Source organism: Centroberyx affinis, unplaced genomic scaffold (assembly GCF_046629955.1).
Source record: "Centroberyx affinis isolate AG114_WGS23_722 - 3 ecotype Tasmania unplaced genomic scaffold, CSIRO-AGI_Caff_v1 ptg001843l_1, whole genome shotgun sequence".
Taxonomy (NCBI): domain Eukaryota; kingdom Metazoa; phylum Chordata; class Actinopteri; order Beryciformes; family Berycidae; genus Centroberyx; species Centroberyx affinis.
In genome coordinates, this window is record NW_027280222.1 from 1 (window position 1) to 144,179 (window position 144,179).

General features: G+C 40.6%; 9 protein-coding genes across 12 annotated transcripts in view; 4 read left to right on the forward strand and 5 right to left on the reverse strand.

Annotated features, from left to right (window-relative positions):
• Window positions 1–706: 706 nt before the first annotated feature.
• On the reverse strand, window positions 707–9,906 carry LOC139652696 (tudor domain-containing protein 1-like; the record flags this gene model as incomplete). The annotated part of the gene is made up of 12 exons (XM_071529859.1): window positions 9,670–9,906; window positions 6,993–7,053; window positions 5,338–5,452; window positions 5,136–5,190; window positions 4,846–4,932; window positions 4,534–4,716; window positions 4,258–4,401; window positions 3,826–3,994; window positions 3,581–3,664; window positions 2,241–2,417; window positions 1,927–2,034; window positions 707–877 (listed from the first exon to the last, which is right to left on the reverse strand). Coding segments are annotated over exons 1-12 (1,591 nt in total), but the record flags the coding sequence as incomplete, so codon positions are not given.
• Window positions 9,907–15,440: 5,534 nt separating this feature from the next.
• On the forward strand, window positions 15,441–52,481 carry ccdc186 (coiled-coil domain-containing protein 186). 2 transcript variants are annotated; one of them, XM_071529851.1, is made up of 16 exons: window positions 15,441–15,547; window positions 17,441–18,434; window positions 19,057–19,183; window positions 20,626–20,754; window positions 23,354–23,566; window positions 24,751–24,870; window positions 26,266–26,370; window positions 28,142–28,240; window positions 30,127–30,213; window positions 30,333–30,475; window positions 32,040–32,295; window positions 32,945–33,134; window positions 34,814–34,894; window positions 36,277–36,505; window positions 42,394–42,613; window positions 49,142–52,481. In XM_071529851.1, the coding sequence occupies exons 2-16, from the start codon at window positions 17,461–17,463 to the stop codon at window positions 49,223–49,225; spliced, it is 3,057 nt and encodes a 1,018-aa protein (XP_071385952.1). In that variant the 5' UTR covers window positions 15,441–15,547; window positions 17,441–17,460; the 3' UTR covers window positions 49,226–52,481. The 2 variants fall into 2 exon arrangements, with proteins under 2 accessions (XP_071385952.1, XP_071385953.1); XM_071529852.1 differs by lacking the exons at window positions 15,441–15,547; window positions 17,441–18,434; window positions 19,057–19,183; window positions 20,626–20,754 and adding an exon at window positions 21,717–21,790.
• Window positions 52,482–62,096: 9,615 nt separating this feature from the next.
• Window positions 62,097–63,290, reverse strand: adrb1 (adrenoceptor beta 1). Its single transcript, XM_071529855.1, has one exon. It carries the CDS (start codon window positions 63,288–63,290, stop codon window positions 62,097–62,099), a length of 1,194 nt encoding a protein of 397 aa, XP_071385956.1.
• Window positions 63,291–67,884: 4,594 nt separating this feature from the next.
• nhlrc2 (NHL repeat containing 2) lies at window positions 67,885–91,329 on the reverse strand. Its single transcript, XM_071529853.1, has 12 exons — window positions 91,155–91,329; window positions 89,469–89,621; window positions 85,044–85,093; window positions 83,603–84,008; window positions 81,496–81,617; window positions 80,870–80,999; window positions 77,716–77,809; window positions 77,071–77,302; window positions 74,067–74,189; window positions 73,617–73,826; window positions 73,156–73,369; window positions 67,885–70,598 (listed from the first exon to the last, which is right to left on the reverse strand). Exons 1-12 carry the CDS (start codon window positions 91,315–91,317, stop codon window positions 70,336–70,338), a joined length of 2,160 nt encoding a protein of 719 aa, XP_071385954.1. The 5' UTR covers window positions 91,318–91,329; the 3' UTR covers window positions 67,885–70,335.
• Window positions 91,330–91,632: 303 nt separating this feature from the next.
• Window positions 91,633–106,034, forward strand: dclre1a (DNA cross-link repair 1A (PSO2 homolog, S. cerevisiae)). The gene is made up of 9 exons (XM_071529858.1): window positions 91,633–92,245; window positions 92,725–94,134; window positions 94,277–94,410; window positions 96,334–96,452; window positions 96,865–97,008; window positions 97,455–97,600; window positions 99,405–99,559; window positions 100,664–100,805; window positions 105,286–106,034. Exons 1-9 carry the CDS (start codon window positions 91,825–91,827, stop codon window positions 105,456–105,458), a joined length of 2,844 nt encoding a protein of 947 aa, XP_071385959.1. The 5' UTR covers window positions 91,633–91,824; the 3' UTR covers window positions 105,459–106,034.
• A 3,790-nt stretch (window positions 106,035–109,824) lies between these two features.
• On the reverse strand, window positions 109,825–121,207 carry LOC139652693 (pleckstrin homology domain-containing family S member 1-like). 2 transcript variants are annotated; one of them, XM_071529856.1, is made up of 18 exons: window positions 121,125–121,207; window positions 120,559–120,593; window positions 120,005–120,105; window positions 119,783–119,901; window positions 119,070–119,204; window positions 117,964–118,039; window positions 117,621–117,653; window positions 117,180–117,233; window positions 116,911–116,949; window positions 116,199–116,261; window positions 115,711–115,791; window positions 115,464–115,534; window positions 115,037–115,087; window positions 114,659–114,784; window positions 112,485–112,622; window positions 111,349–111,444; window positions 110,777–110,912; window positions 109,825–110,659 (listed from the first exon to the last, which is right to left on the reverse strand). In XM_071529856.1, the coding sequence occupies exons 2-18, from the start codon at window positions 120,581–120,583 to the stop codon at window positions 110,588–110,590; spliced, it is 1,416 nt and encodes a 471-aa protein (XP_071385957.1). In that variant the 5' UTR covers window positions 120,584–120,593; window positions 121,125–121,207; the 3' UTR covers window positions 109,825–110,587. The 2 variants fall into 2 exon arrangements, with proteins under 2 accessions (XP_071385957.1, XP_071385958.1); XM_071529857.1 differs by lacking the exon at window positions 115,037–115,087.
• Window positions 121,208–123,611: 2,404 nt separating this feature from the next.
• On the forward strand, window positions 123,612–126,426 carry LOC139652683 (E3 ubiquitin-protein ligase TRIM39). Its single transcript, XM_071529844.1, has 5 exons — window positions 123,612–123,704; window positions 124,099–124,332; window positions 124,462–124,481; window positions 125,428–125,570; window positions 125,849–126,426. The coding sequence occupies exons 1-5, from the start codon at window positions 123,612–123,614 to the stop codon at window positions 126,424–126,426; spliced, it is 1,068 nt and encodes a 355-aa protein (XP_071385945.1).
• Window positions 126,427–127,034: 608 nt separating this feature from the next.
• On the reverse strand, window positions 127,035–138,642 carry casp7 (caspase 7, apoptosis-related cysteine peptidase). Of its 2 annotated transcripts, none has more exons than XM_071529845.1 (7): window positions 138,505–138,642; window positions 137,949–138,061; window positions 133,285–133,436; window positions 133,027–133,155; window positions 131,053–131,228; window positions 130,456–130,594; window positions 127,035–129,896 (listed from the first exon to the last, which is right to left on the reverse strand). In XM_071529845.1, the coding sequence occupies exons 2-7, from the start codon at window positions 138,059–138,061 to the stop codon at window positions 129,670–129,672; spliced, it is 936 nt and encodes a 311-aa protein (XP_071385946.1). In that variant the 5' UTR covers window positions 138,505–138,642; the 3' UTR covers window positions 127,035–129,669. The 2 variants fall into 2 exon arrangements, with proteins under 2 accessions (XP_071385946.1, XP_071385947.1); XM_071529846.1 differs by having other exon boundaries at window positions 127,035–129,933.
• A 1,214-nt stretch (window positions 138,643–139,856) lies between these two features.
• nrap (nebulin-related anchoring protein) overlaps window positions 139,857–144,179 on the forward strand; it is a 28,220-nt gene continuing 23,897 nt past the window's right edge. The window contains exons 1-4 of the mRNA XM_071529854.1: window positions 139,857–139,931; window positions 141,160–141,254; window positions 141,517–141,604; window positions 143,638–143,742. Coding sequence (XP_071385955.1) covers window positions 139,866–139,931; window positions 141,160–141,254; window positions 141,517–141,604; window positions 143,638–143,742 — 354 coding nt within the window. The 5' untranslated portion in view covers window positions 139,857–139,865. The remainder of the gene's footprint in view (window positions 139,932–141,159; window positions 141,255–141,516; window positions 141,605–143,637; window positions 143,743–144,179) is intronic.

Consider the following 144,179-nt stretch of genomic DNA (forward strand, 5'->3'; position numbering starts at 1 on the left):
TTCATGTTTTTGTTCTTCAATGAAAGAATTGATTGTTCAATAAAATATTTAACACTTGATAAAGTTCTACTTACAAATAAATCTGTTTTAATTGTATTATTTTGGATGGATGTCTGCTTATAACAAAACAAATATTTATGCTTGGATATGATACCTTTCCATTAAATTACCCTCAATTCCCATGGAAAGTTTCCAAATTGAATATTTCCAAAATTCCCCAGCTTAACTTCCCATGGAAATTTACCAGAAACTTTCCGGAAATTTACCGGAAATTTTCCACCCCTTTGCAACCCTATTCACAAATCATGGCCCTTTATTAAAGACACTCTGGAAGACTAAACAGCATTAAGATGGCGTGAGGGTGTTTTAGCGCCTTCAGACAAGGTACACCTCCAGATTCCCAGTTTGCAAAGTCACTAATTGTAGCATTTTCTCAAACACATTGCTCATCAAAAAAAAAAAGTAGTAACAATTGCCATTACAATCTGTAGCCCCAATGGTCTCATAAAGGGAGACTCAAATGTAAAGGTCAAGACATTTTCCACCCTCTGAGAGTATCAAGTCATTTTTAAGAAACTTAGCCAGGAGGAGTTTAAAGCAGATACAGTAATGCAAGGAAACCTAAAGGTGACTTTCAGGAGACAACTATACTACTGTTCAATACAACCTCTAACCATTCAAAGGACTTGGACAGTGGGGATATTACCTGCTAGAGCACACGGGATAGTCTGCATGGGCACGGCCAGCAGTGGGCCGCTGAGGGGCCGCAGGCGACTGAGCTCCACCTCCTCAGAGTTGCCAAAATCAATGTAGCCGATACAAACGCGTTCCTCGGATGAATAGGCCAGCACTTTAGCCCTGTACCACTGGTTGTCCTCTGGAAGAAATACACAGGTCAGCCTAGATTCATAAAGCAGGTCTGCTGTAAGCCTCTAAAAGGTACTTATAAATCTAATTTCCTCTAATATGCTACAGTACTTACAAAGCTGCTCAAAGCAATAGTTGGCTAGTCTTTGTTGCTAGGGAATTCATCCACTAGAATTGGTTGATGATATTTCTAGTAGTCAAAATAAAACTAGGCAAACATTAATTTAACTATTGCAAACAATCTTTGTGTGGGTAGTTATATTAGATCACACATATTTTGGACAATTCATATGTCTATCCTCTCCACCACTCCTAAATAATTCTAAATACCAAGAACTTCTGTTTGAATGTTCTTCTAGAAATACTTTAAAGCAACACATGCTGTATCTTTGTAGAATTTACATTATTTTTGATTTGACTAGTTGGAGCAACTTTCAGCCTCAAGGCCTTCGTGAATGTGGCCCCACATCAATACAACTCAAAAAGAAATACACAGATCTTTTGGCAAAACTAAATCTTTGATCAACTTAATCTTATTAAATGAGAAGAATGTTAACAGTTTCAACTCTGTGTGGCCAGTATTTACTTACTTAGCTAAAATACAAGAACATTGTGTATTTTTGGGAGACAGCACAAGAAACATAATTTCAAAAGCATGAATACATGCAGTGTAAAAGATTAATTAGACAGCTGTGAATCTTCAATACACAAGGTTAAGTTCAGAGGTTATTTGCTAAAAGTTATTATTTGCATTTGAAAACCACAAACATACATCTGTGTGTATTTGTAAGTCAAATACAGCATCGATGCCCTCCAGAAAGCCTTTATGCACTCTAATATACCTAAGATATTTGCATTATAGGCAGTTTTAAATTCCATTTAATGTCCCCCACAAATATATACATAACATTAGCCAGTTTGACATTACTGTATAACATACCATACCATATTCTCTACACAAGCAGTGAGTTACTGTGGCTGCTCTTACATGTCTGTTGCAGCAGGAGAAAGACACATATCTATCTATGATATATCTAAATGTGTACATGTGTGTTGTACCCGAGAACTGGGCGCAGCAAGCAGTGCCAGGTGCTGGTCTGAAGTTCTGAGTGGCTTGGACCTGACAGCAGTGCTCCCTCAGCTTCAGCTGCAGCTCCTGGATCACACCTGCAAACCACAAGCTCTCGAAAATTTAGTCCTCAAGTCCAGTCAGGATCACAGATCATGTATTTGTTATATAACAAATATTATTACCTCAGTCAGGCTTTGTGCAAAAACACTCTGTTATTCTCAATATCATCCAATTTCAAGATGCATGATGCACCCAGGTCGAGAGGTTTAGCTGTATGTTTACCAGACCAGATGCTACTCACTGGCATTCTCCACCTTCTGGCAGATGACGTCATGGGGTGACTGGAGGTGGGTGACCACAACAGAGAAGGAGTCACCCAGTGCCTGGGTCAGCGGCTCCGGTGGCTGGGCCCACGTGTTGTTATCCTTCCCAATGGAGAGACGCTTGAAGTTTTCCAAGGAGGCGCTCACAAAGGCGTCTGAAAAAAAACAAAAAACGTTAACTTCACAAGAATGACTCCTACATGAAATATGAATAGTGAAGGTGTTTGTCCTGATCAGAAAAAAATAAATGGATAGATAAAAAAAAGACAAAAAACATTTGCACTATGGCTTAAATGTTATTTAAATTTTCACATTTACTTTACTGAAGAAACTCTAATGCAAGAACTCTGTATTTTAGAATTCTAGACAAGTCAAAATATTTAACATTATCGGCATATATTTGACACTGTTAAATCTATTCCCTCACTATTGACATCAGAGCAAAAAATGATGTGCCTAAAGAACAGTTATCCCAATTCCTCATCACCTCTGTTACGTGGGGCTGCATAATTAATCATGTGTAATCACGATGCAATTTTATTATCCACAATCAATCGTACAAGTCAAGGATATGTGCATATTTAATTTAGAACGGTAATATAAAATCAAGTGCTCCCATTAATGCTCCTCCATGTGCACTGCAATCAATCACATACAGCGTTATTTGTCTCCATTTACATCTGCCTTTCTACGTGACTTGAGCATGCATGTGGATAACAGAAACAGAACTGCCCATGTAACTAGTAGGACAGATCATAAGCGTAGCACTTGAACTTCAAGCACTGCACATCCAAAACTGAATAATGAGCTGGCATTTCATGAGTCCAAACATCAAGTAAATGGATAAACCCACTGATCAGAGGCAAATCTGTCCTCCAAGTGCAAACATAAGATCAATTTAGCCACTGAAAAAAAGATCATCATGCCTCATTTAGCAATATTTACCTCACAAACCAGATGATGTCAAATAAACACAGATGCTATGCAAGCTTTGTCTTAGAGTTGTTGCTGCACCTTAAAGTAATATGACCAACATCTTACATCTCCAATAATCACAATATCCAGTATGAGCGTAAGAAAGCTCAGGTTGCTGCAGCATCCCCTCCTTGCCCTTTTCAAACTCCACAAACATCTGTAACAGAAACGCTGCACAGTGATTCTCCCCAATTTTGTTCCCAAATTCATTAAAACCAATAATCCTGATTACAGCATTAAGAAGAATAAACGGGATTATCTTTTTTTTATCCATAAGCATGCAGCCCTGGTGCGCAAACTCATTTGCCAATGTGATGAGCATGTGCTGATGAAGTTGGCTCACTTATATCTTGCTCAGTCGGTTTTACATTGGTTGCTTCCTTGACTGCATAACCGTGGTCAATGAGGAATGTGCTCAGCTGCTTGCCTAAAAAAAAAGAGGGAGGGTGGAGGAGGTGGGAGATAGTAACAGACTATTTGTTAGTTGAATATTTAAATAGTTTTTCAGGAAATAATCAACTTTTGCACATTCCTTATCTTACAGTCACGTTACTGTCACATGAAGTAACCTGAGCCTGTATAACTTACCCATGGAGGAGAGCAGGATATCCACAGCATGGATGCGACCGCTCTCCAGTGTGTCCACCACACTAACCGTCACACTCTTGCCGACCACAAGCTGTCTCACCGCAATACAGCACTCGCCCGTCCAGTTGTCACTCGGTGGCACCACCCCAGCGACACAGCACTCCACCGCCTGGAGGAAATAGATCTAAGTGCTAGTGTCATTATGCCAGAAGCTACAGATTTGAAATGGCAAATGTTTAACTCAGTGGTATTTGTTGAAAAGACATCTTGCTTGGAGGCAGTAGGAGATTGAGAGTTATGGATGGTGATCAGTGTCAAAAAAAATTCACAGGACAAAAAAAATTATTTGACACCCCCAATGTTCCCAATGGAAGCTTGAGGTAGAAAAGAAAAAACATCTAAGCCATGTGAACGGTGTAGACGTGCACTCACACAGGGAGGGACAAGCTGGATATTAGCAGCCAGGGGCTTGATCCTGTCCACAGCGACATCCTCCTCATTGCCAAAATCAATGTAAAGGATGTTAGCTGTCTTTTGGTCAGCAGCCACTGATTGAACCAGGCCTCGGTACCAGTTCTACACATAGATAGAGAAAGAGACAGAGTGAGTGCAAGAGAGCAAACACAAGTGACACAGCCTGGCTGACTGAGCCAATGCGCATACTAGCACTAGTATCTTGTCAGATTGCTGGTGATGGCCTCTGCTCACCAAATCACGGGAGAACTGAACAGCGCAGACCTCCCCCAGGTTGGGTGTGTATGCCGTCACTGAGGTGCAGCCACTGTAGGTCTTCTGCAGGTCCATGCTGATGCTATCCAGCGTCTTCAGCAGCTCAGGGCTCTGGACAAGAAGGAAAAACCTGCCAGGGCTGTGGAGCTCTACTACAGATGCCTGAAAAAATAAAACACACACATATACAAAATGAACACAACTATAACAAAAAGACTTTGCTGGTTGATATTTCATTACAACATTAATCGAAACAGACTTTACAGTGGAAGTAAACTGGGCTCGGAGTACCTGGATGTCTGTTCCTTTAGTGATTTTATTCATCTCCAAGTCCTTCAAATAGACCCTCTGGAGGCTGGATGCATCACTGTGGTTCACCTGATGTAGTAAAACCAAGTTTGAGATACAAATCTTTCATATATGGTTGTTTCAGAGTATATGAAACATACCTGAGCATATAAACTGATGTACATACAAGGTGGTACAAATCTTGACAACACTGTACCAAGTACAGCCCTCGCACTTTAACAGAGCTAGAAGCTTTTATTCTCTTCAGGAAACCACAGTCCCACTGGCATTACCTTTGGCTCTAGCAGGCTTGTTCTGTCTCCCATCATTGGCGAAGCTGTGGTTTCCCTTTAGATTAAGAAAAGTGTGTGAGTGCACTTTTTTTGGTGATAACACAAAATGTCCTGTTTGAACTCTTAGTACTGTCTAATCTTAGTCATTCATAATAAATGTAACAACAGAAAACCCCTGGCCCTCAGGACTGCACCAACTTACTTTACAGGATCTGGAGTGGTGGACACGCACACGTGTCTGTGTGCCTTCCAGTCTTCTGTCTGACACAGCACAGAGCAGTAGGACATTTTCTTGCAGCGCATGCATCGAAAATTCCCTGTCAGACAACACTGGTAATTTAGAAATTGCTTACAGAAACAAATATAAATTCAAAAGTAACAAGAGGCACGCGAATTGCCTAATGTCCCGCCATAATCACCATGATACATTAAACATAACCAGATATGCTTATGAGGTCATTAAGCCAATGAATGCATTCATTTGCAAATAGGTCTCTGTCAACATACTTGTTTTCACATAACACATGGATGGTTTTAATATGAACTCTGCATCTTAAAGCATTAAGGAGTTACAGCAGTTTCAAGAAAGGTTTTTACTCATTAATATGCACATTTATGCAGCAAGGTGCTTCAAAATCTAATCAGATCATCTACTATAGAGGGAACCTGTGGTGTAAGTACAGAGTTTCTATCATGTATTGTTCTTTAGTTATTGTGTTTACAAGAAATATATCTCCATACACTCTACAAAACATGTACCATGGTGGAGGGACATCATTAAAATCAGTAAATAAAGAAGCTACATGTGACATTATAAAACCTGTTTCTTTCTTAACATTGTCACTTTTTTAATGTTGAACAGAAGATGAATTCCTAATTCAATTTTTTCAGGTTTCAGGCATGCATTAGGCCTTTTCACACCAATACACACAAAATAACAAAAACGTATCTTGGCATTTCTGAGATGTGACTTGGAGGAGAATTCAAACGTTCAAGTAGATTGATCCCAACAGCTAATCAGCATTATGTCCTCCACGTTACATACTGAAGTTTGGAATATAATAACCGATCCATTTCATAGTGTGCTAGCGCTTTTTAGATGCTTGGTGGGTGCGCATTATTGGAGTGGGGCAGAGCAACAATAAATATACACACGCTCGCACATCCAATCTCAACACGATCTAGCATCTCATTTGGGCTCATCCTGTTCGTACATCCTCACACTAACACACACAGAGTAGGGCTGAACAATTTTGAAAAAATATCTAATTGAGATTATTTTGACTGATATTGCAATTGCGATATGATTTGCGATATTAGAGGGAATGATAATTTTTACATCATTACTCTCATTTTCATTGAAAAACGTATTAAAATGATTATGGTGTGATTTTTGCAGGGATCTGTACCAAACAAAGATGTTTCTCTGCAGCACACATTTAATTTAAAATGGTATTTTGACACACATTTCACCTTTAACAAATACTGCGCCTCCTGCGATTTGAAAATTGCAGTAGGCCATATTGCGATTTCGATAAAATTTTGATTTATTGTTCAGCCCTAACACAGAGCCAAGTTCTTATTGAGGTTCTCCATCCCCAGCACCTAATAATGAACCAGAGAGAGGGAAACACATGCCATGGAGGGCTTAGGTGAAGTCACCTGGTATAGTTATGAATTGCAACAAAAACCTGCATACTCTTGGCACTCCATGGTACATAATTGCCAATCCCTGTGATGACCAATCACACCACACAAAGATGGATCTTTTCTGGACTGCAGGGGCTTTGAATACATTCTGACAAATTGCTCCTGAAAATGGTTTTGCCCTGTTATTTTTAGGGTGACGACATTTACCTTGCTGACCACAGTAGTTGCAAAACTTCACAGTCACTGCTGGAGGCATGGATCCCATCAACTGAGAAGGCAGAATAAAACTTAATTTAAAAAAAAAATGGCACTGAGGAGAGACTTTCATTTTAAAAGGACATACTGATTTTGCCAATATTAAAGCATTGTAAACATAAGTTTGATACATACTACAGACTTATCCATGCCGATCAACAATTGTGTATCTCCTGCAAAGAAGAAAATATATTTATTTCAGGTCAAATTATGTCATTTACTACTGACAAGTGGCTGCAGATTATCAGGGAGTTCACTTCACAGTCCAGCACCTCTCCGTAGTGTGATGCTTCCCCACAAATAGGTTAAATGATGCTTTTGGCGCAGTTTTATGGCAACAAAAACATGCCCCAGTACACACTGGCAGGCACAGCTGATCTGTCAAGGCCTTTACCATTCACTGATTCTTTGAGCAAGTATCCTCATTTTCATGCACCAGACCAGACATTCCAACTTCTGCTAGATTTACTTTGGCATTTAATTAAAAAAAAAAAACTAGCCTCTGCATAAGTGTCACATACTTAAGGCAGAAACACACAAATCTTTAAACATAAAAACAGTTTTCAATGGCCCAACGCACAGTAGAAGTGTCATGTGGTACAGCATACCACCTTGACCCACCTGCTCTCTTTGATTTTGGGAGTGTCAACAGAGGACCAAAATTGCTGTTTTTGTGAGGTTTATGGAGCCACAGTAACCATTCCCTATTTTCAGAAAAAATACTTAAGGTAACACAATAACTGCACAACTATATGCAGAGATTTTCCAGCATAAGGATTTTTTTGCAGCTGCCAGGGCCAAAGTGAAAATAATGAGGAACTTAAAAGGGGAAAAAAACACTACTTAGTATGTTTTGATAGCTGAGAGCATGAGTAAACGAGGCGACACCAATTCATTACGCAGAAGAAATGCCAGCAGACATCTCGGCTTCATTCCATTCCAAAGGGGTTGTGCTTAAACCCCATTCCCTACACAGGTACCTCTTCAGTTACCTGACGCCCAGTGAACTCCACAATGCACTGAGAGCCGTTGTTGCAAAGAAAGTAATGATTGTCACTAGATCCAGATGATTATACTGTAACATTTGCTGTAACGTTAATTATGGAATGTTATCAAATCTTGTACAGTTGTACGGTGTCTTGTACAGTTAGACTACAACAATAATAGTTTTTGTAAAGCACTTTTCATATGAATGTAACACAAAGTGCAGTTATGCAGATCATGTTGTATTTACACAATATTTTAAATAAACGCCAATATGAGAATATTAAGGCATCTAATCTCTTTAAATGCCATTATTGTCGAAGGTATCAGCAAAGAGGAAACGGATGAGGATTGAACAGCTTCCATAACCAGGTGCAAATAATTAGGGGGATCTTTTTGCCCCAACTTCCTCTTAAGTTGCCATGGCATGTACAGTACGCCTCAGGAACAGCCAGTTTCAAGGTAACTCTGCAGCTAAAGTTAGCTCCTATCGATTCATTAAATAAGGCCTCTGCGCAAGTACGGGTCACTCCTCATTGGCCTTGTAGGCGGGACCTCCCACTGTGTTGCTGGCTTGGCTAAAAACAGCAACGGTAGCTACATGACCCCCAAAGTTGCATGCTGGTCAAGCCGGTGAAAGCAGTTCAATGCTTGTTCTGTTATTTAAAATCAGTTTGAAATCAGTTAATGAACCGACTAAGCTAAATCAATAGCATAAATATCTGCAGTTGTGGAGGAGGAGAGGTGGTGTAACCCTAATCAGGCAAAAGCATTGATAATGATGAATAGTTTTTGTTGAAACACTTTTGAATTGGAAATTACAAACGCCAACCATGGGCACTGGCCCTCACTACAGGGGAACCTCCAAAGACACATTTATGCTGCGCAAAACCCTGGTATGGACAAAGTTTTTAAACTCAAACAAGCAAACTGTACAGCAGCACATGGAACATTTAATCTTTTACGTTTTATCATTCCAGGCAAACATATTAATGTTAGCCATTGCAGTGGTGAAATGCAGACGCCAGTGCTGTCAACACTTCATTGCTGTGCAACACAGAAGCATCTAAGGAGGAGTGTGTCAGTTGCTGTATTTAGTATGTTTGGGCCTCTTGTGGTTTCTCACCTTGATTACTGATCAAGTCCACCTGAGACTCAATGTTTTCCACTGTGAAACACATTTCCAGTTGTTGAATTTTCCACTTATTCAACAGTGTAAATAGTTAGCTCACTGCTGTCATGGCACCATCTGGGAACTCTGGTCTCTTAAGTAACAAGCTACAACATTCACCAAAGACAAAAAATCTGAATGTCAAAAAAAGGCCTTGACAGGTCATCATGACACTTTGGTGTGCAAGGACTGTACAGTGAATAGATCTGTCGAAAGCGTTGTCTTTTTGAGGATGGCACAGAAAGACCTGTTTTGCAAACGCCATTAGGTCCATTAACGGACTATTTTGCTAACTCTAGCAAGGCATTTCTTCCACTTGACATTTAAGCCCGTCAAACGTTAAAATCACGGGCTAAACACTTGTATGTATCTAATGTATCTTAAAATCATGTCAAGACTGAATTATGTTGAACGGAACGAAATACATATTATATCGTTATCGTGACTGTTTGGAGTTGTTTCGTACAAACTGACAAAATTAACAGAGAAGCACGTCAGGCAGGACGTGTCCCATAATGGATCTAGCTGTCCGATAATGGAGGCATGGGTACCATGTGTCAAGCTGGCTGTCGGAGGCCGCGGAAATGTTGGGCCGGGCGATGTGGGAAGTCTTGGGGGAGCCAGGACGATGGGAGCACCGCCGGGCATGGATGAAGGTCTCCTCAAAGGCCGGTTGGGTCGAACCATGGATGGAGAAAATGAACGATTCATGGCGGCCGATAACGAGACTACTAAAATTATAGAAATTTCAGATAGTTAGCAAATCAATATGACAAGGAAAAGCTCCACTATAGCACTATTGAAAAGGCAGTGCCAACTATAATGGCAAGTATTTAATCGTATTCTTGCCAGATCAAGTGTATGTGCACTTCCTAAAGGTTAACGTTACTATTAGCCGTTAGCTAATACAAAATGACTTCGCTGACATTGGCTAATCAAGCCAAAATTAAGAGAGCAAATTCAAATAAACTACAAGTCACAACGAAAATACGACCAAAACAAATAAAACGATGTTTAAATTACATTATGGACATTTTATGTATTCTTATTCTTATTGTACAGTCGTTATACCAATTTTTTTTACCCAAGTCCACGTGTTGGCTTCGAGGTTAAGATTCGCGCATGCGCAATAGCATGATTAGGTCAAGCAGAGCCATTGAGCAAGGGCGTGTCTAGGAGGTGGCAAAGGGTTGCAAAGGGAGAGAAAACCAAACCAGGGATCTTTTAGTATGACAAAAAAAGTATGTCTGACCAAACTGAATGGCAAACATAAATGCAGCAAATGAAGATAAAAACCTAGAGGTAATATTAGTAGCCTACATTTTTCATATGCATACAGTAGATAGTGATGCTTGAAAACATTATGGATAATTCTTTTGTTCAACCTGGGCCTTGTGTTCAAAATTGATCACTTAATTCACTGTAGAGCTTTCACACCTCCAGATAGCAGGGAGTGCTGCGGTCCAATAGAAACGCTACAAGCACACAGGGCAAACAATCTCCAACAGGCACGGCACGGTGGCTCAGTGGTTAGCCTAAGCCTAACCCCAGTCCGTCCCAGGTGCTTTCTGTGTGGAGTTTGCATGTTCTCACCGTGTTTGTGTGGGTTTCCGCCGGGTGCTCCGGTTTCCTCCCACCATCAAAGACATGTATGTTAGGGTTAATACTCCTGTCAGTGCCCCTGACCAAGGCACTGGCAAAAGAACTGGAGTTGGTCCTGTTAGTCCTGTACTGTGGCTGCCCCTAGTGTGTGTATAGGATGGGTCAAATGCAGAGGACAAATTTCCCCACGGGGATAATAAAGTATACAAATACAAAAATACTAAATACAAATACAGTTGAATCCAAAAAGTGATTAAAACACGTCCTTTCAACACAACAACACCCACACAGCAGTGGGACCTGCATACATCCTTCCTAAATGCCACGCTCAGTGCCACCCTGTATTGAGTCTGTGCCCCACCTCGGCCACCCCAGTCGAAAAGGGCTGGACACGCCCACATTGCCTGTAGCCAGAGGCCCGCCAAAGAGGGCTTGCGCTGGCACGCCCCGGCACAGTCCCACCTCCACACCGAGGTCCAGCAACTCACCACTCACATCAACAAGTAAGGCCAGGATACACTCTGCTCTGATGTGAAGGGTCAGTGCAAGCAATACATTTTTCTCATCAATAAATGAGTGCTGTATGTCATGATGGTATACAAAGAAGACATGGGAGCTTTTGTTTTGTTTTGCAGTAACTGTATTAAAATTGAACCTGTATAGCTCAAACGCTCTGAAGAAGGCTCTGTGCCGAAACGCGTAAACATTTTTCTATTGTGATATGAGCCAAATAAATAAGTGAAATGTTAGTATTTTGTCCTCCTTGACTCCGGAAATTTGAGATGTGCTACCTTTTCATAGTTTTTAGTAACTGTATTAACTTTTAATACAACATTCTTGGGATTTGGCTGCTTGAAACGTCCACCCCACCCCTGCTTTGGTCGGTGTTTCAGGGCACGAAGAAGTTGCGAGCAACAAATTAGAGCTCAGTCCTGATGAGCTGTCTGTAGCGGGAATAAACCTCCTCCAGCCAAACATCCTCCTCCTCAGTTGTTGGTGTAGATACAGATGTACAGGGGGCAGAGTAAGGAGAGTTTGATGCTACTTACCATGAAGCTGAGTGAACAGAGTCTTGGTGGGTTTACCCTCCACTACATCCTTGGGAATGTATTGATGCTGTCAGGTGAAAACCTTGACTTTCCAAGAAGGCAACTTTTCAGGAATTGATAAAAAAAACTGCTTTATTTTTCATATGGAAGACAATGCGCTTTTGAAATTATACAATGGGGTTGAAAGTTTTTATAAGCCTTCAATTTCCTCCACGTTCACTACAGAGAACCATATAAACTTTCGGTTCAAGTAACATCATGAGCAATCACCAAAACCGGACTTGCAAGGTAATAATAAATAATATTTAATTATACTTTGACCAAATAGGACAAATCTACAGGATCTCAGTTTGTGGGGATGGGATGCGCTTCTCTGTTGCAGCCCCACTTTGTGATTTAGGCTGATAAGATGGGTGTATATTTACATAATAATCTTGCCTAGGGCAGCTTTAATGCGACTCTGCCCCCTTCCTCCTCCCATACTTTGATGATCCTGAGGCCAGTCTTCTTCTCTAGGCAGTTCTGCAGCAAGCGATCCACGAAGCTGACCTGTAGGAAGGCAGGCATGTAGGTAGTGGAGCTTGGAACAGGTCAGTACCGGCTGCAGCAGCTCCTCATCCACCGACTCGTGGCTGTTGTTCAGATCCAGAGTCAGCCTCTATGATAAGAGCAAGATACATAATAGCTTCATCCCAAACTTTCCAGCCTACAGGTTACACTGGGGTGAAGCACATTGAACTAGGCACCCTGGCTTGATACAAAGTAGTGTGGATGGATTGTTCTTCATGGTACCAACCAATTCAAAACATACAAACACAAATACACGCCAGCCCTCCCTAACCGACCCTGACTGCTGTAGTTGAGGGTGAGGCTGGTTAGGCCCTTGAACCTGATGAGGTATGGGATAGAATAACAATAGAATAGATTGGTAGAATAATGAATCGCCAACGATGCAAATTAAATTGGATGTAATATGTGGCTTGCTCAAGGGCACATGGCAGACAGAGCACAACACTGATGGCTGGAGGCTAAATTTGAACCTTACCTGAGACACGACAAGTGGAGAGTGTAGACTTACATCTATGCACCTTATGAATGGAACAGGCTGTAAAGCACTTTGAAATTACAATTTCTTGTCCAACTCAATAATATTAAAGCAATGATACCTCACATTGTCTGCAATGTTTGTAATTGCTTTTAGTAATGTAGTTTTATATGTTTTTATAACATTTTAGAATCTATATTGCTGACTATTTGACTGCTGAAATGTGACAGAAGTGTATTGTGTGTTTTCTTTGGCATTTTTAGGAATGTTGTTTGTTCTCAGGTCTCTACTGAAAAAGAAATCTTGGATGGAGATTGAGGAGAAACAGGGATGTTTAAAACCTCCAGGTGAAAAGGGAGGATGAGGATAGGCAGATGACTAACTCACGGTCTGTGCTTTCTGTGCCCTGCAGAATGAAGCGTTCGCCCACTGAGCGGCTGCTTGATGAGGCGGACAGAGAGCTGCTGAAGGAGAGGGAGGTTATCGAGGAGCAGCTTCCCTGCTGAGCGCACACAACAACAGATCACTGAGCAGATACGGTACGGGAGGGGGGCGACTAGGTGTCATTTAACAACATATGCTGTATATTGTGGATATCAAAAGTCTACACTCCCTTTCAAATTATACAGTTTTTATTGAGTTGATATATGAAATGAAAATTAAATGACATTTTTCACTTTCATTTGGATATAGGTCTTCTCCAAAGACAAATGGAAGAAAATTCCTAAATCCAGATAGTAGTTATAGTAGAAACTTATCCAAATGGACTTACTGCTGGTATCAAACAAAAGGTGCTTCTACTAAGTATTAAGTGGAGGGAGTATCACAATACTGTCCCGCCAAAATATTGTGATATACGATATTGCGGTGGGGGGGGGGGGTGTCAGCGGTCGTTTCGCAATATTCGATACTGCAAAGACACCAAGATCAATCTGCCAAGGTGAACTACAATATGACTGTTTGCTCCATGAAGACAGGAGGATGATACATACAGTAGCTCATGTATTCTTATGGACTGGGTTTTGGAAGTTTAAATTGCAAGTATTACCTACATTTGTCCAGAGGGGGTCAGTCATGTGCCTCTCCCTCTCCTGATGAGTTTTTCTGAGATTTTTTTTGAGATTCTCTCCTTCTCTCCAGGGTTCCTACACAGGTCTGCAAAGTCTGGAAATGTATGGATAAAGAACTTGGTATTTTCCAGGTCTTGACTGCTCCCTGGGAGAACTGGCTGGCAACAAGAGGAAGAGTGAGTCTGGAAATTATTAAATATGAAATGCATGTTGGCCATTGCACAATGCACATATAGACTTCCATTGATTGCTTCAATGTCAAAGATGACATTACTGTTTCTGTCGAGACGACTCCTTTTATGTAGAAGTAACTGTTTGTGCAGCATGTGTTTTTGTTTTAATATGTTTTAATGCCTGCCATGAAAACTGTCCAGCAGGAATTATATTTCATGAATTTAAAGGAATTAAATGTGCATTTTTAATGAGCTTGAATAGCAACATATCTTTTCCTGATATTTCTGCTACTGCTTCTTCTTCCATCCTGACTTAATAGTAATACTTACTATTTCTTCTTTAAACTACAAACACCATAATAATAATAGCTAATAAATAAAGGAATAAAACAAAGATGAAAAAAAGGCAAGCTTGTCAAATTCAGATGCATTTTGAAAGATATTTTCACAAATACTCAATCACCTTTTGTCATTAATTGAGAAAGTCTTTAGAGGAGTCAAAGGAGCTTTAACTGTTGATCTAAGACTACACTCACACAGGCAGTGAAATGTCAAGATGGGCCAAGCCATTTATTGCTTTAAAAGTGATCAGTAAAATCAGTTCTAAATCCAAGTAGAAGCCAGTGTGAGGTATCATAGTGGTCCTGATGGCTGGCCAGGGAACCATCTGCAGCCTACCTTGAGCCCACCTTGGGGCACACACCATACACATCAACCCTGCCTGCGGCGCTCATTCACCTTGTCCTTGTATTTGTCACTATTATGTCACTATTATCACTCTTCCTCTTGTTGCCAGCCAGTTCTCCCAGGGAGCAGTCAGCTCCAGCATGACCACCTGCCATGATTGTTTCAGAGAGCAGCGCAATGTCTGTCCCAAGCAAGAAAAACAATTCTTTGGAATAAATGTAATAATTCTTCCTGATATAGATGTCAAAATTCCAAATAACAACCTCAATTTATTGTAGGTCTATTTGTCAAGGAATGTGAACAGTACATTAATATAGTTCTGTTATCAAACAACCAAAAGCTGTGAAAGCTGTAGACATTTGTAACATTTTTTTTCTGTAGCCTATAATAATACACCGAAAGTAATTTGTATACCTGTATGTGTCATATCTGTCGAATTTTATGTTGTTTACTTTCCTTTATGTAATGCATACTCATTTGTTATCATTTTTAATTTTCAAAAGGAGGAGGGCTTTACTCGTCGTGTGTCAGCGTCAAACTATCGTCACTACACACTAGGCAGTCATTGGCTTATTTCACCACATCTCTTTTCCTGCAGTGGCCATATTTGTTGATGTGTCACCTCAAAGCGACTTGCTGGGTAATCAGCTGGTCAGTCAGCGAGCTCAAAGTTCAACATAACCTGACTGCCACCAAATTTAACTTCAAATGGGTTTCTCGCATTCGGTGGGTGAAGATATAATTGCCCTCTGTATTAACTAGGCTGTTATCTAAGAAACATGTTTGTCATTATCGTTAACAAGCTGATGCTTTTAGTGTTAGCTATGCTAGCTGACAATGTAGCTAACCTTAACTGTGTTGATCGTACAGTAGCTAACAGCTAGCTAATGTTAGCCAGTGAACTCTTCAGACGCTACCATGCCATATGTCAGTTTGCATTTAAAATTTAATTCAAGCAGCCAACGTTAATTTGCAGTGTAACAGCGAGCATTTTATGTTAGCTTACATGATTTCTTTGACGCCTTATTTAATGTAGCTAACAAACTAGCTAGCTAAACTAGCTAGCGCATTTTAGCTGGGCTGGATGAACTGGATTGAAGTGTTAATAAATCCAGCGTAAATACAAATGGCAGGTCGGCCTGCTGCCTGCTATCTACACAATAGTTGGCTAGCCGTTGCCATCTCAGTAGTATAGGCATGGATAGCCACAGGGTCTTGTCTTTTTAAGTAACATTTGCACTAACGCTTCAGTGAGATGTGTCTACATTAGCTCCGCAGATAACGTTACATGGGATGACATCTGTCACAAGAGCATCATCATCATTGCATGTTTGTTGCTGCTGTTGTTTACGTGTGCATTCACTGCTGGAAACGAGTGTGTGAACTCTGTGTGTTTCAGTTATCACCATTGACTGATTCCAAACATAAGGCTTCCAAGTTGTATAGTTAGACTCCATCTCCATCTTTGTTTTTAAAGGGCAGTAGGGATTCAGTTGCCCTGAATAAGTTTTCTTTATTCAAACAGAAGAGAGATTGTTATAGGAAACACATGAGAGAAGGTGTTGGTGGGATTAGGGTATAGTGTTGCAGAGGCAGGGGTCCTATTCATAACATATCATTGTTCAAGAAATAAGAAATCCAGAGGGCTCTGTTAAAAATCTACCTGGCTTCCAGCTTCTCTGGAGGAGCTCTTTGCCTTTCGTTTTGGAAGCAATGAATAACACAGAGCATGCTGGCTGAGCTATTTTCAGTTCAAGGGAATGATATTCAGCTGCTTAATGTTTGATCTGGGAGATTTGAGCCTAATACTGCACAGAAACTCATAACTAGGCCTCCTGCCCATTATGAGAAATTGGCCAACTGAGTAGAGAATTGACTCTCTTTGCACATATTGCCTGTACTCTTATACCTTTGTCAGGTACAGAAGATCACCAAAAAATAAATTTGCTCATTTCTACTTTTAGAGGCAAACTACAGATGCAGGTGCTGAAAATCACAGCTTGGTCAAAGCTTACACTACATGCTTCAGACAGTTCACACTCCCCTCCTGTGTGCTTCACTATGATTTCTGAGTGGATAGGAGATAACTTTTGAAGGTGAAAGTGCCAGGGGCGTATAATGGTCCTGTCCTACACCTGTATCGGTTGGATTATGTTTCGCACCACAAGCCTATAGGTGGAACTAGAACTTTGTCACAGTTGTTGATACCACCACACCTTGTACTATGTATTAGAGAGAGAGACAAAGAGAGAGACCGAGTGTCTGTTGAGCATGTCTTTGAGTTATGTTTAGCTTTTGGTTACTCTTTAGGTAGTCAGTTAGCAGAGGACTAAGATGAGGAAATATTAATCATATTATTGTGACTATTATTGAGGTGGCATTTTGGAACATTGGATATTCTACTTACAGACCTATTTCTATCTATTCTAGTTAAATACAGGGACTCTGTAGTGGTGACTGGCAAGAATGTCACAGGATATGCTGTTCATATCACCATTGTTTAAGAGAATAGTAGAAAACTGTCGTTTTACAAAGTGTATACCAACCCAAACTGTTTTGGTTGATCTTCCACACTGTTTCTCTCTTCTGTGTTTGTGTCTCCCTCTCTCTCTGTGTCAGATTCAGAGCTGAGAGGGACCATGGAACAGCCTGGCCCTGCCTCATTTACAGACATGATGGAAGAATCAGAGGTTACATCTGTGTTGGAGGGATCACCCCAGATTAACCAGCTCAGCAACAGCACATCTAACATGCATGAAGAGGAAGAGATCTGTCACAACAGTGCAGATGAGGCAGAACAGTATAGTAAAGCAGATGAAGATGAAGCGCATATTAACAGTGAATCGATAGAGGCAACAGCAGATGTTCAAATAGACACACAGACAGAGCCAAATGCTCAAACATGCAGTCAGACACAGGCAGAGGAGAGGGAGCTGGGTTCTGATACCAGTTGTGATAGTAGTACAATTTCTATGGAAGATGTCAGACCTCCACTTAGTCTTTCAGATGAGACTGGTGGAGCTTTGGTGGCCCCAATCGCCACTTTGGATGAGGTGTTAGAAAGCTCTCCTTCTGTTCTCGTAGGGACAATAGAAACCTCATTGACTTTGGAGGTAGTGAACGATACTCAAAACAGAAATGAACAATGCCCCATGGAGACTTCGCCTGATGTTGATAATGGAACAGTTGAAAGTCCATCGTTCTCTTCCCTCCAAAGCGCTTCCAAACACTCACCTACAGACTCGACAGCCACCTCCGGGATCTCAAACGGCCCTTCCACCCCCAGTTCAGAAACTGTTAGCCCCTCGGTTGCTTCCAGCCCACAAACTAATGCCAACACCTCAGTCCCCTCAAACATCTTGTCAAGCCCGTATGACACAGATTGCAGCCGGAAGCTCATCTCCCAGATCCAGCGCTCGCTGTCACAGGAGTCGTTGCTGGATGAGCTAGAGTCTGAGCTGCTGGCCTGCCAGCTGCCTGAGGGTGGAGGTGGAGGCAACAGGAAAGGGAGCCCCCCTGTCAACGGCCTTCCCACGGACCAGGATGACTGCATGGTGGTCTTTGAGAAGTGTGTCCAGTACAAGTATGCACAGCAGGAGAAAGCTATTAAGAGGTAGACCATTACTTTGAAGAAGGGACAGAGCAGTACAAAAACTTTGAAATACAACAAGATGAGAGCTTTGTAGAATGCTTTTGACTGTTCTTAAATTTTGCTATGTTCATACAGCCATATTGAATAGTCTGATGAAGAGAGAAAATTTACTGTGAAGATGTTTAGTTTAATCTTCTATGCACACATCGTGTTGCACTGTGATGCCAGTTAATAGTATTTCAGGGTTATCCGTGTCCCTGGTGCACCTGCTGCTGGGAGCCGGTGATGTATTTGGCCACCTTCATCCCATCATCAAACTTCACATCTCTTATTTGATCAGTACTGAGCTCACAGGCATTGTAATGGCTCAGTTCATTTAAAGCATTTACCTATTTGCCACTTACCATTTTGACTCAAGTTTTAGGAAAAGAGAATAATTGTTCTAAGGCTTAAAAGTCTTTTTTGCTGTGATGAAACTGGTCTTGCGGTCTTAGTGTTGCAGATGGTATAGCCTGTATCTTTTCCTAGATCTTTGATGGTACCCAACTTTTTTCTTATGGCCTTCATAGCAACAATCTGAATTCTTCAATATGTTGTATGTACTATGCCTGAATTAGTATTTTGTGTGTGTGTGCATGTATAGGTTGCTTGATGAGAACAAGAGGCACCAGGAGCTGATCCTGGGCATCTGTTCAGAGAAAGACACCATGAGGGAGGAGTTGAAGAGGAGGACAGAGACGGAAAAACAGTACATATCCACCATTAAAAAGGTCAGTCTCATTCTCTTTGGCCAACTCGATTCGTTTAGGGAACAAACCATCACTTGGTCTGAACCAATGTCTTATCTTAAGCTATAGGTTGGAATCACTAATTGTTCTTGGGCCTTTTTAAAAGTATGTTTCAATGGCCCTGGTGTATAATTACACTTTTAGGATCCATGGCAAAAATGTATTAAGGGCTCCTGGCCTAAAAAAAAATAGGGATGTGGTCTAATCTGTCACCTCCTGATATGTCTATGGATAGATTGCATGCTATGTGTCATTGTTTCCTGACTACAAAAGATACATTTCAGATAACGTAATGTGGATATAGGCCTAGTTAAATATAAAGCGGGTACATTTAGAGAAAATCCAATGACCAATTTTATCTTCTAAGAGACAGGAGTTTCAATTAACTTTACAATTACAGGCTAAACCAGAGGACAAATGGTGTGTAGCAGCACAGGTCACAGTGACATTATTATTCAATTGAATCTAGCAGCTAGCCCTGTTTAGGCAGTAATAAAGTAAATCAAACAAAGCAGCCTGGTTGGAAGAAGAGAGGTGACATAGAGTCCTGATTACTGGAAACCAACAGGCCACATGTGCGTCAAAAGCTATATGCATTCGTCAGAGCTGTGTGTGTGTTCAAACGTTTTTTTGCATGTCAGGCCTTTCTGTGTGTGTGTCCTAGCCTTTCATTCACAAGGCTTATCAACTAGCCACCACTCCAAAACGCGTCAAGTCAGGCTCTATTCAGTGGGTGTCTTCTAGCATCACTGTTGCCATAGCACAAATAATTGAGTCATGTGTATGTTGTAGGTAACAGGGTTTGTTTGATTAAGCATTGTTTTCAATGCAAGCTACAAGGTGTAAGATGGTTTGTTATGATATAAGCCCAATGAATGTTTGGCTTCATGGTTTTCACTATTTGCAGATTAAATGTCCTATTGACAGTGGACACTTTGCCATTAATAGTGGACATTGTATCACCTTTTTTAGAATAATAATGTTTCCCACAGGAAATTCCTTAGTCAAGCTGGTGGACAGGGTCTGGTAGGGTAGCCAAGGGTTACCAATAGCCAAGGCGGCTTTATAGCCAAGGCGGCTATAAAGCTTGGCTATAAAGCACTGTGGGAAACGTTGAGCAATTAGGTTGACACTGATCAGTTGAATTTCAGAGAAGGCGGCAAAAGAAGACCTACTTAGGTTAAATACCGTCATCATTATTTCAGGTTTACCTTGCCAGAGGCATACCAGCTCTCCTTTGTTTAAAGCATTTGTAGTGTTGAGGGGTAGAACAATACTAATTTGCCTTCCCCTTCCTCTGCTGTCTAAATTAAGCATGTCAACCTTTTGAAGTGTCATCCTGTGTAGCAGGTCGGGCCAGGTGTGGCCCAGGCTTAAATGTTGTCTGACGCATTGCTTACCCTGTGTGTGGTTTGTGTCTGCAGTTGGAGGGCAGGGTGGAGGAGCTTCTGAAAGAGCTGAAGGAGTCGCGGGACAAACTAGTTCACCAGGACCAGTCAGCTAAGGGTGCCATCCAGCAGATTCAGAAGGAGATGGCCTACCGCCTGGAGCAGGTACAACAAGGGCCTTGCCTAGCTGGTCACTCTATAGTTTTACCCCAGCTTGGCCCTGATTTGGATGTATAGCCTGTGCTCAGCTTTAGGCTGCTATAGTACATCTATATTGGTAACCCAAGGCTGTGGTATGTTTCCTTACACATTGGACAAATTAATTTCCAGTCTCTGAATTTGGTATAAAATTATATTTCTATATTGATGGAATGCAAACTGAATTTCAGTTCCAGGCCAGGATCCTCCTGAACTTTGTGTGCTTACATTATTTCACATTTGATCTGATAAAACATGAGATTGCAAGCATGCAATCCTGGTAGTTGAGAAACATTAAAGATCTGAGTTGTTTGGCAGCAGCTTTCGTGAAGACACTAAAATGATTCTGAACTTGGGGAATACAGTCTGTCATAAAATAAATAGTGTTTAAAATATCACTGTAAAGTGTTATCCCATTCATTTGAATAGATACTTGATACAAGGATAACGGTGCAACTTTTTTAGGCCCCACTACAAACTAAATTGAAATGGTTGAAACAACAGACATTTCTCTAACATATTGCAGCTACAGTATATGTAGTCAGAATCATTAGCTCACAAATACGTTTGCATTGTATTCATCTGGTGATAAGAAATATTTTTGACTATATAGCTAAAATAAGTTATGCACAGCTCTCCATACCTTAGAAGAAGTTTGCTCAAAGCTAGGAGCAGAACGTTCAAGGTCTTTGCACACTCAACTCTTGTTATTGCAGATCTAATCACTTGTTCAGTGAATAGTGGAGACAAGCACATTTTTCAATCCGTAGTTTGCACACCAGGCTGAAAACATGTAGGGTACCACACTCTTGACAGTTTTGTCACACTTCACAATTTTCAATTTCACTGTTCAATGAGCTTTAGAAAGTAGATTTTGCAGTCGGTCATCTCTTTTTATTTATTTTTTTTTAGCCCGGCCTTAATATCAGCCCTTGTGTTAAGATTGTGACCCAGCCGTGATCAGCTGTTCCCCCAGAGGTTTGAAACAATTGGTCATATGATGGTAGGAAAACTTGATACCACCCAAGACAACTCTTTGTGAAGAAGTACTTGTCAGTTTGAGTATCACCCTGTCACTTGTACACTCTTTCATTCACTAATACACTCAGACACAGAATTACACGCACCACTTCTCTCATACTCAGTCATGAAGTCTCTCTCTCTCTCTCTCTCTCTCTCTCACACGCTCCCCAAACACCACCTTGCCAGAGGGAACAGTGCAGGCTCGGCACTGGAACACACAAGTGTTATCTGATAGACAGAGAAATGGCACAAAAGCATCTCATTGGCATGAGGAATGATCACACGGGTGTGAAGAGCAATGGGGAAACCAGTGAACCAACATGGTTCAGAATGAGCTATCAATGAAGCAGGTGTACTGGTCCATTACCTCTGTTCAGAGTGCTGGGCTGAGGTTGTCATTGATATAGACAGATTGACATGGTATTCAGCCAGTGAAAAAGTCAACTCTGTCTACAGTCTTCTTCTACTGTACTAATAGGCACTCAGCAAATGCATCACATTTTTTAGATCATTAGTGTGTCGGGAACATTTTTGTGTTTTTGTTGTTTCTGTCATTATCTCAGTAATGCCAGCACAAAAATACTTGGCAGTAAATGCTCCTCAAATCCTACTCTTAACCTTAAGCTAAATGCATCCATTATCGGACAGTTAGCAGTGAGACATCCTGCAAAATTTGGACAAACCCCCGCAAACAGTTAATCAACAGTATAAGTATTAAGCAGGTTTCACAATGCAAATGCCATTTTTGGTATCACTGCAAACATATTTCTGTTTCTTACCAAAATCAGACAGCTGCATCTGCCTAAGTACTGGCCGAGTTTGCAGTCGTGGCTACTAATGTTTTCCTGGCTCCTAAGCCTTGTGTCAGTTGGCAGTGCTTTTGCCCAGCCCCCCATCTTATCAATAGATAGTTGTGGAAGAAGGAAGAATTGATACGGGCCAGGAAAAAGCCAAAACATAACGATAAACATGACCAGGACCAGGTTTGGATGTGTCCGGAACTAGGGGTTTGACTTGCTCCATGGGAAGTCATCCATCACATGGTTAGGGTAGGTTACATAAACAAACAATAGATACATGTTTTTAGAACTACTGTGGCATTGTTTATCAGTGGTTTGTTTGTAGTTATACTGACAAAATTGATGGACTTATTGGAATGGTTGAAATCGCCAGAGCTAGCAAAATCTTATCTGATATGGACCATGCAATGTTAAGTATTTGGGAGAAATTCTAAAGATTTTCCCTTTTTGGTGTTGCACACTCCAAGGCTCTGTGCTAGAAGCCTGCTCCCCTCCTTGTATCCTAGTGCTCAAACATTCACAAATCCATTAGCCAGGTCTGAGTAGCATCGGCTCCTTTTACTTAATAACCACACAGGAAACATCTCTTTAGAATGGAACGTTGCCCAGAGATCATCTTGCTTCCAATCCTTTTACGTTTCAGATGCATCACTGCAGTATTATACCTCATGGACTGCAGTATGGAGAAAGATATAAACCTCTATGATGAAGGAGCCACCCTCTTTACCCTCTATCCTCCCCAGGTGAATAAGAAATGTGATGAGGCACGCCAGGAGAAGGAGGCCATGGTGATGAAATATGTGCGGGGGGAGAAGGAGGCCCTCGACCTCCGACGAGATAAGGAGGGGCTGGAGAAGAGGCTGAGGGAGGCCACTAAGGAGGTGGACCGCCAGGCGCTCAGAGGAAACCAGCTAGCCCAGGAGAAAGGCTGGCTGCAGCAGCTGCATGATGCTAAGGTAACACTGTGTCAATGTTTGAAAATGAGTTGTTAACAACCAAGGAGCACAGCAAGCAAACTAAACTGAAGGACAAATGTGGAACTAAAATTCAAAATGTCAAAATTACCTAACCTATCAAGAAATGTCAAGCTGTCATTTCACCTCATCTAACAAGAAATGGCAACAAAACACAACATAAAGTAAATATTTTCAAGCCATACAGCTGATGTTATCATAGTGTCTTTTACACAAAGCCCCAGAGAGGTTCTTGGACAGAACACATATTTTTCATCCATATTTGGCCTCTAAATAGCACTCAGGGATTTGTGGAAAATACCGTTGCATTCAAATCTGCGTTTATATATGGCATATGTGTGTCAAGTCAAACTTTATTTATATAGCACATTTCATGCACAAGCAGCTGCAATGCTTCACAGAAAGCACATTGAGTGTGGGGAAACTCCTGTGTATGTGGACATTGTTGTAGACAAATTTGTATGTTTCTTTGCATGTGTGTTTTTCTCTGTGTCTGTCCACACAGATATCTGTACAACTGTTCAAGATAGAAGCATGAAACATTAAGAAGAAAATTAAAGAGTAAAGTGCAAGTTTACAAAATAATGATAGGTAACTGCTTCTCACTACTCCAAAACTAGACCGCATCAAGGTTTTGGTGTGTTGTGAGATGCCTGATAAAAAATCGCTTTTAGTAAACGTGCAGGGAGGTTCTTCCTTGTCAGGATATCTTTGTCAGGGTTCAAGGGGTTCAGGCGGATACCGGTATATCTCCAAGGAAGAGAAAACAGAATCAGAGGGTGAGACAGGACTGGTTAAAGAAATTTTGAAAAGTATACATGTATGCCTACATCAACAACATAAACAAACAAAGGAAAGAGGAAATTTGACTGGGGACAAGGAAAAACCTTTTATAGGGCCCTTTTATAGGGCCCTATCTAATGTTCCTCTGAATCTCCCTTTCAGCTTAACATTCACTCATCTTTATTTTACTTTTAGATAATTAGACATTTAGATAATTTAGCGAAAGACCTTGAACCTTGAGCCTTATTGGAACGTTTAAGTGTATAACTGAAATGTCATTCTGAACATGTTTCAAGGATGCGAGAACCAAAAAGCCTCTCACCGTATCCTCACACCCTGTCTTATCTTGTAGCTGAGTGTCCCATCTCTCTCTGTGTTCTCAGGAAGGGGAGGTTGGCAGGTTGACTCGAGAGCTGGACAAGTTCAAGGAGGAGATCAACTCACAGCTCATCAAAGTCAAATGGGCCCAGAACAAGCTCAAGAGTGAGACAGATGCCCACAAGGTAAGTTAACGGCACTGAAACATTAGAAATGCATCAATGTATTTTTATTCAACTTGTATTTAACCAAGTGGTCCTGTTTTCATGGGAGACCTAGCCAAGAAAGCAGCATCAGGACAAACATAGAAGTTGTAGCCAAACAGTCCACAATTCACAAAGCAAAATACAATCAAAGTTACATAAAAGAGAGCAAAGTAAAATTTAAATCAAAATTTTCAATACAAGCATTCATAAGCAAAACATAAGGAAACATTTCCTTGACTCTGACCCTTCTTATGTGTAGTCCACTGGAATGGTCCCAGTGTATACATAATCCTAAAAAAGACACTGAACAGAGCACCATATTATTGAGTTTCTTTTTACAGTATTCTCATGCTTTGGATGCTATTGTACAATTGGGATTTGGGCTTGCTGCAGCCATGTTCAAACAAAATGACGCACTGATTATGAAAATACAAAATCAACACATTTACACTGCTGATGCGATTGATGTCAGCAAGACATTGCAGCCTTAATGTATATACTGTAGCCTACATCACTTTGAAACAAAATACTAAGATATCATGTAGATGTTGATTTTCTTTGTTTAGCACTGACACTGTGGCTGCTGTGTTTGTAAAAGAAGTATGTTTTGTACGCATCCTTCTTGTCAGTGGCCTCTCATACAATATTGTTCAACTTTATTCTATTTCCAGGAGACAAATTACATCCCCCTTTAGCCATTTTATCAACTGCAGCTGTATAACAAAGATGACTAGATGTGGCTTATGATTCAGGGGCTGAATGAAATGGGCCGTAGATGGTACAGTAATGACCCTGCAAGGAAATCACCATTAACTTGGCATTGCAGTTATTTTTGAAAATGTGACTGTCTATTACAAAATAATACTTATCTAGTTTTTCTTTTTTTTTTTTTGGGAAGTGTAACAGGGTCGTTTTAAATTGCCTCCAAGAAAATACACAACTTGGACTCATTATAGACACACTAAAGATAACAGCAGAAACTCATTAGTGGCTCAAGCCCGCAGGCGCTGAACCACTATTGTTTTACTTTATTTTTTCTTCTTTTTTGGGGGGGCGGGGGGTGGGGGTGTAGTGAGGGGTGGAGGGGGTTGCTTTGTAATGGTTAATGTAGTTGATGTATGTGTACCTTTGTGCGTCTGTCTGTACATGTTTGCATCTGTCTGTTCAAAGGGGGAAAAAATGCAGCTCTGTAAGGAAAAAGTCACAAAACCGCAACTTTTGACATAGGCCTACCTAGTGTATTGGTTTCATACTGGCTTTGCTTTGAAGATTGGCCTTTGTTGTTTTAGTGTTGGCATAATGAAAACCTATTCCATAGATCACTGAAGTCCAGTGTGCGTTACAGAGGTGTGTGTTGTGTTTGCCTGTGCACAGGAGACTAAAGACAAGCTGAGAGACACCACATCCAAATTGGCCCAGGCCAAAGAAGAGACCGAGCAGATCCGCAAGAACTGCCAGGACATGATCCGAACATACCAGGTGTGTGTTTGTATGACATAGACGTGTTAGTGTGTACATGACCATAGGTGTGAGTCAAACAGAGAATATCTTTGTCAGAGAAAGACTGTGTGTGTCTGAGTTTGTGTGTGAGTGAGGGATGGAGAGATGCATGTGCTTGTTGGCAGTGTCCCAACTTGTGTGCCTGTCATAATTCTGTCAAATCACTACAAACACTTAATCTACTCCTTGATTAACTAATCACCAAATAGTCAGAGAAGGAAATTTAATTTATCTGGCTGCTCAGCCAGTAATGAAATATTCTAAAAATCAGACCACGTACCCATGGTGTCCTGGATTCAAACCTCGCCTCTGACCGTTGTTGCGTGTCATTCCCTTCTCCCTCTCCCAATGTTTTCTGTCTCTCTCTGTTGAAAACCATCAAATAAAGACAAAAATGTGAAAAAAAAATACTCCTAAAAATGTTCCCTTGGCATTAGTGATTTCATTGCTTTTTTGTTCAAAGGTCCAATTCCTCCTACCAAAGAGCACCTTTTGATACCAATTAATTTACTTTACAAAGGCAAAGCAGGCAAAGCAGTGCTGCAATTGGTCTTTACATGTTCAGCCACTGTTTGCATGTAATGTTTTGTTTTTTTTTAATGTTTTTTTTATAAGCAAAATGGCAGATGAAATCCCTCCTTTGTGGACCTCTTTGCAGAGAGGCTTAGCCATAACCAGTTAGGAATACTCAACTTTTTAAAGGATTGTTTCCACTTCTGGCAGTATTCCTCTGTACCTTAAGATGGTAGCAAAGAGCTGCCTGATTTTTCTCTCTGTGGTGGAAAGTGTTGATCGGGGCTATTCATTCACCAGTGGTGGGTCATCACAGCGAGGACATTGCCAGCACTATGAGACAAAACAAGAAAGTAAAACCTACATCACATTGTGGACAAAATACCCCCAAAACAAAAATATACCTCTGTTACAAAACATTCATTTGTGAAGTGGAGGACATTTGTCAATGGCCTATGCTCCCTAGAGGAGCAAAGGGCCTAAGTCAAGTAAGACAAAACATTCGAGGGGAAATAATGTGAAACTCTTTTGGTGTCCGATTGTCTCTTCAGTTACTCTCCTTCTTGTTGATCTCTCTCTTTCTCTCATGCTTGTTTTTCGCTTTGTCAATCCCTCTGTTACCGTTGTTTCATATATATTCCTTTCTCTCCTTCATTCCTGTCTGTCTGAGTCTTTCACTTCATTTTCCCTCTTCCTCGCCCTGTCTGACGCTCTTTCCTTCATTCCTTCCACTCCTCTGCTCCACCCTTTCTCTGTCTATCTATCTTATCTATGTTTTTTGTATGTCCTGCCACCATGGTGCATGGTGTGCAGGACGTTATGTCGTCATGGTACCGTCTGTCTGTGCGTAGACACATTCTTGTAAACACAGTAACTCAAGAACAATACATGGTAGAAACTTCATACTTACACCACAGGTTCCCCATGAGTAGATGATCTGATCATTGTATAAATATATTGCTGTATAAATATGCATATTAATGCAGGAAAAAAATTCTTAAAACTACTTTAACTTAAAACTTAATATGCAGAGTTCATATTAAGACTGTCCATGTGTTATGTGAAGACAAGTGTATTGACATAGAAATATTTGCTAATTATTGCATTAATGAGCTTAAGTAATTACCTAATTAGCATAATTGGTTATGTTCAATATATCATGGTGGTTATGGTGGGACATTAGGCAGGTCAGATTCCTCTTGTTTTTAAATAGATCTTTACCCTCTCGGTCTTCCAGGAGTCAGAAGAGATCAAGTCCAATGAGCTGGATGCCAAACTGAGGGAGACCAAAGGAGAGCTGGAGAAACACAAACAGGAGCAAACGGACCAATTAGAGGTATCATAAACGTGCACACAAACACACACACGCACACTTTCTCTCGCGCCGTCTCTCACTCACACAGTCACTCACTCACTCACTCACTAACTCTCACACACAAACACACACACACACACACAGAGGTTAAGGCTAATGCTGCCAGTGGCCACCCAGTTTTAATCTTGGTTATCCAAAATTTGAAGCTAGGCAGCAATACCATAAACATGAATAGTCGGTACGCCTACTTATTGTCTGCACAACTTGCAAGTTAAATTCTATTTTTAGCTCTGTGACAGTCATCACCAGATCATCAATAATGTGAGTCTGCCATTAATTCCAAATTCTAACACTAGCCAGGCCATCATCCACTTCTTTATTGATAGTCTTGATGCCAAGTCTTCTAGTAAAAAGGTTTATTTTCAGTTGTTTTCATCAGTTTGAGAGGTGTTATTGGCTTAACTAGGAATGAGTAACAAACTGGCACATAAGCACTGCAGGCAGACACACACAGCCCCAGAAATGGACTCAATCCAAACACAATGGCCTGTTTTTCTCTCTGCCCAGTTCTAAGGGGAATCACACTTTAAAAATAAATGGCCTAGAAATAATCAATATGAAGCTGTGCATTTCAACAACAACCCCAAAGACATCACCCATTTCCTGCCGTCATTCCACAGCCTGGTTCATTTATCCAATGACCCATTTCCGTGGCAATCTGACGCGATATATGTTATAGGCCCATTTTGGATATTTCAGGCAGATTGTATTTAGGACATTGTTTACCATCTAGGACCCCAGATGTGGGTGATATTGCTGCCCGGCTGAAGAATGAAATGCCTATGTGACATATGCCTCATTATTAACATCACTCTGACGCAGCTGAGTAATGAATAAATTAAATGAAATAGCGGACGAGTTTCCGTTGCCATACCCACATCATTGTTATTCTGTTGACCTTGAAATGGGGAGAAGGAAGTGGACAATATATTTGGCTGCATCTCTGCTACTGGCTTTTTGTCTATCTTAGATACTGTAGGCTGCTAGAGGCTACTTAGGAAAGTTAGTTGAATTTAATTCTTTGTTTATGTGATTATTAAGTCATTTTGACAGTTTATAAGCCATACTTAAGCTCATAAAACGTCTTTAAAAAGTCTTTTAAGATCACTGCCCATAGTCCCCAAATTTCTTCTTCAGTCTTTTTCTGTCCCGTTCTTCTGTCCAGTTTCTCTGTCCATGTTCATTCCATGTCTGCCACTCAGCAGCAACAAGGTCTGGACATTAATGCATATATATTCAGAAAGTGGGTTACAATGCACAAACAGTATGACATTTCACTGATCTGGTCAATGCTTTTCATTCAAACAAAAGAAACATGTCTGGGTAGTTGTATGACTTAGTGACTGAGTTTCTCCTCACTTTTAGCCTTTTTAGCTAGTGACAGAAAAAGATGGGATAAAACAATATTCAGTTTCATTTTCACATGCATTTTCAACGTATACATTCAGTTCAGAATGAATTCAACGACTGCAACACATCTGCAATGAAATGATGCAGCTGTAAGATTTTTCATTTGAAATTGCTTCGGAGTGCAACACATTGCACGCATGAAGTGGGATTGAGGGGTAAGTTGTTGAGTAAAAGCAATGGATCGCATTGCTTTTACATTGCATTGACCCAAACTTAAATTTTAGTACTCAGTATTGGTAGTGAAAAGGTGTTCTTTTTAGTCCTAGGTACAGTGAGGGTTCAGAGTTCAGAAACAGAAGCCTGTTATACCCATCACCCCAGACCAAGAGAGGAACATTATAAATTTAAATTGCTTTGATCCCATTCATGTGAGCAGACTCTGAACAAGACACATAACGGTGAATGAAGATGTGACATAGAACTTTTTTGATTGGCAGGTGCACAGAGTGAAGGCCAAAGAGCTGGATGAGCTGAAGAGGAGTTACAAAGAGAGCATGGATGAGCTCTCTACCCTCCGCACCAAGGTGTGTCATACAACTAACGTCTGTACTTGTGTGTGTGTTTGTGCATACACATGAGATCAGCATCATGTGTCTTTCTTCACCTGAATAAGTGTGTATGTGTGTGTGTTTGTGCCCTTTAGTTAAAGTGTCTGGAGGAGGAACGTCCACGCTGGGAGGATGAGCTGAGCAAGTATAGGGAGATCATTAACAGGCAGAAGGCTGAGATCGGCCGACAGAGGGACAAGCTGGGAGAGATCACTGAGCTCGAGGATCAGCATCAACGGTAAAGACACACACTCTGTAGTAATAGTACATTACACACGCAAGCTCAGACACACTGCAGCAGAAACTCTAATCATACACACACACTACTACACACTGAAGTGCCAGATCAATGAGGAGAGAAACTGCATGCATACTCACTGTACTGAGCAGTGCTACCAGTGCATTAACAGCCTGTCCTCTAAAAAATCACTAGTGTTGTTGTCATCAGCGTACCTTTGGTCAGTCAGCGGACCATATCTAGCTTTGAATATTTGAATAAAAGAATGGAGATGGAACCATCCGTATGCTGTTGTCAGATAAGCCCTTTTACTACAGTACCATCCATCGGCCTGCAGCAGTCACATGGGTGGATTGATCAGTCAAACTTTTTCAAGGCTCTCCCTAAGGATTTAGAGACTTGGAATTGCTGGGATGTCACTGATATCACTTTTCATTTGTAGGTTGGCTGACTGTAAATTTGCATGGTGACATACAGTATATTAACATAGGGTTACACTGCCACTCTTCAATAGTAGAGAGCCATGTTAAATTGTATAGTGCATTTTAAGCAGCCTTACAATGCAGTATGCTCCATAATGAAATAAATAAAAAAGAGTATCAGATTAAATGATTTGTCTCATCAAGAACACAATAGAGGGATAGGTTGGGAAATTAGCACACATTAAGCTTTTTACATTTAGACCTTGCCCTGCTAATACCTCAGGACATTTTAAGAGATGTCATATGCTTAATAAGTTCATCCTCGTGTTGCATGTGTAACATTGCAGGCCAATCTCAATTCTCTGACTGATGCACCTCTATTACCACCATTTTTGATAGCACTAGGAAGGCTGTAATATAGTTTGTGGCCTTTTTTTTCTCAAGTTCCTTATCACAGCATTTAAAGATAGGCCAAGGACAAATATAGCACACAGGATGGCAAGGATAAATGGTGATTATGTTCTATGCATGCGATGTACAGATGACTTGCTAGAACAAGTTCTGCTTTTCCACTTACTGCTGAAATGCTGCTTTGTGTGTGCTAGACTGCCGTGGGTGGGTGACGCTGCCCCTAATTGAGTTATGTTAAATCAAATGCCGCTCTTTTTCCACTGGTGGCACCAATATTTTCGGTTGTTGTCACAAGCAGATAAGTTGGTGCCTCTAATATTTTGGCCCAGAGAGGTTCTGATTTCCATCGTGACCAATTATGGCTCATTTTTGTGGATTACTAGTCATTTCTGCGATACATTTTATACAATTGAAATGACATTCACAATAAAATGTAAAATTCACATTCATGGTTTTAGTGTCACTAATCTGTCACATACCTTTTTACAGATGATATGTTGTATGTATTTTCCTGTTTATCTAGTACTATTCCTCTGTGTAATTGTTGTGTAATGGTCTGCATTTCAAATGTACACAGTGGGAAGCTCGAGATGAATGGCATTCTGTCTCATGAGAGTTGCTGTCTTTGTTAATGCACAGTCAATTGTACTGTGGTCACCTATAAATACTGATTTAAATGTTACTGTCATGTCAACCAAAAGGTGAACTTGAGCCATGTTTTTGTCACTCAGCGACAAGCAGGAAGTCGGGTCTCTTCGTGAGGAGGTGGACAGCTTGACCAGCCAGATGGGCGACCTCCAGCGTGACGTGGAAGGCAGCAGGGAGCGCGAGGCCGAGCTACTGGGCTTCACTGAGAAGCTGAGCAGCAAGAACGCCCAGCTGCAGTCAGAGAGCAACGGGCTACAGGCTCAGCTGGACCAGCTCACCAGCAGCTCCGCAGAGCTCCAAGCTAGGCTGGAGGAGACCAACAGGCTGCTGGATGACAAGGTGACAGGCTGGGGAAGCACACATAGAGTAATACAGTATGGGCTTGATACAATGAAATGCAGTCTAAAAAATGTGATCTAGCAGTGAGACTAACCGGGGGGTAATGACTAAATAGAATAGACTGAAAAAGAGTGCCTTGCTGAAATCATTTACGCAAGTCATAAGGTTCTGACTATCAAAAGGCCAATTCTCTGAAAGTTTTATTCTGACTTCAAAGACAGAAGTCAGTCATCAAAGACACAGTCATTTATTTCATTTTAGTTTAATCAAATCAGGTCAACTGTCACTCTGATAAAATTCCTTTGATTCCCAATAGTTATTTTGCCCTCTTGAACCTGAGTGGAACCAGTGTACTGTAGAGTGGATATGTTGTTCTTTTTACACTCTCATAATAGTTGAGTTTTTTGACCTATAAAATTCAATGCCTGTTGAATTTGATTCACTGTTCAATAGTGATATTTTCTGTCTCGATATTCAAGAAAATGACCGGAAATTTCAGTATTAGAATATTTTTTTTCACTTGAATCACAACTTGCCCGACGTTTGTTGTTGGAACAAGCAATCAATATTACACTGGCTTACCTGTCCATCATGGCTGTTACTGCCATTCCTACACCCATTTTTGTCCCCACCTCCATCAACCCTGCAGTCACAGCAGCTGAAGCAGGAGGAGGTGCTGAGGCAGCAGGAGGTGCAGGGCCTGCAGGAGGAGCGGGCAGCACTGCAGACGGAGTTGGCCCATCTGAAAACCCGGGTGGAGGAGCTGAGGGACGAGCTGGTGACTCAGAAAAGGAAGCAAGCTGTCAACATCAAGGACCTGACAAAACAGCTAATACAAGGTTAGGAAACCCTCTTATGTTTCTGCAGCTTGATCGTGGTTAGGATAAGGCACGTGAGAGCATGCTTGGTGGTATAGGATCTGGTGCGGGGCGTAGAAGGGCTGGTTGAGGAGGGTGATTGCATTTGGGAAGAAACCGCTGCAGTGGCAAATGTTGTGGCCACTGATGCAGAACAGTTTTCCTGAGGTTTGGGCGTCAAACAAGTGGTTGCCTGGATGGGTAGGGTCGGGTGCTCGAATAGCATGCTGCAGTCTTGCCTTGGAGCTGGAGGAGGTGGAGCCATACCCTTCAAAATACAATCTGTTAAAGATTGCTCAATTTCAATTCTGATCAGTTATGTCTATAGGGTTTGTCATGTAGAATGATTTAAAAAAAGTGATTCTTGGCTGCTCTTCAGTGTGTTTGTGAACATTGGTCGGTCAGCCTTGATGTCTCCAAATAGCTAATAGCACAAACAGATGCTCTATACAAAAGATAACAAAGTGCAAGTTTGGGTATCTAAATATGAAACCTATTGGTACCATGTTTTTTGTTGCAATTTCTAGTTTAAAGATCAAAAGGTAGCAGAAAGTGTTAGATTCTTACAATGTCATCTCTGATTCTATTTAGAAAAGCAGATATGTACAAATTTTACATAGAGAAAAATCTACCCTATTGTATTTTTTTTAAACCGAAAGGTATCAAAAAGTGCCATTGCTTTTCCATCGATCCTCCACCCTAGTAAAGTGTCCATTGTGTTTTCAGACTACGTCATTCATGTAACCAAACCCATTTGGGATTTTCCACAAGTCAAGACGATAGATTGCCCAGTTCCCATCATCTGCTTTCATTGTAGATTGTCTAAGCTGAGACGGTCTCCACTCATGACTGAGGTCAGGTCACACGTGCAGATTGAGAGGAGAGAATACAGGCTGGATAGGAGCAAGGGAGTGGGGAGCGAACAGATAGGTGCAGAGGCTTAGAGAGCTATTGTTCTCATGCTAGGCTTATTTTTAAAGAGCCAGCCTGCCCTCCGTTCTCTGGGCACTCACGATAACCATAAGGCATGCGTTTCAGTGCCGTTATCTTGTATGGAGGAGCTTTTAATTTTCACATAGTTGGCATGCGGGACAGGCAGGAGTTTTTCCTTGGCAGAGCATGTGATTATTCACCCGTGCTGCAGTGAGACTCCATGACTACATTATAGACATTTTTAAGCCTTTATCCAGGGAAGGTTTGCTGAGCATGCACTCTTCTTTTTCAGCAGCGTCCTGCATCACATTTATTCAGGTAGACACATTCACACCTGGGAGCTGCACAGTACAACTCATTGAGTTGAATCAAGCAATGAAGCGTATGTTTGAAGCTCTCTGTGTGTGTCTGCATTTATTAATTTGTGTTGCAGCAATTCACACACTTATTTTTGCATGCATTTGTATGATATGTTTGTATGTTATAATCCCAGTCAGTATTGTCCGTTTCACTTGAAAACACAGTATGTCTATTATCCAAAAAGTACTTGATGTTATAATATTAAAGAAACCGATGATTTAATTCCCTAAAATGTTGCTATTTTGTAAGCAATATGCTCAGTATAGCTAATAACTTCAACAGTGTTTTGTCAGAGGAGGTAGAATTATTGGAATTAATCTCTCCCGGTGAGTCAGTTGACAATTTGTTACTTGTCTCTTTTTCTGCAGCTCGTAAGAAACTGGAGCAGGTTGAGAATGGAGGCTGCGACCGGGATGTCAGCAGTATGGGCAGTCGCTCCAGTTCCTCAGGTACTTCTCCTTAAGTGAACCAGTACATTTCTAAACTGCTGCTTTTTAATGATTTCGTCACACTCATCCTCCAAACTCAATGAATGACAAGAATCAAGGCAGGGCTGGATTATTTGATTCAAAATATAAAATGGAACTACGATGCACTGACAAAGTTATTTTTTTCAAAATAGGATATGAAGCCTTTTTAAGAAAGGTTTCTCAGTATTTGTATTTCTTTAAAAAAATCCTTCTCCTTAATATGTTGAATTGAAAGAGAATTGATCCATCCTCTGAAATTCCTAGTAGATCCTACTCCAAATGTTTTTACATAAGTTCCTGCTTTGAACTGGCTGCTGTGTTATTAGGCGCTCAGGAGGAGCACCTCTATAAGGGCCGGGCTCTGTGTGTTCATTTGTTTGTTCATGTGCAACACTTTTTGTAATGAGCAGTGCTTAGGGGAATTACAGTATGCACTGTTTAGGCCATGCAGAGCCCCAAGAGCCCTGTGTAAGGGAAACAAAGTGTGCACTTGTACACCTGGCAGTACAGTCAAAGTCACAAGCATATAAACAAATATGCAACAATAAATACCAGATATTTATCAGCTAGGCAAAAATGAAGTTCAAGATCACACGCTCCTGTTTTTTGTGTTTTTAATGTTTGAATATTCTAATGTATACCTTACTCTCAACCAGTGGCTGCCTTGATGGCGAGTGCATTGTGCTTTCTTGGAGGCTGAGCTCTTGTACAAGCTTGCAGAAACACACTTTCAATGAAGAATCGTTTGGCAAACGATGAACCTTAGCCTTTTTATGTGTGTAACCTGAAGTAGCCTTCTAGTGTTTTTGTTCTCTGTAAAGGTGAGGAGATATGGAAAGGAGTCTTGCAGTCAGAACCAACTGCAAGACCAGTTTCAACTGGTTTGCTGTCATGAAATTTAGCATAAACCTGTTGTGCACAGCATAGTCCTGCGCTCCACTGCATGCTATGTTGTGTGCCAACCCAAATTTGTCCGTTTACATGATGAAATCAGAGTAGTTGTGTTTTAACATTTTCTTTTTTTTAACTAAAATAACAAAAAAATACATGTCTTGTCACTGAATGAGTTTTAAGCCAAGTTCTACTCTTGAGCTTGCCCTACATGTTATTTTGGTTTTGATTTTTTTTTTTAAAAGTGTTCCAACCTAAATAAAATCAAAGTGCTAAAGCAATTTAGAGGGTTTTTTTTATGGAGTATAATAGCACACAGCAGCACACATATTGTTTCTTATAGTTGCTTCATGATGGAACCAAATATTTGGTTCACAGTATCGTGACTCTAGGGGATTGCTCTAAAAAGCACATGAATAACAGAATAGTTTTCTAAATTAACATCAACCTCCACCCCTTCCATTCCCCAGGTTCCTTGAATACGCGCCACGGTGGGAGCAGTGGTGTTGAGGAGCGATCACCAGAGAGCCAGTCTAGTCCCTCGGTGGTTGTTGTGGACAGCTTCCCCGAGGTGGACAAAGCTGTGCTAGTGGAGCGCATCGTCCGCCTGCAGAAGGCCCTGGCCCGCAAACAGGAAAAAATTGAGTTCATGGAGGACCACATCAAGCAACTGGTGGAGGAAATCCGCAAAAAGACCAAGTGAGTGGCACAGACCAAAGAACAGGGAGGAAAGGGAGAGAGATGACAAGGGCCTTTTGTGGCTTTTTTTAATTATTTATTTTTACTGAAATATACAGCGTGGCAGAGTGGGAGGAGTTTGACTATAAAATGGAAGGTGTTCACATTTTATTGGTGCAGTGGATGGTGGTTGTGTCAAATTAATACTGATGGACAGATGAAGTTTTGGCAAATGACAATGCTGTTGATACAAATGCCTGAGGAAGGCTGATGTACAAACTGCAACTAAAGACAAGCTACAGTGTTCCCAACCCTGTGGTGGGTCTTCAGATACCATGGGATGGTGGTAATGCAGTTATTATTGCACGCCTACGAGTGGTTGTCAACCTTTCAACGCTGTCACATGCTTACTAGACAGAAAGCATACCAAGGCGTAACCAACAGACTGCTTGTCAATGCCACATGAGGCCTATTATGATCATACAGGAGGAGTTGACAAAATATACAAACCTGCTGCTTGAGAGAGAAAAGAGTATACTCCCTAGACCGATTTCTAGGATGCACCAATACCACTTTATTACTGATTCCAAGTGCTAAACTAGAAGTATGAATCAAATTCATTATTTTTTCCAAAGAGAAAATATACTAGGACTGTTAGTGTGGGGTCACTGGACAAAAATGACTGAAGTATTATGAATTTTTCTCCATTACAAAGATTTGATAGTTGAAAATAAAAGTCTCCTTAACTATGATTTTTCAGCTACACAGGTTAAATCTAAGCTCTTGGTAACGGATTTTAGTATTGCAGATATTCTGATTGCAGGTAATTCTATATGGGCCAAGGATCTTAAACCAGTATTGGTGTGTTACTGTTGAATTTATTAGATTTTAGTGTAATATTTCCCCGGCATGTGCTACCACTGACCTTGATAGACAGTATATGCACACACACACACACACACATTGTATGTCCCCACCCCCCACCCCCACTTTCTCTCTCATCTTCACATTCTTACTCATGCAAACACCCCACTTCTCATTCTTGACAAACCTCTGTCACAGCTATTTATAGTTGAGTCATTCAGGGGGAAAGAATGCGTCAGTATGGATCTTTAATGATGTCCCATCCATATTCATGGCCATCACCTAAACCAAAGAGACAGTGTGGATGGCATAAGGACCATCTTAATCACATCACCACTTTGTTTATAGTTGGGGCCTTGAAGGGCAGGGAGGGGGATGCACGGATTGTCATACTGGTAGTGGATATCGGGCCAATACCAGGATAAAGTTTCCCAATACTAAAATATCAAAGCTAGAGCCACATGTAAGAGGGTCTGCCTTTTTCACACATGGAAGGATGTCTCTCCAATAGCCAAATGAGTTAAACTGTCCAATGATCTTAAAAGATTGATAAAAGACTGTTAATTAAAGTACTGGATTAGATTGGCACTTGTTATTATCAGCTGATTTTTTGTTATTGCCTGCGAAAAAGTGGTATTGTGGCATCCACTTTTATGCCTTAAGTTGTGAAATGCTTTGATCATTTAAAGAAAAGTGCACTGTAACTGACTATCCCACACATATCCTACTTGATTCTACTTGGATCGACTCTTCTTTCCCACATCTCATTTGTTTTCTAGCTATAGACTTGGATTGAATCCATTAGCCTCAACCTACATTCATGAGTTATAATCGAGGACGAATCCCACGGTTGCTGAGCTTAATTTAGCTCCGTTAAATCTCAACTAAGCGGGGGGTGTTACATTATCCAGAATATGGATGTGAATTTGTCCTTTTTGCCTTTCTGTCCCTATCCCTCCAGGACAACATGGTGAACACTGAAGGGCTAACTATAAGAAGGAAAGAGGTGATAAAAAGGGAGGTGTGGAATGGAAAGCTAAGTGGGTCTTTGACAAAGGAGTGACCTTGAATTGGTCATTGATCATAAAAAATATACAAAATATCACTCCCCAAGTGGAAAGTAGAGTGATTCATACACATACTGTAGGTGAAGCCCTCCGGTCACTTACCAGGCATCGGATATTTTTCCCCAATATTAAAAATAACACACTAAGGGCTGCAATGAACATGTCAATAGTCAAAGGGACCTGATTATCTGCCTTATTCACAAATAAAAGGATGTTACATTTCAGCGTAGAACCTAATGAGTCAGTGGTAGAGATGCTCACTAAACCATTGCTTATCTACCATTACCATATCTGCACCAAAACATTAGCGACCAACGACTGTGTTAAGGGCAACAACGTGTCCCTTTCAACCCCCAACCTAGTTAACATGAGCATCGAGACTAAATGATCCATTAATTTGACCTGAATTGGACCTGTGCTGGTGCAAGCCAGATAAGAACAATGCAGAAGATGCCATCTTCTCAGGAAATGTGGATGGCTCTTTCTCTAGAGAGCATCCCTTTCACTGTGATAGGGATCTAGTCAATGGTAAATGCAAATGAGTCATATAAGCAGCCTTGCAGGCTAATGCAGAGTCACACCTGCTGACTGTTAAAATATATCATTATGTATCCTTTCAAGGTTATCTGGGACCTGTATCCTATTGCCAATCAAGCTTTGAGTTTCCATTGATGCGTTTGATTTGAGTTGGTATGTGATCCAATGCTTGTGATGTTTTGATATGAATGATACAATGGGTATGTACGGTGATATGAAATGATAAAAATGGATTTAGAAAGATTAGGTTATATGGATTTAGATTGATCTAGAATGTACGCTGACATGTTGCCGCAAGTCTCCAACTTGAAATTGAGAATTGCCATTTTTGCCATAGTTTGTGTCATCTCTGTGTATTATTGAAGATAATTAAGATTGGTTTATGATAGCTGAACATGGAAAGGTTCTTCTTTTCAAACCTTTGCCATCAGCTTTAGACCAGCACAGAGGTGCATCTCTCTCTCTCTGCCTCTCCTCCCTCTGTCTTGCCACGTATTGTACAGGGTTTAGTGACCCTAAGAACTGGGATTTGTAGTATGGGTCCGACAGAGGATATCTGAAGGCTTTATGTACTCAAAGTTGCCTCCTTCACCTCATGCATGCTTGACTTGCTGCCTAAGTTGCTCACACTCTAGTTTTCACCGCTTGAGATGAGAGAGGACATGCGCACAAATCCAAAGATAACCCATTGTCAAGCATATGCCAGACCCGTTGCTCATCTCCCTACCTTCCACTATCCCCTGCATGCCAGTCAGCGCTCCACGCGGCCACACCTTTTAATTTCTGTCACTTTTTTGTTTTTACTAAACACTGTCGCGATGGAACTGGGGTCCAAATATGGACCCTTCCAAGGCTAGTTTGAGGTAAGTCTCATCGTATGTCTGCGTATGCGTGGGTGTCTGTGGGTGTGTGGGAGTGATTTGTGATGGTGGCTTCTTTCTAGTGCTTGCATAGCAGTCATTTTATGATTTTTGCACGATAGATTTAGTTGCCAAAGCATAAACTGTGTCATTTTTAAGCAATGAAATAGAGATTTAGCTGTATTTTGTACTTGAATAGTGGCTTGATTTCCATGGAAGACTTATGATAATAACAACATGAAAATACATCAATACATTAATAATTGTATAATTGTAATGCATGGTATGATCTCTTTAGCCTATCAAAAGGCAGTGTCTTTTATAGAAGTCACCTGCATGTTTTAAATCCTCCCAGGGCCTCAATATTATATTACACAGTATATTATATTATTTCAGGACATTTCAATATTGGTAGAACATATTCCCTTTAATTACATGCACACCTACAAATGAGTAAGGAACAGTTAGCCACCAGTATTGGCTTCCATGGATTTCCCTAGTGATGTTAAACACTTTGCGGAAACATCAGTTCTTCTGCTCTGGTGTGTTAGAGCACTGGGGCAGCTGATGTCGGAGGGTAACTGTTCATGAGCTCCTATCAAAGCATGTATAATGAAACACACATTGTCTGCCATGGGTTTTATGCATGGCAAATATCTTGGTTATTCTACTTCGAAGGTTGACACATGACATGTTTTTTACACACAGCAAAAGTGCATCAATTTGTGACGTGTAAATTAAATTCTGTACATTAGTCACAGCTGGAGATATCCTCAGTGTAAAAAGAAATTTGTAACAATTGCTCATGTACAAATGTTCTTGCTGGTTCAATGAATGTCCCGCCGTGTTTTTGATGGTTGACAGCTGAGCAGAATAGACTGCCACACCTTTCTCCAGTGGTGTCTGATGTCTCCAAAATTACATTTCTGATTATTTATAAAGTGCTTTTAACATAAAACGTTGTTCCAAATTACATTGCCGAAAAACAAATTACATAAATACAAAGAAAATCAAGAGAGAATAATCACAAAGTCCATTTACTATACAAAATACATACATCACTTGCATGAAAGCCAATGTAGTCCAGCGTTCTCTTCTCGAGTAAACAGTAGGCTTTTTCATTGCTAAATCCCCAGTGAAAGGCTATCCTGTGTCAAATTTTGGTGCTTAACATCAAATGTAACATTTGCAAATAAGATCTGAAGTCATCACCACCATTTGATTGAAGCCAATTTAATTGTCTAGATTTAGACACATAGAGCTTTTAAATTTGTTACTTTGTAATTTTTTGTTGTGTTGCCACACAGGTCAGTTGTCAGGTCAGATGTCTTTTCCACCACAGCAAACAACTCTTGTGTGTTATTTATGGCCTTGTTTTAATTCCTGCCTGGCATTTGTGATGGCTGGATGATGATTACTATCACTAGTATTATTATTTGCAATATTCATACATTAGCCCTTCACGTCCAAGTGATGTTGGCTGTTCCTGATCCGAATTCTCTTCAAGTCAGGCAGTTATATGGCTTATTCTGATAACAGAGGTCTGAACAGAGAGGATTTTTACTGAGCTGAAATATTTATGCAGAATTCTGCTAGCAGTCGGCAACGCTCCTCTGGTCAAAGCTCATGCAGCACAGTTAAACAGCTCCTCAAAATCACTCTTAGGCAGACCTTGAGTTTGAAGTAAATATAACCATGTCAGTAGGGGGCTGAAGAGTGGTGCTGTCCTCTCGTTCGTACTTGGCTGGGTTGTCAGCGGCCCTACCATGTTGGATACTGACCCATCTTAACAGGTTCACAGAAAGTCCTTCACCGTTATCTGTGGGACAGCACATAACCCTCTTCACCCGCCCACACTCACACTCCAACCAAGAGTGCAACAGAGATTCAGAAAGCTTTGTAGTTTCCAATTAAAACCTTTCTACGTGTTTCCTTTGTCTTTGATGCCCATCTGGAAAAAGACTCTGGGCCGAGCATCATCACTCTTCGTGGCAGTAGACATGTAAAAGTATTAGGAAAGAGTTTACTTCTCAAACCTCGCACACACTCATTTCCTTACCCTTCCATCCTAATCATCTCTTTTACCTTGCTTGAACAGTACTTGGTGTTTTTTTGTCTTAACCTTTTCCCGTACATTAAGATGAAAACAATAATTGAACAGGCAGTAATGAATTTAAATCACCATAATGGTGGAGCTCTGGATCCATTTTCATCAAATTGGAGACACTGTCCAATGAATTATGCTGCAGAGACTTTATAGGTCGGACTCACTTGGAAGATTGTTATTTTAAAGGTAGTTTGAAGGTTGAACAAATGTTGAAACTTTCTCCCATCTTTTCCAGCTTTTAGCCAATGTTAACAGGAAACGTGGTATGTGAGCTAAGGTTGAGGCTTCTCTGGGGAAATTGGACAACAGCAAGGTTGAGAGGTGTTAAGCTAATGAATTTTTCATCTGGCTTCATCAGAGTCATCTCTCTATATTTCCAAATACCAGCTGAGTTTCAAGCACTCACTTGCATTCACTTGATTTCCCTCCTTTAAGTCGCACTGCTGACTCATCTCTATTCCTTCCTTCCCACAGAATTATCCAGAGCTATGTGCTAAGAGAGGAGTCAGGGGCCCTCTCGTCAGAGGCGTCAGACTTTAACAAGGCCCACCTGAGCCGGCGGGGGGGCATCATGGCTTCGCTCTACACCTCCCACCCGGCTGACAGCGGGCTGACCCTGGACCTGTCGCTGGAGATCAACAGGAAGCTGCAGGCCGTGTTGGAGGACACGCTGCTGAAGAACATCACTCTCAAAGTAAGTTCTCTCCCAACAGCCATCAGCCCTCCACACATAACAGAGCTATTAATGTAGAGAAGAGAAAAGGCTGGTTTGTGTCACTTGCTGCTATTTATGCCATGTGTGTGCAGTTTCATCCAAAACCCCTTAACGTAGAGTGAGTGCATACTTGTTTAAAGAGTAAATCAACACTAAATCACATGGGGCAGAAAATTGCTGCTGCACTGCTTTCAATGGGTTGAAACTTGCAAGCATGTTGCACCCCAATCATTGATGTCAAAGCAGGTATTTTGCCTTTAACAACTGATGCAAAACACCTGTTTTGACCATTATACTGTTATTAATGGCTGTTTAAAACTCTTTCTTGCTTCCTCATTGCAATGCCCTTGTACCATGTATTTTTTTTCCTACTGAATTCTTGCTCACTTCCTCTAAGTCATCACTCCTACGCCAGCCAAAGGGACTGTAGGATCCCTGGATGCCCTGTAGTGTAGCACTTCTTTTGCATGGGTGAGGATGAACTCCTCATTCAGAATGCTAATGGGGAGCTTTGTTTAGTTCTTCTGCCCATACAAAGCGATGCTGCTCAGGCATCATGCCCAACGCAGCCACCTGCAGAGGCAGTGGCGGATCTTCCTCTCAAACCCCTTGACATGACAGCAGGACTTTATAGACTAGATGGGACCACAGGATCTGTTGGGGAACGCAATGCTGTAAATGCAGGCTTTGAATTTGCCTAGAAGCCCTGCTTTGTCCACTGCCACTAACCATCACTAGGTTTCCTGATTAATCACCTGGATGGATGCTGTGTCTTCAAGGTCTTGCCCAGGAATCTGGGCAAAGTTTCTTGTGATTTATGGAATTGGAGTCTCCCCTAGGGAGAGGCAGAACTTTTTAACCACTTTTCCGTTCTTAAACACCAGGGACCTCGATTTTGCTGCTCTGAAGCAAATCAGTGCTGAGTGTCTCAGAGCTTCTCAAGGCCCATAACAGCACTATACATTAACTACAACAAAAGGTCCCCAACATGTAACAAGCAACTACTTTCTTTTTGAAAATGTACCATATCTTGTTTCTCTATTTTCTTAATAAAGTTACGCTCCCTGGGCATGGAATAACCTACAGGATAGCATTAGATTGGAGACGCTGCCCCCAGTTAAGGATTTTAAAAATCTTATTTAGAAATCTTTCCAGGAACATGTAACTGCTTTTAACAGACAAGGCTGCTCTATGTGCCCTGTGTGACTTGTTGCAATGTATATCATATGCTGAACAGAAATAGCACTATGTTAGACTATGTGACATTAATATAGATTTACTTAAATAACAGTATAGGTTTGAAAGTCCACTCAGCACTCCAGTGACTACTGATTACTGAAATAAAACTGCTTCTGAATGATTGAAGTGAATTGAGTGAGTGGTCAAGGCACCATCTTGATTTTACTTTGACATTAAATCCTCCGTCCACGGGTTTTAATTAATAGTTTAAAGCATAATCACAAATGACCACACTCAGATATACAGCAGCAGTACAGTCAGGCCTGCCCCAACTTTTTTGTTCAGTGAGGTTGTCTGGCATTTGTGTCCTGTCTCCTGAACCTCTAAGTAAGCCATGGCATGTATTACATTGTCTGCATGTGGTTGTTTGTTTGACAGACTGAAAGCGCTATCTGGACAGCATGTCTGTCAGGTTGTCTATGAGCCATCTCAATTTTTAGAGAAATGATGTGCTGGAAATTACGGTCTAGTTCAGACCCTGCATTATTTATGCCATCACTAAGTAAGGAAACTGTGCTCCTCTGTGACTGAAAAGTGCTTTTTTTTCTTTGATGGTTTGAAGTTATTTTGTCGGTCAGTGGATATTCACAGTGGCCCAACCTAGTAAAACCCATGCATACTGTATGTATATGTACAATATACAGTTGAGGCCATATATTTAAATACACCTAGGCTAAAGACATTCAAACTCAATTTTTCACAACTCCACATATTTCATGTTACCATACATTTCTTGTGTTAAGTCAATAGGGTGTCTACTTTATTTCCATAAGAGATCATTTCAAAATAATAGCCAAGAAAGATATTTATTTCAGCTTTTATATACTAGAACAGATTTTCAGTGGGTCAAAAGTTTAAATACACTCTGTTAGTATTTGGTGATGTTGCCATTTAATTGTTTCACTTGAATCAGACGCTTAGGGTAGCCTTCCACAAGCTTCTCACAATACTTTGCCGGAATTTTGGCCCATTCCTCCTGACAGAATTGGTGTAACTCGGTCAGGTTTGTGGGCCTCCTTACTCGGACACGCCTTTTCAGTTCAGTCCACAAATTCATCTGCAAACTTCATTCTCGCTTTTTTATGCTGGTCTTGGAGTAGGGGCTTCCTCCGTGCACGACAGCCTTTCAGGCCTTGGCGATGTAGGGCTCTCTTAATAGTGGATTTAGACACATTGGTACCCTGTGCCTCCAACTCCTTCACCAGCTCCTTTGTTGTTGTCTTGGGGTTCAGTTGAACCTTTCGGGCCAAGGTTCGTTCAGCCCTAGGGGATAATTTTCTCCTTCTTCCTGAACGATTCAGTGTCTGTGTGGTTCCAAGATTTTTATACCTGCGTACAATGTTTTGCACAGGCGCTCGTGGGACCTTCAGTCGCTTGGAAATCGCTCCTAAGGAGGAACCAGACTTGTGGAGCGCCACAATTCTTTTTCTGAGGTCTTGGCTAAGTTGCTTGGATTTTCCCATGGTATCAAGTGCAAAGAGGCACTGACTCTGAGGGTAGGCCCTTAAATAAAGGTGCACTCCCCATTAAAACACAGGTGCATTCCCAATTAGCTCCTAATTATGACAATTGGCATATCAGAAGCTTCCAAAAGTAATTCCATCAATTTCTGGAATCTTCCATACAGTTTAAAGAGACAGTCAACTTGGTGTATTTAAACTTTTGACCCACTGAAAATCTGTTCTAGTATATAAAAGCTGAAATAAATATCTTTCTTGGCTATTATTTTGAAATGATCTCTTATGGAAATAAAGTAGACACCCTATTGACTTAACACAAGAAATGTATGGTAACATGAAATATGTGGAGTTGTGAAAAATTGAGTTTGAATGTCTTTAGCCTAGGTGTATTTAAATATATGGCCTCAACTGTATACATGCATATACACAGAAGTACATGTATATCTATATTATAGTATATGTCTATATACTAGTGTTTTTACTTTGAGGCAAGAAAGACACTAGTCCAAGCTACATTTTTGTCTGTTAGACTACAGTGACATTCTGTATGTATGCAACCTTGTCATTGTTGCGCAAGCTAGGCTAGATTCTGTTTATCATGCATCTCCGTGCTGCATTCTGAATGCTAAATCACACACTCATCACTGCAGCCTTTATGATTTGCTTGGACTTCAGTTTTGCTACACCGGAAGCTTCACATGTATCTTTTTATCTACAAAACTATTTTTGGTAAACTCCCTTCCTATCTCTGTAACATGTTGTCCCTTGCCTCAAACAGCTACCACACTAGATCCACAAGGTGGCCGGTCTATAATGTGCTTAGGGTCAACTCTGATTTTGGTAAAACTGCCTTCGCTCATTATGCTTCCTGGCCATGGAATAACCTACAGGATAGCATTAGATTGGAGACACTGCCCCCAATTAAGGATTTTAAACATCTTATTCAGGAATCTTTCCAGGAACATTGTAACTGCTTTCCACTACTGGGTTAAAATACAAAATCAATCAAGCATCAATTTCTTGGCTGTACTGTACATACTGTATGTCCATTTCATAGGCATTACATAGGCTATCAATGCCGTCTTATCTGCTTACCAAAAGTAAAGAGGCACACATGCCAAAGCACACCAGTTTGGTGAAAAACAATCTCGGAACCCATCGTCTATCCGTCTGACAACGATTAGACTCTGGGGGCGACGGCCAATATTTCAGAGAATGGAGTTGGAGTTGAGAGACGACGTCTCATATGCAGATATCTGTTTATAGAGATTAGCCGAAATGTCGTCTGGACCTAAAAAACTTGTGAAACAATCCGGTCGTAGACGTCGTCTCTCAACTCCAACTCCATTCTTGCGTCTCAAGTTGCTAATCGGACTGTAAACAATGACCGGCGCACGGAAGAGGAAGTCTTGGTCCGGATGTCCGCTGGCTACACCAGAAACCCCGAAATATTGGCCGTCACCCCCAGAGTCTAATCGTCGTCAGACGGATAGACGATGGGTTTCGAGATTGGGTGAAAAATAACCGTCTCAAATACGCTCCATTTTCACAGTGTGATGCGGGAGCTTTACTACTGCTTGTAAATGTGCACATTTACCGGTAAATTTATACATTTACCACAGATTTGTCTTTTCCCACATTATACATAGCCTTGGATTTGATTTGTGTATACTTGCTGAGCTTCGATTTATTTGTCAGTGAAATAGAATTTTGAATATCAAGTCTAGTTTCTTGGGTTTATTTTGCTATTGAAGAGCTCATGTAGCCTCTAGTGCTAACATTTTGCCTTTAGCTTACCGTGATAAAGTTGTTTTATGTCTAACTGCACGACCCAAATGTGAACGTCCCCACACCCCCCCACCCCCTTCAACAACTTGAATAATTAAAACCGTAGAGGACAAGGCAGTCAAGCTGCACCTCAACCCCTGCCGTGAGATTGACTCCATGCTCACACCACACAGGGGCCGCTTTTCAAGCTTTTTTCTGTCTCTTGTGCCCAACTTAATTTCCAACCTTAGGTTCTCTCACAAGGCTCGCAACCTTCAGTTCATTCTCTTTCCATTCTAGTGCTGCTTTTCTATTTAGAAGCAGAGCTGAGGCAGGGGAGTCGATCCCAATCCCAGCCAAAGTATTCACTTTGTTGAAATGGCTTTATTTCTGCGGCTGTGTTTGTTTGTGTATCTGATCAAGCGAAACTCCTCATCTGGGATGGAGTTTTAATTTGGATTTTCCATTGGGTATGTCACTCCTTGTCTGGATTTAAATTTATTAGTGTGTTTACTTCAGCAAGAACACTCTTAAAGCAGAATACCAGTGTCATTTGGAGTTATAGCCCATTTTCTGTTGTTTATGTCTTTGTGTCATTTTGCAGTGCATGCTTTATGTAATAACATTTTTTAACATTTACTAATTTTTCGTTTCATCCCGGCTAAAAAAAGAAGCCGTAAATAAAAAGACATGGATGTGACAATAAAGTTTGTAAGGTGACATGTTTTGAGGGATTATTTACTGTCAGAAACCTCCATTTCTTCCTGTGGATGTCAGGTGACTGACAGTAAGCAGAGCGTAATGATATGAAAACACTCAACTCGGGCATGATAAAATAACAATAAAACAGAAACTTTGACAAAACCAAATTAAGGCTTTGTGTTTATTGCGATGGATAATACAGCTTGGGCAATTTTCAAGTTGTTTTTCATATTGCACAAGAATGAATGGCGGAAAAGGGGGGAGGAAACGGGTAACCTAGGTGATTGGCACAAACTTAGAAAAAACATTGGTATTATCCTTCGTGTTACTATTTTGTTAATGTTTTTTAAAGACTTTCTCCACAAATATACTACTATTACCACTGCTAAAATACATCTAGTCCTGTTACTGCTGTTTATCAGTTAGAAGGTATATTCCGCTAGGACACCACTTCTTCTGCTATTGAGATGTAACAAAAGTTTGTGATACAAATTTTGCGATACAAAAATTAGACAATATGCATTATGCAGGTTTTAAAAACCTTTTTCACCATTTCAGCTGTGGTCTAATATTTAAGAAATGACATTCAGAATGGTCTTTTGCATTGTTTGAACACGAGAGAGTGCAAGGCTGGCATGTTTTAGCTGGGGTCATCACACTCCCGGTGAGCCCAGCTGAACTCACTACTATGTAGGCGTATAGGCAACAAAATGGACTCAGACGAAACTGAAATCTGAAGTCTCTTGTGTGGCAGTGTTTTGGGTTTCCATTCCAATTAAAGAATACAACGACAAGACCAGTGACAAGACAAAGACTGTTTGCAAGTATTGTAAGAGAGCCTTGCCTTACAGGAAACACTAACAACATGCTGCACCTTGTACAACATCACCATGAAAAACTCCAGTTGCCAGTATATGATTAAATATTGAATTTGAGTCTGAACTATGGTTTCACAGGTCTTATAAATGTAGATGTTTCTCTATGCACTACTTTTCTAGTGAGAAATTTGCTACTTTACAGATTTTGTTTTTTTTTAACCCAGTGCACTTATTCGTGGATGAAAAAAGATCTTAAAAAGTTTGTATTTCATTTACAGAAACCTGTAGTCACCCTTTTTGTGGTTTGCACTTTTGTTTTTGTTTTCCCGCAGGCATACAAATGGCTTTTTTCACTCAATTCATTCAGATTTTGCTCAAAATATTGTGATAATATTGAACTGTGAACCCGGTATTGTATGCTCAACTGACCTGTTAGTTGAATATGGTTACTGTTATACCCCTACTATTTACCCTTTTTAAAGACGGATATTCCACTAAAACACTCTTTTCTCTGTTTATAGGAGAACCTCCAGACGCTAGGGGCAGAGATCGAGAGACTTATAAAGCAGCAAAGAGATTCTGGGGACGGACTAAGGAGGAAGTGACACAACCAAGTCACAAGGAGGAGGAAGTGAAGGACCAAGAACTGTTTGGGGAGTCTCCGACCCACCATTTTTGATTGGATAGCAAGACTTGAGATAAACACACACACACCCCATATACTCCAACATATGAAGGAGCGATTTGAATGTTGTAAGTGCCAGTAGCACCTCAGGCTGCTTTTTGGAGAACCTCTTGAACTCAGTGTCTGTCCAATTGGGGAAGGTGTCTTGATTTACTTGAACTGACACTCATCCATCCACATTATTCCACCAACCCTTTCTTACCCCAACACATCCTCGCTGATCTTCTGGCCGGTGTCCTGAGCCCTGCCAAGACACGGCCCCTTGTGCCAGTGCTTCAAACTTAAATTTCTGACTGCCTTTTCAGCTAATTGACTGGAGATGCCATAATTATGAATGTATAGCAAATTCTACCCAGGAAATGGTCAATACTACAAAACTCTCCTTGCCAATGGTTTGCCAATGACATCTTCCCATAAAAATGGAAAATGCAGAGACTTGGTACATTTATAAATTCTGTCTTCTAATGCACTTTTTAGTTTTACAAACTTTCAGCAACAGTTCTCCCCAACTCAAAGTAAACTGAGAGCATCACTGATAGGCAAACGCCAACAAAATTCATTGCCCAACTTGTGTTGCCTCAGCATGCTCTCTCTACTTCTCTCCTACTAATCCGTCTGCCAATAAGCCAAATGTATTTTTGAAAGAATGCTAGAACTTCAACTGAATACACAGCACTCCCTCTGTGAAGCAAAAGTAAAAAACAGATCTGCAGTCAACAGTCAGCTGGCTTGCGGAAACCCTATGTGCTACCTACGCATTTTTCTCCATCTTTTGCTCTGCAAAGCACTTAAGACCAAGCTGGTGAAGCAAGTTGCTTCAGCATCAGCAGACCAACCCATCTGTGTGACACTGGTGTTAGATTTAAGAGAGTAAGTAGACCGTGTCTTTACAAAGTTCCCCAGTTTGTGCATTTTCGATGCAGGCAACAGCACTATGTTGTCAATGTGGAAGTATCCTACTCTTAAGTTGTATAAAATTGAAGAAAATCTATGACAGATATTAATATCAAGCTAAGGTTTAAATGTAGAGCTGGTCTTTAGTTGGTCCATTTTGAATGTGATTTTAATTTATTTTGTATCTGTTTTTTGTTTTTTTTGGCTCAAAAATGAATTATCTTAACATGTCTTTAGTTTTCCACTTTTTTTCTAATATGTCTGCTCTCTTAAGAAATCTTTCTTTTTAGAATTTTGGTTCCTTGTGTTATTTTAGAGTAATCTTTCGGTGAATACCTTGACATTTTGGATATAAGGTTTTGCTCCTGTCAGTTTATTAGCATGAAATGTTTTCAGCAACAACTGCTCTTCATCAGACTTGAACGTCTAAAGATGTTCATATTCCAGGTTCCCTAAAAGTGGCTTGTTAGCATCATTAGCATTCCTTATTTTAAACAAAATAGAGAGCTGCTAACTTTGTAGATGCTTTCTCTGCACAATGTGGCAAGTATCTGGTGAAGAAAAATGACAAAAACTACAAAGGTTAAGGTATTCCTATCACACTCCTTATTTCTTGTTTTAGTGTCACTGAGTCCCTAACGCTCTGACTGAAGTAAATCTAGTGTAAAAGTATCAGAGGGATAACAGGCCCAGTTTTCCTGACTCAGTAGCTGTAGCTCAGGAGAGCCATTGGAGAAGGAACCTATGGAAATATAGCCAGGGAAAAAGTGCAATGCCATTGCTCTCATTGATTTTTGTTTTCTTGTCTCTCTTTGTTCTGTTCTGAATGTGTTAGTGCGCGAATATACTGTATGTATGCATTTGTACATGTCTGCTTTTATGCTTGCTTATGTGCAACATGCGACTGTGCTGGTGCTTTACATATTTAGAAGTGTCCACATTTGTGTGAGTGTGTGTGTGTGTGTGTGTGGCTGCATGCATGCCTTTTGGAGCTGCTCAAGCGTATGTGTTTGCAGCTTGTCTGCTACATGCTCTAGCTGTCAGGGCTTAGGGTTTACTAGGCTGACCCAGAGCTGTGTGTCCGGGGGGGTAAACATCATTTACATTTAGACTGAAGTTCAACAGCCACACAAATGCACACCTGCAGTTCAATACTCAGCTATACTGAGTAACATGATTCTTTTCTCACACAGCTGTGTTGTCTCTAGCCTACACACACACACACACACTCGCAGAGGATGAAGGGTATAGAGCAAGCAACTAGCTAGTTGTAACGACAGCGAAGTTTGCTTGTTCTTTATTTCATCTGATTGCAGAAGACATCACACAGGATAGGCTCCCCTTTTTTTCCCCAATCAGCGACAGGCTTTTATGGGTCATGAATGGTTGCAGGCTGATCCCTTTCCCATACAGCCTAAGGCTATGTTGAAATGGCCCGCTACGTGAATAAAAATTAAAGCTGCCAGGATTGAGGTCATTGAGTCCTTCAAGCCTACCCCATGCTGCAGTGGGTGCTCAGCGTTTGATGCACCTCTTCCTCTCTATCCAAACTGATTGCTTTACAATGTGGGATAAGTATGTGGAAGTACAGACATCAAACTTGGAGGCTAGCCTTAGTTCATTCTCTTAGTGCATCCTTACAATGAATATTATAAGATAACCTGGATGATTACATTCATAATGAGTGAAGCTGTCTAATTGCACTTAGAGATATTTAAACACCCCAAAACATGGGCTGCCTGCTACTGGATAGGTCAAACTGTACCAGTTTGCAGGAATAGATATTTAAGTGTCAAGTTTCTGGTGCAGAAACAAAACACAACCTATGCAACCACTTGCATGGGACTTTGTAATTAATTTCAAGTGTGTTTTATGAGACAAGTTGTTATGCTACTTTTCATTTGGTAAAGATGTGTCACCAGTAAGAATAAGAATATTTAGTGATGCAAGACTTTTGACGTTCCCACAGTCTTGAAAAGAGGCCATGCTGCAGCGTTGTGTGGATGAAGATGAATAGAACCTCGTGTTTCAATGTATATGGGTATGAAGAAATGTTCAGTATGTTTGAGTGTGAAACTGTAACATTGAACGTTTGTGTTTTCTGTTGATTTTTGTTTTTCCTGCTGTGCAATGATCCTTCCTGCTCTGTTTTGTGGAATATTCAAACTGTGATTATATATACATTTGTAGATATAACATTCTGTAAAATTATCAGATGTTTTTAAAAATGCTGATTCTGGATTAAGTTTGTATATATGGTGTTTCCAGGGAATAAAAGGAGATGAGCCTCTTAGTCCCTTTTGATTGTTCTGTAGTTGTCTTAACTCATGTATTGCCGTTCCATTGACTTGAATTTTTTAATATCTGTGTGATACTCATTTCTGTTTTTTCAGTCACTGTGGAATGTAACATAACCCAGGTGAATGGAGCAATTTTACAGAGAGAAATCCTCACACACACACACACACACACAAACACAAACAGCGGGAAGTAGCTCTAAGAACATAAAGTCCCCGTTCAAAAGGAGAGAGTCAGCAGTGCTGGAGGTCATGCACATGTCACCGCACAACTGTCACTCAACCCAGACTGACACTCGGAGACGATTTAAGACCCGCATTAAAGGAATATTCTAAAAATTCTGGTCTGAACCAAAACAGCTGTTAACTGTGAACTTTCCTTGACCTGTGTTCTACAACCTATTATTATAGTAAACTTTGTTTACTAGGATAAATGACTAAGAGACACATCCTTGTTTAACCAAGCTAGTTTGCCAAGAACACAGGGAAGAAGGTTTACATACACACATGCACACCTGGGAGCCGCCCAGCACAGCCACAGTCTCTTCTCCACTGGAGCAGTTTGGGGTTTGATGTTTTCCTCAAGTTCATTGTCTCGTTGGCTATGGTTACAGTTGTCCTTTCAGTGTGACTAACATTTTTAGTGACCGGTCTGGACGTATAAAAACTTGATTTTGCAATGCTCGCATTGCTAACGGACCTTCAAAACTAGATATGAAAGTGGTCAGGCTCACACTGTGATAGGAATTATGTATAGTCTAGATGCAATCTGCAATACACCTTGACATTTGGTTTAGATCAAAATCTGTCGTTTTGCATGACAGACACTCATGGGAAAACCAATTTGTCAACAAAGAATTTCCGTAGTTGGCCTACAAATCTGCACACCTCAGAACTGTCAATCATTGTAGTAACTACTCAGAGCATCTGTCAACAAATAGCTTAATGTGTTTTTAGGAATCCAGACAAAATGCCAAACTCAGCAGATAGTGCGACAGTGAATTTATGCATTTTTCTCTGGACTACTCCCTTTTTAAGCAGCCATCCAAATCTCGCAAATCATCTGTCACATCATCTTTCTCGTATGAAACATTTAACATATTGTGCATGCACTCTCTCTAATATTCTTTCTCTTGCACACATGCTTACACTTGCAGACATGCAGAAACACACCTACAGACCAAATCATAGCAATTTTCCAATTCAAATTTTCCATTCAGGTCCATGGTTACTGACAGGCTATTGTTAGCTCACTGATAACAGATTCTCCTATCAGCCTAGATGACCACCCTTGAATTCATAAAGCACTGCCCATGCCCCTTTGACACGGCAACCATGACAATAGCACTTGGAGTGTAGAGATAAACTCTCTCTCCTTGTCAGTCTATTTCTGTTTGCCACAATCCATCCAAACACAGGCACACTTACACTTGTACCATAAAGATAAAAACATTTGAATATGAATGGGTCTTAATAATATAATAATGACTATCATTACATTATACTTATTTTCATTTCATTTCAGTGTTGTGTAATTGTACTTTAATCACTGGCAATCACCATTGGTCAGTCTGTTTTTAATTAGTGTCTATAATTGGTCTCATCGCTTACGTACAGAAATACAATCACTTTCTATAAATATTCATGTATCCATCTGGTCCATCATGTTATTAGAGAGCCTTCTTATCTATCAAACCTCTCAGTAGCAGTTTGTTCCTATGCCATGCTCCTGCTTGGACCTGAACAGATGCTTCACGTCAGGCTCTAAGATGGGGTTTGAGAGGAGACATCCCTGCTTGCTCAGTCTTCTCTCCCCAAGCAACAATATTGTTGCAATGCAGTGACACACTCATTAACTATACTAGAGAAATGGTATTCTATGGGGGTCAGCGGCCATGACGCAAAAGCAATTGGCCTCGCTACACTGTTCTGTAGCAGAAACTGTTCCAACTGCCTCGGTAGACGCACAATAGTACAATAGTAGGGCTGCCAGGAACAAAGTGGGAAAGCACGGGAAGGGAGGTGAGCTGGGACTTCAGTGTGAGGAAGGCTTCTGGAGTCCAGTTTCATGCTTCCTCCTTCTTGATGAGCCGGTGGAGAGGTGCTGTAGTCAGTGAGCACTGGGATCTAGTGGAGTGCAGTGACGTTTGATTGGAGGGACACAATAACCTTGGCAGTCAGGGTGAAAACCACAAATTCAATGGCCGGGCCTGCAAAGGGCTCACGTTGCCCCCCAGAGGGCCTTGAACACTGTGAAGCTGCTCCTCATGGGTGTGCATATCCATCAACCATGAACCACAATGTTATCAAGAAAGTCTTGGGATTCCAGGCGGATTTGTTAACATGACTTCTCGAAAGCAGCGTCTTTCAAAGGGGCTGGGGGACACAGAAAGGCCAAATGGCATACGTCTCTATCTGAAAATGCCTCCATGTGTGACAAAGGCTGACAGGCACCTGAAATAACTCTGACACATATCTAGCTTTGTGAATACTGTGGAGCCATGGAACTGTGCAACGGTCAGCACTTCACAGGAGGGGATGCGGTCTAACTGTGATGACAGCCTAGTTGGGCTAGAGCATGTCCACACAGACCTAGCTCGTCCTCTTCTCAGCAGAGACCATGTTAGAGGTCCAGGTGGTGTTAATGGGATCAATAACACCTGCCTCCAGCAGTGAGGTCACTTCTTTGGTAACAGCATCCTTCAGGGTGAGAGAGAAAGAGTTGTATGACTGATGACACCTGCCACAAGAGTTGTATCACTGATGACACCTCTGGGTTGATGAGTAATGGCTGTGAGGAAACCCAGTCCGTTGAAGAGCGCTGACCATATCTGCTGCTGCGTGTAGGTGACCTGTAGGACGGTCTGTCCACTGTCATCCTGCACCCTAAATCACAGGGCATCAAGAAGGACCGCAGGAAGACTATCGGTCTCTGAGGCATCAGCTCATGGGGATCCAAGAATAAGAACAGCAAAAAGGTCACGGCCCATGAGGTTCGATCCCCTCCTTGCAATGTGGAACAAAAATGAACGTAGGCTTTTGGAGTCTTTGTGCATCAAAATAGGGACTTTGCCAAAAATGTCTATCTTGGAGCCATTGTAAGCTGTGGAAAGGACAAAGGGTGGGAGCAGTCATCAGTGAGAGAACTTGGTGTAAGTGCTCAGGTTAAGTAGAGATGTGCCACGTTTTGCTCACACTGGTGGAGACTCTTGTGATCCCAGTGGAGACATTTTGACCTTAGTGCATTTGTTGTAGTGAGGTGCTGATCAGCTCACTTCTGCAAAGTGCTGAAGCATCAAGCAGCTTTTTGCATATGTGCCCTTGGCTGGGCAGTTAGGAGACCTTGTTGGGTGTGAGTTGGACCCACAGGGGGCCAACCTCTACACTAGGGGCCATTTGGAGTTGCTGTGTGAAAGTGCTTGCTGGTTGAGCCCGCTGTGCCGTTTTATCAGCCAGCAAAGTGGAGCACTCCAAGGCAACTTCGACTTGCATTGCAATAGTCACAGATTCAGCCAGTGTCAAATTCTCAGATTGCAAAAGCAGTTTTTCCCCTCAAAGTATCGAGCTAAGATCCCTGATCAGTCCCCTTTGTGACTCATTTATGAAGCCCTGCAATGGCTAATCTGATTTTAGCTCAGTATTCACACTAATATATTTTCTGTAGGGATGCATAAATCATCACTGTCCAATGAAAACCTTGTATCTCCAAAATGTCAGCTTTTCAGGAAATGAGAAAAATAGCCTTGTTTTTGGCTTGACCACCATGCATTTTTGAGTTTATCCAGTGGGTTTTGAAAAGGTTTCATAAGACCAAGCATGACATATGAAACTGAAGTTAAAACCTGAAAATCACCAAGATAGGAGTTTTTCACAGGACAGCAGTGATATGTTTGATGCTACTGAACCCACAGGAGAAATGGACATCAACTCTTTGATTGCTTACGCTGCTGCAGCCTTGTTGCAAGTGCAGGTTTGTGCAATAGGAGGTACACAGTAGTCATGCATATGTGCTATGCTCAGTTGCTTAGTTAATGTGCATCTAAGTATTTGTTTTTATCTGCATCCATTCATGCTAAATGATAGGCGAATACAAATACTTAACATGACTGACTACATTTGCCTTAGCATTAGGTGAGCCACAGTCACAGCAAGCCAAAGCAACAGATGGAGAGCACTGTGCGCCAAGTTCACACGGGAATCCAAAACAGATGGACACAAGTAGCGTAGCACCTGCTCTCACACTACACCTCAACACTCTCAGCATGAAACAGAGTGGAAAAATTACAGGAGAATTTTGGCTTATAGGGTTAACTGCTTTTATCAGTAAATATAAGATTTTTATCAGTGTTTTGCATTGGACACTCACAGAGGTTCCACATGTTCAGGCATGCTGTTATTTATACCCTGATCAACCTCTTCAAGTTCTGCAACGTTTCCTTTGTTTTTGAATAAGGTGACCAGCTAATGCCCAGTCTAAAGACGTCCATTATCCTGAATGCAATGTTTTTACAAAACTTGGCATCAACAAAAACCATAGCATTTGAGAAAATGAGAAAATTGTTAAGACTCATGAAGAAATTCAATGTTATGGATGTTTTTGATTCCCTCTTTGATTATGAATCTGATGTAATGATGTTGGTGTTGGTCTTTAACCAAGTACAGATGGCAGTAGGGGGCGGTTGGCATAGATGATATTCTGGAAGAGAGGAGATCCGATCCATTTTCTTTCTGTCTGCAATAACTGAATGAAACCCTACACCTGTTGTTTGAGTGCAGTGTTGTTGAAAGACTGTCTGATAGGAAGGCTCTGTAAGTTAAATCACAGGGATGAATGTATGTCGTTTAAGGCATCTTTTAATGTCCTGTTAATAAAATATCAGTGAAAATAAGTGTACATACCACTCTGAACTATCTTGAACTGTGATTTTGGCCCACTCTTCAAGAAGCAAAGCCCCCAGCTCTTTGAGGAATGAAGAGGCGGAAGTCTACTTTGCACTCTGCACTCCACAACTTCCCATAAATATTCAGTGATGTTCAGATCTGGTGATTACATTTGACTTCATCTGCAAGTTCATAAAACCATTTCTGAATTGGTTTAGCAGTTTATATGGGGGCATTGTTGTCTGGAAACATCATGAGGGAACAGTGTTTGCACCATAGGGTGCACATGGTTTTGTAAAATGGCTAATATTCCTTGGCTGTTATACAAGTTAATGTCTCCCACGAGATGGATGCACACATCATTACAGAACAACCACCATGTTTGTTGGTTGAAGGCCTTTGGCTTTTTCCAAACATAAACCTGTCTGCATGTAGGACAAATGGAGAAAAACAACTCTTCAGATCATATTACTTTTTTTCCATTGCTCAGGGCTCCCGGTTTTGTGCTTCTTACACCAGGTTATGCATCTTTGTGCGTTGGCCGTCAAGACAAGCAGTTTCTGAACGGCAGCCCTGCTATAAATATCAGCTTTGTGAGGCTTACAATGTAGGAGTTTATGTTGACTTTGTCACAGAGATGTTAATTGAATTCTGTGGTAATTTAGAGGTCGAGTTTTATGGTTTTTAGCAACTATCCTTTAAGTTGCTATCCCCGTCAGTGAGATTTGTCTTTCAACCAACCGGTGATTGTCAGATCTCTTTTAAAGCTGATACATACTGCAATTTGGCATTCAATCTCATATGACTCACCTGTGTAGATGACTTTTTGTGATTGTGATTTAATTACTTACTGAAGTTAAAGTCCTTTTTCATGTGGTGTTTCTGTTATTTCGTCCACCATGCTTGAGCAATTAGTAACTGGAAGTCCCTTACTTTTCTGTAGAGTTAAGCAACCAAAAAACCTCAGCCAAAATTGTACCTCTGATGATTTTTTAGGAGACGTTAGCTTTCCTCCTGTTTCCCTATAAGTGTGATAGTTCTGTATAAAAGTATTCTGCCTGCTGTGACCAAAATGGACAAGAAATTGATCACTGGCATACAAGGGTACTGGTGTTTTTTCAGACTTCTGTTTGAAAGGCTACAGAAATAAACACATAAAAATGCCATGTGAAGAACTATTGCATATTTTGTAACATTTGGTAGTTTTGAAATAATATGTTTGTGTTCACTAGCAAGACAGCTAGTGAAGATTTGATTTATTCAGAGCTATAACAAAGTTGTGCAAGCAAAAGTAATTAATGTGGCATTAATATTACTAACTTAATATTTATAATGAATGACACAGATAATCTACTGTATATTATTTGTTCATTTATATTTAGCTGATGTGTACTAACAGTAAGACTAATGTTTAGCAGTCACATACACATGTCTGTCCTAATCGCAAAAGTTCAGATAATCAATTTAAATGTGAAACAAATGTCTTCATTCCAAGAAATCACTATGTAAACAAAGTCAGTGGTGGGGCAACAGTGCTTCAACAGGGGGTGCACTACTGTAAACACTGACTGGGCCTTTAACTTATATAAGTAATTTCATAGCACAGGATCAAATATGTTACAGTGGCAATAAAAGTACATGAATGTCAGTCAGTGTCAGTGTATCATTTCACTAATCTCTTTATCCATCAACATTAAGCAGGAAATGGTAATCAACACACCAGATCGTTAAGTACTCCAGTTGAGCAACATTAAAGGACAATGGTGCTGAAAGCAGGTGACAAGCCATTAGAAATTAGTCAGACTTCACTGGCTAGTCCTGTCTCTGACTGTAAACTCATTGGTTTGACCAACAGTCACCTCAGTTACTCCATAGGTCATTACATGTTGATATCAAATCATTTCCCTTGACTTGAGGCAACCAAAATGTCTACTGATACACACGCAATTTGAAATAATTATTCTTCAACCCGCTGATTAACTTCTCCATCTGTGAACCCACTGTTAATCTGCCCAGACACAAATTCCCTGCCAAACAAATAATGCTTAATAGTGAAGTGGGTCTTTGCCAGGAGCCCGTCAATGATGCTGGCTGCGGTGTTGTTTTTAAAAAAAGCTGGCCTCCATTCACATACATTAGCTCAGCCAATCATATTTAAACAACGTTCATTAGCTAAAACAGCTGAGCACGATTCCATTCAGTTTTTTCCGTCTAATTAAAATGTACGGCAAGGCCTTTCGGGAGAGCATCATTAGCAGAACGCGACGCGCTAATGCATTATAAAGACGTCCAGCTTTAGGGAGAATTAATATTCCCCGGCTGAGGGCACAAAGAACAGAGAAACTTTCCTTTAAGAGCTGCTTGATAACACTAGCTGTCATGATGTTTACTAGATAGTGTTAAAACTTTTTACATAGGCTGTCAGAGTAAAGCGTGACGTGGAAAATACAAAGATCAAATAGCCTGCTGAACAAGCATAGATCAGACTCTTGAGTCAATTTTGGGCCTAATTGGATCTACTTGGGATTAACAAAGCTAAATGTTGATGTCAGCCAAACAATACAGGGCTTAATTTGTGTTAATTTTTCTGTAAATCGATACCACTTAGTACTTATGATGAATGTTCCGCTATAAACTATTTTCTAACCAGCACATAGGCGCGAAGTGTCCAAAAACACAATCACATGGAACTTGTATCACTTTGCAATAAAACTTTATGAACCTGTTCACATACATGTGTATTATGGTAAAGTGCACTTCCTTTTCAAAGAAGAAAAAGAAAAGAAAAACTGACATACAACAAATCCATCCATCTAGTACTGTTTGGTTTGAATTTAAAATGCTAACAATGCTACTAGGCTTCCTGTTTTATGGTGAAGGAGAAAATTCAAGTTTTTCAGAAACCTATCTGATTGATCATGATCTGTGAGTCATTTCCATCCACCCAAAAAGCTGTTGCTTCAGTGTTTTGGGTTTTGACATATCTGGAGAAAATTTATCACTATAATGCAAGTCAATAGTGCTTAAAACAGTGCAGATTTATATCTGCCTTGATCATTCAGGGCACAGAATGGATCCAGGTTAAACATGTTGACATGGTCGTATAATAGATGAAACTAAATGCAAAACATTATTAATCGACTGTGCCTGAATAACACACATCTTTGTTTAAAAATAGTCAACAGGAACAGAAAATGTGATAGTATTTTCTCATGGCTGTTACACGGGGGGAAAAACACATCTTTGGCACAAATCCAGTCAAATCTTAGTGTTCACCTTTATCCTACTTATTTAAAGATGCAGCTCTGCTCCAGTTGTTTAAGCACAGATCTCTGCAGATTCTATTTTTATCCTTGTAAATTAATTGTGAATCAAAGGCGGTATAGAAACCAGATTTTGATAAACATGCATGGTTGCTACAGTAGGGAACAAGGCCATTTTCTTATTAAATTGCACAAGCCTCATGATATTTCTCCTCAAGCATTTTGAGTTGTCTAGCTTGAACATTCACATGATGCCAATTTATTTTTGGGGACTTTACAGAGGGACGATTCAATCAAACCCATTTGTTTCCACATCAGTAAATCAAATCCAAATCAAACTTCACATCATTAATAATATACGAAAGTTCTGAATAAAAATCCAACAGTAGGCTAAATCAACGATGAAACTTTCCTTTATTTCACAGGAGTCACCACACCACCTTACAATAGCATGTAAGCTTGAATGAGAGAGAGAAAGACAGTGACAGACAGTGAGTTTATCCAAATTCCTCACTTCAAGAACAATATGTACAAAGGGCGTGGGAACAAACCCCAGCTGAAAACCCCCACATTCATCATTACTTGCTTTGTTGTAAAAAAGCACAGAATAAATACATGTCTATTGACTATTTTACATAAATGTTTAATATAAACAAATACCTTCCGTACAATTTGCACTTGTCATCGGCTGTGAGGTAAAACACATTGTGAACACTACATTAATACAATCAACACAGTCATTCCAACAAATGCCTCGCCACTGTCCAGTGCTTTATACTCTTAACACTTTAAAATAATAACTCTTAACGTTGGTGGGTTTTTTTTTTTTTTTTACAGTGCGCTTGAGCATTGGAGAGGTCAAGAGTGGCTTTTAAGGAAAAGTAAGAAACCGTCTGTGTGGCCCCTGTTAGTGGCCTTTAGGTGTTACAAATTTGAAGGTTACCACTTCTCCTCAATATACAAAACCTCCTCAACTATCACTACTGAGCTGTAGCTTGCACTGTCTTATCGATCCATGCTACGAAACAAACAAAACATCTAATCTAATAGCCTATCATGTGCCACCAAAACGTTGACACCCACTTATATCGACTAAATTCCTGGGGTCAGTGGGAGAAATGATTTTAGACTGAAAAGATATATTTGGGATAAACTTAACTATCCTGCAGGGACCCACACAGCTCAGAGGGAACATTGGTCCTGATGTTTGTTTGTTTTTTAGATATAGCTTCCAAATAAATTTCTGGAGAGTTTTGCGTAATGGTTGTTCTCTATTGATAAAAAAACAAAAACAAAACACGAGATCAAATTTGGACTCACTTAGGCTAAGGTATCCTACGGCAAGTGGCGATACCTTGCAATTCCCAATTGCCCATTCTCACGGAGTCAACGCCCTTCCCCGATCCTCCAGACCCGGGCTGCTGTAATCCATCTCACAAAAAGTATTTTTTTTTTCTTACAGCTGTGATTCAGAATGAGACAGTTTCGCGGTCCCGTCCAGGCTGCTGTCGCTGTTGTCCAGCACGGCACAGTCTGACCATATCCCCAAGGTCCTGGGCTCCAGAGAGGAGACGAAGCCGCCGGAGCACCGGGACAGGTCGCAGGAGCTGGCGTGCAGCCTCCGGTCGGCTTGCCTCGGGCAGCACAGCAGCCTCTTGAAAGCCTTCCTGAAGTCCGGGCTCCGGCAGTAAATGATGGGATTAAACGCGGAGTTGACGTAGCCCAGCCAGTTGAGGAACACGAACAGGTCCTTGTCCACCACCTCGGCGCAAAACACCCGCACCACGTTGACGATGAAGAAGGGCAGCCAGCACAGGGTGAATGTCCCCATGATGATGCCCAGCGTCTTGAGCGCCTTCTGCTCCCGGAGCGCCAGGATCTTGGACGGCCGCTTCTTGTTACTTTTGCACTTGGCGCCCACTCCGTTCAGGTTGTTGTGAAACCTGCCCTCGCACTTGTCGATCTTCCTCAGCTGCTTTTTCGCCTCTCTGTACACCCGCGCGTAGACGAATATCATGACCAAGAGAGGAATGTAAAAAGATATGATAGATGATGAGATGGCATATGCCCTGTTGGTGACGAAGTCGCAGCACTCGGGGTCGTCGTAGCAGGCTGTATCCACACTGTCCCGGGACCAGTGCATCAGAATAGGCAGGAAGGACACCAGGGCGGAGATGGCCCAGACGATGCACACCACCGCCTTGGCCCGAGCTTTGGTTAACAAGCTTTGGTACCGGAAAGGCGAGGTGATGGCCACGTACCTGTCTATGGCGATAACGCACAGCGTCTCAATGCTGGCGGTGACGCAGAGGACGTCCACGGAGATCCAGAACTCACAGAAGAACGACCCGTACAGCCACGAGCCGCGGACCTCGAGCGCGGCTCCAAAGGGCACCACCAGCAGCCCCATGATCAGGTCCGCACTCGCCAGGGACACGATGAACACGTTGGTGAGCGTCTGCAGCCTCTGGTTCTTGGCTATGGCCACAATGACCAGGATATTCCCGAACACGATGGTCAGGACGATCAGACCCATCACCAAGCTCATCCCCGCCATCCACTGATCGGACGCGCCCGGCGCGTCCTCCGCCGTCCCGCTCCCCGTGCCATTCTGGAAGTTCACCGGCGAGGACGGGCCACCATCCCCCATGATGGGCTGCGCTGTGTATGGAAGCGAGTGGAGTTCATCAAGGCAGTAGTGAGTGCGTGAGGCTGCCGTTCCTCTGTCGCGCTCGCACGAGCCCCAGTGCTGCTCCAGTCGTGCGCCAACTCCATCTGGAGCCCCACTCTCTCTCTCTCTCTTTCTCCCCTCCGCCTGCACGAGCTGCTGCACCAGGGCATCAGAGCAGCGGTGACATCACTGCACTCCACGACCAATCACGTGGCTCCTGTCATTTGACAATTATTGTTCTTTCCCCCCAACAATGAACTTGAGCAAGTAAACAACACTGTAGCCACAAATATTAAATATTATCTCCATTCGCGCTGACGCATGAAAAGAAACTCTGACTGAGTTAATGGCCATGATACCGTCCAAATGGCTCTTTCTTGGAAGAGAAAGAGGACAGTGTCCGTTAGGAAACTTGGTTAGCTGCTCCATAAGCACACCCACCTTTCATTCTAATTGCATCTATCTGTGATAGTTATCAGTCAAAAATGGACCTATAAGTCTTGGGCAACATGGAATCAAAGTTCAAAACCCACCGTGACATTACAAACTGCAGGGATTCCTCTGTCTCCATCACAAGCCATTATAAACAAGATTTGTTTTTCTACCCATGCATTTCATATTTTTATCACAAAGTTCTCATTCTCTGGCTGTTCTGAGGTCTGGACTAGAGACCACAGATAACCTGGTCTTTGCTGTCCAGGACCACCCCACTTGAAGAGTTTAGACAAAATATATCGCTGCTGAAAAGGTGGAAGAAGTTAAACAACAAATTAGGCATTGTGGGGCTGAGGAACATCAGGCCAGCTCCAGCTCGGGCCGGTCTGACAGGAGCGGGCCGACTGCACACAGCCTACTTCAGACAGAAACAAGGTTGCACAAGAAAAGAAGTGATTTAAAGAGATGACACTGATTCTGCCAGCCTGTGCTCTTCGGGGAATAACACTTAGGAATAAGTTTGCTCATTTGAATTCTTAAATTTAGTTTTATTCCCCTTCAACTTTCACACAGTGACAGAAATTCCTGTCATGACTCGCATAGCCCCCTATACATGCACATTCCCAGTGGGTTCAGAGGTCAGGGCTAAGTCTACAAAAAGTGAAGATAAACAGACAGGTATCGGCACCAGCCTTGTGACATACAGGCTGCACATGAAGACTGATGATGCCGCTCTGCTTTGTTTTTCTACATGCTGGTTAGTTGGCCTGTCAGTGAACCCGGTGACCTGCAGGCGCCAGAGGCTCTCACACGACTTGACTCACAGTAACAAAGCTGCAGCCCAGACGTCACTCTGTCAACTGTATGAATGTACCTCAGGCACTCGCAGGGGAGAGTGGAGGGAGAGGCCCTTTCTTTAGTGAAGTCGTCCTCTGAGATATGAGGGGATCCTGGGAGAAACGACGCCTCTGTTCCGCGCTTCAACGAGGTGATCGAGTGTGACATTTATCCAGGGAAAGGTGGCCCTTTTTCAGCGACATCCTGCTTGTTCATACAGTTGTACACTTTTATACCTGGGAGAGAGAAAGGAGTGGAGAGGAGTGTTCAGAGAGAGTTAGTTTTCCCTCATTAGCATTTTCCCCACCGGTGCATGGATTTAAACAGATGCCCTCCTCTTCACAAGCTTACTTTTCTATGCTTTAGGCTATTGCTGCCCCTGTTGAAAAGTAGAATACAGTGTTAAGATTTGTAACAGACCGCTAATAAACAGCCATGCTCTCAGAAAACATTTGTCAATACAGAAGAGGGTTAGGGCCACATGTGAAAAATGTATTTGAGTTCTTAGATTCATCTTATTTTGAGGTGATGTGTAAAAGATTCTGAGTAAAAGAATTGAGTTTAAAGTCAGAATTCTGAGATGAAACTCAGAATTGAGATTCAATTTAGAATTCTGAGTAAAAAGTCAGAAATCTGAGATTAATCTCAGAACTCAAATACATTTTTCACATGGCCCTAATCCTCTTCCACAGGTCTATAACAGTATTTCCATCAATCCCTTTCTCAATTTCTCAACTTTTCATGCTAAAAAGGATGTATCCGGTGTGCTGATGTACTTTTATGGCAGTTGCACCTATTAAAACCAAAATATACTTCCACCGTCCATATTTTTCTGTGATTGCTCTCTCACTGCGCAAAAAGAAAAAGTTGGATGAAGTGCTCTCCACTGTGGAACAGCTACCTCCCCCACACACATCTACATGCAGGTTTTGTATGCAGCAAACAGTGGAGGTGGAGCAGGTTCAACTCGACTTCAACAACTTGACTTTCGCATGTCAACACCGGCATCGAGTTAAAGGTCAAAGTTGATTTCATTATTTGGAGTGATGCTTTCCTGTTTTAGCTGGGAGGACAGGCTCGGGGGGGGGGGGGGGGGGGGGGGGGGGGAATGACAATTAGACAGGTGAATGTACACACACACACACACACACACACACACACACTGTCACAAACACATCACTTTTGTTTTCACTTAAGGTGTTTAACCTCTCTTACACTCCTTCTCTCCTTCTCTTTCAGTTATCATTCTTCCCTTACTTGCCCCCTCTCCACCCAACCACACACACACACACACACACACACACACTGGAAATATGGTAATAATGCTTTCTCTCATACAGCGATGCCACCTTAATGGAGTCCACTCGACCAGAATAAAGAGACTCAGTAAATATTTCTGGGATAAATATGGTGCGAAAACAATGTGATTTTCTCCTCCACTAATCCCCCATATGGCATTATCTCCAACATTTGGCCAAACAACCTGCCATCATATGTCGGCATTGTTCTGCTATTTCACCTCTCACCTCTTCCAATGTCACATCTTCAAGTGTAAAGAAAATATGTACTATTCAAATGTATTGATTATCATGAGTTCATCATGTGCTTCCCATGTGAGGGTTTATGACTGTCATGCATAGACTAGATCCTATTGTTCCTGAGACCCACTGATACTAGGAGGGGGGAGGCTTGCAGGTGGCTGTCCTTGAATATATAAGCCTGGTTAGTCTGACCCTTGTCAGAGAACTGCACCATTCCCTTTGCTATGATGTACTTCTCTCCATGCAGCATGTATCATTAAAGAGAACACTAAATCAACGGACAGCGAACTTGTCTTTATTACAAAATTATTCATCATTCAGTAATAATCAAATCAATCATCTCCTTCTTTTAAACTGGGTATTCCACCAACATTTTATTTACACAGCTTATTGTAAATGCTCAGCAACAGCTAACTTGATTTGGAGGAATTAACCAATTTCTGCCTCACACATGAGCGTCATAAGAGGCAGAGGGGCTTTGAGCCATTGAGATAGCTAATAGTTAAAAGGCCTGTTTTGTGCTGCTGGAAGGTTGTGACTGTGTGCTGATGGCGGCTTGTAACCGATCGTCCAGATACAGAATCCTCGTGGCCTCCTCAAGGGATTTACTGGCTTTTTAAAATAAATATTAATTTAGACCTGTTTACACTGCTACATTTGCACTTTCAGCTACTGGTAACATCCTGGACCCGCTAAAGTCTTTAGTGTTTTCTGCTTGTGTGTGAATGTGTGTGTGGGTGTTAATCACTAGTCCTTCTTACTGATTACAGTGTGGCCCATATTAACTGGAATGACCTTTTACTAAGACTGTGTGTGTGTGTGTGTGTGTGTGGGGCCTCTGGCAGTGAAGGGAGCAGCCAGAGACACACAGGGTTAATGGTGCTGTCAAAGCGTTAGCAAGGGGACGAGGGGGACGGAGGGAGGGAAACCGCTCTTTTTTGATGGGATAGATAAAATAAAAAAGGAGGGAGAGAGGAGGGAAAGAGCCAACAACAGCTCTTCTCTTCCTTCTCCCTCTCTCTTGTCTGTCCTTTTTTATATGAGCCAGTTTCTTAATTATCTCATTCATAAGCTCGCCACACTCATCCTTTTAAAGTCATTGAAATGGTTATAGCTTCTTAAGCACTTTGTATCCATATTTAAAGGCTGTTTAATAATTTATCCAAATGACTTGTCCAAACTTACCTAAAGCTCCAGATACAAGTTAAACGTTAATAACTGTTACTTAAGATATGAATTTGGTTTGACAAAAACGCCCATCCGGTTCTAACTGTTAATCCACAAGCTTTAGAGAACTGTTTTCCTATTCTGTTGTTAAATGTTTTGCCTTTCCTAGCTGACAGTATTCCAAACTTACCTGATGTTTTACTCAACTGTCAAAAAACATGTCACATGATCACTAAAATGATGACTAAAAAACTCATGTCAGTTTGCTTTTCTTCACTTCATAGTAATAAACACACAGCCTTGCTTATATAACGTTTGTTATATAACAAAGGTTATGTAGGCTTGTTATGCCTGTCCAACATGCTATTTTGTGTCTTGTGCTTTGCTTTGCTTCTGTGTGTTCTATTTTGTTGCGTACTGTGTGACATCATTTTGTTCTGTGATTGATTATTGATCAGTTGGATCTGGTCAGGCTCCTTCTCTGTGAAGTCCTGTGAGACATGCTTGTGGTGACTGCAAAATCAGGCCAATGAGTTTCTTTTTGTCACAAAGACTGAGGGGTATAATTTTTTATTTTTATCTCGAGATCGTTTGTTTAAAAACATGACGGGTCACCCATGAACAAAATTAAGCTTTTTACCGAGTGCTATGATAATCCATGAATATTATGAATGAGTGAATGCCGTAGGGAGCCAACCCATTGGTGCAGTGTTTGATAGTGTGTCACAGAGTTTACCTTTAACATTGCAATATTTTGTTTTATGAATGTTTTAATTATACTTATGGTCTCCATTCTTAACGGCAGGGAATTGTAAAAGGAATTGTGAAAAAGCTCTACAGAGAACAACTGGGTGGAATGGAAATTTGCCCACAAAATGAAGGAAACCTAAGCATCAAGCAAAAGGGATTGACTACTACCAGAGTACACATACACAGCAGACTAGATAAATATGCTTTATTACCTTTTCCTTGCTCTGTTGCATCTTAAAGTGCAGCATTCAGAAGCAGATTTATTAACGAGGTTCCCCTGGAGACAAAAGCATGCCAAAAATATGCGCTTTAAGAGGTGCCGTTACAATGGAGATATCAAAGTGAAGAAATCAAATGAGGAAAGTGGGAAAACAAAATGAGGAACTTAATGCCCACCAGCAACCATGCAAGCTCATTACTGTTCATTAAAAAAATGCCAGAGGGATAGTGCTGAGAAAAGACATTGGCAAAACTTCCCCAGTTCATTTGAAATAAATAACTTGCGGGAATAAAACATTTCCTCCATCATAGAAGCATATTGTTATTGCTTTTGATACCATTAATGTGTCATTGGTTCACACCATCCAAAATACCCTTATCCAAGGCACTTGGGCCAAGTGATCAAAACCACATAATAATAATAGTCCGACAGGCACAATTATGTTATGAGGCATGATGACAACAATTATAACCATAACAATATTAGGCCTATTTCTGAGAACAGCTCATAAATTTGCCAAAAAAAAAGCAAAAGAAAAAAAACTGATCAACAAGAGAAAATGACAATAACTTTCATATTATCATATTATACAACACAATACACACTTATACACTTATTACAGTAACTCAATATCAGAGCATCTATTTTATATTATGTTCCCTTTGTTGACAGAGATGAGGTGTATAAATGCTTGATAGAGAGATTATAATAAAAGCAAACATTAAAGACTTTGTTCTCCTGATCAAATATCCAACCAGTGCAGAGTAAACAGCAGACAGCTAGTGTGATCAGTTCACAAGTGGTTGCTCGCTCCTATGAGGAAAAACAGGCACTTTATTCATTATTCTGAAAACGGCAATATTTTATATTCAGAGTCAAAAGGGCTCCTTATGCTGCTCAATAAGACATGAGCATAATCAATTATACAGTGATGGTGGAGAAAGCAAGCAACACTCTGAGCTATGAATGTAACCTTTTAGGACTTTGTAAACAACTTACGAGACTGAAATGTGGTGACATACATGTCGACAAATATTTATGAAAGCTTGTATACCGGCCTGAAGGCATTTCACAGTGCTGACTGACTGTAAACTGCAACCCCATGCAATTATTTCATCCACAATTACAAAGTGAAGATATAATCGAATACTCTGGTGCTAGACATCTTACAAATATATTAATTATACAACAAAAGCTAAGAGTTTCTGCATAGATAAATGTTCATGTATATGGCATAGGGACCCAGTTTTGTTTCTGTCCTTATTTCCTCATTGTCAATAAATATTTCCTCCTGTGCTTTTAGGACATTCAAAAAAGTTTTCAAGATCGTATTTTTGAGAAACTGGCAGTAGCCCCCTGTTCGCATTCATTAGCAATGCTAGTGCAAGCAAATGCAGATCAAAACAAGTTTTCTCTAAATCACATACAAGTCCTTTCTAACTTCTATTTCTTACTCTTATCATTACAGCCAATAGGAGGATCACAATATCTTAATATTTCTCAACACATCCACAGTGTCGTTTGCATTTTCAGCGATTCATGTAAAGCAGCGGCAGTGAGTGTGATGGATGACACGGTATCGCTGAGTGGAACTGTTGTTTTGGCTTCATCTTCAAACCATAACTCTGCGTCACTATAGCAGACACTTTTCCTCTGATGAGGCAGTGCAGCCTGTCGACATTGCTAATAGGTATTTGTAGAATTCAGATGTACATTTTTTAAGCTGCACAGTTTTGTTGTTTGCTGTAGAACCTCTTATGTACGACTGTGGATGCTGCTTTTTGTGTCCTGTCAATGACAGACAGCCAATAACATTAGAACTTTGATGCATAATTTTTTAGCAGAGGGGAGTTTTGAGTATGTTGCAGTGAATTGAGAAGAAATCGGTTTTGTTTGAATTGCATTTTTGTCAAAAGTGACAGCTCTACTTCCAGACCTATGAGCAAAAGAGGGGTGGGAATTAGCTGAGCATGGGAGCCAAAACGGAACTGGGACGTCTCAACACCACAGAAACTGTAGATTCTCTGGTCTTAAAGCTCTGAAGACATAGGGGGACTGAAAAGGACGAGGGGTTTTAGAGGGCATGAGCCAGTGACACAGTGACCTCTTCCTCTCCTGGATTGGCACCTATGTGAAGAGGCTGGGAGAAGGAGGCAGCTTTCATCATACAGGCTCTGTCCGCCTCCAGACAGAAGTACACCCACACGCTCAGGGTGAGGGAGGGGACGGAGTCTGTTGTCTTCGTAATGGCTGGGAGTTTGGTTGAGATGCAGAGGGGCTTCGACAGGTCCAGGATGTTACCAGTAAGCACCTGGCTGTCTAACAACCACTCGTTACCTAGGAAAAACAGGAAAGAGAATTTTATACCGCCACCATTATGAAATGTGTTCTTTTACAATGGGACAAAGTCAACAGTTACACACAATCTGGCTAATAAAGGACCGAATAAATAAACTCAAGTCTTGCCCTCACAGCCTTTAAAACACACCAATCACCAGAAACAAAACCAGGACTCATTTTGGATCCAGATCAATCACACTGCACCATATACTGTAAGTGCAGATGTGTCCATATGAGAACATCTGTCTGCATACCATTGAGGGATCTAAATTCCTAGCATCACAGGTTTATTTAACACTGAGTGGGGCGAAGACACTGTGTGTGTGTGTGTGTGTGTGTGTGTGTGTGTGTGTGTGTTAGATCGGCTCAAGCCTGAACCTTGCACAACTTTGCTAAACCCAGGCTTCTAAAATATGAGCCCAAACCCAAATGACCCCACTGAAATAAATGGGACTTGGGTGAGGGCAAAGTAACTCGTGAATTCTTGGCCTCCCAGATGGAACAAGGAGGGTATTCTTGGAAACAAACACACATATGAAATACACAAACACTGCAAAAAAAAATGAAATGAACTGTTGCTGTGAGAAAATTCCATGCCCTACACAACATCAATCCCATGTCAGTGGTGATTTATGAAGCTGATGCCTAACATGACTGTAGGTCCCAAGGAGGCCATTTCTAAAAAGCCACTAAAAACCAATTTAGACCTGGCGTGCACTGCTAACTGGATCTATTAAAATCCCTGCCTCTGCACTGATCTGATCAACATAAGTCTAGACTGGGTTTAATCGGACAGCTAAGGATCACATAACATACCGTAGCAGCTAATTATGTGAACCAAGGCATCTGCTCTTATCAAAATGTTCTAAAAATAAACTGCCGATATCGCTCACTGCATGCTGCATTGCTCCGAATGATGGAAAGACTTGTGTTCGCAACCTGATGAACTGACCATCAACCATCAATGAAATGTCATTTTAAATCACTTGAGAGCCACACTTTAGTTACTTAAAATAACAGATTGATCATACATAACATCACATATATTAGATCAAACATGACATATATAACATAACTGGTGCTTTTCAAAGACAAACATCCAATACCCAGATACAAAAAGCCCCTGACACGGATCTAAGTATCCCTCTATCCCTCAGTTGAGCACGACAAATCCCAGGCGTGGGCCGGCAGAGTCAGAAGGGCTTTAATCTGCTCGATTGCATGGTGAAATGACTTGAAGTTTAAGCATCATTCACTTCCATTATTTCATGACAGAATCGTGGATCAGAGGCCAAAATAAAGCCTGGCAGCAAGGGGTTGAGAGGTAGACAATTTTAAAACAAGGCACACATCCAGGCTAGAATCCTAAATGTAGAGAGTAACTTTGAGTATCTGACGCTGATGGGTTAACCTGACAGGTATGAAAAGAGTAGAATTTGCTTGCTGATCGAAACAGCAGGGTTAAATGTCCAACTAGCCTGTGATTATTGGTACAGTTTAGTGGCTGAACTGCTGAGCGGGCCATTACAATCCAGATGGGTTAGCTGTCCCATTAGCCTATTGCCGAGATTGATGGTGAGGTCAGAAATTATTGGGTGAGAAGTTAAATCCCAGAACCAACCCCCTCCACTCCTGCTGTCAACACTCAGCAGACCTTTGCAAGTTCTAGGATTGCAGAAATCACTGTTGATCCTTCTGGAGGAGTCATGGGTATTATTCAGCTAAATATCTGTGATGGGACGTGATATGTGGCCAGATGTTACAATACATTTCAATCACTGACAATTGGATAATTCCTTTTGGATAATGACCTCAATTTCCAAGGCCAAATTGGTGAGGATCCACTGTAAAAATACTCCAGCATTTGCAATAGGATTTATTTTTGTCTGACTTTCAAATTACCAGTCACCATGCGTTCATGCATGTATAAGCTATAAAAGGACAGGCTGTTGGAACAGCATGGTTTTATTATGATTTATACAATAAGATTTTCACTATTGAAACATTTGAAAACAAAAGAAGGTCGATCCAAAATATGAATTAATCATATCTTGCTCAGCATGAATTTGGGCAAAAGGAGAGACACACATGCACGCACAGAACAGCAGCTGATTCCTGAACTGCAGAGACGAGTTCAGTCTGTTTGTGCCATAACTTGCACTTCCTGCCTCTCTCAACTCCTCCGCTTTTCCACATTTCACCTCAAGTCAGCAAAGAAAGATACTTTAACCAGCTTGTATTTGTCAAACACAATAATAGATGAAAAACAATGTCTTCAAAAACAATGAATTTTGCTTTCCCTAAAACCTAAAATAGAAACCAACCCAAGAGCGAAAACATGAGAAAAAGCATCAAACATTAATTGGATGTAGTGATCCACTTTTTTTGTCATTCATCCTGCTGTTTTTTCTGTCTCTGATTATTATCTGATACATTGTTTCTGGATCCGTTTTACAGGTATGCAGCCAAATATAATGATAAAAAAAAATTTCTGCAATTGTTTGGTCAATATATGAACACCCGCAACTGCAACAATGAAGGCAGTTTCCCTCACCCTCAGCTGACAGAGTCCAGAAGCTGGGGGCCTCTTTAGTGAGCTTGGTCCCTTCTGGGAGTGACAGGGTGAGTGACATGGTGAGAGTCTGGCCTGCCGACACTGCCAGTGGTGGCATTTCCTTCCTGGGAGCTGATTTAGGCAGTGTGGGGGCTTTAGCGGGAGCCGAGGACTTCGGAGGTACCGAGTCTGTGCAGTCGATGGAAATGGCGAACTGGAGAGAAAAGAGATTCAGATGTTTGGATTAAAGAGGAATTTGGAGAAAGCTTTGTCACCTCATGGCAAAGCTACTGCCACATCTTTCCTCACAACATTTTATCAAAATCCTTTTGAGTACAAAGGAATTTAGTATAGATTACTTACACACACGCACACTAACAAACTGTAAATGCCTAGCACTTTTCTCAGGGTTGGAAGTGGAGTATTCCTCCAGATAGAGACACACCCACACACACACAGACCTGTGAGACAGTCTTGGTGTCCAGGTCCAGCACTTTGACCTGGTGATTGTTGGTATCGGCTACATACAGCAGCCTGCCCCCCTCAGCCACGCTGAGTCCCCCAGGCTCGTTGAAGCGGGACTCGAGGAATCCTGGGCCCAGAGCGTCTCCAGCCTCTCCCGTCCCAGCCAACGTCCTACACTGCTTGGTCTTTGGATCCACCACCTTTATCTGAACACAGCCATGCAAACCCACAAACACACACACACTTAAGTGACTAGAAAAAGTCTTGTGTGAATTCTGTATGGCACTGGACCCTAGATCAAAAGGAGACAAAAGCTTTGTGCATCCACTCAACAATGTAAAGGAACCTATTATGGCAATAGAAGCATCAAATCGGAGTGAACTGCAGCTTTGAACTTCAAGCTAATCCTCGTTCAAAAACACAGCCTTGTGACGCACGACCATTACCTTGTGGTTGTAGGAGTCGGCCACATAGAGCAAGCTTTGTTCCGGAGCCCAGGCGACAGCGAGGGGATGCTGCAGCTTGGCGTCCACCCCCTTCCCGTCTGCATCCCCGAAAGCAAAGAGGTTCTGGTACAAAGAAGGCAACACATTAACATTAAATCAATAAAGATATAGAGAATGTACAAGAGTACAATCCCCAGCCTGTGCCCCTTATTTCTAAGCTTGTTCTAGGTCAAAGAACAGAACAACCAATCCAAATCCATTCTAATTGAAATAAAGTCATGTTTATGTATAAATCCTAGTAGAGGGGCAGCTTTTTGACCAGGAGCATACAGGATTATTTCAGGAAATCCTAGTTTAAGCCTTTCCCATATAAACTGTTAAACATTTTCCACAAGCAGATTTCTTACATAATTGTAATTGAAATAAAAACAACATTGGGGTTTCATTGTTTTAAGGGTTTCTAAATCATTCATACAAGAAGAGGGATGAAAGTGTGGCTATGCTGTACTCTTAAGAAACACCAGAAATATGACAGTATCTTTATATAGCTCCAGTTACTGAATCTGCTGAACTCACAGAACAGCTTCGCCAAAAATAGCTGAATGAGTTGTTCTTGTGAACTGCAATATGTCCCACAGAGAGGTGTTGGTGAAAAAAACAATGAATGAAATCATGATAAAAGTGATCCAAATATTAGAAAAGGGGAACACATTCATATCAGGTGGAGAATTGTTGAGTTAGGAATATGACTCTTAATGATTTTTGACGTGACTTGACGTGACATGATTTTCTTTTGGACAAAAATAGAATAAAATTGACAATTATTTTTATGTGCTACAGAGTAAGTTTTCAGGGCATTATAACCCAAACAGATAAATTACTGGTACAACCAATCAAGTTGAGTTCGAGTGGAATTTGGGAAAAATTGAAATAAATAGCCTTTCAGTCTGTATCACAGAGCTCAATAAATCAAACGAAAGAGTTCACAATCATATTAGGAAAAGTCTCATAATTCTCTATGGCTCACTAACTTCACACAGCTGCTGATTCAATTTGTACTGTTATCACTATGTGCAGAGTTAACATTGCCAGCTGAAACAGAATCAACTCTCTGGGTATATCTGTTACTGCTCCAGTAGAATGACTCCAAAAGCCAGTGGGTTTACTTGTACTTTTATGTGCTTGCTCTATCACCGCAATGGTGTGGTTTCTCTTGGAGAAGGGGACACATCTGTTAGAAGAAATGTGAAACTGTACTGCAATGGAAAGAAAGTGCTCAAACTAAGGGTGGTGAATGAGGAAAAAGAATATGTTGGAGTCGGCCGGCAATTGGTGGAACTACTGAAGCATAGCACAGGTCTGTACAAAGATGCCAGGTGTTATGGACTCAAAACACTGCAGCTTTTCATTTGTAAATAAAAAAAAAAATCCTCTTTGACACCATGGGTTATTGTGTGTAGAGTGACAAAAACCCCTAATTTTATCCATTTTGAATTTGAGTTAAGCTTTAACATAAAAAAAAGTGAGAAAACTCAAGAAGTTTCTTTCCGTTACTTTCTGTATTTACTGTATATTATGGCAGCCATATTACACTTATGATGCTCAAGCTATGTTAATACATTTCAACACTGCAAATTAATGTGCAGAGGTTGTTAGTAATAGGAGGTTTGAGAGTATGATCCCAGGGAAGAGGTGGGTTAAAAAAAATGACTTATAATTGCTCAGCATGAGGCCAGAAATATCTCAACAACTGGGGAATGTTGCAGTAGTGGCCAGACCCAACACACACTAATGCAAATGTAGTGTCAGTAAAAGTGCAAATTTGAGAGATAATCATGCCGACTGAAATTTAAAAAATCTGTGTATAACATATAGGATTGATCCTATCTGAAGTTTTATGTTTCATTGTCTTGGCTAAATAATTGAATGGTCTATGGGCAGTAGTCTGTATTTCAGTGGTTTCTGCTGGCCCACTGCCACCTTGGACCGAGCAAGTTAAGCTGTATATGACTCTCCAGTTAATTACATCCCATTCTTGTAGGTGACTAAAGGCTCTTGGGACTATCCAAAAATACACCAACGTAGCAGAAAAAACTACAGTAGAATGGCTGTGAGGAGATGAAAGTAATAGCAAAAATTAGTTTCAGGCTGTGCTTTAGCAACAGGCTGCTCTATTTAAAGCTATCTTATATATATTCATATCCTCCATCTATAGAGAGAAGGCACAGTAACCCTGTGATTGCCCAGGAGCTATCCACAGCTTTGCATCAAATTTTTTTTCTAATTTTCTAATTTTTTTTCTAAGTGTTTTACATGACTGGAAATATGGTATTTCAATGTCCAGGTTTTTCATCTTTTTCAGTATGTGTGATGTTGACAGACGGAGACTGAGCCAGGCACAGGATACATTATCATGCTCGGTACGTTATCATGATGTTATTCACTTCACAAATTGGCTTTGGGAGTGACTGTACAAATCTGACTTTCAATCATTCATTATTTTCAATCATTGCTGCACTTCACTGCATTGTCTTTTAATACCATTGGATAAGCAATTCTCCATCATCGATTTTCACCTGAGCATTTTCAGAGGTGGAACTGTGCTTGTGACAATAAAGTTTAGAAGCACAAACCTACAAATCTAGAATATCCTGGACTGAGGATAGATTGCCTACAGGCCACCCTTTTTCAGAACCACTAAAATGGACAAAGAACAAAGATTCATCTTGTAAATATTGTCCTTAACTGCTGGGCAGGAAGAAATTTATAAATGGAAAAATTTCAAGGCTAAGATGGAAACTTCACATTAAAGTTGTGTGAAATTAATTTACTGCTTATACTAAGTGGCTAGTTAGCTGAAACCAGCGTCTGAAAGTGGTTGTTACGAACCACTAAAATCATCATGACTTAAATAAATAAATTGCAAGGTATCTATGTAGATGAAAGGGGAAAAAAAGACTGTTCCCTCCCTTCCATCCATCCATCCAGAGTGTTGCAAACTCACCAGTGGGTCTCTCTCCCCCCCGACCAGCAGCTTGACAGCTCCGTCCTTCAGTGCCAGGCTGCGGACGGTGCTGCTCTCGCTGTCGGCCACGTACAGGCAGCTCCAGGGCTCCTCTGGGGCCGAGGCCAGACCTGAGGGCTGAGCGAAGCCTGCCTTGTGCGGGTAGGCGTTGTTTCGGTTCTCCTCGCTGCCGCTGCCCGCCCAGCGCATGCACGTGCCCGCCTTGGACTCACTGTTTATGTTGCAAAATGGAAGAGAATGACAGAACACTGCAATACGTGCTGGATGAGTAGAGCTAAATTCAAGCAGGAAATCTGGCTCTTTTATCTAGGGCATGGCTTCTCTGATGATGCAAAGCTCAGACATCTCTCATGATGGAGATCCCCTGTGATGGCAAGTCTTATTTGTGGTCAATGCCAACATACTTTCACTTAAATGTTATTTAGATACCTTTCAGAGATTTCTCATGACATGGCCAGCCAGGTATATTTAAAACCAGATATGTGGAGGAATACGCTCAAGTTTCTCTATGCTATTAAAAATGGCATAACAACCATGCCCCTAATAGCTAAGGGAAGCATCATTAGTGGCTGTGTAAGGTGGCAGTTGCCAAGTGGCCATGGTGATGCTGCACTAGTCTCTCACCTTCCTTTGGGCAGCTTCCCATCTGCTAGGAACAAAGCCCAGATCTGGTGGGTTCCTGCCATGGCTATCCACAGCACGTTCTCCTCAACGCCACCTACACATGCAAAGGCACGTGCACACACACACAAACACACACAAACACACACAAACACACACAAACACACCAAACACTCTGTGAGTCCAGAAACAGGAAATCTTTGTCATTGCTTTTGGCTGTCTACCAGTCAGCCTCAATATCATTCAGAAGTGTTGCTAATATTAGACCTAACTATAAAAAGTCCTTTCAGGCGACTTTGTTTAATTGGCGGAATGGAAAATCCAATTGTGATTTTCCATTGTGAAAGGAACTACACAAAAATGATTCATTGATTTTTATTAGGCAGAAAAATCTGTGCAAGTCATAATGCACATCAATGATTTCGAAAAGCCTCCAATGGCGGAGTCTTCATCGTGATGCAACAGAAAGCCAACAGGATGCATTCGTGCCAGCTGCTGTCAGGTGAAAGCTAAGTGAAGGCTAAGTGAGCCAGAGGTGCGGCTATGCAAGATTAGGTAACAGCGCTGGCTGCATGATTTCAGAGCCACTCGACACAGAGACACTGTCACCATGGTGGACACACAACCCTTACAGCCACGTCTCAGTTGTATTTTTAATGGAGTGCAGAACTCAGCTCTGCCAAGAACATTTGGCACCTCCAGCACCCGACTTACAGCATCCACCTCACTGTAGTACTTTATAATACAAAGGTATAGGGTCCACTTGACTCGGTCAAATTAATTATTCACGTGGCATCATGAATATGCAATGAGTGTTTGGGTGCACTCTTGACGGAGCGTTAATGGAATTAAGGGTCTGATACCAGATCCCGAGACCATGTGGTAGTGTTTCCAGCTGGCAGGTTGTGTTATCCATCCACCTGCACAGCAGGTGTGTAGTTGTTCTGAATTTGATCAGATAAAAAATGTGACTATGACTGATTACCTCTGGCTTCCATGGAGATCCGGTTGGGTGCACAGACTGAATCACGCTGGTACCACCGACTACCGAAATATGCTAAAACATTAGGTGCCAGAGTTCAGTACTTTAATCATTAATCTTACATCACTTTCATCCAATCACTATACCTGTTCTAAAATCTACAGTGACAGCTGATTGGCTCACTAGGTAACTACTTGCCACAGGCAAGAAAAACAACTTGACCAGGCGTCACTACACCTTCATCTTCTCAAGTACACAACGTCTGGCTACATGTTAATAAAATTGACAGTGACATCGTCTGGTGCAATAGTTGTGAGAAAGAAAATAACTGCCAAGTCCGGCAGCACCTCAAACCTATTGAAGGACTTGATAGTGCACAATGTTAAGGCAAGAGAGCTGTATGTAAAGTACTTTTGATATAGCTCTAAATATTTAAAGATTTTCTTTTATATTGTAAAATTGCATTTTGAACAAATAACTCAGAAGGGTTTGTTTGATACTGTTAAAGTGAAGAAAAATAAATACATAAAACATTTTACTCATGAGTTCAAATGTTATTAATGTCAATGATGATGATAGTCAAAAAAAAAAATAGGTTATTGCATTACATAATAAGCTTTTATTCAACATGGGTATCGAAGAAAGGTTCCGGTACTGAATTCAATAGCGGTACTGCTACAGAAAATTTTCAAACAATACCCAGCCCACATGGAGACTAAGGAAATTCTGCCAAGCAGAGTCAACAACATACCTATTAAAGGTGTATGTGTGTGTGTGAGTGTGTGTGTGTGTGTGTGTGTGTGTGTGAGGGATTGTTTGCATCCGTGTTCAACAATAACCCTTTAATGGCACTTATAAAGAATGATTGAAAAGTACTGGACTCAAGCCTGTGTCCATTACAGAAGAGAGGTAAGAGGTAGAGAGAGAGAGAGAGAGAGAGAGAGAGAGAGAGAGAGAGAGAGAGAGAGAGAGAGAGAGAGAGAGAGAGACAGAAGAATGTTGAGCTTAACCTAAAATGCTCCCGTTCTGTTGATGCTATATAAAATAATATTTCCTGCCTCTTCTGAGATCATCTGAAATCTGAATGCCCACACATACAGATCAAGATGAATGATCTCATTCACTAACAGGGCCTGATGGTGGAGGCAACACAAGTGTTACTGTCCCATTTATAGCAAGAGCACTTACATATCTACTGTGATCACTTCCTAAGTTCATCTGAGGGAAAGAGCGGTGCACAGCGTGAGCAGAGATGTTACAGGTGTGGGACTGCATGCACAGAAATATATCCAGTTATGTGTGCTTTTATCTTTGGAGAAATAGCTTAAGGCTGGCAGCTGACCAGCATCAGCAACCCACTAAGGTACGAGGAGTACTAGAAGATACTGACAATGACAGAGCCAATGTTGTCACCAGCACAGTGCTTGTAAATCAAATCAAACACAACCCAACAGTCATAATATTCACTGATAAAAGCTCTAAGAGTTTCAGAAGGAGACACTTATAAAAGCTTCCTAGTTTGATATACTAGATAGAGGCACTGTGTGGCAAATATCTAAAAAAGAATAATAATAAAGGAACATTAAATGCCCTGGGCAAAATAATAAACGCAAAGTATTGAGGGGGATTGAACTTTATGAGGTAGACGAGAGAGCATCTGATTTTGAAGTGAAGAGTTAGGCTCACTTTGTGAGAATATGAAACTATGTCAGGGAAGTTAGTTTGTGACTTGCTCCCAGTTTCCACTCATTAGTGTTGATTTCTGCCCCCAAATTAGAGAGTACTTCACCCGAATTGAGATGAGGCACCTGACAAAAAAGGCTTTTTGACGCTCCACCATAAATTAAAACCTTCAGCTAAAAACTCTCAAGTGACTTCATCAGCCCATTCAAATTTCTAAGCCCCTCTTAAAATGGGTAATCACTAAACATGATGTGCGATTTGTGCACTAATACCAATTATATTCACAATTAGATTCAGCTACGTTGCCTGGGAAGTCGGGGATGCTAATGAGTACTTGCTCCCATTTTGTGCTGTAAATCGATGATTAGCATGCAGGGCATGTCTGAAAAATTTGCAGTTGTTGGTGGTCAGGGGCTCTGAGCAGTATGTGTTTTCATATATGCATGAATTACATTAAGTATGCAACATACAAGCGATCCCTTTGAGACTCACCGGCAGTACCAAGCAACACATCCCAAGGAGAGCTGATTGGCTGTTGGGGTCCCATGGCCCCACCCTCTTTGTCTGTGCCTTGAGTCCCTACTCCAGCTAGAGTGCTGACGTGTCCCTCCAGCAGGTCAATCTGACAGACAGACAGACAGACAGACAGACAGTCAGACAGACAGACAGACAGACAGGCAGACAGACAGACAGGCAGACAGACAGGCAGACAGACAGGCAGACAGGCAGGCAGACAGGCAGACAGACAGGCAGGCAGACAGACAGGCAGGCAGGCAGACAGACAGACAGACAGACAGACAGACAGACAGACAGACAGACAGACAGACAGACAGACAGGCAGACAGGCAGGCAGACAGACAGACAGACAGACAGGCAGGCAGACAGGCAGGCAGGCAGGCAGGCAGACAGACAGACAGACAGACAGGCAGGCAGACAGGCAGGCAGGCAGGCAGGCAGACAGACAGACAGACAGACAGACAGACAGACAGACAGACAGACAGAAACAGATACAGATACAGATACAGATACAAAGACAGTGAGAGAAATAAAATGTAACTCTAAAATCCTTATTTTTGTCAACGCTCGAGTCATTTTTGAGTGGAGGTAAAGGGTGATACCTTTCTGATCAGGTGGTTTTCTGTGTCGGCCACATACACTGTGTCTCCTTTAATGACGACGCCCTGAGGTGAGGAGAAGGAAGCTTCTGACAGGTCGCCATCTTTTCTCCCGCTCTCAGGCCCTGCGACAGCATTGATAACGCCATGAACATGATGAAGACACCATGCACATCACAATGCCTTACTTCTAGGTGTACAAACTGTTTTATTTATTTTCATGTATTCTATGGTACATATTTTTCATTGGTTCACTATGTTCTACTGCTGTTATTTTGCACACTCTGCACATAATGCTGTAAATACATACATTTTTATATTTTTTCATTCATATATTTCTTACTTAATATGTTCTAGTGTTGTAATGTGGGTTGCATTATGTTTACCATCCCCCACTTGCGCTATTTTTCTTTACTGTATCCAATTATTTGCGGTTGCAAAAACCCAATTTTTCCATGTAGATCATAAAAGTTTGATCAAATTTAACAATCTTTGTTTGGATCTCAACTGATCCAAACAAAATTATAAATAAGTTTATACGAATAGATGAATGTTGGTTACATAATACAAAACTTAATTAAGAAAGGTAATTAGACAATGTCGATGCAATAAATGGTGCAGAGATAACGGAGTGACTTCTTCTTTATCTTGTGAAAGTCTCTAACTTCCTCTCTTTTATTTTAGCTAGATATGCTTCAGCTTTATGTCGTGTTTCTTATATTGTGGATTTACATATGATTCCTATTGGGTAAAATGATACAGATACAATCAAAGTATCTGTGTCTGTAAAAAGCAGACTCAGTAGACTCTAGTGCCCAACGGCCCAGTGCTTCCAGTTGTGAGACTATGCGACACACAGCAAAGTGTTTACCTGGCCACCTGCCTGGCTCATGTCACCAAATTAACCTCCACGCTAAGTTTCATCTTTGCTCCGCACCAAGTCAGTCAGCCACTTACACACTATGGATACAGTTCCAACGACAGATCAACTGACTGTTCACATTTCCAACAGATTGTCTGTCATCAACTTCGCTGACCTGAGGTTCATCAGATTACAGCTATGCAGGGAAATTTCTTTATCTTCAGACTCGGCCTGTGCAGGCGCTCACCACTAATTCTGATTGGTGCATCCAAAATATTGAAACCAGACACCTGCAGTACCTGTCCCGTGGACTGAGTTTTAGACATTGGAAAGTTATTGAGGAAAAGGAGTTTTAAATGTGCCTCACACGTTCCCTTTCAAAAAGCATTTGCCTTTCATTTTAACAAATCAGTTGGCTTTAGGCAACTTGATCTTCCCTGAATAAAACAGCTTAGATTGTAGGCTTTCAGTAAAAAAAAAAAAAATCACATCTGGTTTTTTGATTACTAATACCATAAAAAAGTCATACTCATAGGCATAATTGCCCATTTACAGCTGCGGCATGGCTGGCCTTCCATCTGTGTAAACAGATTAATTATCTTTATTTATGATTGTGGTCTATTTCATATTATATGCTTATATATCAGAAATCTGATTAGGAAGATGGGATCCATTTCTGTTGGAGTTAAGTGGAGGACCTCATGAGAGAATCATTGCTGATATTGTCAATCCATACAGCAGATGTGCCCATTAACAGCCCAATGATTTTTGTTTATTTATTTCTCACAGCAATACTATATTTAGATCTACTTCGTTCAATCTACAGAACTAAATCTAATCCAGAATTTTGATATCATCTGTGTTGAACATAATAATTCTTGGTGGCTAAGGCATGTGGGTCATCTAGAAATAATATCAATATCATTTAAAAATAATTTGCAGAGATTTTAATTATGAATCAACCAAATTACTTTATGTATTCCTACAATGCATTCAGATTAGGACATATTATTACACAGAGATCTAGTGTCCTTTTGTTCAAAATACTACTGCTAATGCCAAAGACAAGTCTGAGGTTTGAATGCCGACAAACACAGTTATAGCACTGAAGGCATTAAATATCCGGTGCACACACCTTGGTGCCAACTTGTAAATAAAGGAACACAAAAATTATCTGGGGACATCCAAAGGGACCCAACCCACACACCCACCCAGAGATCTGTAACCAGCCCATATCCCAGTTCTTACCTCCCACAGCGTGCAACACCTGCCCAGTAGAGGACACGACCAGAATTCGGTGATGCCCAGTATCTGCTATTGCCAGCCTCTTGTTGCTCTGGTCTACAGCCACTTTCCCAGGGAAGGACAGGATGGTGGGTGGCAGGGAGTCTCGGTACAGCTTGGTCCCGACTGCGTGCGTCTGCAGCAGGCCCTGCTCCCCGTAGTAGCGGAGGGCGGTGTCAGCGAAAAGCAGCAGCCTGTCACGGTGGCCTTCGCCCACCAGGGAGAAGAGCAGGTTGCCGCGCGGCCCCAGCAGGACCAGCGTGGGCCAGCAGGACACCTCCAGCTCGTGCCAGAGGCGCGCCTCGCTGTCGTTCACCACTGGGTGGCAGATGTCATAGCGGAGCACAGCACTGCGAACGTTCTCCAGGACCTTTGGAGGGTTGAGGACAAATAGGCTACTAAGTAAAGAGATGTGTGTTTTTGGGTGAATTTCAGTTTTCAAATGTGAACTAAAGAGTCCTAGGGCAAAGGAGCAGCATACTTGACTACTGAGTAGAGCTGCAATGATTAATCGATTAATCGATTAGTTATCAACTATTAAATTAATCCCCAACTATTTTGATAATCGATTAATCGGTTTGAGTAATTTTTTAAGAAAAATAAATTCTCTGATTCCAGCTTCTTAAATGTGAATATTTTCTGGTTTCTTTACTCCTCTATGACAGTAAACTGAAAATCTTTGGGTTGTGGACAAAACAAGACATTTGAGGACGTCATCTTGGGCTTTGGGAAACACTGATCGACATTTTTCACCATTTTCTGACATTTTATAGACCAAACAACTAATCAATTAATCGCGAAAATAATTCGCATTCGCATTCTTATTCTCCAAACAGGACAGCACTATGTGTACTATCAAGCGCTATTTTCTCCCCATAGGCAGCAACAACAGAGTAGAGATTGTCCTACCCTCATCTATTATGCAACACTGATATACAGCTTCATAAAGAATGAAATAGAGCCGAAAGAGGAGACTGACAGCATCTGGAGGATTTTCTGTAGATCAGGGCACATTTTCTGGTCTTGAAGTGATAGCACAACTCATTTAGATATAAACCGTTCTGATAAATATTGTCTGACTGAGCCCCCAAAATCAGTTTCTCATTCATAGCTGATACACTGGTATGACATCATAAATTAATGTTTTGGTTCTCTTTTCTAGCTTTGGGGGAGAGTTGTCCATGTTGACAAAAGACAATCCTGCAGCTTAAGAACAACGTGTAAATACTCAAAATGAGCAGTGTTCCCAAATGTTGATGGATTTTTCCCCACTTTGTTGCTTTTTTGTTAAGTAAATGCAACAGTGACACATCGTTATGAAGAATTCACCATCGGATCAGCCTATCTATAAGTAATACCGAGATGGAGAATGGAGAACGAAATATGGAGAATGAAAGACACTTACTTTTTCATTGGGGAACTTAGCAGAGTGCACACCCACAATAACGAGTCCATCTGAGAGAGAGAGATTAAGGACAGAGAGACAAAGAAAAAATGAGGACAGGCAAACATTAGCAGTTCGATTTAATAGTGTTCAACTACTTGGTTTCAGAATGTCAGGATTACAGTCAGATGATGAATCTCTTAAATATTTTACCAAACTCTGAGACATTGTATGAGATTATGTAAGAGTACTTGAGATAACCATTAAGTGGTTTTAATGGAAAAAACTGGAGGCAAGGAACCACACACATCTATTGAACCAATTTAAAAGACACCTCCTCAAGGACAGTGTCACTCTTATACAATGGATTCCTGTCAAAGATAAAAAAAAAATATTAAAACATTAGGACTGCCCATATTTTAGTGGAGTAAAACTTTTAGCAGGTTAGCCCCTTTGCAACTAGAACTAGTGATTTTGTCTAAACACCCATAACTACAACCTAGTTGCTGAGTTACAATAAATTCAATTTTTTCCATCTTTGCCCTTGAAGCATTTAAGTGGCAATAATGGAAAATTACTTTGTCATTTCAATTTTATTCCCACACATAAAAATATAGAATTTCTGTCATTTAAGAAAAGATTATTATTATGCACTTCTGCTTATTACATAACATAGATAGCGAGGACAGAGAGGGGATGACATGCACCGGAGGCTACGAGCTGTACTCAAAACTTGAACCCATGACATTGCAATTACATGGTTTTTGCGTTAGTCCACCAAACCATCACACCATCACACCCCTGCTAGGAACTTTGATTTAAGTAGTTTTAGTAGATCTCAGAAAAACATCTTAAGTTTTCTGAAAACTTAATGCTGAAATCCTTTTGTAATTCACAAAAACAGTGTAAGAAGTGTATGTGTCTGTGTGCACTTAATTTACAGCAATGAGCAAACAGTTTTTCTGGCAGTATCTGGTTATCAGAAAATAATGGGCATGGACTTATTTGTGACGTTGAGATGGATAGTTCAACTACCACCTGGGGTTTTATAACCTGTGATCATGTGAGAAGCTATTCCATTTGTTTCACATTCTTCTAACACAGTAAAAATACAAAAATAAATACTTTACAAGAGAGATTAATGGTATTAGAAAAACAAATTTAATTTAATTTAAAACTATTTTAAAAGCTCATTCCATGTCTGTGAAACTAGAGTGTGTGACTAACTGTGTGTGTGAGATCTTATATCTTAAATCTTAGAATCTTCTCTAAATCTGGATGTCAACAAATTGCACCAGTTTGTCCAATAACAAAGTCTCATGGTACTGGCAACAACACAAAGACACCAACACGCACACACACGCACACGCACACACACACACACACACACACACACACACACACACACACACACACACACACACACACACACACACACACACACACACACACACACACACACACACACACACACACACACGGGGCTGCCTTTGGAGCCATGCAGAAGATGATTGGACAGGAAGAAGAGAAGAGATTTTTTTCTACTGACCGCCTTTGGAGTCTCAGTTATATCAGCAACCCTGAAGCATGATCTCTCTATGAGATATTCCTGGAGATGTTTTAGTGCCTACAGGTTGTAAATATTTGTCTCACTGAGTACTCTTAACAGTAGGCTTATTTAACTTGGACAACAAGACCTGAACTGATCGTAGTGTGTGACTTTCGAAGAGGCCGATGGATGTTCAAATGTTATGCAACTGAACTGCTTATGACTGTGGAAAGTACGCACTTTTAATCCACATGCTCTTCTGAACAGATCCTTTGATACAGAATTTTATGGTGCTTTAAGGGAAAAACTTAAATTGCAGATAATAGTTTGCTTCCTGTTTCCCAATCAGTTATTCCAGTATGGTGCCTTCTATTGAAACATGATTACTGTCATATTCAGTCAAAAGCTCAGACAATACTTTTTAGAAATGATCAATAAAATTGTTTTCAAGCCAATAAATCAATGTAAACAAAGCCAGTGTGGGGCAGTAGTGTGTCAATGGGAGGTGCTGTACTGGACTGCAATGAATGGAAATGTTAAAACCACCTTGTCCCTCAGCGGTTAATTTACAGCAACAATTGATAAATGCAAAGATGAAAAAAAAAAAGTATATTACAGGAAATATTAAAATTCATTAATTCAAAATTCAAATATTGCTAACCTTCATATTCATAACCCTGAGTTAGGTTAGATTTAGGCTAGTTGAATGTTAAAATACAATAAGGTTATGAAAGTGCCGGGAAGAACAGAGGCACAGGTTGAAACTACAGTACATTAACTACAATGATAAAAAACAGAAAATTGGTCTTTTTTCCCACTGTGATCCCCTAACAGGCAAGACAGGCACATCAATAGACAATACATACAAGATGAGTAAAGCTTACTGAACAATACCCATAATTTAGTTGTGCAGAACACTTTGAAATAAAACAAGCTAATTTATATTAAGATGCATACATACACTCCATTTGACTTATACATTAAAAGTTAAATGTTTCTTAATTGCATAATGCCTATTTCAGTCAACTCTCCAGTGCTTATTCATTTGTTTTTTTTGGCACAAAATGCCATGTCAGATTACAATCCAGCATGCAACAGCACCCCGCTCTCCAGTAACAGACCCTACTGGACACTTCCTTTACATTATCTCAGATCAGTGAGCCAGCCTCACATTAAGTAAAAAAACAACTCCAAACTCTTATCACAATCTGCAGTGTATTCCGTCACCCATGGCCTAGGCCAACCAGTATAGTACCAGCACAGATTGTGGCGACGATGGGGGTGGGGTTGGACTGTAGGAGTGACTGGACATGGCTCCCACACCTCTTTGGCAAGAGCAGCAAACAGAATGTACCCATAGCTGTGCCAAAGATAAGGCCAGTAAGATAATGTGTGGTAGTAGTAATAGTGTGTGTGTGTGTGTGTGTGTGTGTGTGTGTGTGTACATCGGGGGGACCCAATGTGCTACCTGGCACACAGTAGAGGTTCTAGCTACTCAGTTTCCCCAGATGATCCCTTGAAAGCCTAGTAATAACCCAGAATCAGTAATATGTAACTATACGCTTCAAGTGGGCAGGCTATAATAAGCACCCAACGGCGGAGTACAGCAGGGTACAATTATAGGCCCTCTACTTATTGACAGCGTACCCTAGATGTATTTTTAGTTACTGTCTCTTCACAGCTGAGATAAGGGGCTTCATGCTCGGAACAGATCAGGGCAAGTAGGCTTGATGTACTATAGTTTCTCTGGCCTAGTGAACTCTATAGACGTTCCTGTGATGCTGCATGACACACAATGAGGTACGTGCTTGAAGTGTCCAATTTCATCACACGACTGCAGAGGAACACTGGTGTCCAGCTGCGTGTTCAGTGTTTCCTATCAATTAATCCATGACATAGCAGTGGATCACAACAGCAACAGCGCTATCACCACTCCTACAGGAAAACAGAAATTTGGGGAAAAAAACAATTTCCCCCCGAAAAAAAGCCAATCCAGTGACATGAAAGATGGGTTTGATAAAAAAAAGAGCTAGACTTGAAATTCACACTTGACAATTAAATTTGTCCCTGTTGCCGGTAGCTATCTGAATTGTTTTTACATAAAAAACATGCAAAACTGAACATGTGAGAAATATTTACAACCACATAACATGAGGTGCCTCAATTTTTCCTTCAGTATCACAAATAACATGGTAAAACAAGCTTTCCAGGGTGCCTCACAACCATGTCTCTAATTAACATGTTCAGTTAGGCCAAGAGTAAAACTAATTCACCTGAATTTGAAGTCATTCATTAAAGGCTTAATGACTCATTAATTAATTGACGTATCATTCATTATGGGCTTTGCTCCTGCTTCCACTTAATCACAAAAGCCCTCAAAACACCTGATTCACCCACTTAGTTTGGACAGTGGTTGCAGGGTTTCAGAAGCAATTTATTGGATGGAAACTGTCTCTCCCTACTCTCTGAGATCAAGCAAAGCAAATATGTTTATATGTGTCCTGCAGCAGAGGTTCTCAATCTTTTTGGCACAAAAATAGAAATTAATGGATTACATATACATGCATATTGTGTCATACATTACTTGGGTGACCTATGCATACCTCAGCTGTCACTTTTGATGTTTGCAAATGGTGGCTACAGATCCTTGTGAGGTTATATTCGGAGGCAAAGAGAAAGCATTTGCTATGCAGGGGGAGGAAGAAATTATACCTTAATAGAATGTGTGTGTGTCAGTGGGAATGGGAACTGAGCAGAGTGCAGCAGATGTAAACCCAAAAGACTGAAGAACAGAGAGAGGGGGAATGAAAAGGGAGACTCTGGCAGAATAGTAAACTGTGTTATCAAAGGATTCTCTTTTTTTTCTGACATCTACGGGCTAATGTGTGTGTGCATACCTTTGACAGAGTGCTTCTCCTCTAGCCGGTGTAGGTCAGGCAGGATGTGCATGCAGTTGATGCAGCAGTAAGTAAAGAAGTCCAGTAGCACCACTTTACCAGCCAGCTCCTTGTTGAAAGACAGAGGCCCCTCCGTGTTCAGCCACTCCAGGCCTGGAGCACATCATCGAGTGGAAAATAATGTTATCGCTTCATTAGTTATGTTTAGTCACAGTAAAGGCAAATGTGTCCCAGTGCTCACTGCTGTCCTAGGAGGGTGATGGTAGTAGTCATAGAATTAGCGCTGCAACTAACGATTATTTTCATTGTCGATTAATCTGACGATTATTTTCTCGATTAATCGATTAGTTGTTTGGTCTATAAAATGTCAGAAAATGGTGAAAAATGTCGATCAGCATTTCCCATATCCCAAGATGACGTCCTCAAATGTCTTGTTTTGTCCAGAACCCAAAGATATTCAGTTTACTGTCATAGAGGAGTAAAGAAACCAGAAAAATATTCACATTTAAGAAGCTGGAATCAGAGAATTTTGACTTATTTTTCTTAAAAAATTACTCAAACCGATTAATTGATTATCAAAATAGTTGGCGATTAATTTAATTGTTGACAACTAATCGATTAATCGTTGCAGCTCTGCATAGAATAACTAAGGGATATTTCTGCCAGGGCTGATGCTGCATTCATGTCATATGGGAATAACAGTTGGAACGACTTGACAGTTCAAAGCAACGACTTTGAAGTGTTTACGGGATTAAAACTCATATGAAGCAATTAACCGCTATGACTGAAGTTTTCTGTAAACGTTGCTTGCTCCTGGTCACCTTTTTCACACAGTGAGTGATACATTTGAGTTCATGATTTACAGCATACCAAGTATTGCAATGCCAACCTAAAATAAAAACTCTAGCAAGTAGTTGTGCCCTGCCATAAGAGTGTTGATCACAACATGACTCGTGATGAAAATGGTTCATTTTCAGTTTTCATTTCGAGTTTTATTTGAATTCAATATTTTCCCGACTGGACTCAGAAACACCAGCCTACTTGACAACAGGTATTTCCTTGCTGGTGACGTCATTATATAGTGAGAAAGATAAATTTGGATCCATCGCCAAACCTCGGATTTTCCAAAGTAATATTTTACCAGCTGAAATGATCGATACCTATAAGTACGAAGCTTATTTCTACATCTTTCCCATATGACATGAAAGCAACATGAAAGCAACATGAATTCCTACCTCAGTAAAGGGAAATCAACCCAACATCAGTCACCTTCTGGGGCATACAGATGTACTGTGTGTAGCCTACTTAAAATATTTAAATTCCGACAGAGGAGAGGTTTTAGAGGGAGTCCCAAAAAAAAGTAACTTATGATACAAGATAAGTTTTGTCTTTAACTCTGCCCACATTTCCCCCGAGGGGAACATCAAAGAGTGTCTTCTTGGGATTTGAAGGCTAAAACTGACTTGCACAACCAATCATGTTAGGAGCTAAGTGAGGCACATTATAAGTCACTATGGCAACATGCAGACCCCAGCCATAACTTTTCATATAAGTTAACCAAAAATATCTTGGGTCCTGTCAGAATATGTTCTGTTAGTAAGTAACTTTAATGAGCAATAACTGCTAGGAGTAACGTTAGGACAGCAACCGAGTGCTAGGCGAGCTACTGCTGCAAAATGGTCTAACCTGTCTGGAAATCGGGAATCTTCAGATCGTCTCTCTCATCTAGATTTTTCAAATACTGATAGACAAGATTTTCTTTCTCTTGCTGTGTCGTAGCGTCATCTAGAGCGTTATCCAACGAACTTTGAATAGGAAATAAGGCAGAAAGGCTGCACTGGGACGCCATCTTTCCAACAACAACCAGCCTGTCACGTAGTTATCCACGAAGATTCATACCGGTGATTTCGACAATAATTAAAATAATATTATTCACCACATGTTGCGTCTTTTTAGTTACGTTAAATTGAATACATTATGTGTAAAAACATATTATAAGCCTCTCTGTTTTCCGTGCAACGATTAAGCAACTCCATGTTGCAAAATGTTTGGAAAGTGTTGTTCTATTTCATTACTTGTCTTTACCTTATTCATTGATGCACTGTGGCGGTAAGTGTGTGCTAACATCTTGTAGCTGAACCTTTCCATTGAGGAAAATCACATATTGTGATACTTTTGAAAAATATTTATTTGCAGCGAGTTAACATAAAAATAGCGCTAAAACTGTATTTGTAGCCGTCAATCTACTGTAATGTTAGTATCGTCACCAACCACGGAATGTTATCAAACATAAGATATTGCTCTTTTGTAACAAGCCTTTTGAGGTCACTGGGTAGCATACCATCTTCTTCTCCAAATGTCACAGAAGGACGACTCTGAAAATGACATTTGGGAATATAAGCCTCTTGAGAAGAAAAAGAAGAGACATGGATCACAGTCTTCCAAAGGATCTGTGGCTAAGAAAAGCTGCACTTTGAAAAAAACTGCCAAGAGAGACACTTCATCCCCAGCCAAGCCACCTGTCAGGAATGTGAGACCCAGCAAGGCAGCTGATTTCAGCAATATCAATAAAGGAGATCATGGTAGTTTAGATGCACAGACTCTTCCCTCACAGCCATCTTCTTCTAATGAGACATTCAAAACTGGCAATGCAGCAGAGGGACCATCCAGTGAGGACTATTGTCCTGTCTGTCAGATGCCATTCTCCAGGTTGATGGTTCAGTCTCAAAGATGGCATGTAGCTGAATGTCTCGACACCCCCAGGGACGAAAGCAAAGGTATGTAGATGCATGCATTTCCATCCTTCATCTTCTTAACACTGACTGATGATTTATACACTAGATAGCCTACCAAATAAAGAAAGAAAAAAGTCATGCACACTCTGTGCTGAAATTTGCTGTTAGAGCATCTTTAGGAACATTTCAGTACTGAGACCATCAGATTAGCTAAAATAGCCTTTTCTTTCTTTATTTGTCAGCCTGTGGTCTTCTATGAACCTGTCACTGTGTAGGTGTGCAAAAGCTCCATTGCTTTACATATAAAAAATGCATTGTATGAAATTGTGTGTGATGTGTGATGCCCTTGAAAATAATCAAGTAGTACTGGAAAATGTGCATCAAAGTTCTTGAATATTTGTATAAACGATGTCAAACTGCACTCTCAGATTTTGCATTCAGACACACTTGAATAACAAATGTTATGCATCCTGCTCTGATGGGTCCCAATACTGTACATGTTTTATCATCTGCTGATACAGAATGTCCTGATGGTCTCCGGTGCTCCTCCACCATTCCAAACCACTACAAGAGATATAACCACACACTACTGGCCCACAGTCGGGCAACCAGCGACACAATCCTCCTCAGTCTGTCCCAGCAGGCAGAGACCAGTGGGGAGACCAGCCTCAGTTGTCTCCCAGGACTGAAGAACAGTGAGGTGGACAGCTCCGTTTTAGATAGTTCACAGGACAGTGCTGTCAGTCTCTCTGCTCTGTCCAATCACAGTGGAACACCTCCCACTAAACGCACAAATGGCCTTCTGTTACTGCGCTCACCTGGCCCTGAGGATTTCAAGAAAAAGAAAGGCTGGTCGCCCTCTGCTAAAGGCCAAAAGTCTACCAGTGCTTCCCAAGAAAGTAAAACAGTGCTGACATCAACTCCTCTAAAGGCAGACGGTGGAGGCCAAGCTTGTGAAGGAGGTTTTGTCAAAACTGAACAGTCTCCTTACAATGACGATGCAATATCCTATTCCCCGCTCTCTGAGTTCCCTGCAGAGATTGAGGTCAAAGATGGGGAACCTAGAAAAGCCCTTTTTTCAAATGCATTTGAAAACGAGGATGAAGACTCGATGATACTGTTCAGTGACGGTTTCTCAAGTGAAGATGAGCTCTTCAGTGACTTTATTGATCAACTTGAAACCAATAACGTGCTAGTGAAAGAACATACTTCAGCTTTCTCCAACACCCAGCTGGAGTCAGTTACCTCATTAGCACCCAGTAATCAGCTTGCTGCCTCTGCAGCTGCTGCAAACACAGCCAATTCCCCAAGTGAAAAAGAAGCGCATGGGAAATCTACCAATGCCATCAGTCCTTGTACGACTAGCATTCAATCCCCACAGAGTATTGTTTTAGAACGCCTGCGAGAAACCCTTTTTAGTTCAAATAACTTACACTACAAAGACTTGAATGACGGCACTGCTGAATCAGAGCAGTCTCCCACACTTCCTCATCAAGTTCCTTCTCCTCAAACCTCCATCATCCAAACATTTCAAACCATGGCACCTCGTAAGGGCCAGAGCAAGGCAGCTCAAGCCCCCTGTCTCAAGCAGATGGACATTGGGGTGTTTTTTGGGCTCAAGCCCCTCAAAGAGAAGGTGGAAGTGGCTGAAAGTGGACCAAGTGAACTCAACCCCACCTGTGGCCCAACATCTGGTGAGAACTTGCGACGGAGACGAGAGAGGGGAGACAGGCAAAGGAAAAGGAAGGCTGACAGAACCACAGATACCTCAAATACCACAGGGACTGTAAATGAACGTGATGTAGTGAGTGCTCAGGGAGAAGGAGGGAGAGGGGGGGCCAGACAATGGAGAAGAAGTAGGTGGAACAGAAGGAGAAGGGATGGAGAAGAAGAACAACAACCACGCTGTCCGTTTTACAAGAAGATTCCAGGTCAGTATGTAATGCAAACCTATGGTAGTCAGCATCCCAACTGACTGAATTTGATATTTATTATAAATATTACCCATTTTTGTTTTATCCTAAAGACTCTTGTTTAAACTAAAATATATTTCATTGTAAACATTTTGTTCAGGTACCAAGTTTGCTATAGACGCTTTTCATTATGGAGAGATCGAGGGCATCTCTGCCTACTTCCTAACCCATTTCCATTCGGATCACTACGGAGGGTTGAGGAAGAACTCTACATTGCCCATCTACTGTAACACAGTAAGCCTCATGTCCTGGCTATTCTAAAATATGAATGTCTTCCAGTATGATTTCTATTGCATCAAAAGTGCACTAGTTTGTCCCTCATTTCAGTAGGGCTTGTTTTTCACATTTAGTTTTGTTGTTCCTGTTGGCTTTGTGACTGATATGGAGTTTCAATGGCTGTGGGGATGTTGGGCTTGTATATTGTTTTTTTGTTATATTAAGCATATGTGCAATCTTGTTAATTACTCTACAGACTATGTGAGGTTAATTTGTTGCATCAGCTTGTTTGTGAAATTGATTGAGGATAGAATCTATGGAATTGCAGCAGGATATATAAGTATAGAAGTGTCACCAGCAAGCCAAACCCTCAGTTGAGTTACTTTCATCTTATATTGTGCCGTGAAAATGATTCTACCCAGAGAAATGCCTCATCTATCTTAAGTGGACAGTACAGTTTTTGTTAGGAAACCCTAATGAATGCCAGCCTTCTGCCCCAAATTTCAGTTATGAGTTCTCTGTTGCAACTGTATCCCAGAAAAACTTTCTTCATACACTCCATAGTAAAGTAAGGAAGGTCATCCCAATACAGATGTGTCTCCACTTAATAAAAAAGCAGTGTTCCTCCAAAGACTTTTCAGGACTTGGAAGTTGCCTAATAATATGGAGAAGATTTGCACATCTTTGAAGGTGGTTCTTTAAAAGACAAAAATGTTATTATTCAGAAGTCCTGTTAGTTGCACCTTTTTTTTAAAAAAAAAAAAAAAAAAAAAAAAAAAGCATCCTGTCTGCTCTCCTTTTCCACAGAATGCATAGAAGAAATGCCTCATTCATTTGTTATCTCACTACACTGCATTGACCCAGAGTAATGAAATTCGCCTGCCATTTGCAGCTGTGAATGCCAATTTGCCTGTGGCTCTGTCCATGTTGGAGTTGATTGAATTTCTAAGACCTTTTGTGTTCATGATTGAGAGAGGGAGGGGGGGGGGGGAGAGTCACTCAAACATATTTAGGAAATGCAGTTTCTCTGGGTTACAGTTGGTCTTTGTCCTTATAACTATCAGTTTGTTCTCACTGTCTATTTACAAGAGGGAAAAAATCGTACAATCTCTCAAGGTGCTTGAATTAAACGGTGAACTGAACAAATTGAGAAACCTGGCAGGCAAAGTATAAATAAATAAATAAGAGCAAAACAAATTTTTATCCTTAAATTCCAGCTAATATATAGCCTTCTTCAGATTAAAATTGGCCATATAACTTTTAGAGTGCCAATTGGTCATAAGCTCAGTTTTCACATAATGTTTTGTAAATATTCTGTTGATCTATACAGGGATATCAGGGATCATGAGTAAATAAGAAGGTGTTTGTAAATAGCTTATCTGAATAATAAATCATGGTATGAGCCTATTACCCAGTGTCCAGAATAAAATACATTGTCGAAAGAAAGCCTGATTTGATGTAAATTCTCCTATCAAATGGGTCACGACTTGCCAACAGTGGAGTGAATGCTCTCTGTGGGTCAGGGCTAAAAACAGAGTTATGGGGTCTCCAATGGGGTTTTGTTTATTTGGTGGGTCACAGAATATCAGCTTGGGTACTAGGTGGGTCGTAGCCCAGAAACGTTTTAAGGTCAGAATCATTCTCAGTGAATCACAGAATATTTTGTTAGGAGTAAATATTTGGTTCTGGGGCCTGGAATTTGCTCCCGATGTTGCTCCTTTTGGCTGCAGCTTAAAAATGTCTTATGGGGTTACTTATTTGAATATCATGAGAGATATGGAGTAATTATACTGTGTTTACTCTATCAGGCCTATTTTGTTTGAATCAACAAAATCACTTTCTTATGCCCTTGGGTTTTTCAAGCTTTAGAAGCTGCTGCTGCTGAATCAATGTAAGTGAACCTTAGAGATGAGTTGACTGACAGCTGCCTTTCTCGGTCAGATCACAGGGAACCTGGTGAAAAGCAAACTGAAGGTGGCAGAGCAGTATGTCCACATCCTGCCCATGAACACCCAGGTCACCGTGGAGGGAGTCAGGGTCATCCTGCTGGAAGCCAACCAGTGAGTCACCTATTTGGGATGCCTTTAATTCTAGGACAAGAATGTCAGCACTCAACACTAGACCTCGGCTACGAACGTTTTCTTAGTTTTTTGTTATGCTTGTTTTTTTGAGGAAAAAACGTGAAAAACATGGGACAGTGACACTCCCAAAATCTCAAAAACGGCAAGACCTGGTCTGTTACCATGTTTTTATTTTGGCTTCATCAGGCTAACACATCAGCACATTGTTTCTTACCAAAAGCAACTATACTCAATTCATGCACCTCCATAGTTCATTCAGATCCTGTGTATTGGTGAAAATTCCTGCCCTAGATCAACAGTGACTTCAGCTGAAGTTTTTCTAGTGACCTTTCTTTCTGTTCTCTCTTCCAACCCCACCTCCTGTTTCTGTTGGCTGTCTGCTCTGTTGTAGCTGTCCAGGAGCGGCCATGCTGCTGTTCTTCCTGCCCGATGGACAGACGGTCCTCCATACAGGAGATTTCAGAGCTGATCCCTCAATGGAGACCTACCCCGAGTTGCTCAGCTGCAGGGTGCAGACGCTCTACCTGGACACCACGTCAGTACCTGTCTGTCCTCTCTCACATACACTGAATGTTCCTTTCTCATACACATATGGTATGATGGGGCTGTTCCAGTGCAGCTGCTGAATGGCAAAAGACTGTGGGTTGTACTAGGCTGCTCCTGGGTATGTGCATGTGACCCTCTCTCCCCTTTATTGTTAATAAGACAGTTCTTGGTCAACCTGGCTCAATACAGAATTAAAACTTACACACAGGTAAAGCCATAAGAAGCTCCCCCAATCTGCATTTCCTTCCAGTGAGAGTAAACTGTATACACTTTGTTTTGTTTTCAGTAACACTCATTTCACTCACTGATGTCCTTAATCTACTCTGCTCAAACATGGTCCTGAACACAGGCATGCACACTCATGCTTCATGTAGGAGTCCTGACATGTATTCACACAAATCTGCCTTTCTAAATCTGGCTCTCTTGTCCCTCTAGCTACTGCAGCCCTGAGTACACTTTCCCCAGTCAGCAAGAGGCCATCAGCTTTGCAGCCAACACAGCCTTCGAACTGGTGACGCTCAACCCACGTACCCTCGTGGTGTGTGGCTCCTACTCTGTGGGGAAAGAGAAGGTCTTTTTAGGTGAGAAGAGTTCACTCATAGCCACATCTTTTGCCCTAGCTCAGCACTGACAGTGCCTCTCTGCCACTACAAGGCACAGCATGAAGTCCTAGTCCAGGTTCACAAACGTAAATTATTACATAATCATAATTGTCTTGTCATCCTATTGTTTAAACTGAAGGTTGTATGATGGAAGTACACATTTGACTCTGCTGATCTTAAACCTCACATGAAGGGGATCAGTGAAAGCATATCATCATAAAATTGGAACTTTTATGTTAGAGTATCTCCCAATGCAACAAAATTAGGGAAAACACCATCACCTGATTTCCCATGCGAAAGAAGTGTACAGTTGTATTTAGCGTGCAGTTAGGCTTGTTACTCAAAAGTAATATTACTCCCTGAGAGCAGTAATTTGTTACACCTCAAAAATTGAAATCAGGGCATCTCAATTGCCTCACCAGTCTGATTCTGTATGATGAGGGAAACCAAATGGCATAGATGTCAGATGTTCTCGTCATCCTTTTGCTCGACAAGATAGAAGCAGTGGGGATACTTGCATCCAGAGAAAGTTGAACTTTTCTACCATTTCTCATCTTGGCTACTTCAGTGCGCACCCATGTCAACTGAGATGACAATGACAAATTATAATGAAAATGAATTTGTTGGATGAGGGTGGGTCTGTTGTTTTTGGATAATTCAACTTCATTCTGATATTTTGGGCAGGGTGATAATAAAAGCAAACATTTATTTTTTGATTGGTAACTAATATTGACAAAATTTAAATCGTAATATGTTAATAAAGGAGTAGTAATATTACTGTAATGTGTTGATTGTTGCCACCCAAGACGGACTGTAGGAGATAAGTTGAATGTGTGTCTTTGTCTGGACCCAATAGTGAGATGAGTGGATTGTTTTGTAACCTTATATCACTATCTGACCTTTGCTGCTGTTGGAAGGGAATCTTCTAAGATTACATCTTGTATTGAAATAGGAGCAGTGCAGAGAATTTGCGGATTAGTCTGCTTTGAGAGAAGAGCCACTCAGTGCATGTCGTGTCCTCAGTTTGACGCATACAGTTCTGTAATGATCCACATGAATAATAGTCTGCTCCACTTCGGTGTAGGAAAACACTCCACAACCATGACTGCCCTCACAGAGGGTGAACAGCTTGTGTTCTGAAATCACCTGTGCTTCAACAAGCTCTGCATGAAATTGGAGTGGAAAAACGGCAGCTAATTTGATTGACTAGATGAAGCAATTTGGTCACCACAGCCACTGTTGCTCTTGTTACTGCTCATAGATATTTGTGCTTTGACAGCATGTATTGTCTGGGACAATGAACCCAATACAATATGTCCAGATTCAATTTTATTCTTTTAAAATGGGCCATTGTTCAACAGTTTGTTATAACAATTGTTTTTTCCTCACACTCCTGTAGCCTTTACAGTACATAATGTTTTCAGCAGAGATCGTGTTCAGCAGCACTAACAAAGTAGGTTATTTCAGTGTAGATTGTGGGCTTGGAGTTCTTCAAAGCCCCGTTTGGTTTTATGAATTATAGAGATAATCAAAGATTCTTGGACAGCTTGATTTGTAAGTGCAAAATAAGGCTTTTGCAACTTTCATAATGTTTACAAACTTCTCCAAACTCCATCACATACATTCATGATAGTAGAATTTCATCATTTATCAGGGAGTGAAATTTTGTTCAGTGAAATAAACTGTCAGTGGGTCACCCCACTGCAGTTTGGGTCTTAAAATAAAAAGGCTGTTGAACTCCCCACTCTGTTCTTACATCTGCCCTGGTCTGCTTCATTTGTAGCATTGGCAGAGGTCCTGGGGTCCAAAGTGTGCCTCTCACGGGACAAATACAACACCATGTGCTGCCTGGAGTCGGAGCAAATCAAACGACTTATAACCACCGACTGGAAGGCAGCCCAGGTCCATGTGCTGCCCATGATGCAGCTCAACTTCAACGTAGGTGCAGCACTCCCATTTTCCATCAACAGGTCTGAAAGGCGCATTTATTATTCTGGGTCTCTGGGCCCCCAAGGAGTATTTTATTTGTCAGAATGAAAAAAGTACTCTTATGTACGCAAATATGAGAATGTAAGCGCATCAAAGACGAGTCAATAAAACGACTAACTTTTGGTATATCAAACAAATAATGTCAAACTCAATACTATGAGAGATAAGTTTAACCAGTTCCTATATCAGAACTTTTAGCTATATGAAGGGGTAAGGGGTTTCTGAGATTTTTTTTTTTTTGTCCAAGCACATACAGCATTTGTGCAAATTGGCCTATACAGTGACCTACTTTTCAACTGGTCTGCTTGCTCTTGTGTTAAACGTACCTTGTTTAACCAAGATCATTTAACCTCAGATGGAATGATTGTTTGATTGGGCAGTTTATTTTTGGTGTGCATAAACAGCCATATCCTATTCTGCTCATGGTCTATGCATAAACAGCCATATCCTATTCTGCTTATGGTCTATGCATATGCAAGTATCAAGGACAGAAGTTCAAATAATTAGGAAATGCTAATTATGATGACCAAGCACAGTGTCTCCCTGAAAGACAAGTGAGATGCATTATTAGTCACAGAAAAGCTGACTGGGGGGGAAAATTGCAGTTTTAAGGTTTTGTAATTGAGAACCTTGGACAAAAAAGTACTTGAGCAGTTTTATCATGGAGAGACACCCTGAAATGCAGTATATTCATTAAATCATGATTATTAATCAAGCAAACCAGCTATCCAGTTTTTGCAGCTCTGGAAACTGGATAGCTAGAAATGTTTGTAAAGACATTAATCGAAATTACAAATTTTCTTGGAGCATAATGTCTGGAAGTTGGTTGACAAAGGAACAATGGAACCAGATCTTTTGATTTAGTTTATATTCTATGATGATAGACCTTTTTCAGAAGATCTACATTTATTGAATTTGCTGTGTTCATGATGACGTTTTAGAAATATTTCAGCCCTCAATGTCAAATGTCAGAAAAGTACAATATGACTCCATTTGAATGTTTGAGCATGAAATCCTCATGCCATTCCCCTCTCACCATCATCTGGTCTTCAGAAACTGCAGGCTCACCTGAGCAGGTTCTCAGGACGGTATGAGCAGCTGGTGGCCTTCAAGCCCACAGGCTGGACCTTCAGCCAGCAGGTGGAATCAGTGGAAGACATCCAGCCTCAGACCAGTGGCAACATCTCCATCTATGGTACGGACTCATCTTTCTTTGGTTGTCTGTACACTAGAGCTAGTTATTCATCAGAAGGAATAAAGAACATGGTTTATTCTGTTTATACCTTTTTTGTTTCTTTGTGAGCGCATTCATGAGTAATCTGGTTAGGCTTGAAAAGATGAGAATGAATTGATGGGAGAGAAATGGCCAACAATAATGTTCTTTTTCCTCAGTCATTCCTTTTGTGGCGTAGTAATCAGGGCTTTTTCACTGCCATTCTGCAGTATTTGAAGGTTTTGCGCAGGGTTAAGGCCATTAATGCCCTAAAAGTTTTTTTATTTTTGTTTTCAGTTTTGCAGGTAAACGATACCAAAAGCAGGACCTTATTACATAATTGTAAATAGTAATCTTAAATGTTCTCTTGCTACACACTGCTTGGGCTCCTCTACAAGAGCGGCAATTCCCCTGCCAAAAACGTGAATGTTTCCCATGCTGTACTATTTAGCCTACGGCTCCCTCTTTTGGCAAGAGAGGATGGAGGAGGGAGAGAGCGAGAACAAACCAACAAACCATGGCACAATTCAAATTCTATTCAGCTTGATGGTAATAGAGGGTAAAGAATTAAGAGAATGTTGTAGGCATAGGCTGAATACATTGCAGTTGGAGCAGTGTTATTACAATTGTGCACTGTGACTTATTCACATGATCAAATTTACAGATCATATTAAATGTGACCAGAAGTGTATATATCAGTTCATATAAAGATATTTATGAATGGAGAACACAGTTATGCCAAGCAGGCTGTTGTGCAGAGTAGTCCAGAGCATGGGAACAGAGGAAAATGGTACAGAGCAGTTGATGGAGACGGGGCAGGCACCCAGGCTTCAGCAGCCTCCCTAGTTGGCTGAGAAGAGCTATTGTGGCTGGAAGCCTGTAGCCTGATGGCAGTCGGCATGGTAGCGGCATCGGTGGGAGGCATTGTCAAGATGGAGATTCAGTTCAGACTTTTTTTTTGTTTTTGTTTTTCTAAACCAGTTTCTTTAGCCTTTCTTCATCCCCTACCTTGATGTTGCCACCCCAGCACACAAAAGCAAAGAACAGCACAGTGGCCACTACGGATTGGTAGAAGATGCAGTTGCACACTTTGAAGGACTGGAGCCTCCTCAAGAACAGTCTACTGCTTTCTTGTAGAGTGTGTTTGTGTTGTCATATGAGTCTGATTTTTCTGTTGATATGAAGCTCCCAAAACTTGGCGGACTTGTAATGGAAGAACACAGGTAGCATATCGGTACCATATGAGGTAAGGACTGCTATGTCAGCATGCTAGGGCAAATCTGCCAGGATTAGAGGGGCGACTGGCATTGACTACCTAAGAGTGCTATCTGCTATCTGTATACATGTGGGCCTGGTTGAACCAAGGTGCCAAACCAGTAAACTGGTATGGGGGATGGCAGCGCATTCTACTGAGCCTGTGTCTGAAAACTCTAAAAACACACAGGCTTGTTTTTTGTATTTAAAAGAGCTGAATTTTGACTGGCTCAACATCTGGTTAGGAAACTTGGTGGCAATACAGTAAAAGGTTTACATCTTTACTTGTACTGCTGCTCCTTCTGCCGTTACAGTCAATGGTGGCATGTCAGATTTTTACTGCCATCCCTCATTGTAGATGTTTATCTGATTTGTAGTTTGCCAACCCACAGTGAATAGAAGATGACTAACATAGGAAATGTATGTAGAAAGGGTATGGTGAACATGATGTGACCGTAGTTAAACGCATTTTAACAGCTAAATTCTCCTTTCCCACTTTTAGTTAACAAAGGTGCCATTTGTAGATTTGCTCAATCACCAGGCCACAGGCATTATGACATATTACTGAGCGAGATATGAGCTTGGGGATAATATTGCCGCCTTTGTTTTACCCAGAAGTGGCAGGGTGTAAAGGCCCATATGACTCCACTGAGGGCAATACTAATAAAAATGGGTGGGGTGGCACCTCCTTGAAGCATGATAGTCCACCCTGACCATTGATTGTCAGGGGAAACACTGTATACCAATATCCTTTTGTGCTCCCATCAACAGAAATGACTACAGGACTGCCAGAGGTGGATAGGAAAATGGGCTTATCGCTGCGATATTATGTTACAGACCAATATTTAGGCCAATATTTCTACTGCATGCAGGTCTATTGTGGTGCATCTACTGAGCTATATGTGTGGTTGGGCTTATGCTATGTAGGACTATAAGTCCGCTTGATGCCTTCTATGGGTCATGTCATTGTGGCATCTTGAGCGTCCCGGGCTCTTATCCAGGAAGAACAGGCATCTATGAACCGACACAGGCAGCAGCACTTCACGCTGCATGCCTCGCCCTCAACATATGGCTTTATCTGGTGTGTGAACTCTTATAGATGAATTTCACCCCCGCTCTCTGCCCCACAGCTCTTCTGCCATTAGTCATATCTTCAGTCGCTGACAGCACTGCTGGACAGTGGTCTAGTGTTGAGCCCCAGTAATTAAGTAGGCCATGACTTGATTTGCCATTATCGATTTTTAGACTGTTTTCCCCCCTGTCCTCCCTTGTTCACATTTGCTGAACATCAACAGCACTAGCCATCTGGCCTGTAATATACAATCACCAGCTAGAGGCTTTGACTAATACACACACATAATTTCCTCCTCCTCAGCATTTCGTGTGTTGCTCTGGTGCATGCCAATTTGCACTCTCTCTCTCCCTTGTGTTTGTCTCCCTTTTCCTTTCTCTTTCCAGCCATATGCTGCTATTCCTACTAATATTGTTCTCTGCATGTGGGATGACTGATGACGGTACACTTGACTAGACACAGTTTCAGCCAGAAGACCCCATCAAACCTGGGGAGGGGGTGGAATGAGGCCAAACAGGAGGTAGCAGTTTTCTGCAACAGTCATCCCAAGGTGTCGTCTTCTCCTCACCCCCTGAACCAAAAGAAGTGTTAAGAGAGTCATTTGATAATCTCACTACTCCATCTACAAGCCTCCTCGTCCTGTAAAACGAACAGTCTGAGCCTGTGGACCACATTGATTGGCATCTAGTCTGTCTTGTAAGGCTTTGCCTCATGGCATATCTTACTGCCTTTTCCATATTTTTGGATATGCAGCAGACATCTGGCTCCTTGACAGGTTCTTACCTCCAACCAAATCTCTTCTGTCTTCATTGGACTTGATGGATCTTAATGGGGAAATTAGGGAAATGATTGCCTAAGCTATTGAGCTGAGATGGATGTATAATTGAGTAGTGTGAAGAATCCCCCTGGTCCAATTCTGAACCGCTCCTGGCTCCTCTCCCTCAGGGACTTCTCATGAATCAAAAATTGAGATCATAACAACCTAGACTTGATTTGGCCCTGTGAGGATGATGGGGAGCGCAGCACAACATTGGCTTGTCTTCAGGATTATCATAAAGTGAAGCATAGCCTTGGATTTGGTTTAGCTCTGTCCTTATCTGAGCCCTTAAGATGTTGATAAATGAAGACCTACATTTGCCTACAATAACTACATTTTAGAGTTTGGGGTCAGTTAATTTTCAGTTCACTTACAATATTAATTAAAAGTGCAATTCACCTGCTGTCTGACAGATGCGTCACTCTTTCTCTTTATAGACTGGATATAAAAAGTTATCGATGGCAAAAGATTTTCACTTTTCAAATTGTGAAGAAAAGACACTTCCTAAATTGATTTAAACTCAACAGGATATTTTGTGCTCTAATACGTACATGTGCATGCATGATTTGTAAATGCAAACATTTCTCATTCTTGAGCGTGATCCTGTTGTATGTATCTTTGTTAATTGGTGTGACATACATTGATATACCCAGCATGTTGTTGGTCTGTGAGATGTTGGTGGTACAATAGCAGCACCAACTGTAACTTTTGTTTTCTTTTTTTGGTAAATTCAAAATAGATCTGCACTTTTTAATACCAAGAGTTTGTGCATACATTGAATCCTCTGTAGCTACAGTTGAGCTTGTCATTTCAATGTTTTTTTTTTTTGTTTTTTTTAAATGGTGATCAAATCTATGTATATCTCTAGTCCACACTTTGCATAGAAATGTCTTATTTGTGTCCTATGGCTGTATTTGTTTTAAATCTGTCTGCAATCTTTGTTCTACCTACATTTTTAAATGTATTTTTCTTATCCCTTTATGCATATTGCGACTGGATTGCATCCAGACTTTGTAGAATCCCAGTGCGACCCTGACCTTTTTGGTGGTAATGCATAGTCAGCATGGTGGTGTAGTGAGTAGGGAGACCATTTCTCACCTGGAAGGCCCAGGTTCAAGGCCATATGATGCTGCTGAATTGTCCTACAGTGAGACACAAAAATCTGATAGCTAATGCATTTTGGCATGGTTGCTTTTGCATTTTACAAGTAGGGTGACAAATGCAACTTAAGCCTAAGATCTGTTTCAAGTGCCAGAGTTTTTTGGGGGGGGGTGCAACTTAAGTCATCAACCATAAAACCCATTCTATTTTCTTGGCAGGAATCCCATACAGTGAACACAGCAGCTTTCTGGAGATGAAGCGATTTGTCCAGTGGCTCCAGCCTCTCAAGATCATCCCTACAGTCAATAATGGCAGCTGGGGTAGTAGGAAGGCTATGGAGAAGTGTTTCAGCGAATGGCTCAAGGAAGCCAAAGCTAATCTTAAATCTTAACTTAACCTCGACAGTGAATTGGTTAAGCATGTTTGCAGCTAACCATAAAATTGCTTGTGCTCCTAATTGGTGGTAAGAAAAGTAAACGGTAATCCTCAATACTCCAGTATTTAATTGTATTACTATGGGACTCATAAAGATTGTCGTTGATTGACAAAAATAGACTCATTTTATTGCTCGTGCTGAAATTGTTTACGACCAAGACCAGTGAGCTTTTAACATTAGCATTTCTATACAGAGCAAGGGTTGTGATCAATCAAGTGAACATGAAGGTTAAGTAACAACTCGTCATAACCAATTTCATTGAAAGGTTCTGCTCTTTTCCATATTGGGCGGGAGTTGAAATGACTAACAATACCAAAAGCTGCTTGTATAATGATAATCTGTTATACACGCAGCATTACTGTGGTTAGATCTGTTTGATTGAGGACTGTCGTATGTTGGCACTGAATTAAATGGACCTTTTGCTGCGGCTGCCTTGGCTACCTCTATTTTTACCACTACTTGCTGCCAGTGTGCTGTAAGTGCTGCTGGTGGTGCAGTTATCGTATTTCTCAACGTAAATACTTTGTATATTTTACCTTTTTAATTTTATGGTGAAAAAATATGTCAATAAATGTGTTTTAAATATTTAACGGTTTGCCCTTTTTTTTTTTTTTGTGTCTGGGAGAGTAACATTAATATATTCTAACATTCATCTGTTCTTGTCACTTAAGAATTTTAAAAATTAGACGCTCCACTCGCAAATTCAAACTTTTTGATTTTTTTTATTAAATTCACAAATATTGTAAAGCTTAAGACCTTTTTCTGGTTTCCAAGGTTGCACTGCCTTGATTTTGAGTATTAAATCAAATGATATCTCTGTTGTCACCATGTCAGGCAGACATGGTGCTTAGTAGGAACTTAAGGTGTGGTCAAAGTGCAAAATCGCCACTGTTGTATAGTGGCTATGAAAATGAATTGTAATTTATGTAGTGTGCTATCCAAATCTGGCAGTATTTTCACTATCGAGAGAGTAGGAAGGCTTTGATCCTAAGCCAACGGGCACATGAGGGTCCAGAGACTGGGGCCTTAACCTCTACCAACACTGGGCACAACAGCTGAGGTTTCTAAATCCCAGCATCTGTCAGACAATATTCTCACAAAATCACTTGGCTAGATTTGTCTTCCCATGAGAAAGTTGTCAGACTAAGGCATCTGAGCTGTGTGTGTGTGCATGCTCAGGGGGCCAGGGTGAGAAAATTGCGATGTACGGTGAGATCAAACCATGCATAGCCAAGTACCTCCCAGTTCACACTAGTAGCCTGCCCATCTTGCTTTGTCAACTAGGTATAGGCCATGAATTGTAGTTTATAAAAACTGCAAAGGTTTTATGATGCTCTCTGGAGGTGAGGATTCCCGTAGGTCTGGTGTGCAGCCGGTGCTTTCATAACACCTGAACAACAGGCTCATAACGGCTGCCTGGTACACTCTTAAACTAAATCCTTATGTAAGCTTTCATTGTTATTAACACTTATGTCATTTGTGGCACAGCAGAGCTACTCTGTTCATTTATTGAACACAGTTTTCAAAATAATAGTTGCCCTGGAAATTGTTGTTTTTAACTAAAAATGAGCCTTAATGAGAGCCATGAAAAAACTGAAGTTGTTTTTCATTCATAATGTTTTTGCCTCATGCAGCACCTAACAACAAAATATTTGCAAATAATTATATAATAATTTCCAAAATATGTGTGCAAATGAAAACTTCCCTTAGACTGAAGAATCTATAAATACATAAACTGCACACTCGCCTCTCTCCCTTCTTTTCCTTCCCTCTATCATACTGGGTTATGTCATCACCCACTTTAAAAGAGGAGTAATCAATGTAATAATCCCTCTATTACTATCTATACCCACAGCAATCCAGACGTTTCTAATAAGAATGCCGTACCATATTCTCCCGTTAGGCATGCAGGACATGTATTAGTCTAGCCAACGTGAAATTGGATTGAAGTTTAAGACTTGGGGCTTATTGAAAATCCTTTTTCGTTCAGTCGGAAGATATGTTTTGTTCTTTGGTGTCTGATTTTGGGAGAGTTGTTTATGTTCACAAATGCTGACCAGCCTGTCTCCAGAATAACAAAAAACAACAAATACCAGACCATACGAATACATGAATTCTTAAATGAAGCGATATCCTCTTTAAAAGATTAGGATATGGATCACTACAGTATATATTTTGGGCAGCAGGGTGGTGTAGTGAGTAGAGAGAGAACTGGAAGCCAAGGTTCAAGCCCCATGACAGCAAGCATCCACCCTGCTGAAGTGTCCTTGAGCAAGACAATGAATCATATTATGTATCATCTTTTGGCTCTCATAGTTCAGTAAGGAAATAATGAACTGATACTCCTTGAAAAACAAAGAGGATGACACATGTTTAATGTGAAAGACAGTCAGTCTCAGGTCAAAATGCTGTGCTACAGTTGGCCTGGCAACACAAGCTTGTAATGTCCATCATTTTGGGATTCTGCTTTGAATCTCTGCAAATGAGCAAGACATTGTTAAGGCATCTAATTCATTGGGACATCATTTTGCTTAACTTTTAATAATGGTTGATAATAGTTATAGATGATTAAACTATTAAAATTGCAGTCTGTGAATTGGAATAATTTGTTTCACTGTGTATTCTGTGGACTGGAGAAGTAAAGCAACTGAAAATAATCTAATTACATTGCTGAGTTTGTGTAACTCGATTCTGTTATTATGAATATGTTACGCTGCCATTTGTTCTCTGCCCCATACTTATAGATAACATTCCTACTCCTCCATTAAAAACAGTTACATGCACTGATAATCTTCAAAAGACAAAACAAAAAAATATAATAGATAAATAGTAAATAGTGTGATTGACATGCCTCAGTCTTAAAAACCCGTTAAAGAAATAAAAATGACCAATGTTTCAATTTTTGAAAAATGTGGTTAGATTTATTCATAATCATTTTACAAACATAAAGTACACATTTAATATCCCAATATAACATTTGATAGCATTTGACACACCCTTGTAGGATGCATTTGTAATAGAACACAGCTTGAGCAGCACAGTTTAAGAATGGTTGTCTGCAAAAAAAGAAAAAAAAATGGAACTGACATCTATCTTACAGCTCTATTAAAACATTAAACTAGGAATGGATTATATGTCTTCAATGGATCAGGCCTTGTCTGAAAATCACATCAAGAACATCAGATAATTGTCTTTTGATGTTGTCCTTGTCCCCTGGTTACATTGGCCACTAGACATAATTAATAAAAAAAAAAAGGTTACAACAATCCTCACTCCTCGACTCCCTGTCTTCATCTACCCTACGTTATAATAAAACTATAAATTTCAGCACAGTGTCCACTGTTGTCTGAGTCACCATTCCTGTTTCGAATAAGTGAGAAATAGGTGAATCATAGCCTAAGGTGCAACACGGTTCCGTCTGCATATTAATTCAGCAGACTCTCCCTGAGGTGTGGGCAACGTGGAATACTCCTCTCTCCCTGCGTCTTTTGTTATTCGTCCACACCTAATTACTGTGAAAGCATTCTCCAGGGAAAACTGAGTTAAAAGTTAAAATGTGGATTTATGCATGTCCTTTCTTGAGTAGAAATCAATGGCGTGTGCTTTGCGGAGATATTTTTTATTGCAATGACATTTTGACATGTCTGCCGTAAAACATTCTGTTTGTGCTCTCAAGAGGGCGTAATCAGCCGGACGTGTTTTGCCCAAGTAATTTCATCATACGTACAGTATATTGAGCAAGCTGGAATGAATCTGCATTACTGGATGGTTTCATTCACACCGGTCGTGCAACTTAATTGTGTTATAAGACACATATAGGGTATGGTCAGTATAAAGAACATCAGGCCAGTGCTAATCATGACTAACATGCTGATTTTGAATAATCCCTTTTCAGAATATCATTTAAATGCTAAATCGGGATCATATCGTATTGAGAATGTATTGTATGTATTGTATTGCCTTATGCCTAATATCATCTTCATTTTCTTTAAACCTCTTGGTGAACACTCCTGCTTTTTTGATAGGAACATTATCATCCTGGAGTAAAGCTGACTGCTGAGAATAGCTGTGTTAGTAGCCATGTTCAATTTTGCCACTTAGGGATGATTTGAGTGCAGAGATGGATTTAATGCCAAGGGAAATCATCCCACTCCAGTCCAGAAGCACCAGAACTCTTAACTGTGTTGGGACTTCATGTTAGGCTTTCCTCAGATTTGACTATACCTTCTAAATACATATATACACATATACACATATATACCACATATCAAGGATTTATTCTAAGGAGTACGCTTAAATCTACTTCACATTTTTTTTGCTGGGTGCTTAAGCTTCCAAATATTTCCATTCTATTTCTATTTTCTTTGTATTTTTTTGTACCCACCTCTTCTCATGTCAAATTGTTCGGCATTGATTAACAAGACAAGCCTAGAGGAGTGTGAAAACAGTTCAGGTTACACATTTGACAACACACACACACAAAGGGCTGCAAATCTTGAGCAAAGTGGATTATCAGACTGCATCTCTCTCCTGAAGCACCTAACGCTTCACCGATTTGGTTGGTTTAATTTTACGTAGAACCCTATCTCTATTGGCTCCTGACGGTTGGACAATGAGGGTGTTTTTGCAGTCATCATACAGGAGGCATGAGGAAGTATCCAGTAAAATGAGCTGCCTTTGTCATTTTCTTTCCTTCTTCTTCCCACAGCTATTTGTTTGGAACAAACCTCTTACCTAAATAGACCAATGATGGTTAAGTGTATTCAATCACATTTCATCATATTGAAACTGCAAGTCACTGTTTAAACATTGAGCACTTTACAAATACAATGCATTTTAATATCCTGAACTTTTAACTTTACTTGTAATACTTCAGGACTTTCAAAACCAGTAAGCTCAATAAGGCAGCTGATCAATAGGCAGTACAAGCCACAGCCTTGGGAAAACACTGTCTTCTGTCCAAAGTGGTCGATACATGGCATGAACCCACTGTCTGTTCAGCAGGCAGTGCCTTATAGAGTTATTTGAACACACTCAGATAGAAGTGTCAGTCTCATCTGGCATCTCTGAAGGCGGATTCCCAGTCAGTCACTGCAGAGGCAGCTGGATGAGTGAAGAGGCTGGCATCCAGGAAGACGCAGTATGGTCAGTTTCACCTGAAAACACACAGACAGACAGACAGATGTCATACATACAAACACATGACATGGGCACTCGTGTGTGTGTGTGTGTGTGTGTGTATTTGTATTTTTGTGTGTTTCAAAAGAATGTACCTGGTTCTTGAGTAGCTTGTTAAGGTAGATGTTGAACTCCTCCACGCTGCTGGTATGCAAATCATTAATGGCCAGAATCTTGTCTCCTTTGTGGAACATGCACATCGTCTGTGGCTGGCCTGTCCACCCAGACACACTGTGAGACACACACACACACACACACACACACACACACACACAGGCAAACACATTCTGTCTCTGTTTTGAACCCAATCCGTAGCCCTCAATCCATAGCCCTTGTGCTTTTAAAGGTCATTTTCATGTCTATAACATAGCATAATACAGTTTAAGGGATCAGGTATAATGTTAAAGATCATTGGTGTGTGTGTATGTACATACACACAAGCAGTAGCAATTTACAGTGCTTCAAAAGCACATGCTGAGTAAACTCAATGATTTTAAATGGTTTTGATAAAAAAAAAAAAAACATGTAAGAGAAACACATCTAGAACAAAGCAGGCTATTATAGGTGAAAGAATATAGATTTAGGAACTTTATCACTCTGATATTGTGCAACAATTGCATTGCGATGAGGTAAATGGTCCTACTTTCTGAGAAATACATCTACATACCATGGTTTCCCATCCACATCTATAAGTGTCAGATGTTTCTTCAAATCTGCCCGGCTGACCTCAATGTCTTTTTCTCCTGGGGTCAAGTCGTCAATGCTTGAAAAAAAAACAAAAGACAAATAAAGCCTTATTTGAAGATACTGTTATCATTAAAAATGAATGGTAATTAACGGACTCCATTAATTCAAAGCTACCAAATGCCTACTTATAATGAAGTAACACTGACAAATGATGGCGCTTCTGAATCTCTAGGTTTTCATTTTCTATACCCTTAGAATTTGGTGTGGCTTCTTAACTGTTCCTGGACCAAATGGTTTGGCAAAGGGGCAAGAATCCATTATTCTGGCATACATTTTGTGCTTAGATAAGGACTCATAGTTTCCTCTGGTGCAGTCCTTTCTATTCTGGCATCAAAGTTGACTGAGTTATTCATGTCGTTTACTGTCAAATGGCACTGCCTGCCCTAAAAGGCTTTTTATTTTGCCTCCAGAAACCAATCTAACCAGACCAGCAGCATGCTGATGCGCACCACCGCATACCTTCATGTACTGTGTTTATTTGGCTGTGTCGTAATGCACCGTGAATGTGTTTCTGTCTACTTTTATTTTTACTCTGCAACTGGTAGCAAAATTGTCTCTGACTTTCTGACTTACAGTATTCAACCAACCTATTAGGCTGCTTACATGAAATTTCAGAGTTTATCAGATAAACCCAACATGACATGAATAGCACATAATTCTTTGACAGACTCCCACAGTAGGGATTTTTCCTTTTCTTAATTTCAAATAATGCAACTTTTGAATGAGTGTGCTCATGCTTCACTGTATTATGGGATGAGCATCTGACAGCTCTCTGTTTCAGTTTGTCATCACATCCACCCTAAACCTCCACTTACAAACCTGGCAAACCCCACTCACTTGAACAGGATGAAATGAGCATCTTAAGACTTTCTCCACAGCTTGAATATGGACATTTCTAAGATAATGTCCAGAGCTAGTATATGTCACAGGACAATATTTGATCAGTTTGTCTTTTTTTTTTTTACGAAAGAGGCCCTTAAAATTCAATAGTGCCTGCTTGATAACATTTTTTTAGATTCAGGGTCTATTTCGTCAAAACATTGTAATGAATCTCACCTTTCAGTAGAGCTTTGCTTTTCCAGTGTGTGCTTCTGTCCACTCAGCATCTCTACAGGAGAGGCAGCCCCGTTCTCACTGGACGTGCTGCTGGAGTCTGTCAGCAGCTCCTTAGAGTCTCTCTCTTTCAGGTCCTCTCTGTAAAAGCATCACTAATTAATTACATTCACATCATTTGCTATTATTTTATGAATGCTTGTCCTCAGCTGTTTAGAAAATTTGCTGGAGCATCTCTGACACTTAGCAAATTAACCGTGTGATTTTGGCTGATTTTCTCATCATGCCCCCTTTCCTCTAACAACCAATTTAAGTTTCTACGTAGCTGCTCACCCAAATAGCACAACAGCTTGGACAGTTTGCTATCACACATACATGAGATCTTGACCCACGTGCCAATTGTATACGGACATATTTTCTTCAATGTGTTAGCACAGTGGTTTACCACTTAGAAAGAAACCAGCTAATCGAGACATCAGTGCAAAAAGACATAATACCACGCAAACATGATTTGGCACTAAATCCAATCAGCCAAACAACAGAGCAGAGACCTCCATGTTGTATTTCCATATTTCCAATACAGGAGATGAAGCCAATGGAAGTGACAAGGACACGGAGCAGCCGGCCCAGACAGGAACATGTTGGAGGAAATTAATTGGTAGCCTATGGGTCAATAATGCAATGGCCTGGGTAGATAAGAGAGTAAAATCTGATCTGCTAAAATCTGCCCTAGCCCCCTTTCATGCCTATAAGTAATCAAAATAATTTAAATGTTGTATATAATTAGGCCATGAAAATGTGGGTGCTATAAAGCTGCTTTCAGACAATGTATGCTGTTTGCTACATGCACCACCCCTTAGTTTTACCCATCTTTCCTATCGCAGTAAAACCTGAGAGAGCGTTCTCTGCTGTTGTTAAGGGTACGACTACACTGCGTATTGCATCACCGAAGTCGCCATACCGTATTTACAAAATAACATGTTCTCAAGGGCATTATGTCTTCAATACAAGTTATGTGTGTTACTTTTATAAGATAAGCTACTCAATGCAGTATTTCACATTGATTTTAGAGCAGCTGTGAGGGTTCTGTGCATTCATGTCATGTCAAACGCCTCTTAGCTGCTCTAAAAACACTGTAAAGTATGGCCTCTTATGGCTTATTGCTTTAACAAAATACACTCACTGCAATTACTGAAAGATGTTATGTGTTAGCTAACTTAACTATATAGCCAATACACTTTCAAATTAGTCTAAAGTGGTTATTTGGCTTATTAGCTGGCACGTGCACAGGAAGGCTTTTTGCCATGAGCTACCAAGCTGCCTAACACGTTTTGTGTGACTGTAGTTCATTACTGAGCTAACAATAATAAACCAACAGCTGACTGACATAGCAGGTTAAACTTGACCTGCAATCACAAGTTCAGAGAAAAGAATGAGAAGCATAGAGACAGGAGGGTAATAAAATAAACATCATAAATCAATAGCAAACATATTTTGATCACACTATAGGCTTGACACAGGTTGACATACGGATTGACTCATTCATCTATGTATTATGTAGCTGTTCTAAACCTCTTGTTCAGGTAGAAGATATTTTTCATGTCAAGTAAATGTTTTCTCCTCATATTCTACTTCTGAAAACACAGCATGACATATTTATTTATTTATTTATTTTAATTAGAGAATTGCTGAACACCTACACACTAAACACCAATTGCTTTTATGTAGTCTGCATATTGGAGGCAAACTATCAAAAACAGATTCAGCAGTGACCTGCACCATGTAGATGTCATGTAAGTGTACACAACTTGCTGAACTGGCTCTAAGCTGCTGTTGTTAGATTCTTATCTCCTCGCTGGTTTCAGAGTGTCAACAGTGTCTTGCAGTAAAAATAACAACAGCACTGTTGTCAGTCTAGGTGTTTGAGCCAATGAGGCTACTGTTGTTACCTCTGGTGAGTGAGCTATTTTGGTATCTAGGGCACTGACAAACAAAGAGAGTGCAGGGCAGTGACACCGAAGACAAAGTGAAAAGTCAAAAATACACATGGCCCTATGTGTTAGGGAGGTGTGTCAGAGGTGAACAGTCTTCTGAACTACAGCACACCAAGGACTGAAGGAGTAACTACAGCACACTGAGGACAAAAGCAAACGACCTGCACTTAAGGTGAGATCTACCTGTCGTCTGGGTTTGACTCCTCATCACACGTGGACAGCGGGGAAATCCGTGTCTTCAGCTTGTCAAAGGCTTGAGTGACAGACCGCATTAGGCTTCCCCCAGTAACGCCTTCAACTTCACTGTCCCTACAAACATTTAGCAGAAGAATCAGACAAAAAGAACTATTAGCACACTGTTTTCCAAAAAAGTATAAATGAAGTGTGATGCAATTAAACTGAAAAGCCAAATGTCCTAAAATCCACTCTGACTGATATTACAGTCATTTTGGTTAAAATGACGCAGAAAACTGTTTGATTAATTTGTTTTTTCATTATTAGGAAACCTATATTAGATCATTTACTTTTTTATTAATGTGGCTCTCTATAAGTCATACTTACAATGCTTTAGCCAGTTGTTCATCACATTTAGCCTCCTTTACTGTTTCATATCTATCACACATATATGTACAGACAAACAGAAAAACAAAAATAAATAAATATTTTCATGTTGAAGCCGAGACAGGCCGGTCTGTAACTCACTGTCAAGGCTATAATTCCAGAGGGCGTCTCTTGATGAACAGTTACAGTGATGAAGACTATTACAGCCGAAACGTGTTGGTTGTTAACATTATTATTCTCTATTATTCTCCAAGAGTATCTGAATTATTTCACCCTCTCTTTCTCTGGATTATGTGACAGAGCCTTGGTTGGAGTTATTTAGATGTATTATTCACATCAAAGTAGTGATATCATATGCAAATGTATTGCTGTTATTGAAGTCATCAATGAAATGAATAGTGTGTACATGACAAGAATTAACACTCACACTGCCTCCATGCTCATGTAGTGACTGCTGTGATCATCACCCCGCTCCTCCTCCTCCTCATCCTCGCTTATCTAAAGAACACCAATAAGAAGTTTTAGAAGTGGTACATCACAATTTGAGAGGTGATTTATATAAACCAATAGATTATTCATGATCAAAATCCATTGATTAGCACCTTAGTCTTTATTTGCCCAAATACCTAAAGTTGAAATCACATAGTCACTTTTGTTGATGTGCCATTCTTTACCTGTTGGTTTCTAAAGCACCTTGGGTAGTCATAGATTGGATTCACTGGCTCTGACGACGGTCTTCTGGAACGATCTACATACTGCCGGCCAATGAGAAAACAATATGGAATTTGTAACGGCAAAAATAGAATCTAAAAACCTCTAAGTCTGTAATACAATACCAATATCTATTAAAATATCTTCTTTTAAACTACACCGAATGCACAAAATATTAGGGACATCTTCCTGATATTGAGTCCACATCTCAATTGTCTCAAAAAATTCTCCTCTAACTGATTGCTTCTCTTTACATCTCCTTCTTTGTGATTGGTATAGATTTAATAAGGGAAATCAATAAGGGATAACGTCTTTTACCTGGATTCCCTAATATTTTGTGCATTCAGAGTAGATTGTGTTTATGCTTCCTAAAGGTGCAGCCAAGAGGAGAGAACGCCACAAGCAAACTACCAATCGACAAGAAATATCCAATCAAGGCGAAGCTTTGCACCTTTTGTATCTCTGACTGTGTGTTTGGCGGTGGGTCAGACATAGACCGTTGTTTCAACTCTGCCTGAAAAAGAAAATACAGCACCCTTTAAGAAGTAATAATAGAAATAACTAATAACTATAATGGTTGATAGTTAAAAGTGTTTGTTAATATAGTTAAAACCTTATAAACTGATGTATTATGTGCCTAATTTCACCCAGATCATATCATAACAGTCTTGCACAAAATCATTTAGGTTGATATTTATTGAGAGTTAATGATTTTTTTTTATTTTTTCCTTTGAGTGATGTCACACTTATTTACAAGTACTGTCGAACACAGCTCCATGAAATCATAAAAATAGAAAAATGCATTGCAGAAAGATACTGTTGCCAACTTGTTTTATCTACTTAGTACAGTGAATAGAGCTTTTTAAGAAATTAAACTGGAGCAAAAAATTGCAACCCAATAAGGACTGAATGAGCTATTAAGTGAAGGATGGGACAAAATGAGGGATGTTGCAGCAGAATGTTGTAGCAGTCAGTCTACTTAAGGCTAAATAATCTAATCATGGGGTAAAATGTAAATCTATTTTATGATTGTAGACAAGACCATCAAGCATCAACAGTAATAAGTGTAATATACCTAAGTAGTCCCTAATTCTGCTCTGACTCCAATTCTGAAAACACAACACTGTAAATAAAGGTGGAGCGGGTGAGGACATGTTACTTACAGATTGAGATTGAGCAGACTTCGCTTCATATGCCTTTCCCTGCACGAAAATAATTCATTCAGCAAATGGATTCACTTACACAGCTGTAATTTACAATGTTTACTGTGAATTTAACCAGTCACATTTTCAAAAGAATGCATACAAAGGAATGAATTCTGGATTGACTGGACATTCCCAATGTGTGTGCATTGTTGAGTTGATAGTAGGTTTAGCCTAACTCATGAGTTATTATAGCTTGTCAACTGTTAGTTACAGTATTATGAACCCACCTTTCCAGGCACAATGGCAGAATGTTGTTTCTTTTGGACAGGGTCTGAAATGACCTGAATTGACAGGAAAGGGAGAGAAGTCTGTTTTGGGGGGTGATATGATAGGGGTTCTGCCATAAAAGATAGATCTAGTTGATAATAGACAGGGTTAAGTGGTAACTAATGTGTTGTAGGTACTGTAAAAACATAATAATCACATTACTGATAGTTCAAAAATGTTTTGTTGGATTCCTCAGAGACATTAGGGGAATTTAGACTGTAGATTGCTGTGAGATTAGAGGCAGTGGTAGATAACGGCTGTATGATTACATTAATGCTACAGTACACAGTGATGTGGTGTGTGACTCACTGTCAGTTATTATCAAGGTATGTGTGTAGTTACTATCAGTACAGTAGGTGGAGTTTACTGGAAAGGAAGAGGTGAGTTTTGTTTATATTTACCGCTATGCTCGCTCGATGCTCTTTAGACATATCCTTTAGTATAAAAAACATATAGTGAGATAAGTTCAGTCACAAAGACAATGACAAAGAGAGATAATGACCTTGTAAACAAACATGACTGATACAATGGCACGCACTGCAAGAAAGCTTTCCTCCGATATTTTATGTCATAAAAAAAGATCTAAATGTAGACCGACAACATTTTGCAACTCTATTTCTTCTATTGGCAGGTAAATTCAAGATGTACCATGAAATGTGCTGGTGGCTTTAGCATACCATTAACATAGCAGCGTTCTTTTGCCATGTTGCAGCCTGATTGCCAAATGAAGTGAAGTTAGTTTACCTCAGGACTGAGGACTTTATGTGGCCGGTTTTTCAGGGCATCAAATAGGTCAGAGAACCAGTCATCCACTTCACAGCTGGCAGCATGGAGAGATGGGGGTTATTTGAAACGCTTCATTTTTATTTTCAGACTCCACAATTTATAGTTATTACATTCAATTTAAAATTCAATTCCAAAATCACATTGAATAGAAAGTGGAAATAGTGACATTTAGCAACAATTTAGAACAGTGAGCAGAGCGGAAGCCAAAGCCATTATCAGCTGATAGACTGTTGCTAAACAAAGAAGCAACATCATAATTTCATTTTGATTGTTTGATCTCCCAAAATAGCAAAAGAAGGGCAGGGGGATCTTGAAGTGTTTTATGAGGCACAATGAAAGTGTCAATGAAGGCCTTGAGGGGAGGATTGGCCAACCCAACTGTGGTCAGCTCAACCTAAACCCCAGTTACAGCATGACCCACTATCACATGAATGCAATCCATGCATCTGGTACTATTTGTCTATGCACTGACATTACAAGATCAAGAGCCAATCTCCCTAGAAGAGTAATATTAACTTACAATGGTTGTATCCATGCATATTCCAAAAATATATATACGTAGAGCTACAGTAAAATGATAAGTGATTGAACTATAGCTTTTTCTCCCTCCACTTGGGCGAACTTCACAAAACTCCACTGACGAACATTGATGAAAGATCTAAAGATCTTAAGAGGACGGACAGCAGGCAGAGTTTTAATTAAGACTTTAGATGAGGTTTTTTGGGTTACTGGCTGCTCATCCAGATATCCTTTCCTCCTCACACATATCCCTAAAATCCAACCAATACTCACGCACCGATTCTAATTATTTCAAATGCCATGATGATAGTAATAATCAAAATTTGCTCTCAAATTGCCTGTCCAGAACAAACTCCAGAGAATTAGTCACAGTGAAGTGACATTACAGTGTGCCCGGCTCCTGTGTTTCTGGCTCAAGTGTGGTATGTCAGGACTTTTTTTTTTTTTTTTAACTTTGCGGTGTAATAGAATGTGTGGAAGTTGGTAATGAAGCCATAAATTCCATCTCGGTGCTTTATCTTACCCATAAACACCAGCTGACTGACCTGTTCTCTCCGACGAGGAAGTAGTCCCGCTCAGCAGCCTTGACATAGAGCACACAGGACGGGGAACACTTGAAGCTCTTCTGGATCCAGCTCCACTTCGGGTGGTTTTGAGGGCTTACCAACAACAGTGAGACCCTGATGGAAGGAAACCGACTATAGACGTCATGTTGAAAAGACGGCAGACATAGTGCAAGAGGGGCTCTAGACTCAAAAGCAAAGTTGAATTTAGTACACTACCAGTCAAACATTTGGACACACCTGATTGAATGTACTATGGTTTTCATTTCCTTAAAGCCATTTTGATCTAAAGGCTTATGCTTAAATACTTGACATTTGTTTTTTTTACACAAAAATAAATAGTTAAGTTGATGCCTATGTATGAATTTCTTTCCAAAGCCTTTGTCTTTCCATCAAGGCAAAGGGAGGCTACTTTAAAGATTCTAAAATATAAGATAGTTTTGATTTGTTTAACACTTTTTTGGTCGCTGCATGATTCTATTTGTGTTATTTCATAGTTTTGATGTCTTTGCTATTATTCTAAAATGTGGAAAATAGTATAAATAAAGAAAAATACATGTCCAAACTTTTGACTGGTAGTGAATGTTGTATTAAAAATAGCTCAGTGAAATGAAAGGGACAGACAGCAGGCCTAGAGACTTGTGGAGGGATGCTGTTGGGAAAATACAGTTTAAGATAGCTAGGTGAGAACATACTGTGATAAGTCTATCCCTCCCAGTGGCTTGTCTTTGTGCTCTGCACTCCTGAAGTACTTGAGCTGGTGCTCCTGCTCGTTTATTTTGAATAACACAAAATAACGCCTTTTCCATGATTTCTGAAGGAGAAACACCACAATGTCAATAGATGAGCCAAAAAATGAAAAAAATAAATAAATAAATATAACTTAACAAGTCGATCTACAGCTTTGTAAAACTCGCCTCTGTCGTCAGCCGTCTGGAGGGAGGAGACTTGAACAAATATCCAGATCTCATCACTGATACGTCAACGCCAACTGGCTTGTAGAACACAGCATTTCCGCCTGGTGGAAAAACACTGTTTTTGATCTTCCATTACATCTCTGTTTGACACCATATTGTTACAAAAATCTGCCATACTTTTATTTATATGGGTGTTGTTTGGGGAATCCAGCCCAGGATTTATAAAGGGGGGATGAACAAGATATGAAGGAAGAGAAAATAACTTTGGAACAAAATGTAGCCAAATATTAAACTTCTCCAAACAAAGCACATGCACATCAGCAAGTGACTAAACTCCACTAACTATTGATGAATCCCGAATCGTTCCACTGGCACATTAGCACATTCCAGGATTCTTTGTCTAATGACTGTTTTATGTGACTTGACAAAGTAAATCCTAAACAAAAACTGGTTTTCTAATTGGCTTAATGAGCTTAAACCACATTGAATACCAACAAGTAATTACAAATACCAGATCCAGACAATTAAACAGATTTCCAGATGTGATATATTACCTGAGGCCTTCTGGCCCTTGTGCATTGTGACACCGCTGCAAAACAAAAATAACAGAGGAATGTATCAGTCTCTGTCTCTTCAAAACAGTGTAAAAATAAACCAGGAGGGAAATAGTTAACCTTTTAAACCAACAATATGGTTTAAAAATAGATTCACCCCTCAGTGAAAATCAAGCCAAACATAAGGCTCCATTCACAACCAGAAGCCCAGTACACATGCTAGTACACATGTATGACAATGCATTATTCAGTGCAGTTATGGCCTCATTGTACACATTTATTACAATTTTTATCAGTCTAAGTATAAGTATAAACACAAATCAGAAATTTTAAAGGCAAATCCACCGAATTTTACCCTTCTCTTTATATCATGCCTAAGCCTTAAGGCAGTTAAGGTTATATATTCAAACATTCACTACTTGTTCACTAAACAAGAGAGTGTGGTTTGTCAAGCGAAAGAAAAACATACTTTGTTCCACAGCATGGGGAAATACTAAAGGAATACCAAATAATACCAACAAATGTATCAGTGGAGCTAAACTGGCAGGAAAAGTGAACATGCTTACCTGTGGAGGACTTGTAAAGAGATCCTGCTCAGCTCGCTCTCTTTTGTGAAGTGCTGCTATATCAGGAAGCTCAAGGTTTGTCCTGCACCTGGCGAACAGTGAAGTAGGTATTCCTACTACAAAGTGGAGTTTCTGGTTCCCAGCTGGTTCAATTGCTTTTACTGTAATATCAGCCGTGTTGTTTAGGTGCAGGATTCCGGGCAGCTTTCCTTAGGGAAACCCCACCTTTCAGAACATGGGGGATTTTTAGGAGGAAATTTTAGGAATTTAGCTGCCTGGCACGCTTGTACACAGCACATTTTGTGCTACACTTGCATAACGCTGCTGTCATGTGAAAACCTTGTAACTCCAATCTTGGTGATTTTCATGTTTTAAGCAGGCAGATGTCAGGAGTTGATGATGATAGTCAGGGAGGGGAGCGTCAGGAGATGAGGTGAAGAGGCCAGAAAAACCACACGAAAAAGGACTTAAATCACAATTACAAAGCTACACAGGTGAGCCATAGGTTGGATGTCAATTAGCAGTATGTGTCAAGTTTAAAAGATATCATTCACCACACAAGTTTTCAAGGCAACATGAGGCTAACAGTGCTTCAAAGAGGAGCACTGTTAGTTAGCCAGTGCCTGAATTGTAGAATTATCAGTCATGCAGTCAAGGAATATGCAACCATTTACCATACACACATAAATTGCCACATATTCCTTGGCCATTATTCGACCATGCAGAGCAATTATCCCCCACCACCGTGTTTAACAGTTGGCAACAGACATTGTGGGTTGAAAGTATATAGAAGTGTGTATGAAGTATTCAAGAGAGGTTACATGAACACCAGGAAAGTCAAATGCCTCCCAATCACCAGATCCAAACGTGACTTTATGGGAACTTATGGAGCGCAGAATGCAAAGTAGATTTCCACCTCCTTGATCACTCAAAGAACTGGAGGCTTTCCTTCTTGAGGAGTGGTCCAAAATCCCACTGCACACAGTTCAGGACTCGTATGACAACATTCCCCGGAGGAATGAAGCTGTTCTAGAGGCAAAGGGTGGCTCTACTCCTTACTGGGCACTTGATATTTATATATTGTTTGGTATATTTTGTCCTTCCCCTCTAGGTCTGCCGGTGAAGACAAATTTTAGAACTTCATCTGGTGAGATGGGGAGAGCGTCAGTGAGATTAGAGGAACAGGCAGTAAAGTGACTGAGGGGGAAGCACTGCAGGGAAGCTGGAAGAAGGAGCATTGGATGTCATTAACCTCCTTCTCAAAGTAGGTTGCAAAGTCTTTGGTAGAAAGAGAGGAGGGAGTAGTAGTAGGTGGAGGGGGGTTGAGAAGAGAGGAGAAGATAGAGAAAAGTTTCTGGAGGTTAGAAGCAGATGATTGGAGTTTGGAGTGATTAAAGCGCGATTTATCAGCAGAGTGTCTCAGTTGATAGCAAATCTCTCTCTAAACTTGTTAGTTTGGCATGTTTCTTGATTCCCAAACTGTCTTGCAAATGGGCATGTGTGTCAGAACAATCACAGTTGAGGTGGCGTTGAAATGGGGACATGTGGCGCTGCTGTATCTGCCACTTCTTACATGTCTTCTAATGAGACATGGGCCAAGATAATGGTTGTCAATTGCCACTGTCATAGGGAGGAAGAGATGGGGTCAATCAGACTGTTGTCCCCGGAGTGCCAAGTCTGAGTGCCATTCTGTCTGTATGCTGTGATGTGGGCATCAGTGGGAGTTAACGGAGCGGCTGCTATAGGTGCATTTGACATTTCCCCACTTATACATATGCATGGGCCATTTGCGCTATGTGTGTAAAAGGCCTGGCGGGGTCATGGCCGGCTGGGACCAATTTAACTTTCTGAGCCTGACATCTTTTTCAGGAGATGTTTCAAGCACTCTGCCTGTGTGGAAAATAATTGTGTATGAACTTTCCATGAGCACAAACCATATCTGTGTGTCATCAGTGTCTCACAAGCTTCCATAAATGTGCATATAGGCCACATGCACATGCACATACACACACACCCACACACCTGCATATACATCAGGGTCAGTCAAGTCAGTATAAATAGAGCTTTCCCTGGCTTCTTGTTTAGTAGGACATGGAATAACTCTTGCTCAGGTCTGACGGTTTGCCTGTCTGCCCTGCGGCCCGACTCCACTAGCACTTTCCTTCCCCTTGTCTCCAAAGTTTAGATTTACATTCTCTGCTCCATTAATGGAACAAGGCCCATGCTTCCAAGTGGAGGTGGAGGGTGAGGGGCAGTGCACATATCACAAGACCACCCCGTCCCTCCACTAGTCTCAGCCCTCCCCTACAACAAAGCCTTGGCATCTGAGGCAGTGCTATAAAAGCTCTGGTGGTTGTGGCTTCACTGGCGAGCTGTCCCTATTGACCCAACACTTGTAGTCTTTATTTTCTGCTTCTTTTATCTGCAGTGCCTTGATCTGTTTCTGTTTTCTTCATCTGCTTTCTGCTTGTGTGTTTCTCAAAGGAAATGCTTCTGAAACATCAACAGCACCTGCAGAGACAAAGAGATGTCATCGCCTACAGGATGAAGAAACTGGCAGCCAAGCAGGTGGAGATGACAGTAAGTCAATGATATTGTTTGACTTTCATGTGTTCTCTTGTGAATAAAGTGGTACCACCTTTGGCAAGTGAAAAGGAATTGCTGGCTGTCAATGGTTAATAATTACAATCTGACTTTCCCATCTCCATTTTTTCCCCATTAGCCTACATTGTACATCTGCAAAATCTTCATTCACCTACTCCATTAGTTGGCCTGGAAAGATAATAGTTAACCAGAAATGCTAGGATTTTACTGAGAAAGAAATTGGGATATAGATCAGACAATGACTTTCCTACCTCAGAAAATCTTTCAGTTTCTAACTACATTTGCTCATCAACTTTTAATCTGTCCAAATACAGTCCTATATAGAAATGCAATCCTTATACTCTCTACTCCCTTGTCTCCCCCACTTCAGAAAAAGACCAATGCACTGAAGGAGAAGATCAAGAAGAAGTATGAGGACATGAGGCGGATTCTGGATGAGGACCTGCGGATCACGCTGACCCAGCTGGACATGGAGCACGAGGCCACAGAGAAGTTGGTGGAGGAGAGGATGGAAGACTGCTACCACCTGACCCAGGATCTGGACCAGGAGCTGGCCAACATCAGTGCTCAGGTGAAGACGGACACACAACAAATTGACATTCAGGTAACCGCAGGGACAAATCCTTCAGTTTTGATTTCATATGGTAACATTTCAAAGGCTTTGAAATCATTCATAGAGCTTCTGTCTATGGCATATAGATCAATAACTGTGTTCTTTCTATGCCTTATACAGAGTGCCGAAACAGAAAAAAGGTATGTTCACATAAGCAGGCAATGGTTCTCTTTCCTCTGCCCCAAATTATTTTTTTCCCCACTGCATCTGTTACGTCATGAACTTTTGCACACAAAAAAATTTGAAAAATGACAAGACTCATCATGCAAGAAGTGTCAAAAATAAGGCTACTCTGTTAAAACCTGAGAAAATAAGGCACTGTGCACCTCCAATTATCTTTTAACCAGCTACAAAATCCAACAATAGATAGCAAGTAAAATAAACACCTTAAGTGACTTTTAGTGATTGACAGAACCGGATGATCTGTGATGTGATAGCGAATACCTGACATTCACATTTGATAGGTTATCATTTTGCCTCGCACATTCAGGAAATGGCAGTGGAAAAAAAAAGCCAATGACGCAAGAGCTAAGCAATTGTTACCATCAAGACCTGTTTCTTATTTATCGCTTTTAATCACGTCGTCATGACGTCAATAGTCATTCTGTAAACACTTGACTGAGATTGTTTTAGATTGTTAGCAAACACATTTTAGACATACTGTGATCTCTTAGCAGTTTTTGTTTGTTTATACCAGTACATCATGTCATATGCTCATATCGTAATCATCATAATTGTATCAAAATCATAATTGTATACAAAATCAATACTAAATGAAGGCAGGGATCTTGCACAATTTTGCTTATTAAATTCCATGACTGTACCATAATCTATAGCACAATTTCCATGACCAGCATTTGTAAGCATCTATGTTTAAATGTTTATTTTTTGTTTAAGAGCTTATGTAAACGTGTTTCTTCTTTTAAATATCATTGGCTATCTGAAAAAAAGATTTTGAACAAATTTCCACAAGTTTCCAAAACTTTTTCTACACTAATTTTTCAAATTCCATTGCTTTTCCATGTCTGTAGGAGTCCTGTACGAGGTATCAACTCCAAACCCTTTGTTTTGTTTTTTTGTAATTAGAATTTCTGAGACACTGAAGTTGACTGACCCTGACCTGATTCAGATGGACGAGTTCAAGAACGAACAGCTTCTCAGTCTAACCATCAATCTGCTGCTGTTCATCAGATCCCAGGTCCCTGTCACCAAGAAACTGTTTCAGAGCTGTGAGTTCACCCAGAGTCACAGGGAGATTGACATGTTAGGTAGAGTCTCGCTCCTCAGTAAGGCAAAGGTTACAATTAGCCCTAAAGGAGTACATACAGCTCAACATGCAATACTTGTCAAGGGTGTTTTATTTTCACCCTTGACACCCTTCTCTGTTATTTCACTTTCTGGGGAGTTTCTGTTTCAGTTTCCTACTGGATTCCAACCATGCTTTTCACACTTTCAGCTTTTCTAGGAGAATGTGAGACATGAGATTGATCTGTTGTTTTCTACTCAGATGCTGCAGATGTTGTCCTCGACCCTGACACTGCCCACCCCAAACTGATCATCTCCCCCAAGGGCGACCTTGTCACCTACACAGACACCTGGCAGGAGGTCCCCGAGACGGCCTCCCGCTTTGACACCACCCTAAACGCAATCAGCCGGCAAGGCTTCAGCGAGGGTCGGCATTACTGGGAAGTGGAGGTGAGTGGGAAGACCTACTGGGAGCTGGGTCTCACCTACCCTAGTATCCCGCGGAAGGGCCGTGAGCAGGACTGTTGGCTGGGCCGGGGCAGGGAGTCGTGGTGCGTGGAATACTTCAACGGAGACTACACGGCCTGGCACGGCGGGGCGCCACATGAGCTGCCCCTGGTGGCGGGAAAGCAGTTCGCCCGCATCGGGGTGTACTGCAGCTTCCCCGGGGGCTCGGTGTGCTTCCTGGGGGCCGACACCATGACCCCACTCCACTGCTTCTGTGTCGGCACCTTCACCGGCTCCCTTCATCAGGCAGTGTGCCCCGGTCACGATAACCAAGGGACTAACTGGAAGCCTCTTCAGGTCTGCGATGCGTCCCGATCAGCTCCGACCCTCTGAGGCGGGGCAGAAATGCCTTGGAGGTAGCAGGGAGGGAGAGAGGGAGGGACAGGATACAAATGGCCAAGGAATGTTCCCTGCTGTGGGGCATGCGCATCGGCTGCCTGTCTGGCACTATGGCACATCAGCTTTGAATATGGTGTTCAAGCCGGTCTAAATTTTTAAAATTTTTAGGTGTGTCTACAATATTTAAAGAGTAACTAAACCCCAACCCCAAATCTGTGTAAAGAATGACCTCTAATAGAAAACACGCTGCTGAAATTATCATCTACTATTGGCTGATCTTTGGTGCCATGTGATGTCACCACCTGTTGTACTCGAAAGTGACATCACCTGGCACCAAAGATCAGCCAATAGCAGATGGCAATTTCAGTAGCATGCTTTTTATCATAATATGTCAGGCTTTACACAGATTTGGGTTTGGGGTTTAGTTGATCTTAGCGATGTTCTCTGTCTGTAATTGATTGTCTTATATTTCATGCATCTCTCACTTATATTGTGCAAAAAACATCAGCCTTTCAATGTGCTCTCTATGGGTTTATAGACATGCGCAAGATGATGTGACAAAAAAGAACCACACAACTCATTACACAATATATTCTTGATGTTTAATACAATAAAATAATGTTTACATAAGCATTCCTCTGATTTGAAGTAATTTAAGCAATGTATTGCCCCAAATTAAAAATGGGGCCAGATTATACTTTCTATTTAATTCATCCATTCATTTGTCCAAATCTTTTCAAATATATTCCTGAGGACAATAGCATTTAACACTGGAAAGCATTTAAAAATTTACCCCTTAAAATATTTTTTCCCCCTTCAATTCCATTCCAAAAAAAGTGGAGCAAACACTCCTTTCAGCACAGGTTGGGCACCACATCACTGATCAGAGATCCATGTGTCGAGAGGATTCAAGAGTTGTGTCTGTATGGGACAGGCACATTGTGTGTATAATGGGTAAAGTGTCTACCTTACGCCAGAGTACTGATCACGGTTCTGGCACCTAGAAATATTGTGTAATAGTGTTAGAAATAAAAAATGACTGATGAAAAAATACAAAGACTGAAAAAAGGAAAATATCAAAAGAAATTCAAGCTATTGCTGAACTTTTCCCCAAAGTTACTGACACATGCAATCATGTGAATAATGCAAAAACTTTGCAGCAACAATGAGAGCATGCATTCTGGACATGTGGATTGTGAATGGTCAGACTTGTCACCACCAGTAATAGCTGCCTCTGTGATTGACAGACAGAAAACGTCTGACTTTGGGACAAAAACGAAGTGTATTTGCAGATACAATCTTTGTGTACGTTATAATGACCTTCAGCAAATGTCTATCATTTTAAAAATAACCTTTTTTGGATTTTATCATATAACACAATGACAATAATGAATTCATTCACTAAATATGCTTTTCATTTACTAGGAATATTTTCAGTATTTTTTAAACATTGTTCAGCAATGTGCACAATATGCTTAAAAGGAATAAATTAAAGCAAATTAGAAGATAAAAGTTTTTTTTTGATTGATTTTTTAAGATATTTTTATAGGAATCAATGCAAAGCTCACTTTTTTTGTATGGCGTTAAGAAATAGAAAGACATTGCTAGGTACCTTTTACTGTAGTAATGTTTGACTGACAATTTACCACACTGATATACAGTGAAACGATGTGGGCATTTGTGCTTTGGGCCACAATCCAGTTAATCCATCATGATATTTCCCAAAGTTATGACACATTTTAGACATTCCAACTTCTCTATCTGGTGCAAAACCCTTTGGTAAGTAGTGTAGAAATATTGTTTAAGAGAGTGAAAAGGACTGTCTAAATGTCAAAGGTTAATAATGGGAAATTCATAGACTGATTTATTGGACCCTGACCAATAAGAAGAAAAGTGCATCATTTTGATCATATGCAAATACACTAACTTCACTTGTTCAAGCTTGAACAACAAGCAAGTTTTCATTGCCAGTCTCGAGGTCTTCAACATCATGAATTTAATGTCTGCACCTCGAGAAAACTGGCAAAATCTCAAATGATTCTTGCTTTAATGGGGGTGGACTACTTACTATGCCTTTGACCCAAAGTCTCATATAACTCTTTGTTAAACAGCAGATGATCACATCTTCCTAGCCATTAATGAAGTTCTGTAACATTAACACATTAAGGAACCTGAGGATGCCAGCATGCTGCTACGAACTAGAACTTAACCTGCTAGGAGAGCTGAGACATTGCCATAGCTGAGTCTATGGCAGGAGCAACATGACAGGTTTTTGCTCTTAGGAGTCTTGTTTGTTTGTTTGTTTTTTATCACTGACAGTTGAAAAACATTAAAACACCGACAGCTGAAAATGATCTGATCCATTTTCCAGCTGATTTTTATTCCTTACATTGCATCCAAAAGTGTTTGTGGTCATTCTCTACTCAGTTTCCCAGTGGAAAGTGCTTTACATTAACTAGTGCATCTCAAAAGAGCCATTACTACAGGCTGTTTTGCAAAATCAAATTAAGACATATCAAAATTGGACAGGATTCATTCATAAAGGCTCTTACAACATTAAACTGCCACCTGGTTTCCAATTGATTTTACTGTGTACCAGTGACAGAATATTGTGCACATAATATCTAAGGCCAAGTACAAATCTATTGTTATTGGACTGTTGTTGGATTTGTTTCTGGAGAGATTGCTCTCAGAACACAAAATGTAGATTATTTTGTTAAATCAGAAGTCAATTCCATGCCATACACGCACTAAGTGCCAAGACTTTCCTTTTAGAATCCTATCCACTGTGTTCGATTCCTATCAAAATCCATTGCAAATGCTGGAAAATGGAGAGACACATATTCAGATATGATTCCCCAAACCCACAAAAAATGGCAGCAAAATTCCCGGGCTGGTAGAATAACATGGATATTTCACAATGCCTGTCGACAAAGATCAGATCAAATGTGACGTCATTATTCTGAAGAATAGCCTGAAGAAGAGGCAAGTATCACCATCAACACATGAACGCGGAGTGCCACTGTAAATATATATATTTTTCTCATGGAGAGCTTGTTTTGGGCCCAGCTACACGTGCAAAATGGCATACATGCCCAAAATGTGCAGTGTCCTGCTGGGCCTGGATCATCCCTGAATATTTTGACCGCTTAGTCGGTACCTGAAACAGTCAGTCTAGTCAGTCAAACAGTCAGTCTGGCGGTCAGTCGGTCTGTGGAGTCATAGTCAGATTGGCGGTCAGTTGAAATACAGTTCTTTGGTCAGCATAGAGACCACGCAGGGAATCTGCTTCTTCTCACTGAAGCGCGGGTCTTCGGACCAGGACTCAAAGCTGGTGGCCACCATGTAGTTGACCCGTGTCAGGATCTGCATGATCTCCAGCTGCTTGCCAAACTCGTTCAGGACGTTGCAGAGTGCCTGGACAAACCAGGAGCCGCGCCCAGGGTTCCTCCAAGAGTAATACCCTGGAAGAGCAGCACGCGTCAGTCCCTAAACTAGGCTCTGAAACAAGCACACACATAGTGGATACACAAATAAGCGCATATACACTACCAGTCAAAAGTCTGGACAGACCTGATTGAATGTTTTTCATTATCTTAAAGCCATTTGGATCTAAAGGCTTATGCTTAAATGCTTGAAATTTGTTTCTTAGACAAATATAAATAGTGAAGTTGATGCCTATGTATGAATTTCTTTCCAAAGCCTTTGCCTTTCCATCAAGGCAAAGGGTGGCTACTTTAAAGAATCTAAATTATAAGATAGTTTTGATTTGTTTATCACTTTTTTACTGCATAATAAATAACTGCATAATTCGATTTGTGTTATGTACTAGTTTTGATGTCTTTACTATTATTCTGAAATCTGAAAAATATTAAAAATAAAGAAAAATGCGTGTCCAAACTTTTGACTCTGTACACTGCATTCACTGATATTACAAATACCGAAAACATTTTCACATTCAAGGAGCAATTTACTTGGCAACCCAAACGCATATTTTAAAATTAATTCAAAGCTGAGGTTTACCTGGCACAGTTGAATAGGCAAAGAGGAAATCTGCCTCTACAGGAATCTTATGTCTTGGATTAGCATCCGTCTCCAGGGTATCGTTTGGAGGACCTGAATCTGTCTGTATACCATCATCAAACTCTGAACCCCGACAAGCCTGGTGAAGTAAATGAAATGACATTTCATTGAGATCCTGAGTAGCTTTCTCAACGATGACCTGGTGAGGCAATTAAAAATTAACTGTCTTTAAAAGCAGGGACGGACAATATTTTGAATTTGTGTACAAAATGGGCATTTATTATTATTATTAGTAACAGTAATAGTAGTAGTATTATCTATCGTTGTGGAGCTATTGAAAGCGTTTCAAACCTTGCAATTGTGTTCTCAACAAAAATAAATAAGCAAAAATAAATAAGTTTAAGTTCTATTTTTCTGTTGCGGGGGTAGACCTTTGATTTAGACCCCTGGTTTTCCCCTTAAGACATAAATCTAGACTTCTACAATTATAAGTCATACCACAACTGCAATATGATTGCTACATAATCACAAAATGATCATGTGTTCATATGGCACTCATGTCTAAAAGCCAGTCTTCAGAAAACAAGGTCTGTGTACCTGGATGAAGAAGAGTTTGGGCTTGCCCACTAAGCTTTTGCACATGTCACCCCTGAACAGCGAGGTCATGGTCTTGATGGGCATGGCTCCGTCTGTGCCGTAGATCATGCCCTCCTCACCGTGGCTTAGCAGGATACAGGCGAAACACGAGCTGTCACTATGGTCTTCCTCCGAGGCTGACCCATGCACACACAAACAAACACGCTTAGCTCAGCTCAGTCTTTAGTCTCTAAATACATTTAAAACCCAGTTTAAGCTGTAAAATACTGTCAGTCCTTGTATCAGTAGCTCAGTCAATCAATGTAAGAGTCAGAAATGTCTTAATTCAAATTAAAACAAAAAAATAAACCAACAGTTTACAGATTGAAATCAATGCAGAAAATTTTAAAATGGCACGCAACAGTTTTGTTGTAAATGGATGGCTACAAAATTTCCATACCACCCATCAAAATCTCATATTCGTCCAAATTTAAAACAGGAAGGTTTATGCCTCCTGCTTGCCATGAAGTTCCTATGGTTATATGTTCTTGAGGTTCTTGATCATCTTCATGTTCTCAAGTGTTTTTTTTTTTACGGCCCATGACTTTATCTGGTCGTGTAACTTGACCAGTGCTCCTGTGTTTCTGATCTAAGATCTCTGATCAGTGATACCAACAGTATTCATCTTTGGACAGATAGCAGAGCCATAGAAATTTCACTGTAACCTGTGTGATTATTTTTACAACAGCGCCACATGCTGGCTGATCTAATTGATGATGCTTTAAGAAACAAACAGCACCCTTAACGTTCATTGAATGTGAACTTGTGTGTGCAGCTAGCACTGCAATTTAAAGGGGAATCAACTTAAACAGCAAATAAACTATATATTTCAAAACTGATAACTCTGGCAAAGCTGAATCTGGTTTCCAATATAAATTTAATTCTGTGCTTTTGTTTGCCAAGTAAAGTGATAGGCTATTTCAAATCCCAATATTCACTTTACCAACATCTAAGTACTTTTCCTTGCCATCACTGAGGAGTTGTTGTTTTTTTCCTGGCCAACAAACACCAAAACACCAGGAATGTAAGTTTTCCATTGATTTGAGGCTGATAGTTCCTTTGAAAGCTATTATTTACAATTGTCACTTAACCAGAAGAGAATAATAGTTAGGAAAACAGAAACAGTTAAGAAAAAGGTTAAAATACAAAAAAATTAAACTCTTAAGTTCCTATTAAAAATGTATTTAAATCAATTAGCATTATCATCTTTTCTATTAGCACCACTTTAGTCAACTTTCTCAGTGTAAAGTAGAATGCATGTTTTATGATGTTGACAGTGGTTCAGGATAATGCATAGAGATGTCTCTCCTAGATTACCATTGGTTGGTTATGCTTGCCAATCCCAGCATTTCTGCGGATTTATGGCAATGGTGGTTGTTGATGTTTGAATGTTTTGCAATGTTCAGTCTTGCTACACATTTTTGTTGATTAAATTCCATGATTTGTCATATAATGTAATTCCTATGACCAATACTTGCCAGAATCTATGTTCAAATGATTCCTTTTTTTTTTTTTTTAAATATCTGATATTAATGGGCCAGATCTTGTTTTGGCTCACCACAACTAGGACGTAATCAGGACATTTGTTATCTGGGTTGTTATCATTATTCCTTCAAAGGTCAGTAGATCAGCCAACAGCCATGCTGTTTGATACTTTGACTGGTTTAAAAAAACAGAACCTATTTCCATGACATTTCAAAAACTTTTTGCATATGTATCATTTTCGATTACTTTTCCAGATCTGGAAACACAATTTTCAAATAACCTTTCCATGTTTTCCATGACCGTGGGAACCATGATTGTTATTAGGATTGGTAATGGCATCAAATCAGTACACCACTGTTATGCACTTGGACCATTATAAGGAAATAAGGCGTGTGTAAACAATGGCTGGTGCCCGAACAAGGAAATGACAGAGGGCACTCCATTGCTCACCCTCTTTGAGAAGACGCTCCATCTTCTCACACGTCTGGTCATTGTAGATGCAGACGTCGAAGCCCAGGCTCTTGAAGCACTTGAACAGCTCGCCTGCGTCTCGATCCGTGCCATTGCGTACATTCATCCCTGTCAAGACAATTTGCTTAGAATACACGCTCTTTCTGACGATATATAATGCAGAATTGGTATAGATGTACAATGTGTTTGAAACCTAGCACTGGTGTGTAAAATCCCCCCGTATGTTAACATGCGTACCTGTCTTTTCATCAAAGTTTTTGTTGTTGATGATGATGCACTTGCCCACTCGCTGGTGGCTCATCTTATACTGGAATGTTGGTGAAACAATTCTGTAATGGCTTTCAGAAGAGTAGTCCTGCTCCCGCGTCTGGCCATCCTTATTCTTCTTACTAATGGTGTCAAGAGACAGATGGAGAAACAGAATATTAAAAAGGAAATTTAATGCTTTCAAAAAAACATTTCCACAGTAGTATTTGGATTAAGACTATATATATGCAATTAAAATTTACCACTTAAAAGCTGCAGTATGATTTCCTTTCAAGCCGTCACTAAAGTAAAAATCAATTATTTATTGAGTTTCTGAGAAAAATAATGCAGAACAACTCAATCAACATCCAATCTGAAGTACATCTGAACATCTGAAGACTGTAATAATGAAAAAAATTGTGTATTTTGACAGGTCCAGCTCATCTTTTGAAAGAGTGCAATAATAGCCTTCCTATATTTCTGGAAGTAAATTAAAACCATACAACACAAAACAAAATCATAACAATATTCTTCTTTTTGCTTACAGAGATGTAATTCTGAGGGAGAAAATAACAATGCGAAGACATTATAGCCATCTGAGACTTAATATTTCTTGTACAATCAAAACCATCAAAAAAAGTGACGTATGCTTCTTGAAAAAAAAGGAAAATAAAGAAGAGGAAAAAGCAGTTTTTAGCTTTTTGATGAAGCTAAACTCACAACTTCTACAATGGTAGAGGTTACAGAACCTAAATGTTTGCTGATGTTCACTTACCGCAAGTGGGCAGTTAAAAATTCAATAAAATCCTTGACTCGTACAGTACAAGACACTGTCTCACATGCCGAAATTTTTCAAGACACACCAGTGACTTCAGTCAATGTCAAGGCTTCCAACATCAACACAAGGAGAACTCACACGAACATCGAAAGCACCCTTAACGACTTACTCAGAGACCAAGGAGTACATACATTTTCAAATGAGGCATTAATGTCATGGCCAAATTCGGTCACAGTAATCCACTGTCAGGTCGAAGAAGCTAGAACATGTTAGCACCGATATCGAGAAATCATAAGCAAATCAAAGTATATTCAGCGACAGAGGAAATCTTTCACGAGTGGCAATTCTCACGCACCTGTCATATTTCCATTCTTTAAAGGATCCATCCAGATAGCTAAGCCACAGCGGCCCACTGGGGGCTCACAAAATCCATGCTTGTTCCAGAAGAGCCTAGTCATCAGGTTACTCAAGCACTGGAACAATGAGGACCCCGTACCCAGCAACGCATACAAACACTCTCACACGCATACACACACAGCCAACCTAGCCATATTCTAATAAACATGTGATCCAGAAGTTTTCGAAGCCCCCCCCCCCCCCCCAGCCCCCCCTCACCCCTCCGAATTGTGCCAACAGACCAAACAATTGAGTGAGGGTGGGCAAAGAGCCGCACCTCTGTGGTACTGTGGGCTGGGCATGGCAGGAACGGAGCAGGTGGGTGGGGGGTGAGGAGGAGGATGAGGCGGTTGTAATCTCTCTTACCTGGGTTCGTCATTAAGTGCTACGCCACTCTGCATCTGAAATGCGTTGCTCTTGTCTTGTTTCTTTTTTTTTCCCCTGAAAGAGTTAGTTTCTCCAGACCTGGACCGCTTATTTTTTGGCTGTGTGCTAGGATACTGACATGCTCTCTGTAGTGGATGGAGACTGGACTGGGCCAGTGTGTGCTGAGGACAGGGGCGGCGCACTGTGAGCCCCCTGAGTCAGCAGCCACGCCACTACGCCAGAGCTTTCTAAAGGCCTATTCACACATGGCCCCTGCGCCCCGCTCCCTGCTGAGGTCAGACAGGGCAACATGTTGCTCCTCTGCTGACAGGCAGAATCCACCTGTACCAGCACACATACTGTGTGTGGCTAGGAGCCTCGGTCTTTAAGCTAGATCGAGATATAAGGAGGGATCCATCAAAAATTCATTAAATTCTGAGAAAATCACCTACTAGCCTAACGCCTAACACCTACAGATGCTTCAAACTAGGAATTTGCAAAAGTCAATTAGTCAATTAGTCGACTAGTCAGCCTCAAGAAAGGCCTAGCTATATTTAAATTAGGCTGTGGATAGGCTTACAAATAAGTTTCTTGGCAGTCTTAATAATGAAAAAGCCTGAACTGTATTTTCTCTGAGTCAAAATGCTTATCAATTTCTTCTTAAATTAATTAAGAAAGAGGGCAAAGAGAAATGTAAAAGATCTTTCTGGTCTATTTCTTCCTTTGTGCTCGTGTTGGACCTGCAGCCTTCGTCTAGTTTACAATTTCTGCGTGATGCAATGTTTTAGATGAATGATGAAACTTTAATAGGGCATATTTAAGACAGCTTTCCACATCCTTTATAAAACTGGTGGGATTAGGCAACTTTGGCGTCGTCACAAAAAAAAATGCTGCATGGCGCCTTGTCTTGGTTCAAAATCTAGATCTCAGCCTTATTGGCTTATATCAAATTAGTAGACATGAAAACACTAGTGACATAGTGTAAAATATACTTTGACATACTTTGGTAATCAAATAAACCATATGTTCATGTCAAGAAAAAAAAAGAAAAAAGTAAGCTAAAATGTAAACAGAGCCCTAAATTTCAGCAATAAGACAACAATTTTCATTATCACCTCTATGACACTATACACAATTGGGCATGACTAAGAACAAAGAACTCAGTCTTGAATCCTAATGTTTCCGCAAGAAAATAGTGGAAAATGAAACTTTGTAATACTGAGTGAGAATCAAACTTTACAGACTATTCACTCAGAGGAGAAGCAAAGGCACCAATACTTATTTTTTCAACGTCAAGTCTTGTTTGTCTGAAAAGCGCCCACTGCCGAGTTAATCAGGGCCATGACCTAATACTTTCTAATTGACTTTGAACCAGCCATTGCAAAGTTAGGAGGGGCGCATGTTTCTGACCAGCCAATGCAGTTAGGTAGCCATGACAATGCAGTGGCAATGCAAACACACACAAACACATACTACTTAGGCCCCACTTAGGACTGCAGATTAGGCCTTCCACACTTAGTGTACATTTAATGATCATTTAACTAATCAGCCTACAATTGACTAACACTCTTGTTAGTTGAAATCTAAAATCTGAGTTGTGTTTATTCTTTTGTGGTTTTCTAAGAATATTTTGTGTTGAGTAATACAACAACCATCTGCTCTTATTCTGGCGTTTGGGGGAAAAAAATCTAAATGAAAGACAGAGCACACAGACTTTGTGTTTGAGTGCCAGTGTCTGGTAGAACGTTGACAAATATTCCTCCAGTGCCACCTAGTGAGCCAGACTGGAACAAATAAAGAGCGTCTCAGAAACGTTCCTTACATTTGTGCCCATGCCAGCCAGTGATGTATAGTTTACATTTTTACAAAATAAAGTTCCAAATGTCAAACACAAACCCATTTTTCCCATTTTACAATCTCACAAAAATCAGACTTTTTTTAAATTTTATTTTAAAGTCCTTTCTACCAAGACATTTTGAATCAGCCCACAGGATCATTCTATGCTATGGATTTTTTTTATCAGTCTTAATAAAAAGCATGCTTCTGCAAACTATTTTGTCAGTCATGGTGAGTCCAAATGTCACATCCATAATGCCGGACTTGCTCTTTTATCCTTTGCAGTATAGTAACAAATGACAGTCTAAGTTTGGGCAGCCACTTGAGGACTGACTCCAGTCCTAAAATTGAGTTTAAGACGCTCCATGCATCATCACACTAATTAGGCGATCCAAAATTGGGTTGCTGGGTCGAATAAAGGGTTCATCTTACAATTTTTGTAGAGTCTGTGCTTTGATTGGTTGGAGCTGGAGGAGAATCAGCCCCACCTTCATGTCCAAGGACAATTACCTGCATGTAACCCTGGTATATTTCCAACTCAATATATAATGACTCTCTTCTATATATATCTTAGGGAATGTACATAATTGTGGGCAGTTTTCTTCTTTTCTCATCTTAAGAAGGACCATGCATAAGTGTTAAAAAAAAATAATTGTGAGTTTGGTAACACATTTCATCCATGTTTACTAGTTTTAGTCCAAATGTAGGTAGCTGTTCATTTATTTATTTTTTTGGACACTATAACAAAAGTACTTATTCTAAACAGAAACCAAATATTTGTTTTTTTTTTGCGGTAGAAATATTACACCTAGCAACACTGTTGCAGGGGAGACACTGATGTGTGTGTATGTGTATGTGTGTTGAACAACTGAGGGAAAGGCTGAAGTAAAAAACACTTCAAAGCTGGAGCAAAAAAAACAACTTTACTCTACAGCAGGGCTAAATGTTTTCATGTCGCACACCCTCAAAATAAACACACATTAGATAAGCTTTTGTATGGGATATTTGTTATTGATTTAGTATTGAATTACATAACTCTGTACACTGTATGTGGGGAGGTAATAATGATGAAAGTGAAACGTATAACAAGGACAGTCACATTAATAGATTTTCTAATAGGGAATATTTTAAGTGAGTTAAATTATTAGTCAAATTAAACTAGTCGTCATCTTGTGGTCCCACTGGAATCTCCCTCAGGGACCCCCGGGGGTCTCCACACCCCACTTTGAGAACCACTGCTCTAGGTGGGTTTTCCCACACACTTTGGAGGGGAACTCACCTCCCAAACAGTAGAAATCTCCCTCTGCGGTCAGGTTTGGCATCTGTGGTGTCTTCCAGCTTCTCCTCAACTTCCTCTCCAGGCACAGTGGCCACTGCAGGTTCTTCAGCCATCTAAGGTCAGCACACACATTACATCTTAGCCTACTAGCTTGCTGACATCTCATTAAAATACACCTACAGTATGGCAAACAGTATTTTAACACGACAATACACCTGTTCAGTTGTTATCCACACTGACTTTGCTTCATCTTCTTATCCCACATCACTGCTAACGGCAATGTTGTTCAAACAGTTAACAAAAAATTAAATACTACTGGTAACGTTAATGCTTAAACACACAAACACGTCAAAGCCCTATAGCTCCAAACTACATTAGATGCACATATTCCTCAACTACCTTTAGTAAGCTATTTAGCTGATTAACACAGGATATATAAAGCCTGATAACGTTAGCTGTCGTTACTACTTACGACATGTTAGCTAGCTTACAGTTAACGTTAGCGATAAATCAAAACAGTAAGTTTTCAATTTAGGGAACGCTGGTATCAACTCACATTTTGTTATACGTCTGGTATGCAACGTTAGCTAAAGCTTATTACACACAACTCATGCACACATGTTTTCTTGTTGTTCTCCCTGAGCTTCTCAAGAGTTTTCCCACAAAGTTTCTGTTCCTTGTAAACTACTTCAAGAGAAACTGAAAGTGCGTTCAGCTACTTGGGGTCCTCCTCTGCGAAGTGCGCATCTGCGTCAACGTAACGTCACTCAGGTCTGGCTGATTTGTTATTCATACTGCCAGGAGTAGCTAATTAAACATGCAAATACAGGTCACATTTGAATTTATCTTTACGGCTTATCCAGTTGTTTTGCATGCGGTTTTCTGATGTTATACAGACTATTATTCACCAGGCAATATTTCCTGCATGGTGTTGTGCCTGTATTAATGCTGAACAACATAGCATGCGCGATGTGAAAGCTCAGAGGCACGTTAACAATCAATGATAATCGATTGCTTTTCTATAACTGAGATTGATGGGACAACTGACAGCAAGGAAGAAAAGGTTAAAATACCTAATGCAGAAAAACGAGTGTTGGCCGATAGACAGTCTCAATATTTATAGTTATTAATAGATCCACTGAAAATTTCATATAAAGTACGAAAGTTATTGTGAGAAAATACAATGACCACGGGTAATTTTCATAAATGCTCCCATGGATGAGAAACTACTGGTAGAAAGACCTATATGTATGTATGTATGTATGTATGTATGTATGTATGTATGTACAGTATGTATATCTATCTATCTATCTATCTATCTATCTATCTATCTATCTATCAATCTATCTATTTGAATGTGTGTCAGTATGCTAGAAGATATTAAAAATAGATTTATCTTCACCTAAGACTAACTTTTCCAGCAGTATTTGTGAAAAAAAAGAAAAAAAAAATATTGCAGTGTATTGCATTATTAGAGTGTGACACTGAGTAAAGTGTCCAAAGGTGAACTAGCTCTCCATCTCAGGATCATTACACACATGCATTGACATCTCCACACTTCTCTCTCTCTCTCTCTCTCTCTCTCTCTCTCTCTCTCTCTTACATTCTCCTGCAGACAGACAGCTGGACTCAGCCAGTCTTCTAGCATGGCCCACAAAAGGGGGTTGGTCCATCATGGGACATGGTGTCAAGTAAGAGACAGTGTCAGTCTTTCACAGTCCAGAGCTAAGTTTATCACCAGCAGAGACGCACCAATACGACTGTCTGGGAGTCACTGCCAGCTCCTCCACCGCACTGCCCGCTTTCCTGCCTGGCTGACCCTCTTGTTTTGGGCCAACTTTTCACCCTGCTTCAGACAACGCTCCGTGCTTCTGTTATTTCACCAAAGGCCTTTTGGGAAAAGGACAGGCAGTCAACATGCAGTCCTGTGCCAGGTGTGGGTTTGTGGTCTACCCAGCCGAGAAGATCAACTGCATTGACCAGGTAAGACAGAAATATGGTGACAAGAAGAAAGTTTCTATTGGTCTTTAAGTGAACAATCTTTAAATAATCTTTAAGTCATTTTCATTTCAAAATTCCATTCAAAAATGCTATAAACAGTTCTAAAAAGTTACATGAAAGTCATTACTCAATATTTTAAAAACACAGAAGCGCTGGATTTCATATTGCGCAATCAAACACTTCAAATATGGAACAAATTTGGCAAGGGGTAAACAGTGTGGGGCCTAGGCAATTGAAGATGTGTTATAGTTCACATAATAAAACTAAATTGCATGAATATTACAAGGAAACACACACACACACACACACACACACACACACACACACACTCTCTAAATATGGCAACATTTGAGCTATTCAAAGCATTCCACTGCACCACATGGTTCAGTACACAGCCAAATGACTGTAATCAAATCGCAGCTACAGCCAATAAACTGTACTTTAGTGATAGATAATTCAGTTTAGTTTAATTTAGTTTTTTAATGTGTCTTCAGTGTGGATCTGTGCGTACGTTTGATATAATACTAGAAGCTAGAAGGGCACTCGGAGAGCACAGCCTCCGCCAAGGTTTGTGCTATTATTGCTTGTCCGTGAATCGGATCCGGATCCGCTCCAAAATTTAATGGGTTCTTCCTTGGCCCGTGCTACACCCTTCCACGAAGTTTCATGAAAATCGGGCCAGTAGTTTTTCCGTAATCCTGCTAACAGACAAACAAACAAACAAACAAACAAACAAACAAACAGCACCGAAAACATAACCTCCTTGGTGGAGGTAAAAATGCATTGACACAGAATGACACATATGTAACCAGTTTCACAATTCACATTGATGTAAAAGTACTACAGCTTGAAAACAGCAGATCTCTATAGCTACAACAAGTTTCTGCTATTAGATATAATTTTTTAAAAATTGGAGTTGAGACAAAAAATGAAAAACAAGAAGTAATACAGTTCTACAGTCAATAAAAGAAATCAACAGTGCTTCCTAAGAACAAACGAACGCATCCAGTTGCATGAGAATGCTATGATTGTTGTCATTATTTTTGGCCATATTCACTTAAGCACTCTATCTTTAAAGCTATCTTGATGTGATGTTATCTATCTGAACCTGCCTGATCCAATTTAAAATATTCTCTTTACTCTCTCTTCACATGATGAATTAGATTAGAGATGTGACACAATGTGATGCTTATTCTTTTTTTTCTGTCAGAACTGGCACAAAGCATGTTTTCACTGTGATGTCTGCAAGATGGTGCTGACCGCCAATAACTTTGTCAGCCACAAGAAGAGGCCATACTGCTCTGTGTGAGTACTATGTTCTAATGATGGGTCTTAGTATGTATAGACCTGGCATCAGTATAACTTACTGTAATTTATTTGAGCATAATCCCAAAACTGGGCTATACAGATTTTTCTTTCCATTGACATCTTTTTCACTCTTTGAGAAAGGTTACTGAAATGCCGAAAGAGAATCCAGATTCCTCAGCATTTCTACCTGTATCTTTTTAGTGATCAAAAATGGTGATTGACCCCAAATGTTGATCATTTTTACACCTTATACCTCTAGACACAATCCAAGGAACAATACCTTCACAAGTGTCTATGAGACCCCCATCAACATCAATGCAAAGAAACAAACCAAGGCAAGCAGTGAGGTAAGGCGAAGATGATGTCACATGCGAAAACACACCACCAGCAACATGAGACAAAAATGTATTGGCCTCGATATGAGTCAAGGTCTATAGTTGACAGGTTGAAGTCACTGTCTAGAACATTAGTGACATAGTAGATTTGTCATGACGTACAGTATGCGGTGGAGATATGGTATGCATATTACTGTATAACACATCATTGTGGTCATTCTAGTGGTTTAGATCATCATGTTACATAGATGTGAAAAAGGATTGATGCATGCATCATAGCGGAATTTGAATAGGCCTAGGTCACATTGGAGATGTGTACAATGTTCTTGTTGGGTGGGATATTGTTTTCAGATCATAAAATCATAGTTGTACAACAGTGTAATCTACTTTGAGGTTAATAGTTTTTGAATTAATCACTCAAAACTGTACACAACCACAGGCACAATAAACCATAGGTCTACTGAGATCCTGTTGACCCACAAACATACATAAGAAAGCTCCAGATCTGACCCTAAGTACACGGATCCATTACTGTCAGACTGCTGGTAAAATCAGAGAGGTTTCCATTCCCTCTTTATGAGGCAGAGAGAGAGAGTGGTGGACCGACGGCTGCTTCTGGACCTTCTGGGTCCATGGTGACTGCAGTGGTCTGGAATGGAGAGTGCGGTTATTTCTGTGCTTATGACAGAGCCGCGACACCCCCTTTGCTAGCCCACTTTATGCTTCAGGGGTCTAAAATTATACCTCAGGAAAAACAGCCTCACCTCCCTTCCTCTCCTCCGCCTTCCCACCTGTTCTTGTCTGTCTGTCTGAGTCTCTGTGCATACGTATACTGAGTCCATGCAATGCTCCTTGCTTATATTAGCAATAGGCTAGCAAGCTCATCAGCTACTGCTAGCATACTAAAACCCCGCTAGAGAGCTTTAGAATTAGTTGCTTGCTGATATTTGATGCAATGGCGGACTTTTGACCATCCTAAGTGAACCCTCATCTCTGTCACAATATACCCAATAAGGGACACAATTTGTTTTTATATTTCTTGCTTTGGGTAAACAGGCAGTGTATCAGAACGTTATATTCTATATGCTATGTTTTATGTTCATATAGCAGTGTTTGCATTATTTTTATGGCGTTTTTTTCTTTACATGGTGGTATACAGTGATTCAATCAACATTATGAGTACAGCATGTGCCTTAGCCGGTTTAGCAGTGTTAAGATCAGTGTTTCCTGAACTATGCATTTGAACCAAGATGGTTGCAGGCCTGTTTCTGGTGGATCTCCCCACATAAACGTGCTAATGTGTTGTCATTAGTTCCAGGGTGAGATTAAGTTGTTTTCACTGAGTCCCAGAGCGAGACTACGTTTTTCAAATTTAGGTCGGATTGAAAAGTTGAATAAACCCTGAGTTAAAAAGAGTGATGATATGATGTTCATTCTTATCACCGTATGCTTCCCACAAATCATGCGGCACCATACCCTCTCTTATCCCTTGCAATACCACTATTCTAATATTAGTTTGGAACACTTTTATTAGCTCCAGGATCATTCCCCAGCAGCTCAGTGCTCCATCCTGAACTTACTACTCCATTCTGGCCCTGCCTTTGGCAGTTTCCTCTTTGCCTTGATGGGAACATTTCAGGCTTAACAGTTATTAATAACAGCACGCTAATATTATCCCTTCATCAAGCATGAGAGCTCAGGTTGTCTGGTTTAAAGTTGATACCATGAGAATCATAGTGTGAAGTTTGGCATTTGGCATAAATCTATGTGCTATACAAGTTTTTGACACTGGATTTAAGTCAGGGAACGTGCTAGGGCTGGCATAATTGTTAATTTTCTTATTGGATTATTTTTTATGGTCTATGGTCAATTAGCATCCATCACGCCAAGTCCCAAAATGGAGGCTTTGCGCATTGTATGTCTTTATTGTCTATGCACATGTACATATGTGTGTTCATGTATGCATTTGTGTGCACTTGTGCAAATGCACAAACACTACGTGTGCTGGCCTTGGCTTAATGCTTGTCGTCTATGTGCACCTGTAGCTGAAGTATCGTGAAGATGGCGAGCGCTTTATGTCCACCTTCCACTATGACATGAGGTCCATGGAGCTGGAGAAGGCTCGCCTAGCCAATCAGATGGCCAGCCAGGTGAGCTCCCGCCCCCTTGTAGGCAGAGCAACTGGCCGCGGCTTCACACTCAAAGGGCAATTCCACCCCAAATTGAAAAACCTTGGCTACATTTTTTGGGTGGAATTACTTTAATATCCTACTTCTCTATCTTATTTCCTCAGGACCCTTGGCCTAGTATTGGTGTGCTTCCTTGCACAAAGCAGACTTAGTGTGCGGTGACCCCAGATCTGACATCAAATTACCAATATTTAAATTGAATTTGATTGCAATTAGAATGTATTTGAAACTACAGGATGTCAACGGTCATGGAGGAGAAAAAGAGTACAGAAGAAACTGTCTTTACTGGGATTGTAGCCTTTAATGCACCAAACCTCATCTTCTCTCTCTTCTATTTGGTATTTTAATTTGGTATTTTAATTTGGTAAAAAGTCAGATTTGTGATGACACGTCTGTGT

Bases quoted from the DNA above. Each gene is read 5' to 3' on its own strand.
- nhlrc2 (XM_071529853.1), bottom strand. From the start codon at position 91,317: ATGGCGTCCCAGTGCAGCCTTTCTGCCTTATTTCCTATTCAAAGTTCG. The intron at 85,094-89,468 runs GTATGCACACAC...TCTCTCTCTCAG, and splicing joins GGAGAAGCACTCTGTCAAAG to ATGGACTCGTTATTGTGGGT. The intron at 74,190-77,070 runs GTGAGTTTGCAA...TCTTTGTACCAG, and splicing joins GGGGGGAGAGAGACCCACTG to AACCTCTTTGCTTTCGGGGA.
- LOC139652683 (XM_071529844.1), top strand. From the start codon at position 123,612: ATGCTTCTGAAACATCAACAGCACCTGCAGAGACAAAGAGATGTCATC. The intron at 123,705-124,098 runs GTAAGTCAATGA...CCCCCACTTCAG, and splicing joins CCAAGCAGGTGGAGATGACA to AAAAAGACCAATGCACTGAA. The intron at 125,571-125,848 runs GTGAGTTCACCC...TTTTCTACTCAG, and splicing joins CAAGAAACTGTTTCAGAGCT to ATGCTGCAGATGTTGTCCTC.
- adrb1 (XM_071529855.1), bottom strand. From the start codon at position 63,290: ATGGGGGATGGTGGCCCGTCCTCGCCGGTGAACTTCCAGAATGGCACG.
- casp7 (XM_071529845.1), bottom strand. From the start codon at position 138,061: ATGGCTGAAGAACCTGCAGTGGCCACTGTGCCTGGAGAGGAAGTTGAG. The intron at 133,437-137,948 runs GTGAGTTCCCCT...TGACACCATTAG, and splicing joins AGATTTCTACTGTTTGGGAG to TAAGAAGAATAAGGATGGCC. The intron at 131,229-133,026 runs GTGAGCAATGGA...TGCATGGGTCAG, and splicing joins GGAGCGTCTTCTCAAAGAGG to CCTCGGAGGAAGACCATAGT.
- ccdc186 (XM_071529851.1), top strand. From the start codon at position 17,461: ATGGAACAGCCTGGCCCTGCCTCATTTACAGACATGATGGAAGAATCA. The intron at 30,476-32,039 runs GTAAAGACACAC...TTTGTCACTCAG, and splicing joins CTCGAGGATCAGCATCAACG to CGACAAGCAGGAAGTCGGGT. The intron at 36,506-42,393 runs GTGAGTGGCACA...TCCTTCCCACAG, and splicing joins GAAATCCGCAAAAAGACCAA to AATTATCCAGAGCTATGTGC.
- dclre1a (XM_071529858.1), top strand. From the start codon at position 91,825: ATGTCACAGAAGGACGACTCTGAAAATGACATTTGGGAATATAAGCCT. The intron at 94,411-96,333 runs GTAAGCCTCATG...TTTCTCGGTCAG, and splicing joins TGCCCATCTACTGTAACACA to ATCACAGGGAACCTGGTGAA. The intron at 100,806-105,285 runs GTACGGACTCAT...TTTTCTTGGCAG, and splicing joins TGGCAACATCTCCATCTATG to GAATCCCATACAGTGAACAC.
- LOC139652693 (XM_071529856.1), bottom strand. From the start codon at position 120,583: ATGCACAAGGGCCAGAAGGCCTCAG. The intron at 116,262-116,910 runs GTAAGTAACATG...TTTCTTTTTCAG, and splicing joins AGTCTGCTCAATCTCAATCT to GCAGAGTTGAAACAACGGTC. The intron at 111,445-112,484 runs GTGAGATTCATT...TTTTTTTTCAAG, and splicing joins AAGCAAAGCTCTACTGAAAG to CATTGACGACTTGACCCCAG.